Genomic DNA, 121,896 nt, shown 5'->3' with positions numbered 1-121,896 from the left:
TCTGCTACTTCTCAGCCCAGTTTTACATCCTATGGATGTCCCGCTGCAACCTCTGACAGCCCTCCACACTATCCACAACACCTCCAACCTTTGCATCATCAGCAAACTTACTAATCCATCCCTCCACTTCCTCATCCAGGTCATTTATAAAAATCACAAAGAGTAAGGGTCCCAGAACAGATCCCTGAGACACACCACTGGTCACCGACCTTCATGCAGATCATGACCCGTCTACAATCACTCTTTGCCTTCTGTGGGCAAGCCAGTTCTGGATCCACAAAGAAATGTCCCCTTGGGTCCCATGCCTCCTTTTAGAGCTGTTCTGAGCCCCAGCAGGACCCACGGGAGATGATCAGCCCAACACTCATCCACTGGGGAAGCCCTCAGAGCAGCCTTTGAGGAGTGGTGAAACTGCTCGGAAAGGCCATTAGACTGCATGTGATTCACCAGAGTGTGATGTACCCTCACCCCAAGATTCTGGGTCATTGCAGCCCAGTGGTTTGATCTGAACTGGGGATAAAGGTCAGAGGAAATGTCAGACGGTGTACCAAACCGAGCTGACAAAAGCCTGAGCCACATCTGTTACCATTGTTGATGCTGGAGAGATGACTCCTGTCTACCTCGTGGTATGGTCCACCATGGTAAGGAGGGTGTAAAACCGCAGGATGGGGGAAAGAGGACCAATAAGGTCCACATGGACATGTCAAACCGTTGCTCAGGGACTCCAGAAGATTATTAATTTTTGCCCATTGGCACTCCACAAAGGCTGCAGTCCAATCACACACGTCCTTCCTAAGGCCTTGCCACACAAACTTTAGTGTAACTTCTGGCCCATACACAAGAGTCCATGTTTGGAGTCAAAAACAGTCCATTATGAGCATTATGTGGTGAGGATGACTGGTTGAGATATTGCACTGGAGAGAAACCCCAGCTTCCCCGAACCTAATGTCAGCAAATCGCAGGTCCGTGACTGATATTCGGAAAGCCTGGGCCTCTGGGTTAGTAGCTTGGTCGGCTGCCACGCTGGCGTGGTCAACCCCTATGTGTATGGCCTCAGTGCTTGGCCGTGAGGGGCAATCAGTTGTGACATTATTTTCCCCCTTATATCTTATATCTGTTGAGAACACTGGTAGGTAGGCCTGAAGACATTGCTGCTGTATGGATCAACGGTCTGATATTTTGACTATCGTGTGCACGAGGGGTTTGTGATCAATGAATACTGTGGCCCTTTAGAAGAAAATGAAAATGGCAGACAGCCAGATAGATTCTGAGAAGCTCACGGTCAAACGTCCTGTACTTCACTTACGGGGGAAGGAGCTGCTGACTGAAGGAGGCGAGCGGCTGCCACACGCCTCCGCCCAGCATCGACAGCACAGTCAGAAGTGTCGTGACTACGGGTGCATCAGCAGGGTTGCATTGGGAAGAGCTTGTTAGGTATCATCTCATTCCCTGGTCATGTCCGCAGACCAGTCAAGCACGTGCTTAGGTGTATTGCATTCAAGTGCACTATATGTGGTGGGGTCATCACATATAAGGTCATTAGCTCACAGAATCAAGCAGTGGTAGAAATTCACCATGCCTAAAAACTTCTGTAGCTTTTTCGTAGGTCATGACAGTGGCAAATCCACAATAGCGACTACTTTTGATCAGAATTAGAATCAGGTTTAATATCACCAGAACATGTCATCAAATTTGTTCATTTAGCAGCAACAGTATAATACAGAAAAATATAAACAAATTACTGTAAGGATCTATATGTATATTAAGCAGTTAAATTTTAAAATAGTCATGCAAGAACGGAAATAATACAAAAATGCGGTGGAGTTCATGCCTTCAAATGTTCATTTAGAAATGAGATGGCCGAGGGGAAGAAGCAGTTCCTGAATTGCTGAGTGTGTGTCTTCAGGATCTAGTGACAACCCGAATTGGCATTTAGCAGAGCTATAGTCAACCTGTGTTGGCTTAAGCACACAAAAGGTGTGCGGAGATGTAATACGTGTTCAAATTTGGAAGCACAGGAGACAAGTCTGTCATCTAGGTAAACAAGAAGGAAATCTGAGTCTTTTAATAGAGTCCTTCAGCCGTTGGAAAGTCAATAGACAATAGACAATAGGTGCAGAAGTAGACCATTCAGCCCTTCGAGCCTGCACTGCCATTTTGAGATCATGGCTGATCATCTACTATCAATACCCGGTTCCTGCCTTGTCCCCATATCCCTTGATTCCCCTATCCATAAGATACCTATCTAGCTCCTTCTTGAAAGCATCCAGAGAATTGACCTCCACTACCTTCCGAGGCAGTGCATTCCACACCCCCACAACTCTTTGGGAGAAGAAGTTTTTCCTTAACTCTGTTCTAAATGACCTACCCCTTATTCTCAAACCATGCCCTCTGGTACTAGACTCTCCCAGCATCTGGAACATATTTCCTGCCTCTATCTTGTCCAATCCCTTAATAATCTTATATGTTTCAATCAGATCTCCTCTCAATCTCTTTAATTCCAGCGTGTACAAGCCCAGTCTCTCTAACCTTTCTGCGCAAGACAGCCCGGACATCCCAGGAATTAACCTCGTGAATCTACGCTGCACTTCCTCTACAGCCACGATGTCCTTCCTTAACCCTGGAGACCAAAACTGTACACAGTACTCCAAGTGTGGTCTCACCAGGGCTCTGTACAAATGCAAGAGAATTTCCTTGCTCTTGTACTCAATTCCCTTTGTAATAAAGGCCGACATTCCATTAGCCTTCTTCACTGCCTGCTGCACTTGCTCATTCACCTTCAGTGACTGATGAACAAGGACTCCTAGATCTCTTTGTATTTCTCCCTTACCTAACTCTATACCGTTCAGATAATAATCTGCCTTCCTGTTCTTACTCCCAAAGTGGATAACCTCACACTTATTCACATTAAATGTCATCGGCCAAGTATCTGCCCACTCACCCAGCCCATCCAAGTCACCCTGAATTCTCCTAACATCCTCATCACATGTCACACTGCCACCCAGCTTAGTATCATCAGCAATAACTGATGTTATTCTCAATGCCTTCATCTAAATCATTGACGTAAATTGTAAACAGCTGTGGTCCCAATACCGAGCCCTGTGGCACCCCACTAGTCACCACCTACCATTCTGAGAAACACCCATTCACCGCTACCCTTTGCTTTCTATCTGCCAATCAGTTTTCTATCCATGTCAATGCCTTCCCCCCAATGCCCTGAGCTTTGATTTTACCCACCAATCTCCTATGTGGGACCTTATCAAATGCCTTCTGAAAATCGAGGCACACTACATCCACTGGATCTCCCCTGTCTAACTTCCTGGTTACATCCTCGAAAAACTCCAACAGATTAGTCAAGCATGATCTACCCTTGGTAAATCCATGCTGGCTTGGCCCAATCCTATCACTGCTATCTAGATATGCCACTGTTTCATCCTTAATAATGGACTCTAGCATCTTCCCCACTACTGATGTCAGGCTGACAGGTCGATTGTTTTCTCCCTCCCTCCTTTCTTAAACAGTGGGATAACATTAGGCATTCTCCAATCTTCAGGAACTGATCCTGAATCTAAGGAACATTGGAAAATGATTACCAATGCATCCGTAATTTCCAGGGCCACCTCCTTTAGTACCCTAGGATGCAGACCATCTGGACCTGGGGATTTGTCAGCCTTCAGTCCAATCAGTCTACTCATCACCGTTTCCTTCCTAATGTCAATTGTTTCATTTCCTCTGTTACCCTATGTCCTTGGCCCATCCATACATCTGGGAGATTGCTTATGTCTTCCTTAGTGAAAACAGATCTAAAGTACTCATTAAATTCTTCTGCCATTTCTCTGTTTCCAATAACAATTTCACCCAATTCATTCTTCAAGGGCCCAACATTGTTCTTAACTATCTTCTTTCTCTTCACATACCTAAAAAAGCTTTTGCTATCTTCCTTTATATTCCTGGCTAGCTTGTGTTCATACCTCATTTTTTCTCCCCATATTGCCTTTTTAGTTAAGTTCTATTGTTCCTTAAAAACTTCCCAATCATCTGTCCTCCCACTCACCTTAGCTCTGTCATACTTCCTTTTTTTTAAATGCTATGCAATCTTTGACTTCCTTTGTCAACCACTGTGGCCCTTTTCCCCCCTTTGAATCCTTCCTTCTCTGGGGGATAAACTGATTTTGCACCTTGTGCATTATTCCCAAGAATACCTGCCATTGCTGTTCAGCTGTCTTTTCTGCTAGGCTATCCATCCAGTCAACTTTGGCCAGCTCCTCCCTCATGGCTCCATAGTTTCCCCTGTTCAACTGCAATACTGACACCTCCGAGCTGCCCTTATCCTTCTCAAATTGCAGATAAAAACTTATATTATGATCACTGCTCCTAATGGCTCCTTACTGCAAGATCGCTTATCAAATCCTGTTCATTATATTACACTAAATCCAAAATAGTCTTGTCCCTGGTCGGCTCTCGTACAAGCTGTTCCAAGAATGCATCCTGTAGGCACTCTACAAACTCCCTATCCTGTGGTCTCGCACCAACCTGATTCTCCCAATTCACCTGCATGTTGAAATCCCCCGTAACTACTGTGACATTACCTTGCCACATGCCAATGTTAACTTCCTGTTCAACTTGCACCCAATATCCATGCTACTGTTTGGTGGCCTGTAGACAACACCCATTAGGGTCCTTTTGCCCTTACTGTTCCTCAGTTCTATCCACACAGACTCTACTTCTCCTGACCTTATGTCCCCCTTTGCAAAGGACTGAATCTCATTCCTCACCAACAGGGCTACCCCACCCCCTCTGCCCACATTTCTGTCCCTACGATAGTACGTATACCCTTGTACATTCATTTCCCAGGTCTGATCTCCCTGCAGCCATGTCTCTGTTATCCCAACATCATAGTTACCCATTCGCACCTGTATAGGTACTGCATTCTCCAGCCCAAATGGCACAAGCAGAAACTGATAGAAGCCAAACAGGGTTATCATAGCCATCTTGGAATGTTTTCCAAGCATGCAGGTACCTGATGGTAGTCCCTAACTAAGTCAACTTTAGAATGTATTGGATGTGTGGGACTCGGTAATTATCGGGGATGGTGACCTGGCAGCAACCTTTAGACTTTGGGACCATATGGATGCTCAAGTCCAGCAGCTATTCCTCTGGTGTACAATGCCAAGTCTTTCCATGTTGCCAGACTTAGCCATCATTGTTGCCAGCTTCTCTGGGTCTAGTATACCCACATGGGCATTAACTGGTGGGCCATTTGTGGAAATGTGATGCTTGGCCCCAAGATGTGTAACTGTTGTGGAGAATGTGGGCTTGGTGAGGTTTGGGAATTCACCCAGCTGTTGGATAAACTCACATGCAGTGGTGCAGGCGCTTGACAGAGTCGTTGTTGGGAACTTACTGGGGGAGCAGGGTAACTACACAAAGTCCTTGACATTCACAATTCGGCAGTTCTTAAAGATTGACTGACAAGGCCTTGGGCACACAGGAAATCCGCACCGAGCAGAGGTCCAGTCACTTTGGCCAGGACAAAGTCACACAAATAACATCACCCACTGAAGCAGAGCGTCACCCGTCGTGTCCCCTAAGTCTGGATCGTGCTGCTGTCGGCAGCCTCTCGCTGCTTTCTCATCGGTAGCACACTCACTTGAGCACCTGTGTCACACGGGAAGCGTCACCACGAAAGGGCGTCCATAATGAACAGTAGACCACCCCGGCAGCCGGAACCCATGATGTTCCCAGACCTCTGATATTCCGAGCACTGGCACTGTCGAAGCTGCAAGGCAGTCAGCACTTCCTGGCATTCGTATCAAACTGAGCGTGGTAAAAACACAGACCCAGCGTTGTCTGTTTCACAGTCATGGTCATCCTTATGTTAGGGGCCTTGCTCATAGTGCTTTTTCACCTACTGCTGCTCACTGGATATATTTAGTTTTTTTGTGCCATCCTCTGTAAACTCTGGAGACTTATCCATGAAAATCCCAGGAAATCAGCAGTTTCTCAGACACTCAAACCACCCTGTCTGGCACCAAGAATCATTTTACGGTCAAAGTCACTTAGATCGCATTTCTTTGCCATTGTGTGTTACAAGAGTGCAGGAAGTGAACCCAAGTGCAGAACACAGGCTCAGAGATTGAGTCTAGATGCTTACATGGATGTAAATGCCAAACAGCAACCAGGAGGAATGTTGACACGGAGCTCTCATATGGAACCTTGACACAGAGCCTTGACTTAAAGCCTTTGCACGAAGTCTTGACGCAGAGCCTTGACTCAGAGAAATGGAGGCTCATAGGTAAACCTTGAAACAGGAGCTAAACTTAGAACAAATAGATCTAAGTGGTCAGGGAATGTAGTTATCTCATAGGGAAAAAAAGACCAACGAGTTGGCAACCAGTGGTTGTGATGTAAAGGTTCTTATACTGAGTCTTTGATGGAAAGCAGGTGTATCATCATTAAAGAGAAGTGGAAGCAATTAGGGAAATTAACGATTGGGACCATGGCATAATCAAAGAAAATTAGGAGCAAGATAGGGAATTAACAATCGGGACCATGACATTGTGATTTTTGGTCTGAACAACAACTGAAGCTCTTGACTGTCCGTATAATTTTATGCATCAAGTTATGCCACATGATTGGCTGATGGAGACAAGCAAGCCCCTATTGGCATCAGTGGATCTGGGGTTGAGAGGATGAACAGCTTTAAGTTCCTCGGCATCCACATCACTGAGGATCTCACACAGTCTGTACATAGCAGCTGTGTGGTGAAAAAGGCACAACAGCACCTCTTTCACCTCAGACTTTTGAAAAAGTTTGGTATTGCTCCCCCCCCCCCAGATCCTAAGAACTTTCTACAGGGGCACAATTGAGAGCATCCTGACTGGCTGCATCACTGCCTGGTATTGGAACTCTACCTCCCTCTGCAGAGACTGGTGCAGACAGCCCAGTGCCTCTGTAGATGTGAACTTCCCACTATTCAGGACATTTACAAAGACAGTTGTATAAAAAGGAACCAAAGGATCATTGGGGACCTGTTGTGATAGAAATGAGAAAAGTTCTTTGGGTCTCAAGGCAAGAATTCTGGACACACAGTTTTAATAATAAGGAGTTTATTTACAAGTGGAGAAAAAGCTTGGGATCAAAACAAGCGGCTACAGTACTCATGTTTAGAATAGAGGAGTGTGGGAAAAGTCAGGTTTGCAGTACAATACACGGGAAAATGGTATGGAGACAGAGTACAGGTACAAATACAAGCAAGGGAAAAGGAACTACAATACTTGCACCCCCCTTGGCTATGGGCAAGCATTGCACTTTGCTAAAGGGACAAAAATAAACACTCCCACAACCCTATTCAATGCACACCTTACCTGGAGTGAAGCAGGGTGGTTCCTTGAGGATGGCAAAACCCTTTATAGGTCAGGGGGCCAATGGCTTGGTGCTAGACAGGTTAATCCAATTAAGGTGGCCAATAGTTAAGTGTGCATTGATTAGTTGGGAGGGGCAAAATGTGGTGTGACCTCCGACCAGGTGAGGGCAGTGCTGTCACATGACAGGCACAGCTCTCTGGTTACGCTAAACCCGAGTCACCCCAACCACAAACTGTTCCAGCTGCTGCCATCCAGGAAACAGTACCGCAGCTTAAAAGCCAGGACCAACAGGCTCCGAGACAGCTTCTTCCACCAGGCCATCAGACTGATTAATTCATGGTGATGCAGCTGAATTCCTGTGTTCTATTGACTATCCTGATGTACATAATATTTAGTATAAATTGCACATTGCACATTTAGACGGAGACGTAACATAAAGATTTTTACTCCTCATGTATATGAAGGATGTAAGTAATAAAGTTAATTCAATTCAATATTTGCATTATTGAGCAGGTGTGCAAGTGCACCTCATAAAGTGGTCACTGAAAGTGAATCCAACTTGAGCACAGGACAACAGAATGACACAACGATGGCCATGCATTCTGAAACGGTACTGAAAGCAATGTGAAAGGTACCGGGAGAGGTAGAGTGAAGCGTCCGAGTGTGTGGTAGCCTCAGTGGGAAGGGTGTGTGAAAGAGGTGACTGGTTCAGGAATCTGATTGCAGTGGGGAAGAATCTGTTTTTGAGTCTGGAGTTCCGAGCTTTCAAGCTCCTGTATCTTCTCCCAGAAGGTAGAAGAGAGAAAAGGGAATAGCAAAGGGCGGCAGGGATTCTTGATAATGTCCCCAGTTTATTGAGGCAACATTCTGTGAAGATGATTGAAGGAGATGATGTAATCCTGGCTATTTTTGCTCTCTTTTTGCAATTAATTTAATTTAATCATATATAGTATTTTGCACTGTACTTTTGCCACAGCTCAACAAATTTCACAACATAAATCTGATTGCAGGGAAACACACACACGGCAAAGGAGATGAGGAGGTGATGGATTTAACTACTCGTGGTGTGGTGTCCACTTTCTCTGCATCGTACCCTGATGTTTTTGCAATTCACCACTTCAGAATTCAAGAATGAGGCAGAAAACTTTTCACTTACGATCACTTTATTAATTGTTACAAGATCAAAGCAAATGAGGGGAATGGAAAACCGTGAAGAGCAAAAGCAAAGCCTAGTGGCAGAGGGAAGATGAGACAAAACAGAACAAACCAACATGGTCTGGTCCTCTTATACCAAAACCACTCAAATTCCATTGCTTAAATTAACCAATAAGAAAGCCCTGATTCAAGTAATGTGATTCCCACCACTGAAACTGAGAAGTTTCTAGAAAGATGCAAAGGCACTAAAAACACAATGAGCAATTACATGTACGGTATATAGATAATTATATAAAATACCAAAAAGCATAAGAAAATTGAACTACAAGGGAATAACAATTATTTTGTTTGTTTTATGTAGAGATACAGTGTGGATGGAACAGGCCTTCCTGACCAAACAAACTCCTCCTGCCGACAATCCACTGATTTAACTTGAGCCTAATCACAGGTCAATTTACAAGGACCAATTAATTCCCGCCCCCCCCCCCCCCAATCAGTGCATCTTTGGACTGTGAAAGAAACCAGAGCAACTGGGGGAAACCCACGGGGAGAATGAACAAGCTCCTTACAGACAGCACTGGACTCTGACACACCGACCTGTGATAGTGCTGTGTTACTGTGGCGCCCCAGTCCAATCCAACACTGCAAAAGTTGCTGATTGTTGCAATTCCTCACCATCAGGAAACAGCAAAGAGAATCAGTTCCTCAAACCTGATCCAGCATCAACGGGATTAGGTCTGATCTGATTTTAAATGGAACTCAGCAGGCGGCTTAACTGGGGCAGAAAGTACAAAAGCACTTCCCCATGGTGAAGCTGTCCACCACTATGGGACACACACTCAGTGGACATTTTATTAGCTACACCCATATACCTGCTCGTTAATGTAAGTACCTCATCTGCCAATCATGTGGCAGCAACTCAATGTACAAAAGCATGCAGACAGGGTCAAAAGGTTCAGACTGAATGTCAGAATGGGGTGAAAAGTGATTTAAGTGACGGTCTGCAAAATGATTTTTGTTGCCAAATGGGCTATTTTGAGTTTCTCAGAAAGAGTTGATTCACTTGTATTTTCACATACAACAGTCTCCAGAGTTTACAGAGAATGGTGTGAAAAACTAAAACCATTCAATAAGCAACAGTTCTGTGGGTGAAAAATACCTTGTTAATGAGAGACCTCAGAGGAGAATGGCCAGACTGTTTCAAGATGACAGGAAGGCAACAGTAATTCAAATAACTATGCATTGCAACACTGCCGTGCAGAAGAACATCTCCAAATGCACAACACATTGAATGTGAAGTGGGTCTGCTACAGCAGCAGAAGACCATGAACATACATTTCGTGGCCACTCTATTGTGTACAGGAGGTAACTCATAAAGTGGCCACTGAGTGTAGCTGATTGGACAAAAAATATAAACAAGATGGATTCAACACAACATCGCTCCTTGCTGTCCTCGGAAGCAAAATGCAGGCTGCAAATTTTCTCCACCACCCCCACCCCCATACATGGATTTTGATGCATATCGGTAGTTTCCTGCGCGATAACAAACTTTTAGCAGCTAACAATGTGAGAGTGGCACCTCCGGGCCCGGATGCAGTCGTTTTCCAGCCAGCCCTCCCAACAGCAGCTCTTTGAAGGATAGGAGCAGTCAGCAGGAGATGTGGGTGATGTTAAAGTGGTTTCCACGATACTCTAATGCTCTCTCTCCCCACTCACACCGCATCCTGTGTTCTTACTGCCCAGGGCTGATCTAAACCTCAGCCAGCTGAAGCCTTGAGCCCAATTTCTGTAAATTTCTTGCTTATCTCTTCAACATCCTTCTCACAATGGTTTTAGAGTAGCAGAGACAAAATTAATGTTTACTGTATGTCGTTTGGACTGGGTGGTGACCATAACCATTTGTTGAAGGATGTTAATTGTGTTTTCTTGATAAGCCCTCAATGTTATGGTCACTATAACTGCAGAAGCCCAAATGTCAGTGAAACAAATAAAACTCATTCAGGACTTCCATCTGGAAGCCCCTCCCACAGTCTGAATCGTTCCAGCAGCTGGAACTCGACTGAAACCCAGCAGGTCACGTATCATCTATGGAGGGGAATAGACAGTCGATATTTTGAGTTGAGACCCTCTTCTGAAAAGGGGCATTAGCAAGAAGGTGGGGGTGGGGAGTGGAGGGGAATCAAGTTGGCAGGTGGTAGGTGAGACCAGGTGAAGGGGAAGGTGAGTGTGTGGGGGAGGAGGATGAAGTCACAAGCTGGGGGGGGGGGGGGGGTGATCATTGGAAGAGGTAAATAACTGGTAAAGGGAAAACCATGGAAGAAAGGAAAAGAGGATGGGGACTAGAGGGAGGAGATGAGATGTGAGAGGAAAAGGGGTAAGAGGGTAACCACGGGAATGGAAAAAGAGTGAAAGAGGAAGGAGGAATTATATGAAGTTACCTTTCTTCTTCCTCACTCTCCCTCTCTCCTTCTCTATTTTTCCATTCTGGTTTCCCTCTTGCCCCTTCTCCCTCTTGTTCCTGTCCTCCTTCCCTTTCTTCCATGGTTTTCCCTTTACCCGTTCTTTACCTCTTCCAATGATCACCCCCCCCCCCCAGCTTGTGACTTCATCCTCCTCCCCCACACACTCACCTTCCCCTTCACCTGGTCTCACCTATCACCTGACAGCTTGTACTCCTCCCCTCCCCCACCTCCTTATTCTGGCTTCTTCCCCCTTCATTTCCAGACCTGATGAAGGGTCTTGGGCTGATTGGGAGGGGTTTTCAATCTCTCGTTGCTACAGTGGGAGTTCCTACCTGCTTCAAAAGGGCAGCAGTTATACCAGTGCCCAAGAAGAGCAGGGTGATCTGCCTTAATGACTATCGTGCAGAAGCACTCACATATATAGTGATGAAGTGTTTTGAGAGGTTACTTATGGCTATAGTTAACTCCCATCTCATCAAGGACCTGGACCCACTGCAATTTGACTATCGCCACAATAGGTTTACAGTGGATGCGGTCTCATTGGCTCTTCTCATTGGATCAACTGGGCTATACACATTTCTATGCCAGAGTGCTGTCTTTTGACTGCAGCTCAACATTTAACATGTTCGTTCCCATACATCTGATTGAAAATCTCCAGAATCTGGACCCCTGTACCTCTATCTGCAATTGGATCATCAACTTCCTTACTGGAAGACCACATTCTGTACAGATCAGGAATGACATCTCCCACTCACTGACAATCAATATTGACGCATCTCATGGGATGAACGCTTAGTCCATGGTTTTACCTTCTCTACACCCATGACTGTGTGGCCAGGCATTCCGCAAATGCCATCTAAAAATTTCCTGATGTTACAATCATTGTTGGCAGAATTTCAGATGGTAATGAAAAGGTGTAAAGGAGTGAGATTTGTCAGCTACTTGTGCAGTGTCACAGCAACAACCTTGTTCTCAACATCAGTCAAACCAAAGAATTGATTGTAGACTTGAGAAAGGGTAAGATGAGGTAACACGCACAAGTCCTCATTGAGGGATCAGAAATGGGAAGAGTGAATAATTTAAAGTTCCCGGGTGTCAATGTCTCTGAGGATCTGTCCTGGACCCAACATACCAATGCAGCTACAAAGAAGGAAGGGTAGTGGCTATGTTCAGTAGGAGTTTGAGGAGATTAGGTCTGTCACCAAAGACATTTGCAAATTTCTACAGATGTACCATGGAGAGCATTTTAACTGGGTTCATCACCATCCAGTATGGGGGTGGGGGAGCTATTGCACAAGATCAAAATAAGCAGCAGAAAGTTGCAAACGCAGTCTCAGTCAGCTCCAACATGAACAATGGACTCCGTAGTATGCATGACATCTTCCAGGAGAGATGCCTCAAAAAGGTGGCATCCATCATAATGACCTGATGCACTATCAATTGCTCCAAAAGACTGGAAGTAGAGTAAATAATGAAAGGTTTTATTAACAACAAAATGGATCCACATCCATGCTGTATATCTCTCCTGGACAGTGGGAGGAGCAGTGACACAATCGCCTTTATTCAGGGGTCTGTGGGAGGAGCCACAGGAGCAGTCAGCAGAGGGATGTGTCCCGACATGTCCAGACAGATATGAATGGTTTACCACATGACCCGCAGGCCATGCCTTGTTCTCGTTGCTACCATCAGGAAGGAGGTACAGAAGCCTGCAGGCACACACTGAACAATTCAGAAATAGCTTCCTCCCCTCTGACATTGCTTTCAGAATGGCCATTGAACCATGAACATAACCTCACAACTGTTTTTATTTTTATTTTTGCTCTACTTGTTTAATGTAACTATTCAATTTATTTGTTAAGTTCCTCCTTCGTGTTCTGTGTGTTTTGCTCAAGATTACCAGCATTTGCATAAACTCTTGTGTTTACTTGTTCTCACTTGTTCTGTTATTGTGAACCTCCACCCTTGAGTGACAGATACATTCCTGTGGCTGCTAATTAATGAGTCCACCCTGCTCACACTGATCTATTCACTGGGACAGAGAGTGTTGTATCTACCACACTCCCGGCTATCAGACTGATGACTTGGTGCACCGGTCCTGACCAGGTATTTGGTCCTCTATTGGGCCACAACCCCACGATGCCCAACTTCACACAAGTGCAGTCAAATGCACAGAAAATGCAGGAGGAATTCAGCATCTATGGAGGGGAATAAGGAGTTGAAGTTTTGTGTTGTGACTTTCATCAGGACTCTTGCTTTTAGACGTTTTCAGGAAGAGAGTTTCATTTCCTTCTCCACTGTGGAGTCAGTGTGATGGTGAGATTATACGGAGTATAAAACCCAGAGCCCACAGTGACAGCTGACACTAGAAAGGGCGAGTTGTGCAGAGAATGGGTCTCGGCAACACGAGCAGCTGCCTGCCTCTTCTGGGTAAGTGTTCATTCTGCAATTTTTCTCTTTCTGTCCCTGGTCCACTCTTTTCAATGCCCTCTTCACTCCTCTCCTGCTTCCTCTCCTCCACCTCCCCTTTGTTTCCATTTTTCCTAGACTCTCCCTCCCCTTTTCTTCCCCTCCCCTCTCTGTTAACTTTCCTCCTCATATTCCTGTTGCTTGTCCATTCATTTCCATTTTCAAGACTACAGCAATACCCCCTTTTTTTCAGCAGTTTTGATGGAAAGATTGGGATTGGGGCAGAGAGAGTGGAGGCCAGTACTCAAAGGGCACGAGGTTCACATTATACTTATTTATTTATGTATGCATTTATTATTATTTGTTCTGGATTTGCACAGTTTATCATCTTTTGCACATCGGTTGTTTGTCTGTCTTTGTGTGTAGTGTTTCATTGATTCTATTGAGTTTCTTCGTATCTACTGTGAACGCCCACAAGAAAATTAATCTCTGGGTAGCATCGGTCTACTTTGATAATAAATTTACTTTGAACTTTGAAGACCAGAGCAAGGTCTCCAGGAAGAGGAGGGTGGTTGAAAATGGGAGACGGGGTCATTGGCGCGGGATGGGGAATTCTCACTACACGTGTAAAGGTGACTCCTTTCCATACAGGGTAGTGAGCACCTGGAGTGAGTTGTCAGAGAAAGTGGTCAAGGTGGTCAGAACTGCAACATTGAAGAGAGATTTTGATAGATACATGGGGGAGGGTGAAAGGGCTTGGAGGGTTCGGGGCCAGATGCAGACCATTGGAACTAGCAAGGAGGATGCTGTATTCAGCATGGACCAAGTGGACTGAAGGGCATGGTCCCTGCTATAAAAGTAAAGTTTTATAATCTTAAGATTGCTGGGGTCTTGGCAGAAACATTTCTATCCTTTTTAGCTACAGGCGAGTTCGCAGAACACTGGAGAATAGCTGGCACTTTGCCTTCTCTTCCGCATTGGTTGTTTGTCAAGTCTCTGTTCAAAGATCAAAGTAAATTGCATTTCCAGGAATGTATATGTCACCAAATACTACCCTGAGATTAATTTACTTGCAGGCATTCACGGTAGGACAAAGAAATACAATAGAATCAATGAAAAACAACACACCAAAATTGACAGCCAACTGTGAAAATACAAAAATAAATAAATAAATGAACTTTTAACAATGAATGCGTATTTTCACTGATTCTAATGTAGTTGCTGTACTAAAAATGCTTGAAGAATATGAATCTCTAGGTGGTATATGGTGACACGTACATACTTTAATACTAAATTTACTTTGAACTTTGGTGTTGTTCTGCCATTTCAGAAGGGCAATGAGAGAAATCAGGAAATTCCAGACTGGTGAACCTTATGTAAGTGGTAGTGAAACCACTAGAGAAAATGCTGAGGGACAGAGCAATTCACAACCGGAAAAGCATTGATATTAGGGATAGTCAGCATGGACTTGTGTAGGGAAGCCTTACAGACCTGATTGAGATTTCCAGGAGATCATGAAGATGACTGTTAAGGGTCAGGCTAGGGATCTTATATACATGGAGCTTAGAAAGGTTTTGACAAGGTCTGTCATGGTCAGCAGATCCAGAAGATTAAGGCACATTGGATCGATGAAGAGTTGATACATAAGAACATCAAAACGTAAGAAATAGGAGCAGGAGTAGGCTATCTGGCCCATCGAGTCTGCTCCACCATTCAATAAGATCATGGCTGATCTGGCCATGGACTCATCTTCATCTACCTGCCTTTTCTCCATCACCCTTAATTCCCCTTCTATGCAAAAATCTATCCAAACTTGTGTTAAATATATTTACTGAGGTAGTCTCCACTGCTTCACTGGTCAGAGAATTCCACAGATTCACCACCCTCTGGGAAAAGAAGTTTATCCTCATCTCTGTCCTAAATCTACTCCCTTGCATCTTGAGGTGACATCCCTTAGGTCTAGACCCATGTGTCAGTGGAAACAACTCTCCTGCCTCTATCTCATCTATCCCTTTCATACTTCTACATGTTTCTATAAGATCTCCTCTCATCCTTCTGAATTGCAGCAAGTATAGTCACGGGCAATTCGATTGGATGCAAAGTTGACTTGATCATTGAAGACAGAAGGTAGTGGTAGAGGGCTGGAGTTCTATGACTGGTGGTGTTCCACAGGGATCAATGCTTGGAGCTCAGTTGTTTGTGATATATAGAAGTGACTTTAATGAAAACATAGACGGGTGTGTTAGTAAGTTCTCAGATCATTCAAAAATATATTGGTGTTATTATGTATAGTATAAAAGATTGTCACAGCACAATATAAATCAAAGTTCAAAGTTCAAATCCAAACTAAATTTATTATCAATGTACATATATGTCACCATAAACAACCCTGTGATTTATGTTCTTTATGTTCTTCTTTGAGATCTCCTCTCATTCTTCTGAATTCCAGCGAGTACAGTCCCAGGTGACTCAGTCTCTCCTCATAGTCTAACCTCTTCATCTCTGGATCAACCTGGTGAACCTCTGAACCACCTCCAAAGCCAGTATATCCTTCCTCAAGTATGGAGACCAGAACTACACACAGTACTCCAGGTGCAGCCTCACCAGTACCCTGTACAGTTGCAGCGTAACCTCCCTGCTCTTAAATTCAATCCCTCTAGCAATGAAGGCCAATATTCCATTTGTCTTCTTGATAGCCTGCTGCATCTGTAAATTAACCTTTTGTGATTCTTGCACAAGCACTCCCAAGTCCCTCTGCACAGCAGTGTGCTGCAATATTTCACCATTTAATTGATAATCTGCTCTTTCTTTTTCCCTTCCAAAGTAGATGATCTCTCATTTACTAACATTGAACTCCATCTGCCAGACCCTTGCCCACTCACTTAATTGAATTGAAATGACTTTATTTCTCACGTCCTTCACATACATGAGGAGTAAAAATCCTACCATTACATCTCCATCTAACTGTACAATGTCTAAATAGCTAAATAACTTATCTATATTTCTCTGCAGACTCTCTGGAACTTCTGCACGATTTGATTTCCCACTCAATTTAGTATCATCAGCAAACTTAGATACATTGCACTCGGTCCCCTCTTCCAGATTGTTAATGTATATCGTGAACAGTTGCAGGCCCAGCACCAACCCTGCAGCACACCTGCGCATTAGTTCAGTTTAATTACTAGTTTAATTAATTCAGCAGAATACCAAGGGGCCTGTTCTGTGGCACTGTCCAGAAGTAAGTCCTGGGCCAGTTGAATGAGTCCAGAGTCCAGTAAAGATATTCTTTTCCCACCCCGTTGAGCATCTTCTCCTGGTTGAAGAGGGAGAGGAAATCAGTGGACCAACTTTCTGAGGATGTTGGACCAGATCTCAGACGACAGACATCACCCTGAAAGGACCCGACATGAATTCACAGTATTGTTGAGGGTGGATCACATGTGCCAGCACATGGCCCGGTGGGTGAATGATCTCTGGGCAAAGATGCTGCCATTGGTGCTGAGGGAGGAGACTAGACTCGAGCTTCTGAGGAAGTGAGAGTCACCAGACCCAGGTTCAGTATTGACCTCAGGTACTGTCTGTGGACTTCACAATGTTCTTCCTGGAAATGTTCCTCTGGGTGCTCCAGTTGCCTCTGACATCCCAAGGATATTCGGGGTTAATTCTCACTGGAGACTACCTCTTAATGTAGGTAAAGAGCAAGGTAACCAAAGGGGAGCTGATGGGCATCTGAGGGAGAATGTTGCCAGGAAACAGGGAAATAAGAAGGGAAACAGGACAGATGGGATTGCTCTGCTGGAGCTGGTGTGGGATGGATGGGCTGAATGGTTTTGGGTGCCACACAAGTCACTAACATGGGAATGACCACCCAGTGTCATGAGAGGGACATCCGCCCAGTCACCTGGTTTTCCCGAGTGCTTGCTTCCAGAATCGTTGGGGATCTCCAAAAAGTCATTACGTCCTGGAGACTGATCTTATTGAGAGCTGGTGGAGGAGAATGGTCAGTTCCACCAATGTTAGGGAGTATCTGAGCCAATGTTTGGAAGGTCGTCCCACAAACTGTGTGTGGATCCTGACTGGATTGATTCGGCGAGAACATTTCTGTTAAAGGTACAGGCCTAGTCTCCTATTCCCTCTGGATCCTTGACTGGGGACAGAGCAGGAAAATGGTCAGAGATGGAGAACCAGCTATAATTATCATACTGACAGCACAGGCTTGAAGGGTTGAATGGTCTCATCCTATCTTCTATGCTTCTATGTGCAGTGGAGGCTGTCATTGAGTATATCTTCATGATCTGGTGATGAAGCCTCCACCATTTCCTCACCGGTTAGAAGTGAAGCACAGCCCAAATTATCTGGGACCTTGCATATGAGTCTTAGTACGTTATGAGCTGCAGGTCTGTCAGTGGACTCTTCAAACCTCAGTACTTTTGTCCCGGGACAGGCTCATTCACAGCTCAAGTCTCAATCTGTGCCCCTGTCCAGAAATTCCACGCCAGACCTCAGCCTCTGGTCTGCCCCCTCACATCTGTGTGATTGGATGTGGTAGAGGTGGCTTTACTCTGAATGTGGCTCATGTTGTCTCTGCCCACAATATATTTATGGCACAATGTGAAGAGAGCTTCATTCTGTACTTACCCCATGATGTCCCTGCCTCAGATGTGCTTGTGGTACATTGCAGAGGGAGATTTACCATGTATTTAACCCATGATATCCCTGCTCAGGATATGTGTTACTCTGTATTTAACCCACATAGTCACTGCTCTGGAAGTATTCGATGGGATAGTGTTGAGCAGCGGCTCCTAACCCTTTTTTATGTCATGGAGCCTGACTTTTTACCGAGGGATCCATGGACCCCAGGTTGTGAACTCCTGGTACAGGGAGATAGTTAAATTGTATTTAACCCTCTCCTGCCCTGTGTCTCTACATTTGCTTTGTGACACGGAGTGGATGAGCAAATCCCCACCCTCAATTAGTTGGAGTTTCTGAGCAAACCCATTTGATCCTAGATCTGAGTAAATGTCAGGAATGAGTATTATTCCGACTCTAACAATTGCTGGGTGAGTGGAATGTGCTGCAGGGGTGCTGGTTCAAAGTTCAAAGTACATTTATTATCAAAGTATGTAGACATTATAGAACTTTGAGATTTATCTCACAACAGGCAGCCACGAAATAAAGAAACCCAAGAACAAAAACACAAAATGCTGGCAGAACTCAGCAGGCCAGACAACATCTATGGGAGGAGGTAGTGACGACGTTTCGGGCCGAAACCCTTCATCAAACCCAAGAACAAAGTACATATATATATATAAATAAATAAAAAGATGACTGTCTAATACTCAATGTGCAGAAAATAAAAACCACATCATGCTCATTAAAAAATAAAACAATAAAATAACCCAAAAAGAGAAGACAATGTGCAATGCAAAACAAACACCATACAGACAGTGACCACAAACTAATAGCGTTTCTGAACTGAAAGAGAGTCCCAGAGTCCAGCGCAGAGCTGAGTAAACGCTGTAGAGCAGCATTCAGAACCGGCTCATACCTCGCTTCAGGCCTGAGCTTTTCAATCTGTCCCGGTGCTGAAGTCTCCGTCCGAACAAGTTCTGCCATACGGTTACACAGACTTTGCCATCTTGATTCAGCCTGTAAATCTGCATCCGCACATCGTGTTCAATGGTGTTGATATGCTCTGGTGCCTGAACCCCGTGGCTTCGATTCGGCCTAATCACAACCTTTTACACTCTTCCACTCTCTTGTTGACGGGTCCGCCACATCGCCTCTCCTCAGTTCTGCCACATCGAGTTGCCTCCAATTCCAAAGGGAAGTTATAGACTATTACTAGAGGTGATTATTTTCCAGAATAAGTGTGGTTAACAATACTTAGTTGCTATCCTTGTTTCGTCACTAAGGTTCGCCAGTGCCATCTCAAACTGGAAGACACACAAAGGGACACTCAGATACACACATGGATGAAAGAAAAGTGGATGGTTATGTGGAAGGGAAGAGTTAAATAGTTCTTAGAATAAGTTAAAATGTCAGCACAACATCTTGGGCCGAAGGGCCTGTACTGTGCTATACAGTTCTTTATCAATGTCTAGCAATTCCTCGGTTGAGTTATCCTAGCATAAAAAGATTTTAAACTGTAAGGAGAGACTCAGAAACTCAGACAGCATCTTTGGAGGAAAGTAAAGAGTCGATGTTTCAAGCCAAGACTCTTTATCAGGACTGCCTTGGCCCAAAATGTAGAGTGTTTACTTCCTTCCATAGATGCTGCCTGACTTGTTGAGGACATCCAGCATCTTGAGTGTGTTGCTCAATATTTCCAGCATCTCTTTTGTTTAATCTTGAAAGAGTTAAGCCAAGAATATAAGAATTAGTGTCTGCAGTTTTCCTGATGATGAGTTTGTTTCCTCCAGCATCCCAAAATCGTGCAGGTTGGAGGTTGATTGGCCATTGTAATTGGCCCTGACTGTAGGTGTGTGATAGGACAGAGTATGGGTGATTGGGCAATAGTTGGGATTGGTCTGTGAGCCAGCTGAGATGCCTTCAACCCTGTGCAAAAATAAGAGCTTTAAAGCTGCTGAATCTAGATATCTTCCCAACCCTTGTGAAACTGCCGCTATGTCAGTAAATATTATTCATTGGCACACAGATAACAAACCACTTCTTCAAGTGAGGTTACTTGTAAAGGGGAACTATGTATTTTTAAACTGAATATCCTGTAAATATCTTATTTCATATTTTGAATACAAGCATGCAAGCAAATTGTATCCATGTACCCTCACTGATCTCCACCTCTTGTTAGACATTGGAGCATGAGGTAGTACGAAGCAGACAACGTGGCCTTGGAATTACTCTGTGGGATATTGGGACTGATGGGATTCCTCCGCAGTACTTGGGAGCACATCAGAAAGAAGCTGGTGTACAGCTTTACTAAAGTTACTGGCAAATCAGTTTACATTTTGATTTCGTATTGATCAATGCTTTACCACCTCACTGCCTGTAATTCACCACTAACTTCTCCAGCAGGAAGGAGAGAGCAGGCATTGCCACGGGAATGGCTTCCATGGCAACCACAATTTGGCGCTGCAGGGAGTAAATTGGGTTCTGACGGAATTTGGAAGCAAAATCTGGGATTTCTTTTCACTTGGAGAGTCATGGGTAAAGGGACTTAGTTACAAGAGATCCTGTCCAACAATCCCAAGCAAATTCAAAACCTGTATTCCACCGCTGTCAAAGCTGGTTCCAACAACCCTGGATACCTTCAAACCGCTAATTACACAACCTCTCCTTCCAACTCCAGCCCGGACCTTAACCAACAGCACATCCAGGCTGAGACTTTACATGCTGCTGCTAGAACCCCAGTCCCTCATCTTCCCCCTCCCTACCAACCACCACCATTCTCCAGCCCCGTGTCTCCTGGGTCCACGCGCTTCTGACTTCTTCCCTCTCCCGTCAGAATGCCTACTTTCTCCTTACTGCTACAGACATTTAGTGGTGTCTTACAGGCAATGAGTTGGAACAGTGAGGTGATAACTGAACACCCCAACTCTCCTCCCTCCTCAGATACTACCAAACTTCTTCCCTCTCTGATCCCAGTTCTCATCCGTACCGGGTCTTCTCAATTCTCTCTGACCTTCCCCTCTCTGAGGTGGAATGCCCTGCCCTCAGTAAGAGTCTCACCTTTGTCCCCCAGCACCCGCCATTCCCGCAATGATGCCGAGCTCTTCTTCCATTGCTTCCATCTCTGTCCCTACTTCCTTGGCAAGTAGGACCCAAAAATGCCAGCCTTTTCATCAGCTATGTAGAACAGTCCATGTCCCAAGCCTACGCCAGCATCAATCTCCAAATTCTTCTTACACTACATTGATGACTGCGTTGGTGCTGCACCTTGCACCCACTCTCAGGATGAGGCTTTTCATTCCAGAACAACTGAGATGTTCTCCTTCTTCAGAGAAAGGAACTTCCCTTCCTTCACCATTTACGCTGCCCACACCTTCATCTCTTCCATTTTGCACATATCTACCCTCACTCCATCCTCCTTCCGCTACACCAGGGTCAGGGTTCCTCTTGTCCTCACCTACCACCCCACTAGCCTCCACTTCCAGCAGATAATTCTCCATAACTTCTACCATCCCCAATGGAATCACACTATCAAGCACATCTTTCCCTCCCACCTCCCCCCCCAGTTTCTTCTTTCCACAGGGATTACTTCCTACCTGACTTCCTTGTCCACTCATCCCCCTCCGATGATCTCCCTCCTGGAACTTCTCCTTCTTAGTAGAACTAGTGTCACACCTTTCCCTCCACCTCCTCCCTCACTATTATTCAGAGCCGCAAACAGTCTTTCCAGGTGAGGTGATACTTCTCCTGAGAGTCTGCTGGGGTCATGTATTGTCTCCGGTGCTCCCGGTGTGGCCCGCGCGAGACCCGACATAGACTGGGAGAACTCTTCATCAAACACCTTTGATCCACTTGCCACAAAAAGGGATCTCCTGGTGGCCACCCAATTCAATTCTGGATTGCATTCCTGTTCCCATTCTGACATGTCAGTCCATGGTCTCCTCTACTGCCACGATGAGGCCACATTCAGGTTGGAAGAACAACATCTTATATTCCATCGGGGTAGCCTCCAACCTGATGGTGTGAACATCAACTTTTCAAACATCCGGTAATTGCAACCCCCCCTTCCTTCACCATTCCCTATTCCCCATTCCCTGTTTCCCTCTCTCTCCTTATCTCCTTACCTGCCCATAACCTCCCTCTGGTGCTCCTCCCCCTCCTTTTTCTTCCATGGTCTTCTGTCCTCTCCTATTATATTCCGTCTTCTGCAGTCCTTTATCTCTTTCACCAATCAACTTCTCAGCTCTTTACTTCACCTCCTCCCCTTCTCACGGTTTCATCTATCACCAGCCACCTTGCACTTCTTTCTCTCCTTCCCCCACCTTCTCCCCTTCCATTTTAATTCTGTTGAAGAATCTTGGCTCAAAACATTGACTGTACTCTTTTCCATAGATGCTGCCTGGCCTGCTGACTTCCTCCAGCATTTTGTGTATGTTGCTTGGATTTCCCGCAACTGCAGATTTTCTCGTGTTTTAATTACAAGGGAGCTCTGAATTCACCAAGGATGGTGAAGGCTGGATCATTAGGAATATTTAAGGTGCAAATAGATAAATATTTGCAAAATCAAGGCATTGAGTCCTTGGGAAATTGGGACAGAAGAATCAGAACCAGATTCATTATAACTGCCTTATATGACATGAAATTTGTTCTTTATGTGAGTAGTACTGAGCAGACATAAAATTACTATAAATTATAAAATAAATGCATGGTACAAAAAGAGGAACTAGTGAGGTAGTGTTCATGGGTTCTTGGACCATTCAGAAATCAGAAAATAGTAGAGAAGAAGCTGTTCCTAAATTGTTGAGTGTGCATCTTCACTTTTTCCCTAATAGTAGTACTGAGGAGGGGGTAGGTCCCAAAAGATGAATGCTGCCTTCTGAGGCATTGTCTTTTGTAGATGTCCTCAATGATGGGAGGGTGGTGCTTGTGATGGAACCGGCTGAGTCTGCAGCCTTCTGCTGACTCTTTTGATTCTGTATGTTGGAGCCTCCACACTGGGTGGTGATGCAACCAGTCGGACTACTCTCCTCCATAGAAATTTGCATACCAAATGTTGACATACCTTTGTTGACATACCAAATGTTGACATACCTTTGTTGACATACCAAATGTCCTCAAACTCCTATCAAAGTATAACGACTGATGTCCCTTCTTCATGACTGCATCAATGTATTGGGCCCAAGATATGTTGTGTTCATGTTGATGCCATGGAATTTGCTGGAAAGTCCAATGGTGTAACACTCCAATCATTGGAGGTCATCTTTTGGAGGGATGTGATGGAAAATAATTAGTTCCTTTGTTGACAGTGGAGAGAAAATTACACTTAAACTAGAAATCTTAAGCTCAAAGTAAATTTATTATCAAAGTAAGTACACATCACCATATACTACCTTGGAATTAATTTTCTTGCAGGCACTTACTAGAACATAAATAAATACAATAGAATTTATGAAACACTATAAATAAAGAATGACAAACAACCAATCTGCAAAATTGTTCAAACCATGCAAATAATAAAAAAAAATAAAAATATAATACAGAGAACATGAGATGTAGAGTTCCTGAAAGTGAGTCAATAGGTTGTGGAATCAGTTCATCATTTGAGGAGAGTGAAGTTATCCCTGGTAGTTTAGGAACCTGATGGTTGCTGGGTAATAACTGTTCCTGAACCTGGTGTTGTGGGACCTAAGGCTCCTGTATCTCACCATCCAGGACTTGCCTCTTCTTAATAGTCCCATCAACAAAGCAGTACAGAGCCTGAAGACCCACACTCAATGTTTTCCAAACAGCTGCCATCAGTCCTGTCATCAGATTTCTGAAATGTCCATGAACTTACGAATACTATCTCATAACACCTTGTTTGGGTGTTAGTTAATATTTATCACTTCAAAGTTCAAAGTAAATTTATTATCATAGTATATGTAAGTTACCATGTACTATCCTGAGATTTGTTTTATGAAAACATTTACAAAAAAATAAAGAAATACAGGAAAATTTACATAAAACTCTACATAAACAAAGACTGTCAAATGACCAATGTGTAAACGAGCACAAATTGGTTGTCACGCCACCAGTTTCAGGAAGTTATTACCCTATAACCATCAGCCTCCTGACCCAGTGTAGATAACTTCAACAGGTGATGTGGAGTCATGTGAGCTTTGGACACCAGTGTCAGAAGTCAACACCGGTGGCTGGATTTTGGTCTCTGAGAACAAAGCACTGACACTCCTGTGTTCAACGCCATCAATCCAAAGAACGGTTTTGCCCATCTCAGGAGGTGGGGCTATTAACCCTCTCCCCCTCCCATAGCTGTCATCAGCCCTGGCTATGTTCAGTATTGGGGTGTTGTTTTCCAGGAGAGAAGGAGTAAAAATGATGAAACAAATGTCTAACTGCTTCATTTTCTTTCTTCTAGTTATCTTGTGCTGTGGTTTGTTCCGAGACATTCTGTCCCAAAATCACAGCTGTCAACCGGGTCATCGATTTGATCCATCACTAAACAAATGTTTCGGTGAGTTTTAAATTCCCTCAGGTGACTGAGTTTGGTTGAGGTTTAAGTTGATGATACAGTCCAATTAATGGTGTCAATGAATGTACACTCAGTGCTCACTTTATTAGGTACACATGTACACCTGCTCATTAATGCAAATATCCAATCGACCAATCATGTGGCAGCGATTCAATGCACAATAGCATGCAGACATGGTCAAAGGTTTCAATTGTTGTTCAGACCAAATGTCAGGATGGGGTAAAAATGTGATGTAAGTGACCTTGGCTGTGGAATGATTGTTGGTGCCAGACGGGGTGGTTTGAGTATCTCAGAAACTGCTGATCTCCCGGGATTTTCACACACAAGACTCTAGAGCATGCAGTGAATGGCAGTTCTGTGAACGAAAACACCTTGTAATGAGAAAGTGTTATGTTTTGTAACTCTGAAATATAAAACTAATTAAAAGCAACAATACGAAGCCAGAACCAGGGATAGCTCATGTACGTTTAGTTTTATTTAAATGATCCAGAACACTTAATCAATGAATATATTTACAATATTACTCAAATATTTTTGAGGCATTAAATACATAACAGAAAGGCCAGACTGGTTCAAACTGACAGGAAGGTGACAGTGATTGAAATAATGATATGTTACATCAATGGTGTGCAGAAGGACATCTCTGAATGCACAATATATTGAACCTTTAAATGGATGACCTACAGCAGCAGAAGACCTCAATGAGTACCACTCCAGTAAATACAGAAATTCCAGTATGGATGATTGTGGTCTAAGCAGAGTTTTATAGACCTGCAACATTTCCTCATATCTCTTGAACACAAATTCTCAACTAATGAAGGCCAACACGCCATATACCTTTTTAACCAGTTGATTTAACGTGATGGTAGTGCTACCAATATTCAGGGAGTGTCTTTGGTGTGAAGATGGTATCGACATGTATCTGTCAAGCACATTGGTGGGTCTGGACTTGACCCATGGACCAGTGAGGACAGTGGGTGGCCTTCCATGAAGGGTATGTGTGAACCAAATGGTTTTGAAGACAGTCTGGCATTTTTTTAAAAGTGTGTTACTACAAAAGTCAACTTTAATGTTATTTATTTATTTCGAGATATAGAGTGGAACAGGCCCTTCTGGTCCAATGAGCCACACTGTAGCAACCCACCTATTTAACCCTAGCCTGATCACAGGACATTTTACAATAACCAATTAGCCTATTAGCCTACCAACCAGTACGGCTTTGGACACTGGGAGGAAACTGCAACACTTGGAGGAAATCCACACACTCCTGGGGAGAATGTACAAGCTCCTCCCAGACAGTATCGGAATTGATCTCTGAACTTTGAGCTGAACTTTGATCAGTGAGCTGAAATTGCATTGTGCTAACTGCTCTCTACCGTGGCACCCCGATGTGTTATTTTCTAAATTCCACCAACTGCAGTAGAATCCACTTGTAATGGAGAGCAAAATGTTTACGATTGTAAAGAATTTTCCATCTTTACACAGATATCAATGAATGTGAAACGTCTCCATGTGGATCTCGCAAAAAGTGTTGGAACACAATTGGTTCTTACAAGTGTCAATGCAAGGATGGGTACAATACAGTCAATCAGGACTGTGAAGGTGAGGACTTTAAGTAACTATGAAATCAAGAATTAAATTCAAGATCTGAATTATTAGTTGTGAATGTGTTAGAGACTGTGAATTAAACAAAATTGTGAGGGGTATATTGTAGTCAGAGTAAATGCAAACAGGCTTCTTCCACTGAGGATGGGAGGGACTACAAATAGAGGAACATGAGGGGAACTTCTTCACTCAGAGGGTTGTGAGAGTGTGGAACGAGCTGTCAGCACAAGGTGTGCATGCGAACCTCATTTCAACATTTAAGAGAAGTTTGGATAGGTACGTGGATAGTAGGGGTACAGAGGGTTATGGGGCTGGTGCAGGTCGATGGCAGTAGGCTGTTTAAATGGATCAGCACTGACTAGATGGGCTGATGGGCCTCCTTCTGTGCAGTACTTTTCTGTGACTCTACAGTTGAGAAGCAGTTAATGTGACACTATTGCATTTCGGGTTGTCAGAGTTTGGAGTTCAATTCCGGTGCCATCTGTAAGGACTTTGTACAGAAGTCAGGGCAGGGTAATGGAGATGAAATTTAACTCTGATAAGCGTGAGGGTGGAGATCTCAAACATTGGTTATATACCGTGTACGGTAGAACACTAGGGAATATTAAAGAACGAAGGGACCCTAATGTATAGTCGAAAGATCTCTGAAGTGTTTCTCTGTCTGTGCAGATATCGACGAATGTAATTCCTCTCCGTGTGCCCGTGAAGCAACTTGTCAGAACACAGATGGTTCATTCCAGTGCATCTGCAGCACCGGTTTTCAGTCGACTGAGAAGGCTGGCTCCAATGGAAGGAGGAGCTGTGAAGGTAATGACCATAAATAACCGTGACATAGAATAAAGGTCAAATTGGCAATCTTCAGGGTGGCCAAGGTCAAAGTCAGAGTTCAGTTTATTGTAATATGAACAAATAGATTTGTGCACTATTGCAATGTAAAACTCTCCAGATGGGTCAAATGACCTAATTCTGCTCCTATGTCTTTTGACCTTACAGTCTTACCACAGCACCATCACAGGCACATAGCATCAAAAAGCATCATTCACAAGAAAAACATACATTAAATACAGTGGATTCTGATTAATCAGGCCATCAGTTAATTGGGGCAGCTGGTTATTTGGGAGAACTCTGAAAAAATGAAAACTAATTGCAAACATTGCCAAGATTCTCTTCGGTTACATTGACAACATGCCACTTAATTGGGGCAGAAGATGATTGCCGAACAATTTCTAACTAGTGTCAATCACGCATATGTGTGTGTATATTAGATGTTATACTCTGCTGAGAGCAGAGTTTTTAAATACAATGTATTCTTGATAATTGGGACCCATCAGGACCAGTACATTTTGGCCTAATCAGTGGTTGTCCCAATTAGCCAAAGTTTCATGGAAATATTATAACTTATTAATAAGTCAAACTATCATTTAACTGAGTAACAAGTTACGTATTTAAATGAAATACAGACAAATTAGTACACTGCCAGTACTACTAGAGTACTATAAAACAGTGTATTAATTCTTAATAGTTATCAACAGAGGGATTAATCTGCTGTGTAGTTTTGATTGGTTGTAAATGAACAAAATCAGCTCAGATAGTGCAGATAATGGACTGCCATTAATTATTACTTTGGACAATTGCATCCTCCAGTTCTTCATTTTCATTGATAACATTCAAGATGATTGTCGATACCTTTGTAATTCCTTATTTGTTGAAGTAGTGAAATGGTTTCAGTTTCGCTCGTGGCCATTTCTGGTATCTTCAAGCCTGAACGGTTGAAACTCTGGTGAGCAAAACAGTCACAAATTTTCTTGCTGCTAATTTCTTGCCAGCTTTCAATGACTAAAGTCACTGCTTTTTGAACACAAACACATGTAACTGACGCTATTTAAAGGCTGATTGCTCTGAGCATAGACGAGAGTCTAATGGCCACACAACTGCATGTGCCTCAGACTAGTTAGAAACTGTTTGGAAAGGCTCCTGCACCAATTAAGTGACAGAGTTGTCCCAAATAATGAAGGGAAATGGGGCTATTTTCTAAATTTAGTTTTTGTTCTTTAAGAGTTGTTCCAAAAAATGGCTCCCCTAATTAACCGGTTTCTACCGTAGCGTCAGTTGTGTGTGTTTGTGTTCAAGAACCAGTGACTTTTTGTCACTGATAGTTGGCAAGAAATATATGGTAAGTCAAAGAGATTAGCGGTGTTGGAGCATTTCCTAAAGTTAAAGAATAATCTTGTGGCTGCTGCTTTGAGAGGAAATATTAAAGACGGGGTAAGGTAAACAAAATAGTGGGGGCTCTGATTATTAATGCTGAATAAAAGAGAGGACTAGAATATAAAAGCGAGAATGTAATGCTGAGGCTTGATAAGGCATTGCTCAGAATGTATTTGTGCCCCTTATCTAAGAAAAGATGTTCTGGCAATGGAGGGGGTCCAGAGAAAGTTCACGAGAATGATCCTAGGAATGACACTATTAACGTATGAGAAGCATTTGATGGTTTTAGGCCTGTAGTCACTTGAATTTTTTTTGGAGAGGGTGGTGAACCTGTGGAATTTATTGCCTCGGGATATGGGTCCAACAGAACCAGAAATTGGAATCAGGTTTATTTTCACTGACATATGTTGCGAAATTTGTTGCTTTGCTGAAGCTGTACAGTGCAATATATGAAATGTACTATAAATTAGTCAGAAATATATATTCGAAAATTAACTAAGTAGTAAATAAAGAGAGCAAAAATAGAGGTAGTATTCATGGATTCATTGTCTGTTCTGAATACTGATGGTGGAGGAGAAGATATTCCTAAAAAGTTGAGTATTTGTCTTCAGGCTTTTGTACCTCCTCCATGATTGGCAGTAAGGAAAAGAGGCCGTGTCCTGGGTGGCGGGTTCTTTAATGATGGATGCCACCTTTTTAATGCATCATGTACTCAAGATGTCCTAAATGATAGTGAGGCTAACACCCACAGGAACTGGCTGAGGTTACAACCCTCAGCATGTTTTTCTGTTGCTTTGCAGTGGCTCCTCCATTCTTGATGGTGATGCATTTAGTCAGAATGCTGCCGTTGTACATCTGTAGCAATTTGTTAGCTCCGTCCACCCATATTGACCGGGCAGATCCTTTGAAAAGAGGAAACCACCATCAACACAACCTTTAGGACCACATCCGAGCTGGCTGACAGTTTTAACTACCATGGTCATTACCGCTTAAGTCAAGAATCCTAAATTCCCACATCGATCAACATCATAATCAAAGTCAAAGTAAATTTATTATCAAAGTACATATATATCAGCATATACCACAATGAGATTCATTTACTTTCAGAAGTTATTGTCTTTGGTTTAAGAGCCTAATAGTTTTTCTTCTTCTTAAGCCCTTAGATCCAAATCTTTGTTTGTATTTAAAGTGGAGTTTAAGAGGTTCTTAATTAGTAAGGGTGCCAATGGTTACAGGTAGAAGGCGTGAGAATGGGGTTAAGAGGGATAATAAATCAGCTATAATGGAATGGCAGACTATACTCTGTGGGCTAAATGGCATAATTCTGCTCCTATATTTCATGGTCTTATGGTCTTAACTATTGCAAATGGTGAAATTTGATCTACAAATGGAGAGTGGAGAAGCTCAGAAGATCGGGCAGTAGCTGTGAGAGAGAAACTGGTTCAAGGAGCTGGAAAAAATGAGAAAGGGGGTTCACTGAAATGGTGGAGACCAGATTTGTGAAGAGGACACAATGCATCCAGTTAATAGATGAACGAGCATGGTTAGAAAGAAATAGAAATAAAAATGTAGGGTACAGTGTAGAGAATGCTGGAAATCTGAAACAAGGAATGATGCTGGAAGCACCCAGTGTTATGATTCTCACTCACAGATGCTGCTTGACCTGCTGAGTATTTCCAGTGCATATACAGGCAGGGACGAGGCAATGAAATAAAACTCGAATGTGACCAAACCTGGTCTTGGCGCAGTCACATTAAAGATCAATGGAGCAATGAGAGTCGTTCTTCCCTTTCCCACTCCAACCGCATGAAAAGCAGTGGCAGCAGAGAAAGTGGGGCCACTGCAGACCTTCCACATTGGTATCGACAGCCCCATGGGATGGAGAACAGGGTACCAAAAATCACAGCTTCCAGCAGACAACTCAACATTCAGTTCCTTGAGTCAATTCCTAAACTCCATTTCATAAAACATTGACAATCTTCCACAGATGTTTAGTGGTGGGTATATGAACTTGAGTCAATTTCAGCTATTACCGAACTCCATTTCATAGAACTGTTGACAAACATCTACAGATGTGTAGTGGAGAGTGGATTTACTAGCTACAGCACAGCCTGGTGTGGACACACCAATGCCCTTGAGCAGAAAATGTTACAAAAAATAGTGGATATAGACCAGGCCATTATGGGAAAAGCAGCATACATTATCAGTGATCACCACCAACCAGGACATGCTCTCTTCTCGCTGCTGCCATCAGTAAAAAGGTGAAGAGCCTCTGGACTCACATTACTAAGTTCAGGAACAGTTACTACCGCTAAACCATCAGGCTCTTGAACCAAAGGAAATAACTTCACAAAACTTCACTTGCATCATCGACATGTTCCCAGAACCAGTTTCAAAGACTCCTCATCTCATGTTGTCGATATTTATTGTTTATTTATTATTATTATCATTATTATTATTTCTGTTTATGTTAGCAGAGTTTGTTGTCTTCTGCACTCTGGGTGACTGCTCTAGTTGGGCATCTTTCATTGATTCTGTTATGGTTATTATTCGATAAACTCATTGATTATATCCACAAGAAGACAAATCTCAGGGTTATATATGAGACGGGTCAATATACAACCTAACCCCCAAAAAATAACGTTTTATGATTGTTTTTTGTACTATTCGATGTGGAAAACAACATATCAGAAGTTGGACCATTTTGACACACGGGAAAGTCTCCAAAAATGACAACAAAAAACAAGATGGCTGCCAGATGACAAACATCAAAATCTGACTGATAACCATCAAATTGCAAGTTTTTTTAAAACCTGATGTTTTAATTAATGCTCTTTTCACCAATATTTTTCAAATAACAGCAGTTCCTGGAATGAAAGTTGCATTTGTACTGACATCATGACGTCATCAATCATGTAATCAAGGGACAACTCTGGTATTAAGTACTGACATCATGACACACAATATGCTACCTTATGGCTTCTCAGATGCAGTTTTGTTCATCATCCTCTTCTATCACTGGCTCATTTGTCATATTGTCACAGTTTCCATCTTGGCCATGCCCACATGCACTGGTGCATTCCAGCCCATGCTTTTTGCAGGTACACTTTAGCGTATTGCACCCTCCCGAACAGTTGAAGTGAATCATCTGAATAAGTACCTCTGGAGCAGGCCTTTTGTCTGTCATCACTGGAATGAGTTTTTCCCCTTCTAACCTCCATCCCCACACAGACGGCTCCATTTCATCAGTACAGCCCATCCACTCGATAACCTGGTAGTAAGTCCACAGGGAGTGAAATTTACAGGCTGAGAAGGTTGGTAGCAGTCTTTCAGGCGTGACATTCTTGCAGAGCATATTGTATCTGATAGATCACAGGAAGTCATTCTGATTTCCATTGAACAACGCCACCATTGCCCTACAGCCATTGGTTTCCACAACATCCTGACTTTGCTTTGGTAAACAGAACGTTTTCAAACAGTCACTGATTCCCCTTTCTTTCTTGATGATTCTTTGGAATTCAGACTTCTTTCCAATCCCAAATACTCTGGACGTTGAGTCGCATCTGGTAAAGGCATGGTGAAACAATAGATCATTACAAGCTGCTTCTCCGAGTATCTGCTTAAGGACCTTGATATTATAGGCATTTGATTTTGCCTTGTCCGAGTGGAAATAGAGTTCAGTGTAGTTTGTTACCGCTACATGGTAGAGCAAGAGTACGAGGAGATCTGCGTCTTCTCCAATGAGGGTGGTAGATTTGAAAGCAGACATTGTGACAGCTGCTTTTGTGATCTCAACGTCGGTATCTCCTTCAGCTTGAATCACTTCGCAGCCTCTCTGTCGCAAATGTTCCATGATGAGCTGGATAATTACCTACTTGTTTGTCTCATTTGACAAGAAGTCCTCCTTTTCTCCAACAAATTTTGTCATTCCTGTAATGTTCACCTTGTTCACATTCAAATTTCCACTTTGATGCTAATGAGTACGGTCCTTTATGCTTGGCTCAACCCCATAACTGTCAGACACTACAGTGGCTCTGACATTGTGTTTGACAGTGAATGAGGCATAGTCATCTGCAATTGAACTGTAGGTGCACCCCTCCATCCATTTTAAGTGGTGCAGAAGTGATCCCCCATCTAGAATACAGTGATCTGTCACTGTGTGGGTGACACCATTGTCCGATTTGGAGGTGACATCATTCTTTATTGCTTCTGCCAGTTGTGGCTTATCCAGCTGGCGCTAGATGTTCTTTGCTTCAATCAAAGACATCGGATATGGACAAGGTTCATAGTTCACCACTTCGTCTAGCCGGAGATCACCTGTCTGTGACACAACTAGGAACCTCTGGAATAACAACGCTGGATCTATGGTACGGTCTTCAGCAAATTTGACTGCCCTGCTGGATGCTAGTGTCTTGACCTTCAAACTCCCCTTGTGCGAATACAAGAAAACTGAGTGTCTGTCCATCTTCCTAACTATGTCATTTCCTATTGCCAACAGGTCATGTACATTGACATCCTCAATTGCATAAACCCCTGTGATGATGTTGCACAATGATTTATCATCCAAAAATGGCGTGGAACAGTCCAGTTTTGCTGCGACTTTTTCAAGGTCAGCCTCATCTCTACTCACTCTGGAGGTGGACAACTCCTTATGTTGTTCACCTGTTGTGTAACTATTCATGGTCAGCTCTTGCATGGCAAGGTTGTAAGAGGATGACACAGTGGAAGACATAGTCCAGACTGTTCTCTGGTGCTCTTACATCCCACTTCCTCGCGTTAGGTCCCCTTGGCTTTTTAGTGAGCGCACTAGTGTCTGTTCTATCACAAGATCGGAGCCAAGGCCAGCCCAGTATTGGCTGCTGCATCAGACTACATGGAGTCCAGACTGGAACTTCTGATGAACCTCATGGTTGTCATCCTCCAATGCATGCATCTTCTGGAGATAGAGACGAGCTGACTTCAGATCATTCGGATGGCCAGCGGCCGTGAATATTGGCAAGGAAGCTGAGATGGCACTAAGATGCATCTCCCATGACCTCATTCAATCAGCCGCAACAAGTGCCCTGGCAATCTCGACCATGTGCTGGTAGTGGATCCACAGTGTGACGTCATGAAATAATAGTTCATAATTCTGGCAATAAAACATACCCTGCGGGTACTCCCATTTACATTTTATACCACAATTATGGCACTACCATTTTTAGAAACAGTGAAATATAGCAAAATAAGAAAGGAATGTGTCCGATTCTTTTCATTGGCAGCCATTTTTTTAACATCAGATTTTTTTACTTTCCCATGCCCCGTTTCTGTCCAACTTTTGATATGTTGTTCAGTATGTCTGAAAGTACAAGAAATGACCATACTGTTTTTGCAATTTTTTTTGGGGTAGGGGTATTTTGGCACTATATTGACAGCATTATATGGTGACATATCTGCACTTTGATAATAAAACTTACTTTATAATTTGAACTGATATTCTGCCTCAACCCTTAAGTTCCCTCCCCAAGAACCGTCTCTCAGTCCTTTGTTCCAGCAGAGTTCTGCTCTCTGTTTAAGTAACAAGGAGGTGAGTTATCCATTCAGACCCATGGATCACAGGGTAACAGGGAACGATCCATGAAATATTCTCAGATGGTCGTGGAGGTCAAATCATTTAGTCTATTTATAGCGCAAGTTGACAGATGAGATGATAGACTAGGAAGTGCATCAAAGGTTACAGGGCAGTGGGGTTGAGAGGGATAATAAATCAGCCATGATAGAATGGTGGAGCTGACTCGATGGGCCTATGCCTTATTCTCGTATGGCGTAAATACTGCAAATTGTGAAACTGGAGATCCCGAGCGAGAGAATGGAGAAGGTCAGAGGATCAGACAACATCTGTGAAGAGAAAAACTGGAAAAGTAAGAAAATGAGACAGGAAAGTGTATCCCTGACAGGGTGGGGAGACCGAGTTTGTAAAGGAGACACAATGCATTCAGGTAATGGATGAATGGCCACAATTAAAGAGAAAGTAAAATTAAAATGTAGGGTGCAGAGTCGAGCATGCTGGAAATCTGAAACCAGGGATGGTGCTGGAATCTCCCAGCATTCTGTTTCTCATTCACAGATGCTGCCTGACCTACTGAGTATTTCCAATGCTAACTTTCCAATGCAGATTCAGGGAGGGAGTGGGCAATAAACTGAAATTTAAATGTGACTAAACCTGGTCCTCCCACAGTCACATTAAAGAGGAGTGGAGCACTGAGAGTCCTCTTTCCTCCCCTGCTCCCGTCCAGTGAAAAGCAGCTCCAGTACAGAAGGTGAGGCTGCTGCCAACCTTCCACACTGTTATCAATAAGCTCATAGGGTGGAGAGCAGGGTGGCAACCATCCCCGATTCCAACAGGTGACCGACCATTTGGTTCCTTGAGTCAATTCCACCTGTTTGTTAATCCATTCAGCTGATTTTCTTTTTCAAACCATAAGGCCCCTTCCCGAGAATACTCACTCAATCCTTTGTTGCAGCGGTGGTCTTCTCTGGATTAACAACACAGTGCTGAGTTACTCCATCCCGACCCACAGAGCCCGGGTATAAAAGGGAGCAATCCATGTTTACTATTGAGAGAGATTTTCCCTGTTCACACAGATATCGATGAATGCAAGTCCTCACCTTGTCACGAACATGCAACTTGTATCAATGTAGTGGGAGCCTACCAATGCAACTGCAACACAGGGTTTCAGGCATTACCTGCGACCGCCAACCTCACGGCAGGGAAAGTTTGTAAAGGTAAGGACTTTGTCTCAGCATGAAAGTGGTAAATAAATCCCAACGGATTGTGAATATCAGTCCTCCACAATTCTCCTGCTGAGTCCTATAACTAAACAAGAAATTAATTGGCTCTGTACCATGCAAATTGCACAGCGGAGTTGTGGGGAGGTGGGGAAGTTATCATTGTTTTTTTCTGTTGTTTCTTTTGATAAATCTGATCATTAGTTCAAATGGGAAGGCAAAGGGACTGACTAGCAAATGGGAATAGCTCGTTGTGGTTGGCATGGATAAGATGGGCCAAGTGGTCTTTTTCTGTGTTGTATTATTCCATGACTCTATATTTCAGAGTTTGAGAAATGAATTCGTTGACCAGTCATGTTCTATTAGGAACTGGAGATGGAGTACTGCATTGTCCAGGGACAAGTGAGACTAATTGGCTGACATGGTGATTACTACTCCAGACTTGGTTCACAAACTTTCACACAGTCTAATGTCACCCTCTCAGAGGTGGTTCAGTGAGGGTCTGAATAATCCATGGGGACGCGGATGTGATCCTGAGAGGGAGGGGAAGAGTCTGTGATGGACAATGTAAAGATGAGAGCATCTTTGAGATTGCCATCTAAGATGATAACATTTCTCAGTTCTGTATGATTGTTGGAAGCTGCATCAATGCAATCATTGATGGACTGGAGAAAGGGTTGAGTGAGATGGTCTGGACAGGTTTGAAGTGAGAACTCCACCTCATGTCCCACCAAAGGTCAGGTATAGCTTGCCACATGTGAAATACCACAGCAACACCTTTGTCCCGAGAAAGTGAGACATGTGTAACAGGGAACAAACAATGTTTACGATTGTGAAGGATTTTGTCTGTTCACACAGATATTGACGAGTGTGAATCCTCGCCATGTGACAAACATGCAACTTGCAACAACACAGTGGGTTCGTACCAGTGCAACTGTGTTGCAGGGTTTCAGAAACCTACTGCAGGGAAGGTTTGTGAAGGTAAGGACATCCTACCTCCATGAAAATGGGGAATTTATATCAAGGCAGTTTTGGTGTCGTCAATCCTTCAGCATTATCCTGAAGATATTCTTGGAATTAAATAATAAACAGACAGTGCCTGCACTGTGTAAATCCCTCAGATAGGCTGTGGGTTTTGGAAAAATGATGAAATTATTTTTCTGTGGTTTTGAATATCTTAGACACTGTGACATGAATTTATTGAACAGGCAGATCCCTTGGAAGCAGGAGACCACACAACACATTGTTTAGGACCATGTCTGACCTGGTTGGCCTCTTTAGCTGGTGTGGTCATCATTATTCCTGTCATGTTTCCCTAATTCCCACTTGGGCAAAGTCATACTCACAGAACCTGTTCAGTGGAGCGGCTGGGCCAAACACTGGGATTGGGATGTGTCCAACTCCAGCCCAGGCTCAGTCACGTTAATGTTCAATAGAGCCACAGACACCCTGTACACCTCCTCATTGACCACTTCCCCCCTGCAACACAGAGCCAACAATAACGGCTCCAACAGAATCAGCATCAAATTCCAGTTGACTATCACTGACATATGTCATGAAATTTGTGCAGTACAGTCCAATATAAAGATATACTATAAGTTGGAGTCACAAATATATATTTGAAAATTAATTAAATGGTAAATATAGAGAGCAAAATTAGCGAGGAAATATTAATGGGTTCATTGTCTGTTCAGAAATCTGATGTTAGAGGAGAAGCTATTCCTAAAAGGTTGAATGTTTGTCTTCAGGCTTCTGTAACTCCTCCATGATAGGCAATATTGAGAAGTGACATGTCCCTGGGTGGAGGTCTTTCTTAATGATGGATGCCACCATTTTAAAATCTGTTTTCAAGATGTCCTAAATGGTGGTGAGGCTAACGCCCACATGAACTGGCTGAGTTTACAATCTTGGGAGTTTTCGCTGGAGCTGAGCAGTGACCCCTACATATTTGATGGTGACACAGTCAGTCAGAATGCGCTCCATCGTAGCATTCTAACTGCTGGCTCCAGCCACCTGTCTTTCTACTTCAAATCTTAAGGCCTTTTCCTGTTCCTTAACTCCATTCAACTGATTTTCTTTCTCAAACTGTAAGGCCCCTTCCCAAGAATAGTCACTCAATCCTTTGTTCCAGCGGAGGTCTTCTCTGGATTAAGCAACACAGTGCTGAGTTACTCCATCCCGACCCACAGAGCCCGGGTATAAAAGGGAGCAATCCATGTTTACTATTGAGAGAGATTTTCCCTGTTCACACAGATATCGATGAATGCAAGTCCTCACCTTGTCACGAACACGCAACTTGTATCAATGTAGTGGGATCCTACCAGTGCAACTGCAACGCAGGGTTTCAGGCATTACCTGCGACCGCCAACCTCATCACAAAGAAAGTTTGTGAAGGTAAGGACTTGGTATCAACATAAAAATGGAGAATAAACCCCAACTGATTGTGGATATCAGTCCTCCACATTTCTCCTGCAGAGTCCTGCAGCTAAAGAAGAATTTAATGGGCACTGTATTGTGCAAATTGCACACTGGAGTTATTGTGGGGAGGTGGGAAAGTTATCATTGTTTTTTCTGTTGTTTCCTTTGATAAATCTGACCATTAGTTCAAATGGAAAGGGAAAAGGGATTCACAAGCAAATGGGAATAGCTCATTGTGGTTGGTATGGATGAGATGGGCCAAAGGGTCTTTTTCTCTGTAGTATTACTCTATGACATTATATTTTAGAGTTTGGGAAATGAATTTATTGACCAGTCAAATTACTTTAGGATCAGGAGATGGATTAGTACATTATCCAGGAACAGTTGAGTCTGGAAGTGGCAGCTCTAGCTGGCAAGCTGATTACTAAATCAATCTTGGTTCCCAAACTCTCGCACAGTCTAATGTCACCCTCTTGGTGCAGGTTCAGTGAGGGTCTGAGTAATCTATAGGGACACAGATGTGATCCTAAGAGGGAGGAGAAGAGTCAGTGATGGACTATTTAAAGATGAGAGCAGCTTGGAAACAGGCATCTAAAATGATAACGTTTCTCAGTTCTGTATGATCGTAGGAAGCATAATCAATGCATTTGTTGATGGACTGGAGAAAGAGTGAGGGAGATGGTCTGGACAGGTTTGAAGTGAGAACTCCACCTCATGTCCCACCAAAGGTCAGGTATAGCTTGCCACATGTGAAATACCACAGCTACACCTTTGTCCCGAGAAAGTGAGACATGTGTAACAGGGAACAAACAATGTTTACGATTGTGAAGGATTTTGTCTGTTCACACAGATATTGACGAGTGTGAATCCTCGCCCTGTGACCAACATGCAACTTGCAACAACACAGTGGGTTCGTACCAGTGCAACTGTGTTGCAGGGTTTCAGAAACCTACTGCAGGGAAGGTTTGTGAAGGTAAGGACATCCTACCTCCATGAAAATGGGGAATTTATATCAAGGCAGTTTTGGTGTCATCAATCCTCCAGCATTATCCTGAAGATATTCTTGGAATTAAAGAATAAATAGACAGTGTCTGCACTGTGTAAATCCCTCAGATAGGTTGTGGGTTTTGGAAAAATTATGGTATTATTTTTCTGCGGTTTTGAATATCTTAGACACTGTGACATGAATTTATTGGTCAGGCAGATCCCTTGGAAGCAGGAAACCACACAACACATCGTTTAGGACCATGTCTGACCTGGTTGGCCTCTTTAGCTGGAATGGTCATCACTATTCCAGTCATGTTCCCCAAATTCCCACCTGGGCAAAGTCATAATCACAGAATCCATTCAGTGGAGTGACTGGGCCAGACACTGGGATTGAGATGTGTCCAACCCCAGCCCAGGTTCAGAGCCACGTTACTGTTCAATAGAACCACACACACCCTATACACCTCCCCATTGCCCACTCCCCCTCTGTAACACACGGCTGTTAATACCAGCTCCAACAGAATCAGCATCAAACTCTGGTTGACTATCACTGACATATGTCATGAAATTTGTACAGTACAGTGCAATATATAAAATATACTATAGGTTGGAGTAATAAATGTTGTTGTTCGTCCTTCGGAGTTGAAGACGACCATGACTTCTGTCAGGTGGAGGGTTTGTGTCTGTGGGTCCGGAGGTGACTGGTGAGGCCAATCCGGGCCCTGAAAACTCGCCCACATGTGGGACACATGAGGGTAGGTGCTGCAGTGGAAGTGGAGGTAGCTCGAGCCCTGCGCGCATCGCGTTTCCTCTGAGCCTCTGCGGTGCGTCTGATTTCTGCTGCATGCGCTCCTTTAGTGGTCCTGCTCCACCAGGTTGGGCGGTCCAGAGCAAGTGATTCCCAGCTACTGGGATTGATGTTGAGGTCTTTGAGGCAGTCTTTGAAACGTTTCTTCTGCCCTCCAACTGAGTGCTTGCCCTGGCTCAGCTCTCCATACAGCAGCTGTTTTGGTAGTCGACTATCAGACATCCTGACGACATGGCCAGCCCATCTGGCTTGGGCTTTCTGTAGGAGGGTGTAGACGCTGTGGGTGCTAGCCCGCTCCAGGACCTCCGTGTCTGGGACTTTGTCCTGCCATCATACGTGGAGAAGTCTGCGGAGGCAGCTCAAGTGGAAGTGGTTGAGCTGTTTAGCGTGCCTGCTGTAGACAGTCCAGGTCTCGCTGGCATAGAGGAGGGTGGTGAGAACCACTGCTCGGTAGACCTTCAGCTTGGTGGTAAGGCTGAGTCCTCTCCACTCCCATACATTCTCACGGAGTCTCCCAAAGGCAGCACTGGCTTTGGCAATTCTGTTGCTGATCTCTGCATCTATGTTCACCGCTCGTGATAGAGTACTGCCCAGATAAGTAAAGCTGTCGACTGCCAGTAGCTTCTGCCCCTTTACTGTGATGTGTGGTTCCTGGTAGGGTTTTCCGGGTGCGGGCTGGTACATAATTTTGGTCTTTTTGGTGCTGATTGTAAGTCCAAAGTTGTCACAGGCTCGTGAGAAGCAGTCCATTTCTCGCTGCATCTTCTGCTCTGTGCTGGCGTTGAGGGCGCAATCATCAGCGAATAAGAGGTCTCTGACGACGGTCTCCTTTACCTTTGTAACAGCCTGTAGACGCCGGAGGTTGAATAGCCCACCGCCAGTCCTGTATCTGACGTGTATACCATCCTGACAATCGTGGAAGGCATCATTCAGCATAGCAGAGAAGACCATGCTAAAGAGTGTAAAGACTTATCTCCAGCCATCTCAACTCCGTCTTGCAACTGGATACAGATAGGTCGGGACGAGAGAGTGTGGCTGACGATTTGTGCAACTCTCCCTCACTTTAATCCAAGTCAAGCGCAAGTCACGACTCCAAACCCATTCCGCTAAAAAACCAAGTCCTGTGGCGATGGGCGAGTGGCGAAGCAGCAGGTGTGGATACACTGGAAGCTGTAGTCACAAACCTGCACACAGGCGGCCCAGGGCATTGGGTCGTTCTCCGCTGGAATGAAGCAGCAGTGGAGCTCGGCAGCCCCCTGGGTGTCTGAACAGTCCTCTTTAGGAATCACTCTGCTCACCTCCATGGAGGAAAGGGCTAGAAAAGGTGCCTCAAACATAGGCTGCTTCATCTTACCCTGGCCAGCACACCGCAGCTGGCGGGGATCCCACTCAGTGGTCGAACTACAAAGAAGACGAAAGTGAAGGTTCTCAACCTTGGCACATGGAACGTGCAAACTCTGCTTGACATCACCAAGGCTGTCAGACCAGAAAGAAGAACAGCACTGGTCGCCAAAGAACTAGCCCACTATAACGTGGGCATTGCAGCACTCAGTGAAACACGCCTAGCAGACAAGGGCCAGCTTACAGAACGTGGTGCTGGGTACAACTTCTTCTGGAGCGGTCGCAGCAGCACTGAACGACGAGAGGCTGGCGTTGGATCCCACCTCGCTCGTAAACTTGCCAAGCTTCCAGAGGGCATCAACGATCGCCTGAATACGCTTCGGCTCCCACTTGGCAATAAGAGGAGTGCAACGCTGATCAGCGCATATGCCCCAACAATGACCAACCCAGATGACATCAAAGATAAGTTCTATAAAGAACTTGATGCCCTCATAACAGCAGTCCCACAGTCAGAGAAGCTTATTGTCCCGGGGTCTTTAACGCCAGAGTGGGGACAGATTACCAGACCTGGGAAGGGATCCTTGGAAGACATGGTATTGGCAAGTGTAACAGCAATTGAGTAATATATATATATATAGAAAATTAAACAAGTAGCAAAAAAAGCGAGCAAAAATATCAAGGTAATATTCATGGGTTCATTGACTATCAGAAATCTGAAGGCGGAGGAGACAATATCCCTAAAAAGTGTGAATGTTTTCCTCAGGCTTCTGTACCTCCTGTACGATGGCAGTAAGAAGAGGGCATGTCCTGGATGATAGGGTTCCTTAATGATTGATGCCAACTTTTTGAAGCAGCGGGTTTTCAAGATGCACTAAACAGTGCTGAGGGTAATGCCCACAGGAATCAGCTGAGTTTACAACCCTCAGCATGTTTTTTCTTGTGCCGTGCAGTGGCCCCTCCATTCTTGATGGTGATACAGACAGTCAGAATGTTCTCCGTTGTATATCTGTAGCATTCTAACTGTTGGCTCCATCCAGCTGCCTTTCTACCTCAATTCTTAAGGCCTTTTCCTGTTCCTTAACTCCATTTACCTGATTTTCTTTCTCAAACCATAAGGTCTCTTCCCAAGAATACTCACTCAATCCTTTGTTCCAGTGGAGGTTTTCTCTGGATTAAACAACACAGTGCTGAGTTACTCCATCCCGACCCACAGAGCCCGGGTATAAAAGGGAGCAATCCATGTTTACTATTGAGAGAGATTTTCCCTGTTCACACAGATATCGATGAATGCAAGTCCTCACCTTGTCACAAGCATGCAACTTGTATCAACGTAATGGGATCCTACCAGTGCAACTGCAACACAGGGTTTCAGGCATTACCTGCGACCGCCAACCTCACGGCAGGGAAAGTTTGTGAAGGTAAGGACTTTGTCTCAACATGAAAATGGAGAATAAATCCCATCTGATTGAGGATATCAGTCCTCCACAATTCGCCTACAGAGTCCCACAACTAAAGAAGAATTTAATGGGCTCTGCCCTATGTAAATTACACAGGGGAGTCATTGTGGGAGGTGGGGAAGTTATCATTGGTTTTTCTATTGTTTCCTTTGATAAATCTGATCACTAGTTCAAATGGGAAGGGAAAAGGGACTGACAAGCGAATGGGAAGAGCTCATTGTGGTCAGCATGGATGAGATGGGCCAAAGGGTCTTTTTCTGTGCTGTATTACTCTATGACTTTATATCTTAGAGTATGTGAAATGAATTTGTTGACCACTCATGTTCCATTAGGAACAGGAGGTAGAGTACTGCAATGTCCAGGACAGGTGAAACTAGAAGTGGCAGCTGAAGCTGGCATGGTGATTACTAATCCAATCTTGGTTCCCAAACACTCACACAGTCTAATGTCACCCTCTCAGAGAAGGTTCGTTGGGGGTCTGAGTAATCCATGGGGACAAGGATGTGATCCTGAGAGGGAAGGAGTCAGCAAAGAACCACGTAACGTTCTGTGTGAATGCAGGAGGTTGCATCAATGCGATCATTGATGGACTGGAGAAAAGGTGAGGGAGATGTTCTGGACAGAATTGAAGCAAGGTGTTTTTATCTTATTCCACCAAAGTTCAGGTGTAGCTTAGCCCACATGAACTGCTACAGCCACACTGTTGTCCACAAGAAAGTGAGACATGAGTAAGAGTTGTAAATGAGTGTAAAGCCTCTCAATGTCTCCTTATCGCAACTTATTACAACAAATTGGATTCGTACCCTGTGCAAGTGCAATGCAGGGTTTCAGGCATCTTCAGTGACAGCCTCACTGCAAGGAAGTGTTGTGAAGGTACAGACTTCATATCACGATGAATAAATCACAAGCCTGTGTTGGTGGCAATCTTTCGGGAATGTCCTGAAGGTATTCTTGGAATTAAAGAATTATCGCACAGGGTCTGCATTGTGTAAACCATGTGGTTGGTTAAAAAATGGGTTTTCTTTGTGTTATCATTGTTTCTAAATATTTTTAGATAAAGTGACAAGAATTTATTGACTAAACAGGTCATTTGGAAACAGATCATGCAACACGACTTTGAGGACGGTGTCTGATCGGACTGACAGTTTTAGCTCCTGTGATCATTACTACTCCAATCCTGCATCCCAAATTCCCACATGGAACAACACCTTACTCTTGGAGCCCATTCAGTGGAGGGGCTGGGAGAGCTATTGGGACTGAGATATGATCAACTCCAACCAATTCTCAGGACCACATTAAAGATGAGCAGAGTTACTGGCATCCAGTTCACCTCTCCACTGCCCATTGTCACCCCAGTAACACCCGGTCATTAATACACGACTTCATCAGACTCAAAATCAGATTCCTGTTTATTATTACTGACATCTGCCATGAACTGTCTTGTTTTGCAGCAGCAGTACGGAGCAATACATAAAATATATGATAAAATATGTTTAGAAATATGTACTAAAACTGAAATACGTAATGAGAAATGAGAGTGAAAATAGTGAGGAAGTATTCATAGGGCCATTGTATGTTCAGAAGTCTGGTGCAACAGAGGAAGAAGCTGTGTTGTGTGAAAACCACCATGAATGCAATCTTGAGGACCACATCCAAACTGGTTGGCAGTTTTAGCTACCATGGTCATTGCTATTCAAGTCCTGGATCCTACAAACTATTTGTAAATACCCACATGGACCAACATCATAGTCAAAGTCAAAGTCAAAAATAAATTAATTTATTGTCACCATAAACAACTCTGAGATTCATCTTCTTCCAGGCATACTCAATAAATCCATAGAATAACAACCATAACAAAATCAGTTAATGACTGCTCCAACTTGGGCATTCAACCAGTGTGCAAAAGGCAACAAACTGTCCAAATAAAAAATAAATAACAATAAATAAGTAAGCAATAAATATCAGGAATAGGAGATGACGATTCCTTGAAATTGAGTCCATTGGTTGTGGGAACATTTCAATGACGGCACAAGTTAAGCTGAGTGAAGTTATCACTTTTGGCTCGGATGGTTCTTCTTCTTGGGCCCTTAGCTCCAAGTGGAGCATAGGTCATCGATGACCTCACGAAGTCAATGGTATGGTTGGAGTTCATCAATGTTTCTGTAATCCTCTGCATCACTGGAATAGGCGGGGATACTGCTGACCTTCTCCTACAGGTGATGACAGACAACTTCTGGATCCAATGAGCTCCCAACAATCTCAGCCTTAAACTGGTGGGAAGCCAGAGGTTCCCTGTTCCTTAATCCCATTCACCTGCTTTCCTGCATCAACTTTTAAGGCCTTTTGCAAGAAAACCAATAAATTGTTTGTTCCAACAAGGGCGTGGTCTATGTTTAAGCAACATACCTATGTTTTGCCCCATTCTGACCCACAGTTCACATGTAATAGGGAGCGACTAGAGTTTATCATTGTGAAGGAATTTGTCTGTTCACACAGCAGATATATTGATGAGTGTGAATCCTTGGCCTGTAACAAACACACAGCTTGGAACAACATAGTGGGTTCCTTCCAGTGGAACTGCACAGATTTTCAGACATTGCCTGTGACCACCTGCCTCACTGCAGGAAAGGTTTGTGAAGGTAAGGACTTAATATAACCATGGAGAAGCAAGCCTGAGTAGAGGTCATTGTTGACATCCTTAAAGGATTGTCCTGCAGATTCCTGGGATAAAGAAGAATATCACAGGCACTGCTCTGTGCACGTCCCACAGGAGAATCACTGTGACGGCTTTCATGTTCGTAACCTGCTGAGATCCTCCAGCATTTTGTATTTTTGTTTGGTTTGTTTTGACACAACTGATGATCAGCTCTGAATATTTTAGTTTGTTAGATGAATATAATGACCAATCATGTTCCTTTGTGAACTGTTGACAGTGTAATACAATGGTTAGGAACAGCTCTGACCAGAGCTGGCATCTGTTGCTAGCATGGTGGTTAATATTCCAATCCTGCTCCCAAACTCCTCATGGTCCAACATCACCATCTGGGAGCTGCTTTAGTGAGGGGCTGGGAAATCCATAGGGAGACTGGTGTGATCCAGAAAGGGAAATGCAAGAGTGAGAGATGGAGAGAGGGAAGCAGATTTATAGGCAGCTAAAATGATAACCGTGGAATCCAAGTCATTGTGTATATTTAAAGCAAAATTTGATTGGTTCTTAATTAGTAAGGGTGTCAATGGTTTGAGGCAGAAGGCAGGAGAATGGGGTTGAGAGGGATAGGAAATCCGCTATGACGGAATGGCAGAGTAGACTCTGTGGGCTAAATGACCTAACTCTGCTCCTATATTTCATGGTCTTAAATACTGCAAATGGTGGAATTTGAACTACAAATGGAGAGTGGGGAAACTCAGAAGATCAGACAGCAGCTGTGGAAAGAGAATCTGGTTCAAGGAAATGGAAAACTGAGAAAAAGAGGGGTCCCATATATGGTGGAGACCAAATTTATAAAGGGGGCACATTGATTCCAGGAAATAGATGAATCAGTGCGATTAGAAAGAAATAGAAATAAAAATGTAGGATAAAGTGTACAGCATGCTGGAGAACGGAAACAAGAAATGATGCTGGAAGCACCCAGCATTCTGATTCTCACTCACAGATCCTGCCTGATCTGCTGAGTATTTTCAATGCAGATTCAGGGATGGACAAAGCAATTAACTAAGATTTGAATGTAACCAAATCTGGTCTTGGAGCAGACACGTTAAAAATCAATGGGTCAATGAGAATGCTTTTAACTCCCCTGCTCTCATCCCATGAAAATTAGTGGCAGTAGAGAAAGTGGGGCCAATGCAAGTCTTCCACATTGTTATTGACAGGCCCATAGAAAGGAGAGCAGGGTACCAACCATCTCAGCTTCCAGCAGAGAACTGAACATTTGGTTCCGTGAGTCAATTCAATTTATCCCTGAATTCCATTTCATAGGAATATTGAAAAACATCTACAGATGTGTAGGGGAGAGCAAATGGATTGGCTGCATCACAGCCTAGTATGGAAACAACAATGCCCTTGAATATCAAATCCTACAAAATGGCCCAGTCCATCACAGGTAAAGCCCTCCCTTCCATTGAGTGCATCTCATAGAAGTATTGTTGCAGAAAAGCAGCTTCCATCATCAGCGAAACCACACCCCCACCCCCGCCGCCACCAAGCAGGACAGGCACTATTTTCTCTGCTGCCATCAGCAAGAAGATAAAAGAGCCTCAGAACTCACACCAGCAGGTTAAGGAATGGCTAATACACATTAACCATCAACCTCCTTAATCAAAGGAGCTAACTTCATTTAAATTCATTTACCCCGTCATTGACATCTTTCCAAAACCAATACTCACTTGCATAATTCTTCATCTCATGTTCTCCATATTTATTGCTTATTTGTTATTATAATTTTGATTTTTGTTCATACAGTTTGTTGTCTTCTGCACTTTGGTTCACTACCCTAGTTGGGCATCTTTCATAGATTCTGTTATGGTTACTATTCTATAAACTTATTGAGTATGCCCACAAGGGAATGAATATCAGGTTGTCTATGGCAACATATAAGGAGTCTAAAGATAAAATGTACTTTGTGATTTGAAGTGATTTTCTGCCTCAACACTTAAGATCCCCCCCCCCCAAAGAACAATTTCTCAGTCCTTTTATCAGTCGGAGTTCTGCTCTCTGTTTAAGCAACAAGGGGGTGAGTTATACATGCAGATCCAGAAAGCCCAGGTGTAACAAGGAACAGTCCATGTACGATCCTCAGATGGCCATGAAGGACAAGTCATTGGGTGTATTTCAAGTGCAAGTTGATAGATGATAGATTTGGAAGTGCATCAATGGTTACAGGGAGAGTTAGGATAATGGGGTTGAGAGGGAAAATAAATGAGCCATAATAGAATGGTGGAGCAGACTTGATGGGCCTTTGTCTTATGGCTTCAATACTGCAAACTGTGAAGTTGGAGATCCCAAATGAGAGAGTTGTGAAGCTCAAAGGATCAGACAGCATCTGTGGAGAGAGGAACTGGAAAAGTAAGAAAATGAAGCATGAAAGCATGTCCCTGATAGGGCAGTGAGATCAAGTTGGTAAAGGAGACACAATGCATCCAGGTAATGGATGAACGATCGCAGTTAGAGAGAAAGTAAAATAAAATGTAGGGTGTAGAGTAGGGCATGCTGGGGATCTGAAACCAGGGATGGTGCCGGAATCTCCCAGCATTCTATTTCTCACCCACAGATGCTGTCTGACCTGCTGAATATTTCCAGTGCAGATACGGGGAGGGAGTGGGCAATTAACTGAATTTTAAATGTCACTATACCTGGTCTTGCCACAATCATATTAAAGAGGAGTGGAGCACAGAGAGTCCTCTTTCCTCCCCTGCTCCCGTCCAGTGAAAAGCAGCTCCAGTACAGAAGGTGAGGCTGCTGCCAACCTTCCACACTGTTATCGATAGTCCCATGGGATGGAGAGCAGGGTAGTAATCATCCCGGCTTCTGAGAGGTGACCAGCCATTTGGTCCCTTGAGTGAATTCCTGCTGCTCCTTAACTCCATTCACCTGATTTTCTTTCTCAGACCATAAGGCCTCTTCCCAAGAATAGTCACTCAATCCTTTGTTCCAGCAGAGGTCTTCTCTGGATTAAGCAACACAGTGCTGAGTTACTCCATCCCGACCCACAGAGCCCGGGTATAAAAGGGAGCAATCCATGTTTACTATTGAGAGAGATTTTCCCTTTTCACACAGATATCGATGAATGCAAGTCCTCACCTTGTCACGAACATGCAACTTGTATCAACGTAATGGGATCCTACCAGTGCATCTGCAACACAGGGTTTCAGGCATTACCTGCGACCACCAACCTCACGGCAGGGAAAGTTTGTGAAGGTAAGGACTTTGTCTCAGCATGAAAATGGAGAATAAATCCCATCTGATTGAGGATATCAGTCCTCCACAATTCGCCTACAGAGTCCCCCAAATAAAGAAGAATTTAATGGGCTCTGCCCTGTGTAAATTACACAGGGGAGTCATTGTGGGGAGGTGGGGAAGTTATCATTGGTTTTTCTGTTGTTTCCTTTGATAAATCCAATCATTAGTTCAAATGGGAAGGTAAAAGGGACTGACAAGCAAATGGGATTAGCTGATTGTGGTCAGCATGGATTCGATGGGCCAAAGGGTCTTTTCCTGTGCTGTATTACTCCATAACTCTATATTTTACACTTTGGGAAAGGAATTCATTGAACAGTTATGTTGCTTTTGGAACAGGAGACGGAGTATCAGATTGTCTCGGGACAGGTGTGACTTGAGCTTGCGTGGCAATCACTTCGCCAATGTTGGTTCCCAAACTCTCTCACAGTCTCTCAGAACAGAACAGCAGGTAAAACTATCAACTAGTCTCTCAGAACAGGTACAGTGAGGGTCTGAGTAATCCATGAGAACACGGATATGATCCTGAGAGGGAGGGGAAGGGTCAGCAATGGACAATGTAATGATGAGAGTAGCTTGGAAATAGGCATCTAAAATGATAACGTTTCACAGTTCTGTATGATTGTAGGAAGCAGCATCAATGCAATTGTTGATGGACTGGAGAAACAGTGAGGGAGATGGGCTGGACAGGATTGAAGTAAGGTCTCTTCATCGTGTCCACCAAAGTTCACATGTAGTTTGATCGATGTGAATTCCTACAGCCACACCGATGACCACGAGAAAGTGAGAGATGAGTAACTGATATCAATGAGTGCGAAGCCTCTCCGTGTCACCCCCTCACAACTTGTAACATCACATCAGGTTCCTACCTGTGCAACTGTAATGTAGATTTTCAGGCATTTCCAACGACAGTCAGCCATACTGACTGCAGGAAGGTTTTGTGAAGGTACAGACTTTATATCACCATGAAAGTGAAAACAAATAATAAGGCTGGGTTGGTGTTGTTAATCTTCTAGGATTGCCCTGAAGATATTCTTGGAATTAAAGAATTATCTCACAAGATCTGCATTATGCAAATCGCGTGGTTGGTAAACAACTGGGTTTTCTTTGTGTTATCATTGTTTCCAAATATTTTCAGATACCGGGACAGGAATTTATTGACCAGGCAGGATCTTTGGGAACAGAAGATCATGTAACAGAACTTTTAGGACCATGTCTGGTTGATAGTTTTATCTGCTGTGGTCATCACTACTCCAGTCCTACATCCCAAATTCCCACATGGAATGACATCTTACTGTTGGAACCCATTCAGTGGAGAGGCTGGGAAATCTATTGGGAAGTGATCAACCCCAACCCATTCTCAGCGCCATATTAAAGATGAGCAGAGTTCCGAGCATCCAGTTTACCTCCCCACTGCCTATTGTCACTCCAGTAACACCCAGTCATTAATACATGACTTCATCAGAATCAGAATCAGATTCCTGTTTATTATCATTGACATCTGTAATGAAATGTCTTGTTTTGCAGCAACAGTATAGTGTAGTACATAAAATATATGATAAATTATGGTAAGTGGGAAGGCGACTACCCATAGTGGTGTAGGCTATATTTACAACTCTGTAGGTTTTTCTCATCCTGTGTGGTGACTCCTCAAAACCAGACCGAGATGCATTCTGTCAGAATGTTCTCCATGGCACATCTTTAGCATTCTAATTAGTCACATCACCAGAGAAGGTGGGGCTACTGCTGATTCCTCGAGTGGGATCTGCAAGTGTTGATAGGCAGTTTCCAGATCCAATGAGCAGGAGAGCAGGCTAGCAACCATCTTGGCCTCCAGCAGGTGGGAAGCTATTGGGTCCCTGATTCAATTCAATCCAGGGTGGTCTGTACCTTAACTCCACACACCCGTCTTTCTGCCACAACTCTTGGAAATCACTGAATTGTTTGTTCCAAGGAAGGTCTGGTCTGTGTTTAGCAACATGCCTATGTTTTGCTCCATGCAGACCCACAGACCACACCTGTAACAAGGAGCAAACAGTGTTTATCATTGTGAAAGATTTTGTCCTTTCTCACAGATATCGACAATTGTGAATACTCGCCCTGTGACAAATATGCAACTTGTAACAACATCATAGAGTTTCTGGCATTTTCTGTGACTGCAAGCCTCACCACAGGGAAGATCTGTGAAAGCAAGGACTTAATATAACCACGATCTGGAGAATTAATTCAAAGAAGTGGTTGTCATTGACAACACTACAACATTGTCCTTCAGATACCTCGAAGCACTGTACTTTGCAAGTCCCACAGAAGAGTTACTGTGATGGGCATGGTTTTCATGACTTGCTGAATTTCTCCAGGAACAAGTCTGTCCAGAATTTCCATCTGTAGCTGTCATGGTGGTTACTATTCCAATCCAAGATCACCGACTCTCACACGATCCAATGTCACCATCATGGAGATACCGGTGTGATCCAGAGAGGGAAGGGGAAGAGTTAGAGATAGACCTTGTAACTGAAACTGCCTCACTGTAGGCTCATAATGAGTTAGCTATTACTAGGAACTCAATCTCCGCTGGTGCTAAACCATGAGATATCTCTTGAAAAGGTGTGTCTTTTGTTACTCTGACAGTGTGGTCATCACTTGTGGAACAAGCAAAATGAAACTTGGCAGTAGTAAAAACATCTTTGTGCTCCAACATCTTACCAGTTATTCTCTTTTTCCATTCTTCTGGTATTGGTGAGTCATCAAATTTGACTGACTTCAATGTCAACTTTCTCGATAAGGGACTCTGTTTCTCTTCCTTTTTCTTTACTGGGAAACTAGAAAATGCCAACGCAGGAAAGAAATACGCGATCTGCTTGCCACATCTGAGGGTAGCATCTCCTCCTGAGTGTTGCTGACAATCACTGTTCTCCTGTTAGAATAGACAGCCAAAGATTTCTGCAGTTCAGGTCTCACCAGCAATCCTGCAGACAAGAGTGGCTTTTCTTCCTGATCGTCAGGAGCATCCACAAAAGTGGCTGGGGCACTGGGCATTCCTGAAAATCTGGATGTCCCAGTCACTCGAACTCCTCCGGCAGAAGGTAAAGTGACTGGTTTAGACTGAGTACACCACACAGTTCCTCTTTTATTCTCATCACCCTGCACAGGAGAAACTTGCACATTCTCAAAAGCAGCTCTGAATACAGGGAGAATAGACGAAGTTCTCAGAAAGTTCTCTCCCTTTCTCTCTTTCCATGCTCCAATGAGCTTTCTCACAATGGAAGTGTTTGTTCCCACAAGAATGGCAACTTTACCTTTGACAACTGGATCTGGGCAAAACAACACAACTGTATCTGTAGTCTCAGCTACCGCAATATCTGCTCCTGAATACACCAGTGTCAATGACAAAAAACCATCATGAGGGTAATCATCAGCACTAAGCCCCCAAACCTCAAGGGCACTGATCGGAGCCAACAGTAAATGAGTCAAATCCCTGTTGAAAAGGATCTGTAGAGTTAAATAACTAGAGAACCCGTGTCAAGTCTGACTCGAGCATAAATACCTTCAGTCTGTCTGGAGACATCAGAACTTGGACCCACTAAGCCTTCAGGAATAATGTTTTGCACTTTAGTATTGCTGTTGATACACTGACTGGAATGTGTTTGCTCCAGGACATCAGACTGTTCCTTCACTCGGTCCCTCTGTCGTTTCCCATCTTTTTCTGTTTGATTATCCACTGGTTTAGTTTTCAAAGATCTCCCTGTCTCTAACAATCTCGTTTGAAGTGTCCATCTTCTCCACACTTGTAACAGAAAATACCAGTCCTATCCTTCACCCTATGCAGCAGCATTCCTCTGCTTTGTGATTTCCGCAGGAGGGTTGGGCTTTCCAGTGGACACGTCATGTTTATCTGCAGCATTAACAGACATCTATTGAGACCTATCAGCTTGAATGTTTCTCACCTCATTTCTCAAAAGTTCTACTTCTGTGGCATCAATGGTTACTTTAGCAACAGGGCCTACAACTGAAGACATTACTTGGTTTTTGGAAACATTTCACTTCTCAATCATATTTTCTTAGTCACTCAGCAAAATATGGTGGATCACACATCTTGTGGGTCATTAGAATACGTAGAGCAACCATAACTTGTGACAGTGAGCCCTTCATAACTTGTTCCACCCTCAAGCAATTTACCTCAGAAAGTTGAATGCATCCTTTGTGACACAAACAGTGCAACAGTTTATCCAGCTGGAGGAAGGAAGCAGAGAGTTTCTCTCCTTCCTCTTGGAACATGTATCTGACTCTTACCAGGGGTTCCGCTGAACTTTCCATGGTGCCAAAAGCAATCTTCAAAGCTTGCATAGAGCTAACTGATGTGGTGAAAGGATTTTCTGCCTTTCAAAACCTCACTATAATCAGCAGCAGAGTGCTCTAAACTCTCTAGCAGTCTCTGTTTCTTTATATTGTCTGAGCACTGCCTCTCATCCAGCTCAGCTTAAGCCTGATCATTCTTCTCTGCGCTTGACCCCAGAGAACATTCTCAGCCTATGGTAACCTTGGATCTCAGCAGGTAGACTTTGCCATTTCTTGACCAGTGATGTGATAGCAGAAACCAGCTTAGAATTTAGATCAACAACTGAAAGAGTTAGTAGATTGTTAACATCAGTCAGAATCTTCATTCCTCAGAAAAGAGAGCAACTTCAACTGAAAATCTTCACCTTCAGCAGCATCTGGAGTTGTTTCCTGTGCAACTCTAAGCACATGAACTGGCCGTGTTGCTGCCTCCCCATTTTATTCCTATCACAAGATCACAAGACAAAGGAGCATAAGTAGGCCATTCGGCCCATCAAGTCTGCTCCGCCACTTCACCATGAGCTAAACTATTCTCCCATCTAGTTCCAATTTCTGGCTTTTTCCCCATATCCCTTGATACCTTGACTAATTAGATACCTATCAATCTCCTCCTTAAACACCCTCAATGATTGGGCCTCCACAGCTGTATGTGGCGACTAATTCCATAAATCCATGACCCTCTGGCTAAAAGATTTTCTCCTCATCTCTGTTTTAAATGGGTACCCTCTAATTCTAAGACTGTGACCTCTTGTCCTGGACTCACCCAACAAGGGAAACAGCCTTTCCACATCTACTCTCTCCAACCCTTTCAACATTCGAAATGTTTCTATGAGATCCCCTCTCATTCTTCTATACTCTAATGAATACAATCACATCAGGCAGAGTGAATTCAGTCACATCACTCGAAGTCTGGATTAGCACAAAATATTTGCCAAATAATTTGTTCAAACGTAACTTTTCCCAGAGCATTCACAAGACCCAAGGCTTTAACTAAAGTGTCATTATTAACATCAACAGAAGCATTGCACATTACACAAGCATTGTGAACAAACCATACTAAACATGAATTTATGTGGCATTTATATCATCTTAATTATGACACACTTTAAATTGCACAGAAAGTAACACTGGTGTAATGCTGGCTTGAACACAAATATACAGACTATCCAGTCCTTATACAGCCATAGTAGCACATTCATCATGGATGATGCTCCCAAAATGTAACCCTCTCACCATTGACTTGAATTTGGGATGCCATGCTAGAGTAGTAATGACCACGGTAGTTAAAAAAACTGCCAACCATTTTGGATGTGGTACTAAAGGTTGTGTTGCATGGTTTCCTGTTTCCAAAGTTTTATGAACACTTGACAAATAATCCAGAATCTTGAAACCTGAATCTCAAGGATGGAAATATGGTGACCTTGCTTAGTCTAGACAATGTGATGAGAACCACCAATGTGGTAACTCACAAATTCCCCATGAAAGGGTCTGGAACTCAAGCAAGTAATGCCTTTTTCTGGCCTCAGTTAACCTTATAAACCTGTGAATTCTATCACCATAGCAAAGGGCATCAAACAGATGAAAAACACCATCATATGCAATGTTCATCTCCCTGATTTGGAAAGAATTTGGAATTCTTTCCCCATTACACAGTTTGGCAAATTCCCACCTACAGCACTTTGAAGCATTTTTACCAGAACATCTGCCCCAATACAAGTAGTCAGGTCTTGAGCAAGCTCTCCAGAGTGAAATGCAGATCAAGCCTGCAGAAAGTGCTGAGCAGATCAAGTTGTGTCAGAGGTCAAGTGGGTAACAGTCAGGAGAGGGAAGAGCAGGAGTCAGGTACTAGAGAGTACCCCTGTGGCTCTCCCCCTTGAGTACAGCTGGGGGGATGGCCAACCTGGGGGAAGCAACAGTGGCCATGCCTCTGACACAGAGTCTGGCCCTGTGACTCAGAAGGGTAGGGAAAGGAAGAGGATGGTAGAAGTGATAGGGGACTCTATAGTTAGGGGGTCAGAAAGGTGATTCAGTAGATGCAGGAAAGTAACATGGATGGTAGTTTGCCTCCCAGGTGGTAGGGGGTGGGAACCAAACTGAAGAGACGGAGGAAGGGGTGGTTGGCTCACAAATAGAGAAAGCTTGTAGACAGTGCGAGAAGGAAGATAGGCAGGTGATAGAGAAGGGATGCACTCAGATTGATGGTTTGAGATGTGTCTATTTTAATGCAAGGAATATTATGAACAAAGCAGATGAGCTTAGAGCATGGATCAATATTTGGAGCTATGATGTTGTGGCCATTACAGAGACTTGGATGATTCAGGGGCAGGAATGATTACTTAGAGAGCCAGGCTTTAGATGTTTCAGAAAGGACAGAGAGGGAGGCAAAAGAGGTGGGGCATGACACTGCTGATCAGAGATAGTGTCAAAGCTGTAGAAAAGGAGGAAGTCATTGATGATTGTGTACTGAGTCTCTGTGGGTGGAAGTTAGGAACAGGAAGGGCTCAATAACTCTACTGGGGTTTTTTTATAGACCACCAATAGTAAAAGAGACATCAAGGAGCAGATAGGGAGAAGATTCTGGAACGGTGTAATAATAACTGGGTTGTCATGGTGGGAGATGTTAGATTCCCCAAATATCAACTGGAATCTCCCTAAAACAATGGGTTTAGATGGGGTGGAGTTTGTTAGGTGTGTTCAGGAAGGTTTCTTGACACAATATGTAGATAAGGCTACAAGAAGAGAGGCTGTATGTGATCTGGTATTGAGAAATTAACCCGGTCAGGTGTCAGATCTCTCAGTAGGAGAGCATTTTGGAGATAGTGATCGCAATTCTATCTCCTTTACCATAGCATTGGAGAGGGATAGGATCAGACAAGCTAGGAAAGTGTTTATTTGGAGTAAGGAGAATTATGAGGCTATCAAGCAGGAACTTGAAAGCATAAATTGGGAACAGATGTTCTCAGGGAAATGTACAACAGAAATGAGGCAAATGTTCAGGGGATATTTGCGTGGTGTTCTGCATAGGTACATTCCAATGAGACAGGGAAAGGATGGTAGGGTACAGTAACAGTGGTGTACAAAGGCTGTTGTAAATCCAGTCAAGGAGAAAAGCTTATGAAAGTTTCAAAAAAATTAGGTAGCAATAGCGATCTAGTAGATTAAAAGGCTAGCAAGGAGATAAGGATGAAATTAGGAGAGCCAGAAGGGGCCATGAGAAGGCCTTGGCAGACTGGATTAAGAAAAACCCCCAAGGCATTCTACAAGTATGTGAAGAGCACAAGGATAAGACCTGAGAGCATAGGACCAGTTAAGTGTGACAGTAGAAAAGTGTGTATGGAGCCGGAGGAGATAGCAGAGGTACCTAATGAATACTTTGCTTCAGTATTCACTACGGAAAAGAATCTTGGTGATTGTGGAGATGATTTACAGCGGACAGAAAAGCTTGAGCATATAGATATTAAGAAAGAGGATGTGCGGGAGCTTTTGGAAAGCATCAAGTTGAATAAGTCACTGGGACTGGACGAGACGTACCCCAGGCTACTGTGGGAGGCAAGGGAGGAGATTGCTGAGCCTCTGGCGATGATCTTTACATAATCAGTGGGGCAGGAGATTTTCTGGAGGATCAGAGGGTTGCGAATGGTCATTCCCTTATTCAAGAAAGGAAGTAGAGATAGTCCAGGAAACTGTAGTCCAGTAAGTATTACTTCAGTGGTTAGTAAGCTGATGGAGAAGGACCTGAGAAGCAGGATTTCTGAACATTTGGAGAGGCATACTATGAATAGGAACAGTCAGCATGGCTTTGTCAAAGGCAGGTCGTGCCTTATGAGCCTGATTGAATTTTTTGAGGATGTGACTAAATACATTGATGAAGGTAGAGCAGTAGATGTAGTGCATATGGATTTCAGCAAGGCATTTGATAAGGTACCCCATGCAACAGCAGTGGTGACCAATGGTGTGTCTCAGGGATCTGTTCTGGGACCCCTTCTCTTTGTGATTTTTATAAATGACCTGGATGAGGAAGTGGATGGGTTAGTAAATTTGGTGATCACACATGTGTTGTGGGTATTGTGGATAGTGTGGAGGCTGTCAGAGGTTACAGCAGGACATTGATAGGATGCAAAACTGAGCTGAGAAGTGGCAGATGGAGTTCAACCCAGATAAATGTGAGGTGGTTCACTTTGGTAGGTCAGATATGATGGCAGAATATAGTATCAATGGCAAGACTCTTGGCAGTGTGGAGGATCAGAGAGATCTTGGGGTCCAAGTCCATAGGACACTCAAAGCTGCTGCAAAGGTTGACTCTGCGGTTAAGAAGGCATACAGTGCATTGGCCTTTATCAATTGTGGGATTGAGTTTAAGAGCCGAGAGGTTATGTTACAGCTATATAGGACCCTGGTCAGACCCCACTTGGATCACCTCACTACAGAAAGGATCTGGAAACTATAGAAAGGGTGCAGAGGAGATTTACAAGGATGTTGCCTGGATTGGGGAGCATGCCTTATGAGAATAGAATGAGTGAACACAGCCTTTTCTCCTTGGAGCTACAGAGGTTGAGAGGTGACCTGATAGAGCTGTATGAGCTGATGAGGGGCATTGATCGTGTGGTTAGCCAAAGGCTTTTTCCCAAAACTGAAATGACTAACACGAAAGGGCACAGTTTTAAGGTGCTTGGAAGTAAGTACAGAGGAGAAGTCAAGGGCAAGGTGTTTTTTTTATGCAGAGTGGTGAATGTGTGGAATGGGCTGCTGGCAACGGTGGTGGAGGTGGATACAATAGTGTCTTTTAAGACACTCCTGGCTAAGTGAATGGAGTTTAGGAAATTAGATGGCTATGGGTAACTTTAGGTAATTTCTAATGTAAAGGGGGTTTCTTTTTTTTCTTTGTTACTGTTGGGAAAGGGTTTCCTTTTGTTAACTAGCAGGAATGCTAATTTACTGATAACGAGAATGGTATTCCTTTGTAAACCAAATGGGGATTAATGTTCTTTCTTCTGAGTCTGTAAGCTTTTGTTGACGGGCTTTTGGGCAGATCGGCGCGAGGGGGTCGAGAGAGAGGACGCAATGCTCTAAGCTGGCCGAGGATCGGACCCCAAAGGGGGGTCCGAGGCCGGGAGATTCTCCGAGGGGGGGGGGAATGAAGCTAGATGTGCTTGGTTGACCACTCGGAGGGTCCTGAGCTGTTTGGAGAGTCGAGGAGTTTGGAGGGTCCTGAGCTGCGAGTCGAGGAGTTCGGAGGGGATCGAATGGTGGCCAGAAGACTTCAGTAATTGAGCTCCAATGGCTGTGCACGAAGTGGTTTGGACTTTGATAAGTTTGGCGCCTTTTCTTTAATTTTCTCTTCATATATACTGTATCATTATTAATCACTTAGTTATAGTAACCTTTATAAATTGTACTCATTTAATCGCATATGGTGTACTGTCTGTTTTTGGGCGAGGCGGGGACATCACACAGCATCCACACCAGCTGATTACCCAGTTTGGCGGGGCCGAAGGCTGCTCCCCCTAGACGAGAATGAGCTGAGCGAGCCTGAGGCGACCCAGGGGGTTACACTAAAGTAAGGACATGTTTGGCACAGGATTGCAGGCCGAAGGGCCTGTATTGTGCTGTAGGTTTTCTATGTTTCTAACTGCACACTGATAAATTACAGTAGAACAAGCCAATTCTGAAGGAAACAGCAAAGCCAAGTTGCCTATACTCATGGACTTCAGTATCAAAACGCTGAGGAAAGCAGCTCCACTGAACAGTGCTCACCCTTCACACTTCCTGTTCTCGGACACATCTTCATCTGCTAAGCACTTTCTGCAGACTTGGTTTGTATTTGTGAAAACTGCTCTCATTGCAAGACTTCCAGACTCAGGGAAATTTGAGAGTTATATATTGGTGGTTCTCATCATGCAGAACAGACTTAGCAAGCTCACCATATTTCCATCCCCGAGATACAGTTTTCAAGATTTTCGATTATTTGTCAAGTGTATATAAAACCGAGAGTGAAATGTGTCATTTGTGCTAACAACCAGCATGCCCGAGGTTGTGTTAGGGGCAGCCCACGAGTGTCACCACACATTCCAGTGCCAACATAGCAAGCCCACAATGCTCAGAAGAACAACACAGAACACAAAAAGTAACAAAGCAACAACAGCAAAAACAAGCCCAGTTCCTCCCTCCCACCGACGCACATACACAGTCCTTTAACCCCAGGACAGGCCTCGAGCAGACCGGACTTGGGCCTACAGACACCAGGTTTCTTCCTCCCCAGTGGAGTCATGGAGATCTGCAGATCTGGCTCCAGCCAATGGGCCTTGACTTCTGGACTTCTGATTGGACCATCAGATCTCAATTGTCAGCATCGATTCCAGGGCACAGTATTCACCAAACACCAGGCCTCGAACATCAGACACCTATTTCCAAACCCAGGGGGTCATTCCAGGAGGATATTATGGATGACTTTTTAAGACACGTGTTCATTTTAGTGAGAGATGTCCCAGTGACAAATCATTTCCTCAGTTGCAGCTGCTGTGGAGGAATTTGAATTCCGATTGGACCCGGGGTGCTGAGGCCTGTGGAGCAGCATCTGTACTAGATGCAGCACTGTGCCTCCCTGATGCTAGATCCAGGGGAATCCGTGCAGGAAATGGTTAATAATCTGTGATGTAGAGTATGAGGAACAAAGATCTGAGTGATGTTCCTGTGGGACTCCACACACCATTCACTTTCCAGTCATCATTATCATCATCTTCACTCAGAGGGTGGAGTGAGAGTGGAACGAGCTGCCAGTCGAAGTATTGGAAACGGGTTTAATTTCAATATTTAATAGAAATTTGAATAAATACATAGATGGGAGGGGTATGGAGGGCTATGTTCTCGGTGCAGGTCAATGGGGCTGACAGAATAACAGTTCAGCACAGACTAGATGGGCAGCAGGGCCTGTTTCTGTGCTGTAGTCCTCTATGACTCTATGACTACATCTGTGTTGGTAATATTTGTACGTCTCTTCCTCTCTACCACAGATGTGGATGAATGCCAGGATAAAAATGCGTGCGGAGTGAACATGACCTGTCGCAACTCTGCTGGGTCTTTTTACTGCGTCTGCAAAGCTGGATATCACCAGAAGCAGGGAGACACTCAGCTGGCCTGTACAGGTGAAAATAGAATGATTACTGAGAGCTGAGAATTAAAACAAACAATGCTGGAAACATTACATAAGTCCCCAGAATCTGTGCAAAGAAAAAGAGTTTGTGTTTCAAAGACTGGCTCACATGGGGTTCTGTCATAGAAACTCCAGCTATTCCTGCAGTATTAATACTTACACTGCCTTTAAGTAATGCCACACAAGGGTGTATAGACGATACCGTAGCCTGAATCCTCCTTGTCAAACATGGGGTCCTCTCGGAGGTTTCTTGAAAGCCTGTATCACCCGCCCTTCGTTGTTGGTTAAAGGGGTTAAGATTAAAGGGTTCTCGCATGGTAAAGGAAGCTTCTCTTGCCTTTATCAGGGTCTCTTCCCTTTTCACACGCTGCCTGCACACATCCCAACTCTTGTCCCCGTGCTTCGGCCCTTCTCTCAAATCCCCTCTTCTTCTCCGATGCAGTGCCGTCCCTTTACATATTAATAAGGAATGTTATGGCATCCTGCTAATTTTTGTTTTGCCATTCCCGACTGGCTAATTTAAAAGAATGTGCTACCTCTGGTTGGAGACAATTTATAAGCGTTTGCACTGTCAGTGGGTCATTTCCTACTGAGGGTATCCCTGCTCTAAATTACATGTCAACACAGGTGCAATGAGAAGCTTACTTGCGGCAGCATCATGGGCAGATAGCATCATACAAAAAAAAAGCAGTATTTACAAGAAAAATATATTTTATACAAAATGGTACAAGGACATGAGCATCGAAACAATAAAATGCATTGTTTTGCATCAAATCAAATCAAACCGGACAATAAAATCAGTAATAATCTCTCCCCCCTTCTTTTGCTGACTTCTAGTTACTTTTCAGAAGTCAATGCACCGCCTGGCTCCTGTGAGAATGGCATAGTTTGCTCTGTTCAGCCAATCATTCATTCCGTCAGTAGGACTCCTCTCACCATTTCCTTCGCTCCCCGGTGGAGGGGCCCAGTCCTCTTGTGGTCCTCGGGTCGCTTTCGGAAATCCTGTTCGGAAGTTCCAGATAAAGGGAAGGGGTGTGATTCAAGGATATAGTCCGGTGTCTGAGGCCAACGGAGCCGAGAGCCCTGCTGGGGCCACCTCGGTCTTTTGCATAATTTGTTCGTCTTTAATATAGGTTTAACCTTTGGCGGCTGGTGTCACTCAACCACCTCCTTCCATTTGTTAAAACACCACATCATATACTCTAAATCCCAGTTAGGATCTCTTTCCCTAGCATTTGTTTCACTTCCCCAATGCTGAGCATTGTTTAGACCAAAAGCCAATCGCTACCACTCCAGCACAGAGATCACTAAAAAAAGTTACAGAGTACCTGGGGCATTTCCCATTTCCAACCAAACCTTGTCTGCGGGTAAACCCAGGAACCAACGAGCTGCTCCGTCCTCCTATATTGTTTCCGTCTTCTGTCAGGTGTTCCTGTTCGTGGCTGCTGTCGTTACGGGATCAGCAGACTGAGTCCCTGGCGTGCGGTGTTGATCCAGAATTACTTTTCCGATTCCCTTTCTGGGGCTTGCCGTTCCTGTTAACTATTTTACCTGCCTGTTAATTGCTCTGTTCAAAGGATGTAAACACTCAGGAACATACAATCTAATATTCTATATACTGTAATCCCTTTTGCCCTTTTCTATTGGCCAGTGGGGCAGACTCCAATTTTGAGGTCTCAGCTGCCTTCGTTTTAATACCGTATTTTAAACAGAGCTCACAAGCCCCTTCTTCAAATCCCCGTCTTTGTCTGAGTCCGGTGTGGGGCAGCTCCGCTCCCTACCACGGTCTGACTTCTATCTAACAATCAAGTCTCGCGGTGGGGAGCCCGGTCCGATGTTGACGATAAGCAGGTTTTTCGGATGGGTTCGTTGAGATCATCCTCGTCACCAGATTCTGTTCGAGAATTTAGTACCGATCAAACACAAAGCAGGCTCGAAGCTAGTTACCACCTTAATTCGTGAATTCACGTGGAACCTAACCACATGTCTCCGCCAACACGAGGTTATAATTCAAATTTATACAGTAAATTTAATCAGCCAGTCTCCAGACATCGTGGATCCGATCCTCTGAGAGACAACGTGATTAGCCGCTTGTTTGGTGCTCTGATCAATGCAGGACCGATCGTATAGGTGCTAATGTCCTGTACATTGCGGAAATTGATGACGTGATCAATTGTTATTACAAAGAAGACAGTCCCCACAATTCTGCCAACACCCAGTTCTCAAACCCTTTCCTCCACTAGAGGGTCATTGTTCGTCTCCGCACCACCCACCCTCAACTCCACAACTCCGCCCGATCCCCGGCACCTTTGGTGTCCAAAGGACTACAAAGGTCAGCCTTGAATCTCCATAGTGTTTTGAGAAACCAGATCTGACTGAATTCCAAAGGTCGGCAGCCCTCTGATGAGGAATTCCTCATGACCCCAGAGCGCCAATCCTCAGACTGATCTCAGACACGGGCAGCTCACCCCACGATGTTCAGCCCCCTGGCCCCAGTCCTCAGACTGATCTCAGACAGGGACAGCTCACCCTACGATGTTCAGTCCCCTGGCCCCAGTCCTCAGACTGATCTCAGACAGGGACAGCTCACCCCACGATGTTCAGCCCCCTGGCCCCAATCCTCAGACTGATCTCAGACACGGGACAGCTCATCCCACGATGTTCAGCTCCCTGGCCCCAATCCTCAGACTGATCTCAGACAGGGGCAGCTCACCCCACGATGTTCAGCCCCCTGGCCCCAGTCCTCAGACTGATCTCAGACAGGGACAGCTCACCCCACGATGTTCAGCCCCCTGGCCCCAGTCCTCAGGTCAGTTGCAGGAGGAACAGGTTAGACTGGTCTCAGTGAGTGGTGGGAAGGTGATGAGTGAGCAGAGAGTGGGGTTGTAGAGATGGGGGAGTGTGGACAAGATCATTTAATGTATAATGGAGATAATTAAATTCAGCTCCTTGTCACTTGGTGCTGAATGGTCTCACCCCAGCCCATTGAAACAACTTCACGTCAAATGTGTGTCCTGATGTCACACACAGAAAATGTTGGAGGAACTCGCCGATCAGGTAGCATCTAATAAGAGGAAATAAACAGTCATCATTTTGGGCTGAGACCCTTCATCAGGACTGGAGAGGAAGTGCGAAGAAGCCAGAATAAGAAGGTGGGGGGAGGGAAGGGGACAAGCTGACAGGTGATTGGTGAAGTCAGGTGAGGGAGAATGTAGGTGGGAGGGGGAGGAGGTATGAAGTAAGAAGCTGGGAGGAGAGAGGTGGAGAAAGTAAAATGGGCTGAAGAAGAGAAAGCTTATAGGGGAGGAGAGTGAACTGAGGGAGAAAGAGGAGGAGGAGGGACACCAGAGGGAGATGATAGGTTGCTGAGTAGAAGAGAAGGGATAAGAGGAGAGCCAGAGTAGGGAATGGAAAAGAGAGAAGGGGGAGGGTGAGAAATTACTGGGAGTTTGAGAATTCAGTGTTTATGCTGTCAGGTTGGAGGCTAACCAGACAGAATATGAGGTGTTGTTCCTCCAACCTGAGAGGGCTGATCACTTACACATTTAACTGGTTTCATGGCTGTGGAGATGTTTACAAATTGTCCCTCCCAAACCAGCAATGAGGCCCATACCAACATTTCCACATTAGTGTGGCTTGTGCCAACATTTCAAGTACAATGCCAACCATGGTACCGGTTCCTTTGGGTGACAGTGGGTGTGGGATTGGACGAGGCATTCACAGTTGTTCTTGGGGTCAGGAAGATGTGACGTCGAGTCACAGTCCTGTGTGTCCGGGTCTGATGCTGCTCGTTGTGGGAGTACACCAGCTTGGAGTTACAGAGGTCAGTGCTTCCCTGCCTGATCGGTGAACAGCAGGAAGGTGGGGGTAGATTCGGCAGGTAGACACACTGATCTCTAAAATGCCATCTTCATTCCAGTGGATCCACTTTCCTGTTCTGGCTCTGAGAAGCAGAACTCTACGCCGTCGCAATGCAACTTGGATTATTCAGCGAACGCCCAGCAGGTATGAGAACTCACTCCGTTTCTCCAAGGAGCAAACTTAACTTCCATTATCCCCAGACGCAGATCTATTGGAATGTTTTCCTCACTAGATGTATCCCTCTCCCTGCTTCTGTCCATCACTCTTTTCTACATACGTCTCTTCTCCTCACCCATCAGAATAAACACTGTTCCTCACTCTTTGTGTAATTCCAGCTTGCTGCTTTTACATTTGAGCAGCGACCACAAGTTCAAATTCACTCTCTAGATGTGGGTGTTGGTGCCACGGCCAGCATTTGTTGCCCATCCCGATTTATACTAATCCAAGACTCATTCCTTTTTATTCCATCTACCTTCCCATCGATACCCCCTAAATTCATCTCCTCGCTTAGGGCAATTCACAGCAGGCAATTAACCAACTGGTCTGCACATCTTTGGGATATGAGAGGAAACCTGGAAACTTTACTGATTAGTGAAGCCACACCAGAGACCCAGGTTCTACCCTGACATTGGGTAGAGTTTGCATCATCTCCCTGTGTTTGTGTGAGTTTCTTCCATGTGTCCAAAATTCCTCCCACATCCCAACGTGTTGAGGTCAGCTGCATAATTGTCTACTGTAAAATGTCCCTGGTGTGAGTGAGTGTTGCTGTTTGAGGGGAGTGGTTGGGAATATGGAGTGGATAAAAATGGGATTAATGCAAGATTAGTATAAATGTGTGGTTGATGGCTGGCATGGATTCCATGGGCCAAAAGGCCTTATTCCATACTGTATATCTATTATATCCCCATGGAATAACTCAGAATCGATTATGTTTCTTGGGCAGTCAGTCAGTGTGAGTCAGAAAGTCCCAGACTTTCTTAAGGAGAGACTTGTAAACTGGATCAGTTTGTAAAGTGTTTAAAACTGTAACAGAGGTTATTTATTGATTCATTTGGAGATAGAACATGGAACAAGTCTTTCTGGCCAGTGAGCTGCACAACCCATCAACCTACTAATTTTACCATTAGCTTAACCACAGGACAATTTACCGTGACCAATTAACCTAATGACCAATGCATTTGGAAGGATCTGGAGCACCAGAGAAAATCCACAAGATTCACAGGGAGAAAATACAAACTCCTTCCAGACAACACCAGAATTGAATTCTGAACTCTGGAACACCCCGAGCTGCAATAGCCTTGTCCTAACTGCGAAGTTTCCTCAACAGCCTGTGATGCTGCCTGGCCTGTGGACTTCTGGGACCAAAATGATGCAGGAACTCGGCAGTTCAGTCAGCATTAATGGAGAGGAATATGCGGTCGAGACTTTGACCTGAGATCCTTCAGCAGGACTGTTCAAAAAGTTATTATTCCCCTCCACAGATGCTGCCTGACCTGCTGAGTTCCTTCAGCATTTTGTATGTGTTGTTCGGGATTTTCAGTGTCTGCAGAATCTCTTGTGTTTTGGGCTTTTGGAACTATTGGAAAAGCACCTTTATTTAGTTTTTCTGCCATGTTAGATGGTAGTATAATAACCTGATGAGAATAAAGGGAGTAGGAAATATACAAGCAATACTGACTCATCATCTAGCTACAAACCTGCTCATGTTCCTGAGCCCTGGTGGTACGAGCCCAATCCCATATTCAGTCACACTGCCCACCTCCCTAGGCTTCAGCCTCGGTCCAGAACCCAGCTCCTACTCCACTCTCCAATTGCACAACAACTGCAATTCACATTCTGGGACCTGCCTGTGGAGTCACATGCCACATCAGCACAGTTTTCCAAATAAAGAATCTCAAGGTATCAGATTATCAGACCAGTTTTGTGGATTCATTGAGACAGCCCAGCGCAGCAGTCAATATAGTTGCTGCCTTATACACCTGATGTCCTGGGTTCAATCCAGATCTCCAGCACTGTCTGTGTGGAGTTTGCACAATTGCTCTCTGACCCTGTGGACTCTCCCAGGAGCTCCAGTTTTCTCCCACATCCCAAAGATGTAAAATTTGGTACATTGATTACCAGCAGTAACTTGCCCCTAGTGTGTTGTTGAAGGGTAGCATGTAGGGAATATTGTTGGATCTGGAAAGTGGAACAGTATGGCAGAGCAACAGGCCCTTCACCCTGCAATGTTGTGCTGAACTTATTAAGCACCAAACTAAACTAATCCGTTCTACCTGCACAATGTCCATATCCCTGATTCTCTGCACGTTCCTGTTCTTGTCTAAGAGCCTCTTAAATGTCTCTATCATAATGTAAAGAAAATATAAAGGAATGAGTTTAACATTAGCATCAATGGGAGTTTGAGGGACAGCATCCACTCAGTGGGCTGAAGGGCCTGTTTCCATGCTGTCTGAATTTTTGACTGAATTTCAACTTGATCAGCGATCGTTGGTCAATGCCAGTGGATTTCTTGGCCAAGATCTGTATCACAGTTCTGCCAGACCCTGTACAACATGTTGGAATGCTCTGAGACTGTGAAGGGCAGTGAATAAAGGAAATTTTATGCTATTCCTTCGTGCTTTTCCATGCTCAGAAGTGTCCTTTTATTGACCCTGTGACCTCCAGTAAGAGTTGCCATCGGAAACTGTGTTAGGGTCACCTGAGAAGCAAAGGAGTTTTAAAGGCTTCATTTTCAGACTTTTTTTTTCAGATTGCTTGTTATTTTTGATTTTTTTTCTGTTTGATTGTTCCATTATATTTAACTGTTGTCTTCTTCCACTGCCCAGTTAAACTCTGCAAAAGAAGTGCTGAAGTTAACTGATTGCTACAGTGATAAAATCTGTCAGAATTTCAGTGGGACAAATGATGCCAAGGTAAGGAATTAGAAGCCGAACAGTTTTATCCTGGGGTAAAAGTGGTGTGTTCCTGAGGTGGAGAGAGTAAAGAGGATATTTACAAGGATATAGTCAGGAGAATTTTGACTGAGGAATGATTGATAAAGTTAGCTTTCTTGAAGCAGAGAGTACTGAGGTTATGTAAAGGTCTTTTCACCTATCCAGATACATCAGTAACAATGGACATGAAGTATTTGGCAGGAGGTTGGGAAGGAAGTTGAACAGATACTTTTCTCAGCCAGAGGATCTTGAATACATTGTCAGAAAGAGAGTCATAGATACTGTATCTAAAAAGTACAGTACTTGGGGGGGGGGGGGGATTTTTTTCTGCCAGAACTGGCAAGGTGATTTGTTGTTTTCATGTTACAACCTATAAGACGAGGTTGGACAAACTTGGGTCATTTTCTCTGGAGCATCAGAGGCAGAGGCTGAGAGAGGCATAGACAGAGTAAACAGTCAGAATCTTCCTCCCAGGGTAGAAACACCAAATACTGTCAGACATGCATTTAAGGTGAGAGTGGGGAAGTTTAAAACAGATGTGTGGGACAGGTTTTTACACAGAGTGTTGGATGTCAGGAACAGGCTGCCAGAGTTAATGGTGGGAATAGTGGTGTTTAAGACACTATTCAATAAACACATGACGTTTCAGGGAATGGAGGGGTATAGATCATGTGGAGATAGAAGAGAAATGGTTTTAATTTGGCCTCATGTTCAGCACAGATATTCTGGGCTGAATGGCCTGTTCCTATGCTGTACTGTGCTATGATCTATGTATTATGGAAAACAGAGCTGGAGAGGAGCAGATGTGAAGGGATGGAGTATGGAGTGTGGAGGGGGTAGGGAGGGCATAGGGAGGTACAGAACTGGTGGGCAGAGTCTGAAAGTTAGAGCCATGCCTTTCACGAGTGAAATTTGAAAAGACTTGTACACTCAGATAGTGGTGGAAACTCAGAACACTCCTCAGTGACCCATCAATGTTGTGTCAAAGGTGGATTCTAGACCCGAGAGGAATGGGTTTTGTTAACTGGAGGTAGTAATGGGATGGGGGAATAGTCACCAGATGGTGTTACGGAATGGCAGTATGTTCTTATAGTACCTTTCTCACTGAATCATAGGATATTCACAACGCAACAGGCCATTCTGCCCATTGTATCTGCGCTGATTCAACCCAATCCCATCTCAGTGTTGGCATCGTACTTTCTAAATGTGGTGAGGGTTTATTCATCCACCAACCTGATTTGCCTTGTATTTCTGCCACTCTGCAATATGGGCAGTTGAGCAGATGTACTGGAGATACGTGTATAAATTAGACATTGAATCTGGTCAGAATTGGGTGAGAAATGCATTTGCATCCCAGAATCGCAGAACCCAGCCCCGATGAAGGGTCTTGACCTGAAATGTTGACTCTCCATTTCCCTGTATAGATGCTGTTTGACACTGACTGAGTTCCTCCAGCTTGTAGTGTGTGTTGCTGCAGAAGATGCACTTACATCCAGAGCCGCACAGGACTGGAAATGACAGCTTTATGGGGCAACGTTCATTGCTCTTGCCCACAAGTGTCTGCACTGGGTTGGTGACCAGAGAATGACGGAAGAGGCAAAGGGAGTCATAAAGAGATGGAGAAAGAGTAAGGGTTAAGAAAATGGGAGCAGGCGAGCAGAAGGCAATGGAGAAAGAAAAGAATTCAAAGTTGGGAAGCAAAGGGAGAGAAAAAGGGAATGGAGTAGAAGGGGAGAAAAAAGGTGGAAAAAGATTCAACAATTATAGCTGTAGGAATAAAAACAGGAAGGGGTATAAATCCTTCCATAAAGAAGAGAACTTCTTAAAGGTAGGCTTTCAATAGTCCCAGGGAAATCAATAGAACTGCCAATGTTCAAAGTAAGTTTATTATCAAAGTACATATACGTCACCATATACAACACTGAGGTTCATTTCCTTGCAGGCATTCACTGGGAAATAAAGAAATACAATAGAATTTATTAAAAACTATAAATAACAAAGAGTGAATATAACCAACATTGAAAAGCAAAGAAATTATGAAAATAAAGAAAAATGTAAATAAATAACACTGAGTAGTAGAGTCCTTGAAAGAGAGTCTATTGGTTGTGGTGTCAGTGCAATGTTGAGAATCACAGATCAATGGACATTTCGTGAAATCTGTTGTTTTGAGTACAAGACATAACTAATTATTCTAATGATTTGACGGTCTTCATTTTGAATGAGTTCTTTTGGGTTTCTTCGTTTTGTGGCTTCCTGTAAGGAAATTAATCTTAAGGTTGTATATACTATGCATACTTTGAACTTTTAGATTATGATAAATAAATAGGACAAGAGAGGAATATCAAAATAGTGTTCATGGGTTCACAGATCATTCAGAAATCTGATGGCAGTGAAAGAAACTGTTCCTGAAATGTTGAGTGTGCATCTTTAGGCTTCTCTACCTCCTTGATGGTAGTTATGAGAAGAGAGCTTGTCCTGGTGGTGATGGTCCTGAGTGATGGATGCTGCATTCTTGAGGCACTACCTTTTGAAGTTGTCCTCAATGGTGGGGAGGGTTGTACCCATGATAGGTCTGGTTAAGTGTGCAGCCCAGATCATTCTCTATCAATCCTGTTTATTAAAGCCTTCATTTCAGGCAGTACTGCAACTAGCTAGTATTGAATAAATCTGCTAGAACCTTTGGTGACATACCAAATCTCTCAAACTTCAAATGAAGTACAGCCACTGATGTGCATTTATTAATGTGTTGGGCCTAGAATAGAATCTCTAAGATGTTGACACCCAGGAACATGAAGGTACTCACTCTTTCCACCACTAGCCCTTACTAAAGCAGAAAATACTGGAGAAAATCAACCACTCTGGCAACATCGGTGGAAAGAGAAACCAGTCAACATTTTGTGTCAGTCACCCTTCCACAGAACTGGGGGAAGAGCAAATGGAAATTGCTGGACTCTGTAGGTCAGCCAACATTTGTGGAGAGGGAAACAGGATTAATGTTCTTGCTCAGTGATCCTTCATTAGAAAACCAGCATGTTCCATTTTTTTCCCAGACATTCAACATCTGTAGTATTTTGGTTCTCAATTAATGAGGTGTTCATTTTCATCTCTAGGATATGACAGCATTTGTAAACGATGTTCTTAATAGTCCGCGGCTGGAGAGCATGAACACCACTCAAAGGCTGGAGGTGGCAACGGCCACAGTGGACCTCTTGGAGAACATGGCAATGGCGATTGCTCTGAAACTACCCCGTTCAAAGTCAAAGACCATGGAAACAGCCTCTTTTGGTAAAGTGCTGCACTCTGAAAACACTAACCACTGGAGCAAAGGCCCTCATTGTTAATTATCGAGTCTGTGAAACTAGTTTCAAGTTCAGGGAAGGAAATGTGGAGATTACTTTCTCAATAATCAGCTAGTTTTGAAAATGATTAATATGTTGGCTCTTAACAGAAATCTTTGTTTAATTTGTCTAAAGTTTAAAATTCAACCAAGCGACAGGAAATATGGAAGAAAGGAAAATGCTGGAAGTAGTTGACTGGTCAGACAGCGTCCATGAAAAGAGAAACAGTTAACGTTCATATTGAAGATGTTAACTGTTTCTCATTCTAATGTTTCTGCCTGACCTGCTGAATTTACCAACATTTTTTGCTTTTATTTCTGATTACATGAAGTTGCTTTGGAAAGCTGTGCTGAAACATGCTGTGTAACTGATGGTGAGAGTCAGTTCTCATGTTTTGCACCAGTTACGACATCTTCACAAGAAATCTGATAATGAGATCACTGTCAGCTAGGTTTCCTGTTTCCCAGAACTCAACAGGAATGATTGAAGAAAGAGGTTCTTACTTGCCTGTATGGTACTGACTTTGCCAGCAACTAAATGTAGGACCATTCTCTCTGTTCTCACCCTCACTGCTGTCAGTGAAAAAGCTAATGGCATGTTAACCTTCATAACAAGGGGAGTTGAGTATAGGAACAAATAGGTCTTTCTGCAGTTGTACAGGGCCCTGGTGAGACCACACCTGGAGTATTGTGTTCAGTTTTGGTCTCCAAATTTGAGGAAGGACATTCTTGCTATCGAGGGAGTGCAGCGTAGGTTCAGAAGGTTAATTCCCAGGATGGCGGGACTGTCATATGTTGAAAGATTGGGGCGACTGGGCTTGTATACACTGGAATTTAGAAGGATGAGAGGGGATCTGATTGAAACATATAAGATTATTAAGGGATTGGACACCCTAGAGGCAGGAAACATGTTCCCGATGTTGGGGGAGTCCAGAACCAGAGGCCACAGTTTTAAGAATAAGGGGTAGGCCATTTAGAACGGAGTTCAGGAAAAACTTTTTCACCCAGAGAGATGTGGATCTATGGAATGCTCTGCCTCAGAAGGCACTGGAGGCCAATTCTCTGAATGCTTTCAAGAAAGAGTTAGATAGAGCTCTTAAAGATAGTGGAGTCAAGGGATATGGGGAGGAGGTAGGAACGGAGTACCGATTGTGGATGATCAGCCATGATCACATTGAATGACGGTTCTGGCTCGAAGGGCCAAATGGCCTACTCCTGCACCTATTGTCTATTGTTGAGCACAATGTCTAGGCTTCCATCCAGTGCAGAACTGTCGGGGTGCCGCACTGTCAGAGGTGCATCATTATGCATTGGACATTCTGTCATTTGCTGTGTTGTGGGAATACAAAGCACTATATCATAGAAGACCAGGAGAATTATACCAAATGTTCCAGATAAGATTATCCCCAAACCCTCAGTCACATTACATAATGGGTTATTTCATCTCTTTGTGTCCTCACTGTCTGCAATACTCAAAGGTATTCACCAATACAGTACTATCATACTGTGCGGAAGGTCATTCTGCCCATTGAACCCATGCTAGGTCTTGACAGGGACACTGTAGTCCAATATCCTCTGATTCTCGATAGCCCTCTAATTATTTTCTCTCCAACACTTCATGTGTTTCCCCATTTGAAAGCTCACAATGAAACAGTTCCCCTTCCCATCCATGCAGTGAGTTCTGTGACCACTCTCTGTGTGGAAGGCTTTCTCTTCTGGCACCCCTGGTTGAACAATAGTCACCTTTAGTATTCTGGCTGTTGGTTCTCCACCCTTCTTCAATGAAAGAACTTTCGCTTCATTAATTCTGCCCAAACCATTGCCAATCTTGAAGGTTTTTATCAAATTATCTCTCAACCTTTACTTCTAAAGAAGAACAGTGAAGAACATTCTCTGGTCAGTCAATGGATCTGATGTTCCTTATCTACTGCATCTTCCCGCTCTATCTTCTCTGCAGTCCCACTAAGCGTGGTAACCAAACACAAAGTAACTCAACCATCTTTTATAGAAGTTCCTCCACACTTCAAAAATAACATCTTGGAGGCTATTCTAAAGTTGAGAAAAAGACTGAAGTCATGAAAAGTCCGTGGAAGTTCTGTGCTCACAATATGAGAGTGGGAGATCACTGCCTGTGTCACAGGTAACAAGTGCTGGGAAGATATTAGAGCTCATGAACTAACATATTTGAGCCAGAATTTATCATTTTACCTGTTTTTGATCAGTGCCACCAGACAATGAAGAACATGCATGAGTATTTTCTCTCAGTTCTGTGGGAGCTGAGACTAATTGTTTTCTTACTACAATAAGCTAACTCAACCCAAGAAAGCCCAAATTGTATCCATCAGATGGGATTCTCAGAATGCCTGAACAAGACTTTGCAGAGAGGCATTGATTAAAGAGTTATCAAGGGAGAAGGAGAGAGGGAGACAGGGAGGGAGGGAGGGAGAGAGAGAGAGAGAAAACATCCGTTTTGCCTCTGAATGCTTCACTTCACTTTTAACTTTCCTCATAGTTCTTAAGGTCAAGGTGCCTGAAAGGAACAATGTGAATTCAGACCAAATGGTGAAATTGGAAACTCAGAATAATTCCTTTGAGATTTACTGGAGAACTATTGCTGGAGAAAATAAAAATAACACTGGTAAGTTTTCTGTCTCATTCCCATGCTTGTGTACACGGTATAAGAATGAGTTTGGCCAGTGATTTACAGACTCATTCACAGGGGATATTCTACCTTGCCCAAGTTGTTGACTGAACTATTACTCTGTGGGATCAGTCTGTGCTCCCCTACATGAAGATATGCTGCAGGAAGGAGAATGGGGTTGAGGTGAAGAATAAATCAGCCATAATGGAATGGCAGAGGAAACCCTATCAGCTGAATGGCCTAATTCTGTAACTATGTCTGATGGTCTTATCTCCTTTCCCAGAAACACACCATTTTCTGTGGATCTCCAGATTTTGAACCATCCACAAGACACAGGTCAGGAATGTGGTAGACTCCCATTTACCTGGAAGAGTATGGTTTAACCAACACAAATTAACTTAACACCATCCATGATAAAGCAGCCCACATGATGATCTCCTTGTCCATCCCCAATGACAGCTGATTTTAATTTTCAAAGACTTACAAAGCGCTGCTGCAATGGATGTGTTTTGTGTTGACCTGCCTTTATATCCAGTTGCTGGAGTGTTTCAGTGATGTTTCTCCACATTCACCAAAGGCTGATCTATTATCTCCACAGAGTTTCAGGCCGTTTCCTTAATTGTATTCAAAGACTTGGAATCCCTGCTGAACCAAGAGATTAAAGACGGCCGTCCATCTCAGAACAATGTCTCATTAAACTCCAAGGTGATAGCCGCCACCATCAGCAACAAAGCCATCAGCCATAATCTGAAGGAAAAGTTCAATTTGACTCTGAAACTCAACCAGGTTTGTAGATGCAATCTGTGATATCCCCCATTTGAAATTGAGTTTCTTGCTAAAAGTGCAAAATGGGAGGCTGAACAGGTGCAGATCCTGGGTTTAGCTATAACATTTCCATGGAAACTGGGTTTGGGCCATTTCAGGTCAGTTTATGGTGTCCGTTCCAGTCACCATTACTCAGGGACAGTACAATGGGACCTGATAGAGGAAGTGGAGATCCCTCACCTGAGAGAGATGGGGGAATGTTTAGAGACTGGTGGTGAGACACATTAAAGGAGGAGTCCCTTGCTGTTATTTCTCAGGTCATTGAGTAATTGATTACAAAGTACAACCACCACTTCATTGAAAGGAAAAAACCCATTACTGCATTACTATAATTACCCATTCAGCCATCGAGTTTGCACAGTAGCAGAGTGGTTGACATAACACTTTACAGTGCCAGCAATAAGACAGGGGTTCAATTCCTGCCAGTGTCTGTGAGGAGCTTGTTCTTTCTCTTTGTGACCACATGGGTGTCATCAAAGACTGTGTTGGTCATTGACACAAATGATGCATTTCACTGTAAATTTCAAAGGTTTGATATTCATGTGGCAAATAAAGGCAATCTTTTCTAATTTTATGACCCTGCACATCACAAATTTGATGGGATATTCTGGGAGTTCCATTTTCCATTTACCTTGTCTCCCCGTCCCCAATTCGAGGTCATGGGACAATGTACATGGAGCTTCGCTCTGTTTCTAACCAGTGTCTCCTGTCCCGTGGCTGTTTGATGGAACAGTGTCATGGGATTGGTTAGAATGATATTCCCTCTTTTGTGTTAAGTGCAGTTCTGTGACTTGTTTCCCACCTACAGGAGATCATTCTGTTTGCTGTATCTATGGGATTGGGGTGTACCTAACAACTTCAGCCTTTGTACTACTTTGGGATGTGTGAATATTTAACCTGTTATTAGAATGTTTTCGATAATTGTTAAAATAATTTGTCCTTATCTGGAAACAGGAACAGGAAGATGGCAAAGAGCCAGAATGTGTCTATTGGAGTAATACCAAACAGAGAAGTGTCTGGTTATCTGATGGTTGTGAACGGATCCATTCCAATCAGACCCATGTAATCTGCCAGTGTAACCATCTGACAAGCTTTGCTATTTTAATGGCTCCAGTTCAGATGGAGGTAAGAAATCATTGAATAGAAAAATCTGTAGTCGGATGAAAAGGGTGAATGAAGAGAGTCAGAGTGAGAGAGACACAAACACAGAAACAGACCCTTCAGCCCACATTCTCCATGCTGATCATCGAGGGTCACCTGCATTAAAATTTGTTCTGTAGCTTTCTATATACTGGTGATACAAATCCTTGTCTAGATATCGCTGGATGTGATGCACCTGCCTCTGCCACCCCCTCAAGGCAGTGTGTCCCAATGGGTGAAAACAATCCTTCCACAAATCCCTTCAAAATCCTTACCCCGTCCGCTCAACCTCTGTGACTGCATTTCGACACTTCTGCTATGGTGTAAATTTTCCCAGTATCTATTCACTCTGTGCTCCATCAGCATCCTCTGCTGCAAGGAAAACAAAACACTGATCCATGCAAGTCAAAAGGATGGTTCCGAAGGCATATAGTGTGGTGGCCTTCCTTAGTCAGATGTGGTTAGATCACTGTCAGAGCACTGAGTTCAGTTCTGTTTGCCTTATCATAGGAATGTTAGAAACGTAGAAAGCCTACAGCACAATACAGGCCCTTCAGCCCACAAAGCTGTGCCAAACATGTCTTTACTATAGAAATTACCAAGGGTCACCCATAGCCCTCTATTTTACTAAGCTCCATGTACCTATCCAGGAGCCTCTTAAAGTACCCTATTGTATCTGCCACCAGCATCGTTGCTGGCAGCCGATTCCACGCACTCAGCACTCTCTGCGTAAAAAAACTTACCCCTGGCATCTCCTCTGTACCTACTTCCAAGCACCTTAAAGCTGTGTCCTCCCGTGTTAGCCATTTCAGCCCTGGGAAAAGCCTCTGACTATCCACACGATCAATGCCTCTCATCATCTCATACACCTCTATCAGGACACCTCTCATCCTCCGATGATGTGGAAGATTTAGAGAGGCTGCAGAGGGGATTTGCAATTGGAAAGCATGTCTTATGAGGATAGGTTGGGTGACCTAGGGCTTCGTGAATCACCTCTTCACCCTCTCCACTGATATTTTTCATGACACTTTCACATAGTGCAGAGGGAGACACGATAACCGCCAAATGTTGGCAGGAGGCTTGTAAGAGGAGGAGTCCCTCTGTCACCATTTCTCAGGAAATTACGTAGCCTCAGTTTCAGAGAACAAGTCCAGCAGCTCACTCAGCAGCACTCTAGCTGTGGTCTACACAATGTTGCTTAAAGTTTTACCATTTCCTGTCTGTACTGTACTTATATTTTATTCCCTGACTAATGCTGGCAAGTAATCAATGCCTTCTTTACTGCCTTAGCGACCTTTATTCCACCTTCGGGAATACAATGACTTGTACACACTGTTCCTCCACACACCAGGTCCTCACCATTCATGATGTAAGTCCTCCCCTTATTACAGATACTCGAGGGAGCACCGACACTGGACTGAGGAGCAACAAACAATCTGCTGGAGGAACTTATCAGGTCGAGCAGCATCTGTAGGGAGAAAGGAATTGTCAAAATCTCAGTTCCGAACCCCGTATCAGGACTGAGTTGACGTTCTGGTTCTGATTCAGGGTTTCAAACCAAAACAGCAGCAGTTCCTTTCCTCCCACAGACGCTGCTCGACCCGCTGAGTTCCTCCAGCAGATCAACTGTTGCTCCTACCTTTGTTAGACGTGCCAAGGTTATGGTACGGTATTAGTTATGGGTGGCACTGTAGCGTTCCTGCCTTTATTAGTTGTGCCAAGGATAGAGTACAGTATCAGATGTGGGCAACACGGTAACATAGTGGTGAGCAAAATCACTTTATAGCACCAGTGATCACCAGTTGTGGTTTGATTCCCGCCGCTGCCTGTAAGGGGTTTGTACTTTCTCTGCATGATCACCATGTCTAATGCTGTCCCTGGAGACTCTATCACAGCCGATTCCTGAGCGTGGTTCCCCACTTTGTGCTTGCAGATTGACGACAGGCACTTGGAGGTGATCACCTACTTCGGCCTCATCATCTCCCTTTTCTGCCTCGCTGCCTCCATCGCCGTATTTGTCAACTGCAAATCCATCCAGAATGCTAACACCAGTCTCCACAAGCACCTGAGTATCACCCTCTTCCTGGCACAGTTCATCTTTCTGATCGGAATGCGGATTAAACAGCCGGTAAGAAATCCAAATTACCACCTCTAATTCTCAGATGTCTTCTGAATGTGCAGTTAGTCAAATTCTGCAGCAAAGCCAGACTTAACGTGGGAGTGATGGGATCTCAGCCCCTGCTCTCCCATCACTCTCCTCTGGTGTCCTCTCCTTCCATTGGCCCATCATGACCAGCGTGCCATCCCTTTAATCAGATCCTCATTGCAATGGCGGCCAAAGCCTCCAAGCATTGGAGACCCTCCCCTTCCCCACGGTCCTGTCACCACAGAACATTGCTCTTTCCCTCTCTCTGCCCTCCTGCCCAATGGCCTCACGGGACACTCCAAACCACCCCATTCACATTCACCCTGGGGTGCAGTGGATTAACCGTGTCACTGAGTTTCCCGGTCACTGGAGAATGAGTGACATCAGCACACTTTGCAGATCTGGAGCTGCAACAAGATATTTTGTAAAAAGTACCAAAGTTGTTCTAAGTTTATGGACTCACAAGAGTTTGTAAACACTGGAAACCTGGAGCAAATCACAAAGGAGCTGGAGGAACAGAGGAGGTCAGGCAATGTGAAACGTCTAACGTCCATGTCCCTTCATAGATACCTACTGACCCTTGGAGTTCCTCCATCTCCTTTGTGTATTATTCTAATTGTATCACTGAATTACTACTCATTAATATATCTTTGGTGTGTATCACCACCGTGTACTTTATATGTTTGCACATTATCTCTTCCATTGTGTATATGTGTTGGTGTACTAGTTTATTTCAGTGTCGCTGTGTTAGTATCTCTGAGTTACACACATAAAACACTGGAGAAACTCAGCGGGTCAGGCAGCATCTATGGAGGGAATAAACAGTTGAGATTTCGGGCTGAGACCCTTCATCAGGATTGGAAAGGAAGGGGGCAGAAGTCAGAATCAGAGGGAGAGGAGGGGGAAGGAATACAAGCTGGCAGGTGATAGGTGAGATGAGGTGACGGGGAAGGAGTGTGGGTGCTGGGGGTGGGTACAAATACAGCAGCTGGGAGGTGATAGGTGAAAAAGTTAAAGGGCTGAAGGAAAAGGAATCTGATTGGACAGGAATGTGGAGCAGGGGAGAAATGGAAGGTTGGGAACCGGGGGAGATAACAGGCAGGTGAGGAGAAAAGAAGAGGTAAGAGAGAGCTGGAAAAGGTTGTCAGTCCGTTTATGATGCCATGTGTTTTTCTCTGTGTCTGCGTGAATGTCTTTAGCTGTGGTTATCACTTCCTGTTTCTTTCACTTGTCTGTAACCGTCTGTGTGTCTCTGACCCGCGTCTGCATGTTCCTGCCTGCGTCCCTGTCTCTGCCTGCCCTCTGCTTTGGCCCCGAGCTGCTCACTATTCACTCTGTTGCCTCTTTCTTTAGGTTGTCTGCGCCCTGATTGCCGGGTGTCTGCATTACCTCTTCCTTGCCGTCTTCGTCTGGATGTTCCTGGACAGTTTGCAGCTTTTCATCATGTCCAGACACCTGACAGTCACCAATTACACTCGTAGACATATCATCAAACGAAGATACCTGTACGTTTCTGCTTATGCTGTTCCTGCTGTGATCGTCATTATCTCAGCGGCAGTAAATCACAAGGGTTATGGAAGAAAACGAGAGTGAGTATTAAATAAGGAAATGTGATAGAGTGATACAACTGACTGTGACACAGAAAGAGGCCATTCAGTCCATCTGGTCCATGCTAGCTTCTTGCAGATTTAGCCCTTCTCCCTATCTCCCTCTACCCCTGCATCTTATCCTCCCATACCTTCCCGTCAACTCCCCTTTGATGCTTTCTCCACCCACCCACAACAAGGGGTAATTTACTGTCAATTAGTTACCTGTTACACACCTTTGGGATGTGGGATCAAATAGGAGCTGTTGGGGAAAACCCGACACAGTCTTGGAGACAACATGCAAACTCCACTCGGTTGGCAACCAAGATCAGGATTGATTCCACTGCCCTAACACAGGATGTGAGTTGAGTCCTGTACCAGCTCTGAGAACAAACCATTCAATTCATCAAGAGTCCTTCATCTGAAACCTTGATAATATTGTATTCAATATTCCCCAAATGGTGATTGAAAATTGTGAAAATGAAAATACTCACGAGGGTTATTGTGGGTATTGTCTGAAAGGCTCCCAAGGACTGCGGAGGCTTTGACTTCGCCCGCTAACAGACCCTGACCAAACTGATTTCAGTTGCTGAACCCCTGAGAGGTCTGAGATTAGCCATGGGCCAGAGGTGAATCCTCAGAAGGCATTGGGGCAACAGGAGAGCATTTGGCATTTCCAAGTGTTTTCCAATCAACCCTGACTGGAACTGATTACCCTAGTTTTCGTAGCCTGTTGACCTGGGATCAAAGGGGAGAGTTTCCAGTGACCTGATATCCCACTGATCTCCATTGAGGGACCTGCAGAATTGAGTTTGGCTGAGATCGCAGCATCACAGAACATTGCAGAGCTGATAGGCTAATGGCCAATCATTCCCTCAACTTCTTCTGGGATTGACCACAATGAGAGAGGCAAACAAGGTTTCTGTTGAAACACCAGCTGCCTGACGCTGTTGGATTTGGTCACTATTAACCCTAATCTCTGCATATGGGGCAGGGGGGTAAATGGGGTGGTGCCCCTCCCCGTCCTTCTCAAGTCCATCCTGTGCTAAGTAGCTCCACCCGCTCCGTTTTACAGCAGATGCCCAACTCTGTGGACAGAGGTTGAGTTCCAGTACAGAGCTGAGGGGGAGTCACATTGTCACTGGTGTTGTCATTGGAGGAGATATCAGAGCTAAGTCCTGGCTCTAGTTTCAAATGGACAGAATTTATCCCACAAAACTATATCAAAGAAGAGCACAGGCCATTTTCACCCACACTCAAACCAACATCCCGTAACTAGTGGCATGATTGGTCATCAGTGCACTGCTATTGTTTGGGATCTTGCCACACAGAGATTGGCTGCCAATTTCCTGCAATGTAGATCCGCTGACATTCTCAATGTAATTCACAAACTGACTGCCACCCAGTGACGAAACTCTTCCATCTTCACAGCTGTTGGTTGAAGCACGAGTCGGGGTTTAACTGGAGTTTCCAGGGCCCGGTCTGTTTTGTGATTCTGGTAAGCTTCCTGTTTCTCTCTACACACCAGCTGTCCATTCCAGACCAGGGTTCTCTCTTGTTGTGTGCTTCACTTTCAGGCTTCTGTGTGTGTCTACATGGTGTGTCTCTATGCCCAGGGTTCACAGACACCAGATATCACTGTGCTCTGGAGTCTCTTGGTACCCAGGGTTGAGAAGGACGAGCTTGGGGAATGCACTGAAGCTCGGTGCAGACACTGCAAAAGCTCAGTGGGGAAGGACCACAGTCAAGGGTGGTGCCTCTGCTGTGGGGCTGTGTCCAGTGTAACAACCCCTCACAAATCACTCATGGACTGTGAGAAGCATCATGTCCTCTCAATATTAATGTGTCTGACACTCAGCATGGTCAGCACATTTTATAACTGAAGAAATATCAGTGAATCTGGCCCTCAGGTGTGTGTGAATCGCACCTCTGACCTAGGGGCTGGCCTTTGACCCCTGATCTGTTGCTTTCACTTCTGACCCTGTGTCACTGCCTCCATCAACCTGCACCCTGTGTTATCTTGAACCCCAGCCACTGAGCGACACAAATGATGCAGCCAGCCTGCACATCCTGGGTAATTTCCTCCATTATTTGCCCCTCCCCAGACCCTCTCTGAGTCGTGTGTGCACTGGGCCCAGTGATAACGGAATCTTCATGGTTGCTTTCATCCCTTTGAGACATCGGCACATTTGCAGATTAGATACCACTTTACCCCAAGTGTTGGGACAGTTCGTCAAATGCTTCACACTTTGGAGATGATGGAAGATTCTGATCTAAAAGCAAGTTCCTGTTGTTAAACTATGTTAAAGCATGGTATCTCTTTCCACCATCTTTTGTCTTTTTATTTAACACTGAGTCAAGTGGACTTATGCCTTGGGTTTGGTTGTGTCTGTTTGCATAACTAAGAAGGGCAGTGAGGAGGAATAGGCAGTTTGAGGGGCACCGGGTCATTGATTCAAGGCAGGATGGAGGAAAGAAGCAGAGAAACTGGGGGCTACTTCCCAGTCTTCTGGCCTGGAATTCCCAGCCCACAGATCCCACTGACTCAGCATAATGGTTATGGGTGAACAATTCCAGTTAATTCCCCTCCTGGGTTTCCTAGTTATGAGATTCTGAGGAAGATGCCATCCCTTGGGTTACAGCTCGAAGAATTTTGGTTTTCCAAAGTTGACTGGAGAGTTTTGGGGTGAGAGATGGGGACAAGCAGAATTTTAGATGAGGGAGTGTCATGATGAAAGCCACGGATCATTGAGGAGAAAGTGTGAATGTCAGTGAGTTAGACAGTAAACTGGGAGGGGTGAAATGAGTGTGGGATTTGGAGAATCTGTTCTGTCTTCCTCATGAAACTCTCTCTCTCATCCTTGTTTACTCTTTCCTCTATCATTCCCTCACTCTCGTTCTCTCTCACACACACGTCCTCTCTCTATCTTGCACACTCTGTTTGTCTCTCTCCAGGTCAATACAGTCCTTTTATGTTTGACTCTCTACTTACTGAGACGCCATTTGAACTCGCGCAACAAGGAGGTGTCGAAGCTTAAGGAAACCAAGTAAGTGACTTGATGGATGTATATAAGATGATATGAGGCATGGAGTGGACAGCCAGCATCTTCCTCCCAGAGCAACAATGGCTAACACGAGATGGCATAATTTTAAGGTGATTCAAGGAAAATTATTGGCGAGGGGTGGGGCACGATCTTGGAGGTAAGTTGTTCACACAAAGAGTGGTGTGAGTGTGGAACACACTACCAGGGGTGGTGGTAGAGGGGGGTACATTAGACCCTTAGATAGGCACATGGATGAAAGAAGAATGAAGCCCTATGTGGGAGGAAAGGGTTAGCTTAATCTTGGAGTAGGTTAAAAGTTTAGCACAACATCATGAGCTGTAGGGTCTGTACTCTGCTGTGTTCTCTGTTCTGTGTTCCACTCTATGTCCATCACTAGCCCAGCCTCTCGGGACCCCGACATGGGGCAGAGTCCTGACATGGAAGCTGCTGTTGTTCGTGACCATAAGACAAAGGAACAGAAGTCGGCCATTCAGCCCATCGAGTCTGCTCCACCATTTTATCATGATCCATTCTCCCATTTAGTCCCACTCCCCTGCCTTCTCACCATAACCTTTGATGCCCTGGCTATTCAGATACCTATCAATCTCCACTGCTGTCCACAAGTTCCACAGATTCACCACCATGACCACCACCACCAGATTCACCGTGACCTGGCAAAACAGAGACACTCCTACTGAGAGCCAACAGCACATGACCCATGTGGCTAGGTCCCAAATGTCTGAGGCGTCGATGCTGCAAAGTAAATATATGCACTTGCATCCTCTTTGGATAATTACAGGGAGGGGACACCAAGATCTCTTTGCACATACCTCACTTTTCAGAATCAGAATCAGGTTTGTTAGCACTGAAAAACTTTACTATCACTGACATACTAGTGGTCACTTCATTAGGTATATCTATTAGATACACCAATATATTTTCCTGCTGTAGCCCATCTGCTTCAAGGTTTGAATCTTTTCTGAACACCACTATTGTAATGTGTGGTTACTTGAGTTACTGTTACCTTCATTTCAGCTTAAATCAGTCTGGCTATTCTCCTCTGACCTCTCTCATTAACATGGTGTTTCTTTCCCACAGAGAGGCCATTCACTGGATTTTTGTTTGTTCTTGCACCATTCTCTGTATTCTCCAGATGTTGTGTGTGAAAATACCAGGACATCAGCAGTTTTTGAGATACTCAAGCCACCCCACCTGGCAACACAATTATTCCATAGTCAAAGCCACTTAGTTCATTTTGTTCCCCATTCTCATTAACAACTGAACCTCTTGACCACGTCTGCATGCTTTTATTTATTGAATTGCTGCTACATGATTGGCTGATTAGCTACTTGCATTATCAAACAGGTTTACAGGTGTGTCTAATAAAGTGACCACTGAGTGTATATCATGATATTTGTTGATCTGTAACAGCAAATCAACTCTATATTAGTATATTGTTTTCCAGTTGATCCCTGGTGAGCGAGTGGGATGAGAGCTCGCAGCTTCCCAGGAAGGATTTCCGGCCATGGTGCTGATCTCTGCCAATGGTGACATTAGAAGTGGGAGATTATCGTTGGCCGGAGGTGCCTGGGGGAAATGTACATGCCATGTGAGAATAGTGTCAGGACTGACACGATTGCTGCCACTTACCCTCAAGCCCAATGACCAATAATGGTTGATGATGTCACCAAAAGATGGGACACATTCGGAAGACACTTCAACAATCTGAGCATAATCAAGCAGAACATTGTATCGTGAAGGGAAACTCATGTTTCCTATCGTCAATCTAATAATAAATAAGGTAGAGAAGGATGAGTCATTGGGTTTTCAGAAGGCATTTGGACTTTTCTTTATGACAGAAGTACTCCTTCTGGGAACAGATATGACTGGAGAGATGAAGTGATTCTGAGGGCCCTGAAGGTGTCTTTCCACTAAACAGGCTCCATTCTTGGTTGTAGGGTGGGTGAGTGGCAGTTTCACAGCCAAATCCATCAGCCACCCTAAACACCAGTGAAGCATCTCTAGCCCTGTCTCTCCATCTCTTTTTGCAAGGGGCCCTATCATTCAGTTGATTTAATTCTCTCTACTAACACTGAGGGATGTTCACAGGCCAAAGACCTGATGACCTATCCTGACTGTCTGACACATCAGGCATGCTAAACCTAATTCTTGGCCTCTGGGTTCTTCATGATGAAGGGTCTTCTCCCTCTCAATGCTGCCTGGCCTGCTGTGTTCCACCATCATTTTGTGTGTGTTGTTTGAATTTCCAGCATCTGCAGATTTCCTCATGTTTGCTCTTCATGGAAAAAAAGACGCCAACTTACTGAACATCAACATGACCTGATAATCTTACATTGTTGTGTTGCTGTCTGTGGACAAATTGAATGGTGTGCACTGCAGAGAAGGTTTACCAGGCTGATTCTTAGGCTGGGTTGATGTTTGAGAGACATTTAAGCAGAATGGAACTTCACTCATTATAGTTTAGAAGGGTGCAAAAAGCCCACTTTGCAAAATAGAAGATTATGAAGGGGATAGAGAAGGTGTGAGAGGTTGATGGAGGTACTTAGAGCAAAGAACAGTTTCCAGCTGGGGGTGAAACATTTCAAAATCAAATCAGGAGAGACTTCTTACCTTGAAAGATAATGAATCTCTACCCTAGAGTGATGCAGATATGGAGTTATTGAATATTTTAAGACAGCAATTAATAAATGTTTGAGCTATGAGAGAGTCAATGGGTTTGTGGAATGCAGGGAAGTATTGTGGAAGCCAAGGTTAGATCAACCACGATCTTACCAAATCACAGGGAAGGTTCAAAGAAGCAACATCTGCACCTGCTTCGTGTCTTATGTAGCACAGCATCCTGAATTGGAAATATATCACTGCTCCTCTGCTGTAACTGAGTCTAAATCCTTGGACTCATTTTCCCCCCATTTCATGGGAGCACCTGCACCAGAAGGAAAGCAGCACTTCCAGGCAGTGACACACCACCGCCTTCTCAAGGGCAGTTTTGATGCAATAAGCAATATTCTATCCAGTGAAGCCTGGGGCCCAGCAATGGATCCAATAAACACAGGACTATGCTGTTGGCTGTTGAGAAAACCCTGAGGGTATGAAAGATCCCACATGAAGGGAATTTCTTCATTCCTGTGCTTTTCATTCTCCTGGTTACTTTTTTCTTCTTCTCTACAGAACCCTAACCATTAAGGCTGCAGTACGGATGTTTGTTTTGGGAACTACGTGGATCTTTGGAATATTTCAAGTTAATGAGAGCACTGCAGTGTTCTCCCACTTATTCACAGTCATCAACAGCCTCCAGGGTCTGTTTGTTTTCCTTATTTACTGCGTCTTCAATCGCCGGGTAAGAATCTCTTCCCTACAGACACATATTGTGAATGTTTGGGCACTCTGGTAAAGGACCAGAGGAACCTAGGAGTATGAGTTTGAAAGCAGTGTCAGAGCTGGACAATGTTCTGAAAAAGGCATTTGGCACACTGGCCTTCATTGGTCAGGGCAATGAGCACTGGCTATTGGACATTATTTTGCAGTTTCCTAAGTTGTTGGTGAGGATGCAATTGGAATACTGTATACAGTTTTGGTCACCCTGTTGTAGGAAAGTTGTTTTTAAGCTGGAAAGAGCACAGAAAATATTTGAGGATGTTTCCAGGACTAGAGGGCCTCAGTTAGAGTGAGGGGTTGACCAGCTTCGATTTCTATTCCTTGGAACGTAGGAGAATGAGAGTCAACCTTGCAAAAATGTTTAAATGAATGAGAAACATATGTAAGATGGATGGTAAGTCTTTTTCAGAGGGTTGGGAGACCAGAACTAGGGGACATAGATATAGGATGGGAGTGGAACAATTTAAAAGTGACCTGAAAGTTAGAGGGTGGTGAGTATATGGAATGAGCTGCCAGAAGAAGTGTTTGAGGAAGGTACAGTGGTATAATTTAAGAAGTATTTGGATATGTACATGGACGGTTGGGGCTTTGAGGGTTGTGCATTGAAAGGAGCAGACTCAATGGGCAGGATGGACTAATTCTGCTGCAGTGTCTCATGGTGCAACACAGGAATTTGGAACTAATGGGTGGGCACCATATATGGCTTGAGCTTTTCAAAGGGCCTCTATCCAAACAGTATTGCTCTATGACTCCACAATTCTATGAATTTCTTCTCCTGGTCTTACTCTCCGCATATAATCATTATAGTGATGAATGGTTAGAGAGTCGTTTACTCAACTAGACAAAGAGCCCATGGAATTATGGGAAAGTCACATACGTGGATAGAGCATTGGCTGATTGGCAGGAAACGGAGAGTGTGAATAAAGGGATCCTATTCTGGTTGGCTGCAGGTTACCAGTGGTGTTCCACAGGGGTCCGTTTTGGGGCCACCACTTTTTACGCTGTATATCAATGACTTGGATTATGGAATAAATGGCTTTGTGGCTAAGCTTGCTGATGATACAAAGATAGGTGGAGAGGCTGGTAGTGCTGAGGAAACAGAGAGTCTCCAGAGAGACATGGATAGATTGGGGGAATGGGCAAAGAAGTGGCAAATGAATTACAATGTCGGAAAGAGTACAGTCATGAACTTTGGTAGAAGAAATAAGTGGGCAGACTATTATTTAAATGGGGAGAGAATTCAAAGTTCTGAGATGCAACGGGACTTGGGAGTCTTTGTGCAGGATACCCTTAAGGTTAACCTCCAGGTTGAAGAAGGCAAATGCAATGCTGACATTCATTTCTAGAGGAATAGAGTATAGGAGCAGGGATGTGATGTTCAGGCTCTATAAGGCACTGGTAAGACCTCACTTGGAGTACTGTGTGCAGTTTTGAGATCCTTATTTACGAAAGGATGTGCTGACATTGGAGAGGGTTCAGAGTAGGTTCACTAGAATGATTCAGGGAATGAGAGGGTTAACATATGAGGAACGTTTGAGCACTCTTGGAGTTTAAAAAAAATGAGGGGGGACCTCATAGAAACATTTCCAATGTTGAAAGGCATGGACAGAGTGAATGTGGCAAAGTTGTTTCCCATGGTAGGGGAGTCTATTACGAGAGAGTGACTTAAGGATTGAAGTGCACCCATCCAGAACAGAGTGTGAATTTTTTTTTTAGCCAGAGAGTGGAGAATCTGTGGAATTTGTTGTCACGGGCAGCAGAGGAGGTCAAGTCATTGGGTGTATTTAAGGCAAAGATGGATATGTATCTGAGTAGCCAGGGCATCAAAGGTTATGGTGAGAAAGTGAGGGAATGGGACTAAATGGGAGAATGGATCAGCTCATGATAAAATGGCGCAGCAGACTCAATGGGCTGAATGGCCAACTTCTACCCCTTTGTCTTATTGTCTTTTGAACCATGATTTTGAAGCAAGAGTCAGCCACATGGTTCTTTAGGTTTTCATCACCATTTAATCTGATCAGGCTGATGTGATTGTGACCTCTAATCTTCATTCTCATCCCCCCCTTTATAACCTTTGATCCCCTTATCCAGAAGCTCTCCACCTCTCTGTAAATTTTTCAAAGATCATGATTTCATTCCTCTTTGATAAAAGAAATTTGGTGGTGTTGTGGACAGTGAGGAGGGCAGTCTCAGGCTACAGCCAGACCTTGATCTGTTAGCAAAGTGGGAGAACAGTGGCAGATGGAATTTGACGATAGTAAGTCTGAAGTGATAAGAACAAGTATGTTCTGAGGGAATTTTGAGGGACAACGAGCCCTTGGCATGCAGTTTCCGAAATCCTTGAGGATGATAGCATGGAGAGTTATGTACTTGGATCCCAAGTTGCCTCTGCACATTCATTTACACTTTTGATATGTGAATCTATCCTCTTCTTTTGATGTTGGTGGTTTGGCATGACACCTGAGCAAGCTGCATCCTGTAAGCCTCAATGCACTTTCCAGTCCCAGTATTAGTTCCATGAACTTCTTCCATGGGAGGCAATGTGGAAAGTCTAATCCTATCTGACCGAGTATCTTGGAGATTTCCTTCTCTCTGAGTGATCCACTGAAGGTGCCAATGGGACACAGTCACTACGTAAATTGTAATTCTTACTTGGCCTTGGGACTCTGAAGGGTGATTGAAAGATAGTTTTACTCTACTAGGTAGGAATTAACAAATTCTTTAAAGCATGCTACAAAATAATAGTGTGTAAAGGTTTCTCTCATCACTCATAACCGTGTTATGACATTTCCAAAATCATTACAAAAAGTAGAGATAACCATTACAAAAATAAATAAGTGAAATTGAACAAAGGTGCAAAATTCATTATTAGTGTGAAGAATCAACCAGTTTAATTGTGCATAAATGAAATTAGTTAAAACTGGGTGTGACTAATGTACCATTCTCATTTCATTGAAGGTGGTTGATGAATTACAGAAATGGTTGACCAGTAAACAGAAGAACATCACCACAGAGTCCTCACAGATGGAGATGAACACGACTGAGGTGAGAAGCTTTATCCAAAGGGCAGATACATTCAGAAGGTCAGGCTGTGTCCGTGGAGGCAAAAATAAACTGAGTGATTTGGGTTGATGATCTTCCATCAGCATTACTCCAATGAATGATCCAAAACATTAATGGTTCTCTTTTGACATCTGTAGAAGGAGAAAGAGTGAATGTTTCAGGAACCTACATTCCTACAATCAACCTGAAATATCTCGGAGTTGGCATTTGAAATAATGGGCAATTGATTAAAAACTGATGCACACCGTGCTATTGCTTGTATGGTGAGGTGAGAGGGGGTTGGTACTTTTAGTGAATGGTCAGTACAAATAGTCAATTAGTTAATGGTGACAGCTCCAGGATGTTAATGGAAGGAGACTCAATAACATCATTGAATCTCAGGGGTAAGTCAATAAATGTGCCCTTGATGGAGGTAGTCATTGGCTGTGAATTATTTCCCACTTTTCAGACCATACCTGAGATCTGATGATTGAATAACAAGTCAGTTTGCTCCCATGCTGGGAGTGGTGCATGCAGAGTTATGGCAAAATATCTTGTCCTTGCCCCATCCTCTGCCCACCACACATGAGTAAATAGCAGCTTTGCAACAGACTATTCTTGGCCAACACAGGTGATGAACACACTGTGGTTCTTGTTCCCATTCAAGCCCTCCTGCTGACCATGAATCCCAAGGAGCTTTGACTCTCCTGGCAGAATCCTCAGGACAGTGAATAGAAGAATTTTATCTCCTTAAAGTTGTTTAAACTAGATTTTGCCTGAAGCAAAACAAATAGTAATCTTATTTTGTTTTATCTAGACTTATAAAACAGTACAATCATAGGGATTCAAGGCCTGATGACAAGATTCTTCTCAGCAGAGCTTCTTCCTTTCATTCTCTCTCGCTCTCACTGTGCATCTGGTTCTGAAGATTGTGGGTTCAATTCTCACTCCAAAGCACGAACAGCTCCATTGCAGGATTGGTCATACCTGCAGAATTATTTGACTTGTAAAAGTCTGAAAGTGTGCGTATATGAAAGTCAGCCTGTATAAGAATGTGTGAAATTTGGTATTATGATGAATATGATTATAAATAAATGACAGGACTTTTGCTGAATTTCCAAATTTTGCACGGTTATCCTGTTATTTTGATTGTTGTTCCTTATGAGATATATGAATCTGGTGTCAACATGGTTGAGATCGTATCTAAAGTTAATGCGAGATACCAGATTTGAAATATCCGTACAGCTTCAACATAAAGATCAGGTACACAATGCACACCATGTAGTAGATAAGTACAGACATGTGTTCACACATAGGCACTCACTACACAGACCTGAAGCACATGTATTAGCATAAACATACACACAAATGCACATGTGTGCACACACACACACACACACACACACACACAAAAGACAATGCGCACACACACAACTCAAAAACGTGCAGCAGAGACAGACAGACACACACACATATGCGCTTGCACAGATGCAGATATATGCACATGTGCAGACCCACACACACACACACACACACACGCACACTTAGTGTGCTGATTTTAGCCTGTGATTGAGTATCCCAGCACGAGAGAACCGTCATGCCTTCCCCTCTTCTGCCCTTTATAAATGGAAACTGCTGCCAGACTTGTATGCTATATCCTTTTCAAAACCATCTGTAGAAGAAATATCTATGTTTTAGTAGGAATAAAGCTCTTTATTTACTACTTTGTTCATGTTTGAAAATCATTGTACTCTTGATCAAAATTCATAAAAGTATCTTAAATAAATAAATCTTATTGCACGCATAGTGCAATGTGTAATAATTTAAGGTGAGTGAGATTTTGAACTGTGGAAAGAGGGTTCTACGTGGTTTATCATATGCTGAGACGAATGACCCCCATTGCACCAAATAGATAGATGTGGCAACAATAGCCAGAAGGGTCACCTCAGGGGTCTGTCCTCGACTGACTTGAAGACTCATGAGATGTGTTCTTTGCACAGTTCATTAGAGCAGCTGTCACCTTCACCACCCACAGAGGCAAGATCCCTGTCTCCAAGCACACCCACCTTTCAGCCCAAATATTCCCCACAACCAGCTGGGGCTGGGGCGGCAGGGATCAATGTCTCCGATGGAATGACCCTGGAGTGATTCCCAGATTCCACCACAAACCTCCTCTCTCCTCTCCTCTATCATCCGGCCAACATCTGTTGAAAGAGGCCCAGTAGAACTGGGAACTCAGGCAATCAGAGAAGGAGTCTTTCTCTGTTGGTTCATAGACCTAGTTTTGGGCCATGTCAATGGCTCCTGGTCCTAAGGATACTCCCTCTGTTCTGTGAATGGAAGTTCACCTGCAAAGAATTATAGGAACAATCATTATTGTCCACTAGTTCCTTCCATTGTGAACCTTCTACTGAAGATGAAGGTGTCCTATTGAGGACATTACTACTGGCTCATTTCTACTGAAATTGCTCTACTCTGCTGAGGTACACACCCATCCTTGACCTCTCTTGAGACACTACTTCTCCTTACCTAACTCTCCTTTCAACCGCCATCCTCCCGACCTTCTCACTCCAATTAACTTCTCTTAACTTCAACTCTGGTGCTTTCCTACAACCTCATCCTTCATAGATTCCTCCTCCTCCTGCATTCACCCTCCATCCTCTCTGCTCTGGGTGGAGTGGGAAACGGTGGAGACCACAAAGTGAAAATCTCCCTCCTTTGGGACCTGGATCTTGGTGAGTTTATTGTTGTTCTCTGGGTCTCCAGTTACAATAAATCCATAAATAAGCAGTACAAGAGAATAGTGAGGTACTGTTCATGGATTCATAGACCATTCAGAAATCAGATGGTGGAGAAAATATTAGATCTGGGTCTTCATCTTCAAGAGGAGGTGCTTTAAAAAGGCAGCGTCCATCATTAAGAACCCTCACCATCTGGGACATGCCTCTTTCTCATTACTACCATCAGGAAGGAGGTACAGGAGCCTGTAGCCCTACACCCAGCATTTTAGAATAGCTTTTTCTCTTCCGCCATCAGATTTTTGAATGGACCGTGAATTCTACCTCTATTCATCTCCTGCTCTATTTATTTTTTTTTTGTAACATATAGTCATTTTTATGTTTTGCATTGTACGGCTGCCACAAAACAAACACCTATGTCAGGATGCTATTCATTGACTGTAGCTCAGCATTTAATACCATCATTCCCACAATCCTGATTGAGAAGTACAGAACCTGAGCCTCTCTATCTCCCTGTGCAACTGGATCCTCGACTTCCAAACTGGAAGACCACAACCTGTGCAGATTGGTGATAACATCTCCTCCTCACTGACGATCAGCACTAGCTCAGCTTAGGGGTGTGTGCTTAGCCCACTGCTCTACTCTCTCTACACCCATGACTGTGTGGCTAGGCATAGCTCAAATGCCATCTATAAATTTGCTGATGATACAACCATTGTTGGTAGAATATCAGATGGAGATGTGAGGGCGTACAGGAGCAACATATACCAACCAGTGGAGTGCTGTCATAGCAGCAACCTTGCACTCAATGTCAGTAAGACAAAAGAGCTGATTGTGGACTTCAGGAAGGGTATGATGAAGGAACACATACTAATCCTCATAGAGGGATCAGAAATGGAGAGAGTGAACTGTTTCAAGTTCCTAGGTAACAAGATCTCTGAGGCCCTAACCTGGTCCCAACATATCGATGCAGCTATAAAGAAGTCAAGGCAATGAGTATACTTCATTAGGAGTTTGCAGAGATTTGGTATGTCAACAAAAACACTCAAAAACTTCTACAGATGTACCATGAAGAGTATTCTGACAGGCTGCATCACTGTCTGGTATAGGGGTGGGCTACTCTACAGGACCAAAAGAAGCTGCAGAGGGTTGTAAATTTAGTCAGCTTCATCTTGAGCACTAGTCTCCAAAGTACCCAGGACATCTTCAAGGAGCAGAGTCTCAGAAAGGCAGCATGCATTATTAAGGACACCCAGCATCCAGAGCATGCCCTTTTCTCACTGTTACCCTCACGTAGGAGGTACAGAAGCCTGAAGACACACACTCAGCAATTCAGTAACAGCTTCTGAGTAATTATATGCAGAAATAAAAGGGCTAAAACCTAACTGACTTCCTGGCAGCTTGACAAGTCGTTCAATGAGAACAATGTATGAACAAAGTGTTTGTTGCATAAGAAAGCTTCTCTGTCTACCCTTATCAAAGTAGATATGTGATAACGGACCGTACTTGGTGGCTCACTTGATTGCAGATTTTCCTAGGGTCTGTGAGCGGAGACTCTGCAAGCTTGCTGATAAACAGCAAGATTCACTGACAAACAGATTTACTTTTAAGTAAACAGTGTTTGACAGTTATTCCCTGGGTCTGGACCTAAAGTCCTCAGGTAGAGAGACAGTTCACACTTCTTCCCCTCTGTCATCCAAATCCTAAATGGACATTGAACCAATGAACACTACCTCACTTTTCAATATGTTTTATTTGTTTTGCATGATTATTAATCTCCAATATACATACACTGCAATTTGTGTATTTATTTATTGCACTGAACTGCTGCTACTTTGTTAACAAATTTCACGACACATGCCTCTGATAATAAACTGATTCTGATATGTTGGAGGAATGTACATTATTTGTCAGGGGTGTGGTTTATGTGGGGGCGGGTCCTTGTTGATCAGGGGTGTGTATATGTTCAATGTGTCAATCGTAGGTCATGGTGTGGATGTAGGGTAATATAATTGGTGGAAATGTACTGTATATAATTCACAGCTACGTTTTGCGTTCACTTTAAAAGGCTGTTCTGATGTGATGACATAATTATGTAAATTGCTTTTATTGCACTTTGTGTTCAGTTTTTGGTGCTCAATAAATCAATTTCCATGTTTTTTTTCTGAAACAAAATACCTCTGCCATTTTATTTGTGAAAACCAATATTGGTGCCAAAGCTGCGAAGACATCCCACCTATCCCGGAAGTTCCAGGAGTCTCCCGCATGTTGGCGGTGGCTTCCTGATGCCCACAAATTATATACAATATCCCAGGACTCAAGTGAACAAGAGGGAGAGAGCGAGTGATGGACTTAGAGAGAGAGAGAGAGCATCCTGATTGGTCTCTCTTCATGCTAAGTAGACCTATCAGTTTTCTCTGTGGGCGGGCTTTACAGTCGACCTCTCTCTCTCTCTTCATTGTTCAGTTTAGTATCCTTCAGCACCATGGCAGAGTGTTCCAAAAAAAGAGTATAAAATGTACTTCACCCAGACTACACTAAAGTACCCCTGCCTAATAGGGGTCAAAAATAATGACAGTGTTGCTCACTGCACTGTTTGCTATTCTATTGCCCACGGTGGGTTAAATGACTGTAAATGACATGTTAAGGTGAGTTTAACAGGTGTCATTCGTTCATTAGTATTCGTTATTTATTAGTTATTTAAACTAGGTGGCTAGCTGCTAAGGAGCTACTCTATTGATGTCCTACTAACCTTGAAGGACTGGTGCCAAACTACAAAAATTTGCCAGTTGATGAGTTCTGGGGGAAGCTGTCCAAAGTAAAATTTGTGAGAGGGCAATTGAAATTCAAACAGCTCTGCCAGTTGATAAAGCTGATTTTGGTGCTGCCAAATTCTAATCATGATGTAGAAAGGGCATTCAGCATGGTGCGTCACATTAAGACAGAATTCAGAAGTCAGCTGTCTCACAAAACTCTTGTGAATCTGATGTCTTGCAATATTAACAAATTCATTGACACAGACTGCTATGAGGTTGAGACTTCTGGCAAAATGCTCAAATCTGCCAAGCAAGCCACATCACACTACAAGGAAAGTTTACAAAAGAAATAGAAAAGCTATTTGCATTAACATTTAGCTGTTAGCATTGAGAATGCCAACAAAATAACAACAAGGAATATATATATATGTAAATAGTTTCAATATGTGATCAAATAAATTGTTGTGTTCTTTCATAATCAAATGTCCTGTATACATACACCCTTGGAGGTCAACCAGGTGGGTGGGGGTGGTGGGGCTACCTCACGGAAATGAGTTTTTTGCGGGGTGGGATGTCTGGCTTTGGGAGTAAAATGCCATTGCTTGGTTAATACAAGCTGAGGCCCAATGCGCGCTGTGAGAATTCCCTGCCGCCAACACCAAATGAAGTCAGGTCACTAAAGAACTCCATGGCTGTGAGGGTGACAAGTCTACTAGAACATTCGCTGGAACATGCTAAATACCGATTGCTGAAAATTCACCCTTTTACAGACTTTTGGACTCTTGGGGTCTGAGTGTGCTAAACAGTTGCTCTCCTTGCCTGACCTCAGCAATGCTAAGCTGCAGGAGCATATAGACGATATACTGACTCTCCTGCGAAATCATTTTGTTTTACTTTAAGTGAGGTGCGTGTGCACCATGTAAGCAAATTGCACATTTTTACATTTAATCATAATGAATTCTATAAACAGGAAAGAATGCTTAATTAAACATTATAACATTACTCAAATATGACTTAAGTATCAAATACGAGGTGTGATTGATAAGTTTGTGGCCCAAGGTAGAAGGAGTGAATTTTAGAAAATCTAGCATGTTTATTCTTCAACATAGTCCCCTCCTACATTTACACACTTAGTCCAGCGGTCATGGAGCATACAGATCTTGGACCTCCAGAAAGTGTCCACAACGGATGATTGATGTTCATGGCCTAAGGTAGAAGGAGTTGAGTTATTAGCTTCAAACTTTTTGCATTATCACTCAAAGGGTTGGCCTGCATGTGCATGTAATGAGGGTTATTTTACTCATCTCCTTCTAACTTAGACCACGAACTGGGGTTGGGGTGACTCCGGTCCCCGGTGATCCTTCGGGCCCTTTGCACACACCTGAATTGTGGGAAGTTCACGTCTACAGATGCACTGGGCTGTCCGCACCACTCTCTTCAGAATCCTGTGATTGAGGGAAGTACAGTTCCTATACCAGGCAGTGATGCAGCCAGTCAGGATGCTCTCAATTGTGTCCCTGTAGAAAGTCCTTAGGATTAAGGGGCCCAAGCCTAACTTCCTCAACAGTCTGATGTGAAAGATGCTGTTGTACTTTTTTCACCACACAGTCAATATGTACAGACCAGGTGAGATCCTCGGTGATGTGTATGCTGAGGAACTTAAAGCTGTTCATCCTCTCAGCCCCAGATCCATTGATGTCAATAGGGGTTCCTTGTTTTATTGTTAAAGAATTCACTAAGAGAAGATAGAATATGAAAATAAACTAGCATAAAATATACAAATACTGTAGTTAGTAAATGTTTTTATAATTTTATAAAGCAGAAAAGGGTGGCCAAAGTGAACGTAGGTCCCTTGAAGGACAAGAAAGGGGAATTGGTATTGGGTATTGAAGTAATGGCCGAGGGCTTTGAATGACTATTTTGTGTCGTTTTCACGGTGGAGGACATGCCTAACATGCCGAAAAGAGATGATATGAATGCAATGGGAAGTGAGGACCTCAATACAATAGCTATTACTAAAGATGTAGTGCTGAACAAACTTGTGGGCCTAAAGACAGACAAGTCCCCTGATCCTGATGGAATGTATCCCAGGGTACTGTAAGAAATGGCAGAGGTTATAGTTGAGGATTTGGTGATATATTACCAAAATTCTCTGGGTTCTGGGCAGGTCTCAACTGATTGGAAGAAGGTGAATATCATACCACTGCTCAAAAAAAGATGTAGGCAAAAGGCAAGTAACTGTATGCCAGTTAGGTTAACATCTGTAGTTGTGAAAATGCTTGATGCTAACATTAAAGAAGAAATAACAAGGCATCTGGAAAGAAATGGATCCATCAGGCAGATGCAGCATGGATTCACCAAAAGCAGACCCTGTTTGACAAACTTATTGGAGTTCTTTGAATATATCACAAGCACAGTGGATATAGAGGAACAGGTGGACATTATTTACTTGGATTTACAGAAGTCATTCGATAAGGTGCCACATAGAAGACTTATCCATGAGATAAGGATGCATGGAGATGAGGGTCATGGATGGGCATGGATAGAGAATTGTTTAACCAACAGAAAGCAGAGAGTTGGGATACATGAGTGTTTCTCTGGTTGGTAATCAGTGGTGACCAATGTGCACAGGGGCTGGCGCTGGGCCCAAAACTAATCATGATATACATTAACGATCTGGAAGAGAGGACCAAGTGTAGTGTATCTAAGTTTGCTGATGACACTAAATTGAGTGGAAAAGCAAATTGTGAAGAGAATACAGAGAGCCTGCAGAGAGATATAGATAGGTTATGTGAGTGGGCACAGGGTGTGACAGGTAGAGTATAATGCTGGTAAATGCGAGGTCATCCACTTTGGTAGGAAAAAATGGAAAATCAGATTATTATTTGAATGGTGAAAGATTACAACATGTTGCTGTGCAGAAGGACTTAGGAGTGTTTGTGCATGAATCACAAAAGGTTGGTTTGTAGATGCAACAGGCTATCAAGAAGGCAAAAGGTATGTTGGCCTTCATTGCTAGTGGGATTTAATTTAAGATCAGGGAGGTTATGCTGCAACTGAACAATAAATTCAAGAAGCTCTTCAAGTCTTGATATTTTCATGTTGGCCTGCCTTGATAGCAATATTCTGCAATCCAAAATTTCTTCATATAGCTGCTGTCCACCAACATCAGAGCTGTACAATTTGCCCAAATTTTCGCACTTCTTTAGGTCATTACTGTTGGTGCTGTAACAGTCCCTTGACATCAAGAAGGAACTCAAACTTGGCATCAGTGTCATGCAAATGAGCAAACCTTTCATCCATTTCTCTGTGAAGACAATTGAGTGTTCCCTTCATGATTCTTTCCATTTCCTCCTTAGCTGTTAACCCAGTGCCTCTTGAGCTCTCATCAGCTATTCGTTTCTTTCGCCTCTGATTTCTTTCAACTTCAATATTCCATTCTTCACAGAGACCAACTCCTTCTTCAAGTGACTCACTGACCAACACTTCTCTTTCATCATAAAAATAATCTTGGAGGGCTTTCAAATCCAGGTCAGCATCGTGGAAGTTCATGCTAGGATCCTGCAGCCTCTTTTGAATACGGTCAATGCAAATGAGTACTTTGATGCAAACTCCTAGCAAAATCAGACAATCGTAACTCAACATGCGGTTGTACAGCTGCCTTGCGTCACTTCTTGTTTCACTGGTCTCATTTTCATTGTCTATCATGTTCTGGAGAACTTGAAGTATCTCCTCAAGGTACTTGTTGATGGGCTTCGCTGCTTCTGTCCTTGCACTCCACTTGGTTTTGGACTCCGACATAACAAGCACAGGCACGGTGTATTTAAGTTTTTTCCAGCGCTGTGTGAACGAGAGAAAAATACGTAGAGAGCTTTGATAGTTCCAAAGAACGTGACCATCATTGTATTCTGCTTGGCTGCATGTACACCCACCAAGTTGAATGAGTGATTGTTGCAATTCACAAACACTGCCAGGTTGTTTTACTCACTTATTCTTTGATGAACACCACTTCTGTGTCCAGCCATCACAGCAACATTGTGACGACAATCCTGTAGCTCCACTTCATCCTTCTCTAGCTGCTTCGAGATGTCTTCAGCCAAGCTTTCAGCATCCTTCTGGCTTACCTGGATAAAACCAAGGAAGGACTCTCTAACATGAACTGTTTTCCTCTGAAAATCAACTTCCACATACCTCACTGCTTCTGACATCTGCTCACGGTGTGCCTGATCAAGAGTCAAGTCAAACATGAGACCATTGTACTTGGCTTTATAAATGTTTCTCAGTAAACTCTGGCGAACAGTGGATACTATTATGTGGATGAATTCGTTCTGGACACCCGGCAAAAGCTAAGACGTGGATCCAGGATGACTTTCCAAATGAGTGAGGTGTTTTTTTATGACAGGATCAAAGATGGTCAGTAGCTTCAGTAAGCCAAGGTAATTTCCCACATTGGAGTCACTGTCTGGCTGAAGTGACTCCCAGGGTCCTTGCGAAGCCAGGTTTTGAGTCGCAAGGAATTTTATGCAGTGAAGGATTCTCGTCAAGATATCACGCCACTTCTGCTTTTCCTTCTCAATCTGTGACTGAAATACCACATCAATAACTCCTCTGTTTCCAGCTAAATTTCTTTCCACTGTGGGAAGCATTCCCGATAATTCTTGTTATTTTCATGAACACTAATCCTTTCAGCTACTTTCCACTGGTTGAATCCACTTTCCTGCTCCAATGAGGATTGATGGTCTGACCGGGAATAGAGAAGACAACAGATATAAAATGCAGACTTTTTAGAAGGGGAGTAGACCAGCCATGAGCGAGTCACTTCCTCACCACTACCATTTCCCAATTCCCTCTTGAACCAAGTTTTGTTCATTGAGCGGTTATCTGGAAATACTTCGAACCCAGCTTTATTATTTCTGTTCTCAACGCGTCAGGCAGAATTGCTTTTCCAGTATCCTTGTCGAACTTCAGAGGTCCAATGTCATGATGTTCAATCACTTCTGGTCTGACAGTTCGAGGCTCTTTGACACCAGCCAGTTCATTAGGTTCATCTTGTCAGGTTCAATCTTGTCAGTAAAATCTCGTCAATAAACTCAACATCACCACCACCACCATCGTCTTCCCCTCCTGTCATGTCCACGTTCTCTGTGGCAGCCTCACTCTTAATCTCGTCATACTCGGATTTATCTAACTTAACTTCCTCCTCGGCTTGTGACACATTTGTACTTGATCCAGCTTTGGATTGTAACAAACTTGTAACAGGTGCAGGCGACTCCATGGAACGTGTCCAACTACTTGTTCTGGGCTTTTCAAAGAAGGGCTTGAAGAACTTGCTCGACTTCTTGGCTTCCTCTGTCTCCAACTTTTGTCTTTTCTGTCCTTCAGCTTCACTTTCCTTCTTCTTCATGAAGAAATGTTTCATGGTCTTCTTACACAATGCTCTGAAATAAGGCCATCCTAGTGCTTCTCACCCATGATAATCAAAGACAGATCACACATCTGAAGAAACTTCTTTTTTCACTATCCGAGGATAGCTTGCCTGACTAATAGAAACTGCTCAGTGGTGCCCCCTTTAAGTGGCGCCCAGGGTACGTGCCATACCTTAGGTACACCACTGCATTGTACGCTGCTCATGTACTCCAGGCTTCGCCCCTCCATATGGTCCCTAATTCCAATGGTGGTTGCTGCCTATGTGGCTATTACCACCGCTTTAACAAGGCCACCAACTCTGATCGTTACCTGGTCCCACACATCCAGGACTTTACAGCAAGTTTAACAGGAAGGTTAATTATTTTTCAAAGTAAGTTGAGTTAAGAGCTACCGTCAGGTGCCTGTATGCTCTGAGGACATGCCCATAACATCTCTGATAACCCCATTTGGCCTCTGAGTTTCTACGCATGCCGTTTGGGCTGAAAAATGCAGCACAGACTTCCCAACAGCCGATAGACTCTGCATTAAAAGACTTAGATTTTGTTTTTGTTTACCTGGATGACAGACTTGTCACGAGTGCATCCAAATTCCAAACACCTATCTCATCTCTGCACACTTTTCGATCGCATTGCCAGTTTGGGATGACCACCATTGACTTCCTCTGCCTTGGCATCTCTGCAGAAGGTGCAAAAACCCTCTTATCAAAATTAGCAGCCATTATGGATTTCCCACTGCCTCACATTAGTTATCAATTACAGGAGTTTTTAAGTATGGTAAATTTCTGTCACCGCCTCATTCCGTGAGCTGCTGTAGTTATGCTTGCCCTGCATAGTGCGATTAAAGACAATAACCTTAATCACCTGCTTGACTGATCAGCGGACATGACCAGGACACAAGATGATACCAGACAAGCTCTTTCCAACTCAACCCTACTGGCACACTCGCTCCCCAATGCACCTACAGCCATTACCACTGACACTTCAGACTCTGCTGTGGGTGCTGTGCATGAACAACTGGCTGGAGGTGAGTAGCATTAGGCTATATCACACTGGGGTCTATCACACACAGTTTAATGGACTTTGAAAGTAGTTTCATCACTCCTTAAAATCTGCTCTGAGGGTTTCCCTGATGGATGAATATTGGCATGATTGTTTCGTAGGGGTTTTGCTGGGGCTCAGAATAGCTCCAAAAGAGAACCTGCAGCTGACTGTGGCTGAATTGGTATATGGTTAGCCATTATGAGTACCAGTTGGTTTTATTCTTTACGCCAGGACCACCTGGTCAGCCTCTCAACAGTGTTTCAGCCTCTTCAGTAAATTCAATTCCTTTGCACATATTCCTACCTCCCATCATGGCGGACAGCACTCTTGGGTTCCTGTTGACCTAAATTCCGCCTTGTTTGCTTTCATCCGACGTGACACACATCAACGTCCCCTTATGAACCCTTCTGATGGCCTGTTCCACATTTTGGAACTGAGAAAAGAGAATTTTATCAAAGATATGATCTAGCACATACTATTAGCACAGTGTGTGCTAATACGTGGGAGTGTGTCTATCATTATTCAGGGTGTGTTTATCAATCGCAGTCATTCACATATTCACTGGGGAGGGTTATGTGTCGGAGGTGTGCCCGTTATTGGGCAGCATGTGGTTATATGTTGCAGTTTCTCCACTATTCGTCAGGTGCATTGTTACACAATTACTGGTGATTTTATTAGGTACAAGAGTGGAAGATGCTGAGGTTTTCTGCTGTGTAGCCCATCCACTTCAAGCTTCGATGTGATGTGTATTCAGAGACGCTCCTCTGGAACTAGATAAAATAGGAGAAAATATACCAGAAGATTTTATATATAAATGGGAATCTAAATGGATACAGGAAAAGAAAGAATCTCCAATATTAAAACATTTGATTGACTTATGGAATAAGATAAATGTTGGCGATGAGATAAAGAAATCTTTATTAGCAAAGAGACCTTTAATTCAAAATAGACATTCCTTTTACAATGGATAATCAACTTTTATATAATTGGTTTCAAAAAGGGATTAGATATATAGGTGATTGTTTTGAAGGAGGTATATTAATGTCATTTGATCAATTAAAGAATAAATATAAAGTATCAAACAACACTCTTTTTTGTTACTTTCAACTAAGGGCTTATTTAAGAGACAAATTAGGTCAAACAATGTTATTGCCGAAATCTAATGAAATAGAAACTTTAATTCAAAAAGGAAAGATTAAAAAATTCATTTCTTGTATGTATAATTTGATTCAAAAACAGGCAATTAAACAAGTAGTCCATAAGTCAAGACAAAAATGGGAAAGTGACTTGAATATTAAAATTGAAGAAAAAAATTGGTCAAGACTATGTCTTGATAGTATGACAAATACAATAAATGTCTGGTTAAGATTAGTGCAATATAACTTTTTACATCAATTATATATTACACCACAAAAAATAAATAAATTAAACCCAAATTTATCTGATCAATGTTTCCGATGTAACCAAGAAATTGGTACTTTTTTACATTCTACTTGGTCTTGTTCTAAAATTCAACCTTTTTGGACAAATTTAAGAGTTTTATTGGAACAAATTATTGGAATACAACTTCCACATAATCTAATATTATTTTTATTAGGTGATATTGAAGGGATAAAACCGATAACCAAATTGAATAAATATCAGAAAGAATTTATAAAAATTGTATTGGCAGTAGCCAAAAAGGCTATTGCAGTTACTTGGAAATCGGATACATATTTAAGTATAGATCGTTGGAAGAAAGAAATTTATAGCTGTATTCTACTTGAAAAAATTACTTATAATTTAAGAGATAAATATGAAACATTTTTGAAAATTTGGCGCCCTTATTTACAAAAGACAGGATTAAATATATAGGTGTTCCGAAGATGAAATAATTGGTTATTTGGGGAAAGAAAGAAATATATATACTAAAGTTAATACGAACTCCGTGGAGCATGTGGGGATCTTCCAATATCCAGGCACTCTTTCTTTCTTTTATTTCTTTCTTTCTTTCTCTTTTTTTCTATAGGGATGCTAGGGGGGGAGGGGTTAAGGGGAGAGGGGATGGGTAATATACCTCTTTTTTCTCTACTTTTATTTTGTAACTACTTGAAATACAATAAAAAAAGTTTTTTAAAAAAGAGACACTCCTCTGCACGCCATTGTTGTAACATGTGGTTATTTGAGTTACTATTGCCTTCCTGTCAGCTTCAACCAATCCAGTCATTCTCCTCTGACCTCTCTCATTCACAAGGCATTTTCACCCACAGAATCACCACTCACTGGATTCTTTTTTGTTTGCTTTTGGCATCATTTTCTGTAAACTCTATGACTGTTGTCTATGAAAATCCCAGGACATCATCAGTTTCTGTGATATTCACACCACCTCATCTGTCCAACAACCATTCAATTGTCAAAGTAACTTAGGTTACATTTCTTCCACACTCTAATGTTTGGTCAGAATATAAACTGAACCGCGCTTGATCATGTATGCATGTTTTTATGCATTGATTTGCTGCAACATGATTGGCTGATTAGATATGTATTAACTAGCAAGTGTACAGGTGAACCTAATAAAGTGGCTATGAGTGTATGTTGGGCATGAGTCCAACATTGGTCAGGCTCTGGTTTACAAGTCCTGAAGAAGGGTCTCCATCTGAACCTTCAACTGTTTATTCATTTCCATAGATCTTGCCTGAACTGCTGAGTTCCTCTAGCAGTTTGTATGTGTTACGTTGGATTTCCAGCATCTGCAGACTCTCATGGTTATGTGGTGTATGTTACAATGTATCCATCATTAGTCAGCATGTTAACAATTTGGAATATTTCCATTATTAGTCAAGTTGTGGTTGTATGTTGGCATGTTTCCATCAAGTGTCAGGGCGTTGTTATAATTTTGGGGTGGAGCTATTAAGATGGTTATTTTTCCTATGTTTTTATATATTTTTCAAGCGGTACCAATTTTTCTTCCAAAATCCTTTTTTTACTAATGTTGATTCTAAAATTTCCTCATATATATGGCAGAATAAAAATCCCAGGTTAGGTAAAATATACTTACAGAAGACAAAGAAGGAAGGTGGGTTAGCATTACCTAATTTCAGATTTTATTATTGGGCAGTTAATGTTAGATATTTGTTATGTTGGTTGAAAGACTGGGATGGATCTTTTGGCCCTCATTGGGTGAGTTTGGAAATTAAATTGGTACCAGGTATGCTCTGGGTTCTATTTTAGGGACTTCTCTCCCTTTTGCTCTTTCTAAATTGCCGAAACGAATTGACAACCCGATAGTTAAACATACTTTACCTATATGGTTTCAATTTCGGAAATTTTTCGGGTTGACTTAATTTGTTTTAAATATTCCTATTGTATCTAATTGCTTTTTCCACCCTTCAATTATAGATCAAGCTTATTCGGCTTGGAAAACTAAGGGACTACTAAGATTTTCTGATTTATTTTTGGACAATTGTTTTATGTCTTTTGAGCAATTATCTAATAAATATAATTTGCCTAGATTTAATTTTTTTAGATATTTACAGATTAGGCATTTTTTAAATACTGTACTTCCTATGTTTCCAAATTTTGTGTCTTCAGATATTTTGGAGAGTTTGTTTGAATTAAACCCTTTTCAAAAAGGGCTTATATCAAAACTTTATAATATAATTATGAAGATACATTCAGAGCCCTTTTATAAGACAAAAAATGATTGGGAAAGAGAGCTTAATCTTATTATTCCTATTGAGAATTGGGATAGAATTCTTCAATTAGTTAATACATCATCTATATGTGCCAAACATTCATTAATACAATTTAAGGTCGTACAAAGGGCCCATATGTCCAAGGATAAATTAGCTCATTTTTATTCTTATATAAATCCTATTTGTGATAGATGTCAATTTGAAACTGCGTCTTTAACTCATATGCTTTGGTCATGTCCACTTTTGAAAAAATATTGGAAAGATATTTTTGATATTATCTCTGCGGTATTGAACATCGATTTACAACCTCATCCTATTACCGCAATTTTTGTTTTACCAATGATGGACTTACTTCATTTATCTGCTTCCGCCTGTCAAATGATTGCATTTCTCACTCTGATGGCTAGAAGATCTATTTTGCTGAATTGGAAGGAAATTAATCCTCCCACTGTATTTCATTGGTTTTCTCAAACTATGTTATGTTTAAATTTAGAAAAAATTAGAAGTGGTGTATTTGATACTTCTATTAAATTTGAAAAGATATGGAGACCATTTATTCAATATTTTCATATGATGTAATATGACCCTGTTCCAAGCCTATTTGATTTTCCAGCTTTAATCTTATTTATGTTGAGAGGATCGGAGTTGATGACACTGATTATGTATTCTTGTGAGATATTATAAAAAGCCCTTTTTTTTCTTTTTCTAGTTTTTCCTTTTTTTCATTTTTTGCTTTTTTTTCTTTATTAGCTATTAGATTAGTAGTTTAGTTATTTTTGCATAACATTTTTTTTCTTTTTTCTGTTTTTTTTGTATTATATATTATGAAATACCTAGATTTACCTTGTTCATACATATACTGTATGGTTCATGTTTTGGGAAAACTCATTTATACTGTAATCATTGCTTATGTATTCTTTCATGTGCAATGGGAATTTGTATGTTTGTAATCCCTTTATCAATATATCAATTGTATTTTGTTCATATTATTAATAATAATAAAGAGATTGAAGAAGAAGAAGATAATTTTGGGGTGGAGTTATGGTTGGTTAGGCGTTTGGTTATATGTTGTTGTGATTCCATCAATTGTCAGGGTGTTGTTACATGTTGGGCTGGTGCCATGATTGGTCAGAGATGTGTAATATGTTGGAGGTGGGACCATCATTCTGCAGTGGGTTATATGTTGGTTTGTTTTCTACATTGGTCTGTGTTTGATTATGTGTCAGGGTGGGTCCATCACTGAGGTTATCATTTTGTAGCTCTCTTTGGTCAAACTCCACACTGACCTTGTTCTGACGTTACGATTGAACCTGGGACAGTGGCACCTTGAGGCAGCAGCTCTGTACCACACTCATTTTAGAGAATGTTGTACACTTTCTGAGTGCCAATGTTTCAATATTTCCATATGAGTGAATTTCACTAACATTGAGATGAACTGAGATGGGAGCATTGGCATGGGAGGTCAGCAGATGAACAGGTCTGAAGAAGGTAGGGGAAGAAAAAAGGTGGAGGTGGAGACTTCCTCCAACTAATTATCATTCTTGATGGTTGCTATCACAGACAATCACAAGTATCCCACAGTTATAGGAATATTGAACAGTCCCTTAGTACAATGTGGATTGAATCGTTCTCGTAATCTCTCTCTGCTCTGCACTCCCTCTTTAACTGTAAAACATTGTTTTACACTCTGCTATGGTTTTCACATGCAGCACCTCAATGCACTGATGGGACTAAATAATCTCTATGGATGGCATGCAAATATCTCTTTAACTGTGGCAATGATAAGCCAGTTTACCAATTTATCTTGAAATACTCAGCAGTTCAGATAGAATCTGTGGGTAGAGTGCCTAGTATCCATTTTTCCATCTCAAGTTCAAGTTCAACTTGCTTTTATTGTCATTTCAACCATAAACTGCTGGTACAGAACGCAGAAAAAATGAAACAACATTCCTCCAGGACCCTGGTGCTACATGAAACAATACAAAACTACACTAGACTATGTCAGACAGCACAAGGCTATACTAGACTAAGTAAAACACATAAAAACTGCACTAGACTACAGACCTGCACAGGACTACATAAAGTGCACAAAAAAAGTGCAGGGCAATACAATAATTAATAAACAAGACAATAGGCACAGTAGAGGACAAATTACAATGTCAGTCTAGACGCTGAGAATGAGGAGTCTGATGGCTTGGGGGAAGAAACTGTTGCACAGTCTGGTCGTGAGAGCCGAATGCTTCGGTACAAACTGCCTACTGGCATCTTTTATAAACCTTCTGCTTCCCAATTATCCTGAATATACCACTTCCTATCCTGTCTCCTGTAAAAATGGTACTCCCATTTCTCAGTTCCTGTACCTCTGCTGCATCTGTTCCCAGGAAGCAGCAATCCATTGCAGGTGATCAGAGTTATCCTTCTTCAAAGAACGGGGTTTCCTCTCTCCACTATTGATGCTGCCCTGACCCACATCTCCTCCATTTCCCGAACACGTGCTCACTCCATCTTCCCACACACCTTAATAGAGTTCCTTTTGTCCTTACATACCACCCCATCAGCCTCTGTATCCAACAGGTCATCCCCTGCAGCTTCAGCCATCTCCAAAGGGATCCCACCACACAACATATCTTAGAAACATAGAAAACCTACAGCATAATACAGGCCCTTCAGCCCACAAAGCTGTGCTGAACATGTCCCTACCTTAGAAATTATTAGGCTTACCTATAGCCCACTATTTTACGAAGTTCCATGTACCTATCTAATAGCCTCTTAAAAGACCCCATCGTATCCACCTCCACCACCGCTGCCAGAAGCCCATTCCACGCACTCACCACTCTCTAAGTAAAAAACTTACCCCTGACATCTCCTCTGTACTACTACCCAGCACCTTAGACCTGTGTCCTCATTTCAGCCCTGGGAAAAAGCCTCTGACTATCCACATGATCAATGCCTCTCATCATCTTATAAACTTCTATCAGGTCACTGGTCATCCTCCTTCACTCCAAGGAGAAAAGGCTCAGTTCACTCAACCTATTCTCATAAGGCATACTCCCCAATCCAGGCAACATCCTTGTAAATCTCCTCTGCACGCTTTCTATGGCTTCCACATCCTTCCTGTAGTGAGACGACCAGAACTGAACACAGTACTCCAAGTGGGGTCTGACCAGGGTTTATCATTACCTCTGGGCTCCTAAATTCAATTCCATGATTGGTGAAGGCCAATACACCATACTTCTTAACTAGAGTCACCCTGCACAGCTGCTTTGAGCGTCCGATGGACTCAGACCCCAAGATCCCTCTGATCCTCCACACTGCCCAGAGTCTTAGCATTAATACTATATTCTGCCATCATATTTGACCAACCAAAATGAACCACTTCACACCTACCTGGGACGAACTCCATCTGCCACCTTTCAGCCCAGTTCTGCATCCTATCAATGTCCGCTGTAACGTCTGACAGCCCTCCACACTATCCACAACACCCCCAAACTTTGTGTCATCAGCAAGCTTACTAAACCATCCCTCCACTTCCTCATCCAGGTCATTTGTAAAAATCACGAAGAGTAAGGGTCCCAGAACAGACCCCTGCGGCACACCACTGGTCACCGACCTCCATGCAGAATATGACCTGTCTACAACCACTCTTTGCCTTCTGTGAGCAAACCAGTTCTGGATCCACAATGCTGTCCCCTTGGATCCCATGCCTCCTTACTTTCTCAATAACCCTTGCATGGGGTACCTTATCAAACCCTACCCCTCTCAGCTTTTCGCAGGGATCATTCCCTCTGCAACTACCTGGTCCACTCATCCCTCCCCACAGAACTCCCACCTGGCACTTATCCCTACAAGCACAAATGCTACACCTGTCCACACACCTCCCCCCTTACCACCAGTCCAGGCCCCAGACAGTCCTTCCAGGTGAGGCAACACTTCACCTGCGAGTCTGCTGGAGTTGTCCATTGCATCTGGTGTTCCCGGTGCAGCCTCCTCTACATTGGCGAGACCCGACACAGATTGGGGGACCGCTTCGTCGAGCATCTACGCTCCATCCGTCACAATGGACAGGACCTCCCGGTTGCCACCCACTTCAACTCTGCCTCTCATTTCCATCTAGTTATGTCCATACATGGCCTCCTCTACTGCCATGATGAGGCCAAACTCAGGTTGGAGGAGCAACACCTCATATACCATCTGGGTAGACTCCAGCCTGGTGGTATGAACACTGAATTCTCCAATTTCCGGTAATTCCCTCCCCCTCCCCCTATCCCAGTTCCCTCTCTGCCTCTCTCCCCTTTCAACTTTCTGCTTCTTTATCTCTACAGTTCTTTCATGCTTATTCCCTTTATCTTTCCTCTGATTGGTTTTCCACCTGGCGCCTCTAGGCCCTACCCCTTCCTCCATCTCTATTACTGGGCTTCGGCCCTCTCTTCCCCCCCCCCCCCCCCCATTCCTGATGAAGGGTCTCGGCCCGAAACGTTGGCTACTCTTTTCTCATGGATGCTGCCTGACCTGCCAAGTTCTTCCAGCACTGTTTATGTATTCTTTGATCCACAGCATCTGCAGTTATATTTTTGTGTTTTGGTACCTTATCAAATGCCTTGCTGAAATCCATATATACTACATCTACTACTCTTACTTCATCAATGTGTTTAGTCACGTCCTCAAAAAAATTCAATCAGGCTCATAAGGCAGGACCTACCCTTGATAAAGCCATGCTGACTACTCCTAATCATATTATACCTCAGCAAATGTTCATAAATCCTGTCTCTTAGGATCTTCTCCATCAAATTACCAACCACTGAGATGAGACTCACTGGTCTATAATTTCCTGGGCTATCTCTACTCCCTTTCTTGAATAAAAGAACAACATCCGCAACCCTCCAATCCTCTGGAACCTCTCCCGTCCCCATTGATGATGCAAAGATCATCTCCAGAGGCTCAGCAATCTCCTCCCTCACCTCTCACAGTAGCCTGGGGTACATTTTGTCCGGTCCCAGCGACTTATCCAACTTGATGTTTCCAAAAGCTCCAGCACATCCTCTTTCTTAATATCTACATGCTCAAGCTTTTCAATCTGCTGCAAGTCATCACTACAATCACTAAGATCCTTTTCCATAGTGAATACTGAAGTAAAGTATTTATTAAATACCTCTGCTGTTTTCTCTGGTTCCATACACACTTTCCCACTGTCACACTTGATAGGTCCTATTCTTTCACATCTTATTCTCTTGCTCTTCACATGCTTGTAGAATACCTTGGGGTTTTGCTTAATTCTGCCCGCCAAGGCTTTCTCATGGCCCCTTCTAGCTCTCCTAATTTCCTTCTTAATCTCCTTCCTAGAAGCCTTATAACCTTCTAGACCTCTAACATTACCTAGCTCTCTGAACCTTATGTAAGCTTTTCTTCTTGACTAGACTTATTACAGCCTTTGTACACCACGGTTCCTATACCCTACCATAACTTCCCTATCTTATTGGAACATACCTATACAGAACTCTACACAAATATCCCTTGAACATTTGCCACATTTCTTCTGTACGTTTCCCTGAGAACATCTGTTTCCAATTTAAGCCTCCAATTTCCTGCCTAATAGCTTCATAATTCTCTTTACTCCATTTAAACGCTTTTCTAAATTTTCTGTTCCTATCTCTCTCCAATGCTATTATAAAGGAGATAGAATTATGATCACTATCTCCAAAATGTTCTCCCACTGAGAGATCTGACGCCTGACCAGGTTCATTTCCCAATCTTCACCTTCATTCATCCCTCCTCACTAATCTCCCTCCGACTAATATCCCTGCAAGCGGCCTAAATGCTACACCCGCCCATACACCTCCCCCTCAGCTCCATTCAGGGCCCCAAACAGTCCTTCCAGGTGAGGCAACACTCCACTTGCAATTCTACAAGGGTTGTCTTTTGTGTCTGGTGCTCTCAGTGCAGCCTCCTCTACATTGGGGAGACCCGTTATAAATTGGGGGGCTGCTTTGTTGAGCACCAACACCCATCCACCACAGGCAGAACTTCCCAGTGGCTGCACAGTTTAATTCCAATTCCCATTCTGACATATTGGGCTATGGCCTCCTCTTATGACAGGGTGAGGCCACCCTCAGGTGTTGGAGGCGCAACACCTTATATTCCTTCCAGGTAGTCTCCAACCTGATGACATGAATATTGATTCTCCTTCTTGTGAAAAAAATCCACCCCACTTTCCTCTATTCCCCACTCTGACTTTTACCTTTCCTCACATGCCTATTACTTCCCCTTGGGTCCCCTCCTCCTTCCCTTTCTCCTATGGTCTACTCTCCTTGCCTTTCAGATTCCTTCATCTCCAGCTCTTAACCTTTCACGCCCATTTGGCTTCACCTATCACTTTCCAGATACCCTCCTTCCCCTGCTCCACCTTTTTATCCTGGTGACTTCCTCCCTCCTTCTCAGTCTTGAAGAAGGGCCTTGGCCTGAAAGGTCAACTGCTTATTCATTTCCACAGATTTTTCCTGACCTGTTGAGTTCCTCCAGCATTTTGCAGGTCTTTCATTATCATTCCCAAATCTCCTTTTAAATAAGCAGGGTGCCTCTGTCAGACAGTAAGTCAGAGACACACTGGGACTCACAGCATAGTCATGTTAATCAGAGTCCAGATGATCATCGGACGGCTTTGCTCAAATCCAGACATCAGAGATGTTTTAAGACTGGTAACTCAGTCTCTGCTGCTAACTCCACCCATCCTTTCTCCATCTGCCTATCGCACCTCCTCATCTGGATCCACCTATTCTGGGGTTTTGAAGTTATGGACAGCATAATTATGGTTTAACTAAAATGAGAACCAGTCTTCAGGAAATAAAACCTGTACACAATTTAACTTCCAACAGAAAGAATGCACTGGGAAAGTGGTACAATATCGTCAGTTCTCTGGATGGTCTCATCATAACTGCAGGAGACTTCAATTGGTTTATTAATTTTACTTGGAGATACAGCGTAGAACAGGCCCTTCCGACCCTTTGAGCTACACGGCCTGGTAATCCAATGATTTAATCCTAACCTAATGACCTATTAACCTACTAACTGGTAAGTTTTTGGACTGTTGAGGGAACTGGCCTTCAGCCCATCTAGTCCATGCCAAACTATTTATGTGCCTAGTCCCACCGTCCTGTGTCCTGATCATAGCCCTCTATTTCCTTCCCATTCATGTGCCTATCCAAATTCCTCTTACATGTTGAAATCAAATCTGAATCTACTTCCACTTACAGCTTGTTCCACACTCTCACCAACCCTCTGAGTGAAGATGTTTGCCCTCATTCTCTCCTTCAGCATTTCACCTTTCACCCTTAACCCATGACCGCCAGTTCTAGTCTCACCAAACTTCAGTGGAAAAAAGTCTGTCAGATCTCCCCTCCTTCACCTATTCTCTAGGCAATAATGTTCTCACTAATCAAACTTTTCCTATAACTCAGGTCCTCAGGTTCTGGCAACATCCTTGTAAATTTTCTCTGCACTTATTCAACCTTAGTGATATCTTTCTTGTAGGAAGATGAGCAGAACTCACCTCTCCAACCTCTTCAAGTGAGGCCTCTCCAATGTCTTAGACAACTTCAGCATAACATCTCAACTCCTGTACTCAGTATTCAGATTTAAAAAGGTTATGTGGCAAAGGCTCTATTAAGACTCTTATTACTTGTGACACAACTTTCAAAGAATTAGGTCGATGAACTTGCAGCACAGTTGCAGATTGGCAGGTATGATGTTGTAGGCATTAATGAATCATTGCTGAAAGAAGATCATAGCTGGGATCTTAATGTTCAAGGATGTACATTCTATCAAAATGCCTAGCAGGAACCCAAAAAGATGGAATTGCTCTATTGGTAAAAAAAAAAGAAATCAAATAATTAGAAAGAGGTGGCATAGGTTTGGAAGGTGTTAAATTAATGTGGATAGAACTAAGGAACTGCAAGGGTAAAAAGACCTTGATGGGAGTTGTATACATGAGACCCCCAAACAGTACTAAGGATGTGGTTTATAAATTAAATGGGAGATAGCAAATGCCTGCCAAAAGAGTAATGTTACAATAGTCATGGGGATTTCAATATGCAAGTAGGTTGGGAAAATCAGGTTGGTTCTGGATTCCAGTAGGAGGATTTGAGAGCCCACAGAGTGCTTATGAGATGGCTTTTTCGAGCAGCTTGTGATTGAACACTCTAGAGGATCAGCTATTCTGGACTATGTGTTGTGCAATGAACCAGAATTGATTAGGGACCTTAAGGTAAAAGAATCCTTAGGGACAACTGATCATAATATGATTGAATTCACCTTGAAAATTGAGAAGGAGAATCTAAAGTCAGATGTATCAATATTACAGTGGATTAAAGGGAATTAAAGGGGCATTAGAGAGGAGTTGGCCAGAATTGATTGGAAAAGAACACTGGCAGGGATGATATGAGAACAGCAAGGGCTGGAATTTCTGGAAGCAATTCAGAAGGCACAGGAAGTATAGATCCCAAAGAGGAAGAAGTATTTTAAAGGCAAGATGACACAACAGTGGCTAACAAGACAAGTCAAAGCCAACATAAGAGCTAAAGAGAAGGCATATAGTAAGCAAAAATTAGTGGGAAGTTAAAATATTGGGAAGCTTTTAAAAGCCAACAGAAGGCATCAAAAATAGTCACTAAGAAGGTAAAGATAAAATATGAAAGTAGGCCAGCCAATAATACTAAAGAGGAAACCAAAAGTTTTTTCAGGTACAAAAAGTTCAAAAGAGAGGTGAGAGTGGATATCAAACTACTGGAAAATGATACTGGAGAAGTAGAAATGACCTGAACATATATATTTTGCATCAGTCTTCTCTGTAAAAGACACTAGCAGTAGTTCCAGGTGTCAGGGATCACAAAATGTATGAAGATATCATAACTAGAGAGAAGGTTCTTGGGAAACTGAAAGGTCTGAATGTAGGTGAGTCACCTGGACCAGATGATGTACACCTCAGGGTTCTGAAAGAGGTGGCTGAAGAGACTGTAGAGGCGTTAGTAATGATCTTTCAAGAATCATTAGCTTCTGGAATGGTTCCGGAGATTGGAAAATTGCAAATGTCATCTAACCCGCAAGAAGGGAAAGAGTTATAAGTTAGAAAACTATAGGCCAGTTAGCCTGGCCTCAGTGGTTGAGAAGATGTTGGAGGTCATTGCTAGGGACGTGATTTCAGGGTACTTGGAAGCACATGATAAAATAGAGCATAGTCAGCATGACTTCCTCAAGGAAAAATCTTGCCTGACAAACCTGTTGGAATACTTTGAAGAAATAACAAGCTGTAAAGACAAAGTAGAATCAGTTGATGTTATCTACTTGGATTTTCAGAAGGCCTTTAACAAAGTTTCAAACATGAGGCTGTTTAACAAGCTACGAACGCATGGTATTACAGGAAGGATTTTAGCATGGATAAAACAGTGGTTGGTTGGCAAGAGACAAAGAGTAGGAATAAAGAAAGTTCTGGTTGGCTGCCAATTACTAGTGATGTTCCACAGGGTCTGTGTTATGACCGATTCTTTTTACTTGATAGGTCAATGATTTGGATGATGGAATGGATGACTTTGTTGCAAAGTTTTCAGATGATATTAAGGTAGGGGTAGTTTTGAGGAAGTAGACAGGCTACAGAAGGACAGACAGATTAGGAGAATGGACAAAGAAATGACAGATGGAATACAGTATCGGGAAGTGTCTGGTCATGCACTTCAGTGGAAGAAATGAAAGGGCTGATTATTTTCTAAATGGAGAGAAAATACTAAAAACTGAGCTGCAGAGGGACTTGTGAGTCCTTGTGCAGGGTTGCCTAAAATTTACTGTGCAGGTTGAGTCTGTGCTGAGGAAGGCAAATGCAAAGTTAGCATTAATTTCAAAAGGACCAGAATATAAAAGCATGAATGTAATGTTATGACTTCATAAAGCATTTCTGACGCCTCACTTGGAATATTGTGAACAGTTTTAGGCCCCTTATCCTGGAAAAGATGAACTGAAACTGGAGAGTGTTCAAAAAAGGTTCAGAAAAATGAATCCAGGATTGAGCAGCTTGTCATATAAAAAGCATTTGATGGCTCTGGGGCCTGTATTCATCGGAATTCAGAAGAATGAGAGGTGATGTCATTTAAACCTATTGAATTGTGAAAGGCCTTGATAGAGTGGATGTGAAGAGGAGGACACAGCCTCAGAATAGAGTGGCATCGTTTTAAACCAGAGATGAGGAGGAATTTCTTTAGCTAGAGAGTGGTGAATCTGTGGAATTCTTTGCCACATGCAGCTATGCAGGCCAGGTCTTTTCGTATATTTAAGGCAGAGGTTGACAGGGCATGAATGGATATGGAGAGAAGGCAGGAGATGTTGGCTGAGAGGAAAATTGGAACAGCCTTGATGAAATGGTGGAGCAGACTCGATTTGCCATATGGCCTAATTCTATCCTATACCTTATGATCTTATGAAATTATGAATTTATACTTCCAGATCTCCCTGTTCTCCTGTACTCAGTGTAAGCCTTGCACTGTGTAAATCCTACTCTGATCTGTTCTCCAGAAGTGTAACACTTCACACTGATACTTGTCTGCATTAAGTACCATCTGCTATTTTTCCAGTGGTCCAGATCCCACTGCATGCTTTGATAGCCTTCATCACTGTTAACTACTCCCCCCATCTTGGTATCATCTACAAATTTACTGATCTAGTTTTCTACATTGTCATCAAATTGTGGATATGGATGACAAACAACAATAGACCCAGCACCAATCCCTGCAGCTCACCACTTGTCACAGGCCTGTAGTCAGAGAGGCAACCATCTACTACCACTCCCTGGCTTCTCCCACAAAGCCAATGTCCAATCCAATTTACTATCTCGTCCTGAATACCAAGTGACTGACCCCCCATGCAGGACCTTGTCAGAAGCCTTGCAAAGTTCATGCAGACAATGTTCACTCCTTTGTCTTCATCAACATCCCCGGTAATTTCCTGAAAAGATTGGTTGGACACAACCTGCCACACACAAAGTCATGTTGACTGTCCCTAATTAGTCTCTGTCTATCCAAATACAATACTTATATATACTGACACTTTGAATACCTTCCAATAACTTGCCCACTACTGATGTCAGATTCATTGGCCTCTAGATTCCAGGCTTACTTTTAAAGCCTTCCTTAAACAAAGGAACAACATTAGCTATCCTCTGGCACCTTACCAGTTGCTGAGAACAAACATTTTAAATATCTATAATCGGGTCCCTGTAGTTTTTGCACTGGCCACCCACAAGGTGTGACAAAACCCTTTATCAGGCCCTAGGATTTGCCTCAAAACTGCAAACCTCTGCTGCTCTGGAATCTGTATATGGTCTATGACTTCCCTAATGTTTTGCCTCATTACTAGGCTCTGTGTGCATCTTCCAAGTAAATGCAGATGTAAAAAATCTATTTAAGATCTTCCGGTCTCTTTTTGCTCTGTGACCACTCTGATCTTCAAGAAGACCAATTTTGTCCTTTGCTATCCTTTTGTTCTTAATATAACTGTAGAAGCCCTTGGGATTGTCTGTCACCTTGTCTGCTAGAGCAACCTCATGCCTTATTTCAGCTCTCTTGATTTTCTTCTTCCATGTTCTCTTGCATTTCTTGTATTATTCGCTTGACTAATTTTGTATTATTTGCTTGACTAATCTGTTGGAGTTTTTTGAGGGTGTAACAAGCTTGTTAGACGAGGGTAAGCCAATGGATGTTGTGTACCTAGATTGTATACCTAGATTTTCAGAAGGCATTCGATAAGGTGCCACATAGGAGATTGGTGAGTAAAATCAGAGATGGCATTGGGGGCAGGGTTTCAACATGGATAGAAAACTGGTTGGCAGATAGAAAGCAAAGGGTAGCAGTGAATGGGTGTTTCTCGGACTGGCTGGAGGTGACTAGTGGGGTACCACAGGGCTCTGTATTGGGACCACAGCTCTTTACGATTTATGTCAATGGTTTAGATGAGGGCATTGAAAACTATATCAGCAAGTTTGCTGACAATACTAAACTGGATGGCAGTGTGACATGCGAAGAGGACGTTAGGAGAATACAGGGAGACTTGGATAGGCTGGGTGAGTGGGCAGATACTTGGCAGATGACATTCAATGTGAATAAATGTGAAGTTATCCACTTTGGAAGCAGGAACAAGAGGGCAGAGTATTGTCTGAACGGTGTAGAGTTAGGTAAGGGAGAAATGCAAAGAGACCTAGGAGTCCTAGTTCACCAGTCAATGAAGGTGAATGAGCAAGGGCAACAGGCAGTGAAGAGGGCAAATGGAATGTTGGCCTTTGTTACAAGGGGAATTGAATACAAGAGCAAGGATGTCCTTTTGCATTTGTACAGGGCCCTGGTGAGACCACACCTGGAATATTATGTACAGTTTTGGTCTCCAGGTTTAAGGAAGGACATTCTGGCAGTTGAGGAAGTGCAGCGTAGATTCACTAGGTTGATTCCTGGGATGGCAGAGCTGTCTTACGCAGAGAGATTGGAAAGATTGGGCTTGTACACGCTGGAATTGAGGAGATTGAGAGGGGATCTGATTGAAACGTTTAAGATAATTAAAGGATTTGATAGGATTGAGGCAGGAAATATGTTCCAGATGTTGGGAGAGTCCAGTACCAGAGGGCATGGATTGAGAATAAGAGGTCAGTTATTTAAAACAGAGTTGAGGAAGAGCTTCTTCTCCCAGAGAGTTGTGCAGGTGTGGAATGCACTACCTCGGAAGACGGTGGAGGCCAATTCTCTGGATGCTTTCAAGAAGGAGCTAGATAGATAGCTGATGGATAGGGGAATCAAGGGATATGGGGACAAGGCAGGGACTGGGTATTGATAGTGAATGATCAGCCATGATCTTAGAATGGCGGTGCAGACTCGAGGGGCCGAATGGTCTACTTCTGCACCTATTGTCTATTGTCTATTGTCTATTGTCTATTATTCAAATACCTCATTTGTTCCTGCCTATCTGTACCTGCTATGAACATCCTTCTACTTCTTAACCAGTACCTCAATACCTGTCAAAAACCAAGATGCCCTAAGCCTGATATCCTTGCCTTTTATTCTGCCAGGAACATGCAAAATCTGTACTCTCAAAGTTTCACTTCTGAAGGCCTCCAGCTTACCAAATGCACATTCGCCCAAAAACAGCCTGTCCCAATCCACCTTTCTAATACCATCAAAATTGGCCTTTCTGCAGCATAGAGTATCAAGCCCGAATCAGATCTATCCTTCTAGGTAATTGTCTTGAAACGAATGGCATTATGATCACTAGATGCAAAGTGTTCCCCTGCACAATCTCCTGTCATCTGTACTGACTCATTCCCTAATAGGAGATCCAGCATTGCACTCCCATTGCTTTGGACTATGTATTGATGAAGGAGACTTCACTGAATACATTTGATACACTCTATCCCATCCTGCCCTTTTATAGTATGGGAGCCCAAACAATATGTGTAAAGTTAAAATCACCTGCTCTCACAACTTTAAGCTTCTTGCAATGGTCCACAATCTCCCCTCAAATTTGCTCTCCAAATCCCACTGACTCTCTCGCTATCCATCCCATAGGATGATGACAATTCCTTTCAGTCAGTTAGTGGGGATACCCCACTCCTCAGAAAGGAACAGCATGTGTGTGAATGGATTTTAGGTGAGTAGGGGGTTGCACAGGTCCAGACCCACCCTCTTGACACCCCCTCCTGGATCAAGCGGCATGGTGGGGTCCAAGGCAGCTGGAGGAAGTTCTGTTGCAGTGAATGGCCAGACCAAGCTTCGATGCAAGGGATGCCCTTCCCGCGCTTCACAGCACGTGTTTGCTAGATGGCCGTTAGCCCTATGAGAGGGTTCGTCTGTCCTTTGACAGGCCTTGTTTTTCGTCCTGCAGGGTGCCTAGCTACCGTCCTCACCAGGCAGGCCTGGTGGGGGAGCTGGTTTTGTCGCCATCCACCCGACCATGCGACAGGTAGTACTGGGTCACATGGGACCGTAGCACTCAGACAAGTGACCTGACAATAATCCCACTGACTATTGGGTACCCTGTAATATAATTCCATTAATGTGGTCATCACTTTCTTATTCCTCAATTCCACCAATTTAGCCTCGGCAGATAAGCTTTCTAGTCTGTCCTGTCTGAGCACCAGCACGACATTTTTCCTTGACTATCTTCCAAATGTTATAGCAATTATAACAATTGAAACAGTAGTTAATTATCATTGTTATCTTTGTGTAGAAGAAGTGCCTTTGGGCAAGGATCACTAACCATTTTTGCACTGTGGACCGTTTAATATTGACAATATCCTTGCGGACTGAAGGGTGTGACCGGAATATCAGTGACAAGTCAGCTATAAGTCACTTATAAATGGCTAATACACTCAATTTTGTTTCTAAAAGGGTTTATCTAATGAATTTAATATTAAATACACAGCCCATATTTTCCTCACATGAACGGTTATAACTCACATACAAGTCAATAGCATCAGAACATTTTAAGTAACGTTTGGATATTAAACACACAGTGCATGTTTTCCTCATATGAATGTATAAAATCATTGCAACACACCAGTGAGAAGACAAGGTGAGGGCCGGAGGTCGCAGTCCAGACAGAGAGACTGACCGAGCGAGGAGTGCAACAGAGCCCGCGCCCGCCCCACATGTAGGATCTATCGGCCGACAAAAGTTTGCTTCAGCAGATCGCAGCGAGGTAGTTGCTCTGCTACTTACAAAACGCTGAGCCCGAATTAGATCGTCTGCGAATATTTTATGTTCGTGCGGGGGTTCCCCACGAACATTCGGTATGCTAAACGGGTTTAGAGGCGGCGCCCATCAGCAACGGCACTTCCAGCCGGCCGCGCGAGAGTGTCACTGCGGTTGGGCAACTGATGACCTCCCATGGGTAATGGCCTCGTGTGGGTAATAGCCTTGTGTGTGTGATGGCCTCGCGTGGGCAATGGCCTTGTGTGTGTGATGACTTTGCGTGGGTAATGGCCTCGTGTGTGTGATGACCTCGCGTAGGTAATGGCCTCGCGTGTGTGATGACTTTGCGTGGGTAATGGCCTCGCGTGTGTGATGACTTTGCATGGGTAATGACCTCGCGTGTGTGATGACCTCGCGTGGGTAATGGCCTCGCGTGTGTGATGGCCTCGCGTGTGTGATGACATCGCGCGGGTAATGGCCTCACGTGTGTGATGACCGTGCGTGTGTGATGGCCTCGCGTGTGTGATGACTTTGCATGGGTAATGGCCTCGCGTGTGTGATGGCCTCGCGTGTGTGATGACCTCGCGTGTGTGATGACTTTGCGTGGGTAATGGCCTCGCGTGTGTGTTGGCCTCGTGTGTGTGATGACTTTGCGTGGGTAATGGCCTCGCGTGTGTGATGGCCTCGAATGGGTAATGGCCTCGCGTGTGTGATGACCTCGCATGGGTAATGGCCTTGCGTGTGTGATGGCCTCGAACGGGTAATGGCCTCGTGTGTGTGATGACTTTGCGTGGGTAATGGCCTCGTGCGTGTGGTGACCTCGCGTGTGTGATGACCTCACGTGTATGGTGACCTCGCGTGTGTGATGACCTCGCGTGGGTAATGGCCTCGCGTTTGTGATGACCTCATGTGGGTAATGGCCTCGGGTGGGTAATGACCTCACGTGGGTAATGACATCGCGTGTGTGATGACCTCGCGTGGGTAATGGCCTCGCGTGGGTAATGACCTCATGTGGGTAATGACCTTGCGTGTGTGATGACCTCGCGTGTGTGGTGACCTCGCGTGTGTGATGACCTCGCGTGGGTAATGACCTCGCGTGTGTGATGGCCTCGCGTGTGTGATGGCCTCGCATGTGTGATGACCTCGCGTGGGTAATGACCCCACGTGTGTGATGACCTCGCGTGTGTGATGGCCTCGCATGTGTGATGGCCTCGCGTGTGTGATGACCTAGCGTGTGTGATGGTCTCGCACATGTGATGACCTCGCGTGTGTAATGGCCTTGCGTGTGTAATGGCCTCACGTGGGTAATGGCCTCGCGTGTGTGATGGCCTCGCGAGTGTGATGACCTCGCGTGCGTAATGGCCTCGCGTGTGTGATGACCTCGCATGTGCAATGGCCTTGCGTGGGTAATGGCCTCGCGTGGGTAATGGCCTCGTGTGTGTGATGGCCTCGTGTGTGTGATGGCCCCGTGTGTGTGATGACCTCGCGTGGGTAATGGCCTCGCGTGTGTGATGACCTCGCATGTGTGATGACCTCGCGTGGGTAATGGCTTTGTGGGTAATGGCCTCGCGTGTGTGATGACCTCGCATGTGTGATGACCTCGCGTGTGTGATGGACTCGCGTGTGTGTTGGCCTCGCGTGTGTGAAGACCTCGCGTGGGTAATGGCCTCGTGGGTAAGGGCCTCGTGTGTGTGATGACCTCACGTGGGTAATGGCCTCGCGTGTGTGATGGCCTCGCGTGGGTAATGGCTTCGCGTGGGTAATGACCTCACGTGGGTAATGACCTCGCGTGTGTGATGACCTCGCGTGTCTGGTGCCCTCGCATGTGTGATGACCTCGCGTGGGTAATGGCCTCGCGTGTGTGATGGCCTCGCGTGTGTGATGACCTCGCGTGTGTGATGACTTTGCGTGGGTAATGGCCTCGCGTGTGTGATGACTTTGCGTGGGTAATGGCCTCGCGTGTGTGTTGGCCTCGCGTGTGTGATGACTTTGCGTGGGTAATGGCCTCGCGTGTGTGATGGCCTCGAATGGGTAATGGCCTCGCGTGTGTGATGACCTCGCATGGGTAATGGCCTTGCGTGTGGGATGGCCTCGAACGGGTAATGGCCTCGTGTGTGTGATGACTTTGCGTGGGTAATGGCCTCGTGCGTGTGGTGACCTCGCGTGTGTGATGACCTCGCGTGGGTAATGGCCTCGCGTTTGTGATGACCTCATGTGGGTAATGGCCTCGGGTGGGTAATGACCTCACGTGGGTAATGACATCGCGTGTGTGATGACCTCGCGTGGGTAATGGCCTCGCGTGGGTAATGACCTCATGTGGGTAATGACCTTGCGTGTGTGATGACCTCGCGTGTGTGGTGACCTCGCGTGTGTGATGACCTCGCGTGGGTAATGACCTCGCGTGTGTGATGGCCTCGCGTGTGTGATGGCCTCGCATGTGTGATGACCTCGCGTGGGTAATGACCCCACGTGTGTGATGACCTCGCGTGTGTGATGGCCTCGCATGTGTGATGGCCTCGCGTGTGTGATGACCTAGCGTGTGTGATGGTCTCGCACATGTGATGACCTCGCGTGTGTAATGGCCTTGCGTGTGTAATGGCCTCACGTGGGTAATGGCCTCGCGTGTGTGATGGCCTCGCGAGTGTGATGACCTCGCGTGCGTAATGGCCTCGCGTGTGTGATGACCTCGCATGTGCAATGGCCTTGCGTGGGTAATGGCCTCGCGTGGGTAATGGCCTCGTGTGTGTGATGGCCTCGTGTGTGTGATGGCCCCGTGTGTGTGATGACCTCGCGTGGGTAATGGCCTCGCGTGTGTGATGACCTCGCATGTGTGATGACCTCGCGTGGGTAATGGCTTTGTGGGTAATGGCCTCGCGTGTGTGATGACCTCGCATGTGTGATGACCTCGCGTGTGTGATGGACTCGCGTGTGTGTTGGCCTCGCGTGTGTGAAGACCTCGCGTGGGTAATGGCCTCGTGGGTAAGGGCCTCGTGTGTGTGATGACCTCACGTGGGTAATGGCCTCGCGTGTGTGATGGCCTCGCGTGGGTAATGGCTTCGCGTGGGTAATGACCTCACGTGGGTAATGACCTCGCGTGTGTGATGACCTCGCGTGTCTGGTGCCCTCGCATGTGTGATGACCTCGCGTGGGTAATGACCTCGCGTGTGTGATGACCTCGCGTGTGTGATGGCCTGGCGTGTGTGATGACCTAACGTGTGTGATGGCCTCGCATGTGTGATGACCTCGCATGGGTAATGGCCTCGCGTGTGTAATGGCCTCGCGTGGGTAATGGCCTCGCATGTGTGATGACCTAGCGTGTGTGATCGCCTCGTGTGTGTGATGACCTCGCGTGTGTGATGACCTAGCGTGTGTGATCGCCTCGTGTGTGTGATGACCTAGCGTGTGTGATGGCCTCACGTGGGTAATGGCCTCGCATGTGTAATGGCCTCGCGTGGGTAATGGCCTCGCGTGTGTGATGGCCTCACGTGGGTAATGGCCTCGCGTGCATTTAAGTTCAACAGTGGGCATGACAGGGAAAGAGGAAAGGTGCAGCTGACTCATCGTTTCATATGGACAAATTGTATCGTTTCCTCGCGGCCCGGTAGCACATGCTTTGCGGCCTGGTGGTTAGGGGCTACTGCTTAAGACAGCTTGTACAGTGACTGGTGTTAATTACTGATAATTAGCAGCTATTTCTCTGCAGTAGCGAACCGCAACACCCATGGGGAAATAACTCACTTTAGTTCATGGAACCGAACGCTCACCTGTCATGAAGTCTCAAGGGATGGTCTCAAGGGTCTCAACACTAATTACGATGTTGTCAAACTACTCCGTGTAGTGATAGGACATTATCTGAACATCGCTGATGGCGATTGTAGTCTGTAATCAAACTCACCAGTGCTGATTCCACTCTAAACTTGCGCGTGGAGTCTCTGCTCCAATGCAAATGATAAAAACGTTAATTAAACAATAAGCTGCATTATTGTTTCTCCGTGATGACGCACCATTAATACGATTCCCAGTT

At 43.8% G+C, this 121,896-nt stretch overlaps 1 protein-coding gene across 1 annotated transcript; it reads left to right on the top strand.

Moving 5' to 3' along the window:
* The first annotated feature begins 13,021 nt into the window (after positions 1-13,021).
* LOC132406383 (adhesion G protein-coupled receptor E1-like) lies at positions 13,022-89,269 on the top strand. The gene is made up of 24 exons (XM_059991987.1): positions 13,022-13,411; positions 24,435-24,530; positions 26,034-26,150; positions 26,823-26,960; positions 34,986-35,126; positions 35,988-36,110; positions 37,383-37,523; positions 38,398-38,520; positions 41,961-42,101; positions 47,914-48,054; positions 59,439-59,570; positions 63,498-63,583; positions 66,265-66,351; positions 69,483-69,657; positions 72,222-72,347; positions 72,949-73,136; positions 74,130-74,300; positions 76,249-76,443; positions 77,815-78,050; positions 79,479-79,545; positions 81,003-81,094; positions 84,281-84,449; positions 87,446-87,532; positions 88,347-89,269. The coding sequence occupies exons 1-24, from the start codon at positions 13,372-13,374 to the stop codon at positions 88,368-88,370; spliced, it is 3,036 nt and encodes a 1,011-aa protein (XP_059847970.1). The 5' UTR covers positions 13,022-13,371; the 3' UTR covers positions 88,371-89,269.
* The last annotated feature ends 32,627 nt before the right edge of the window (positions 89,270-121,896 follow it).

This window comes from Hypanus sabinus, chromosome 16 (assembly GCF_030144855.1).
Source record: "Hypanus sabinus isolate sHypSab1 chromosome 16, sHypSab1.hap1, whole genome shotgun sequence".
Classification (NCBI taxonomy): domain Eukaryota; kingdom Metazoa; phylum Chordata; class Chondrichthyes; order Myliobatiformes; family Dasyatidae; genus Hypanus; species Hypanus sabinus.
Note: the sequence above shows the minus strand (reverse complement) of the source record. Positions and strands in the feature narration are given on the sequence as shown.

What these genes read in the sequence shown, in the direction of transcription:
- LOC132406383 (XM_059991987.1), top strand. Translation starts at nt 13,372, where the DNA reads ATGGGTCTCGGCAACACGAGCAGCTGCCTGCCTCTTCTGG. An exon ending in CACAAAGAAAGTTTGTGAAG is followed by an intron (nt 37,524 to 38,397) that starts GTAAGGACTTGG and finishes CTGTTCACACAG; the next exon opens with ATATTGACGAGTGTGAATCC. An exon ending in TGACTCTGAAACTCAACCAG is followed by an intron (nt 73,137 to 74,129) that starts GTTTGTAGATGC and finishes ATCTGGAAACAG; the next exon opens with GAACAGGAAGATGGCAAAGA.